Source organism: Sander vitreus, chromosome 12 (genome assembly GCF_031162955.1).
Source record: "Sander vitreus isolate 19-12246 chromosome 12, sanVit1, whole genome shotgun sequence".
In the NCBI taxonomy this organism is placed as follows: domain Eukaryota; kingdom Metazoa; phylum Chordata; class Actinopteri; order Perciformes; family Percidae; genus Sander; species Sander vitreus.
Window position 1 is genome coordinate 8152386 of NC_135866.1, and position 144179 is coordinate 8296564.

Sequence of the window (144179 nt, forward strand, 5' to 3'; positions counted from 1 at the left end):
TAAGGTCTGGCTACACCACACATTCATTCTAGGATAGGAAAAAAAAAAACACTCTGGGTTGTTTGCATTTCTTTAAACCAATCACAATCGTCTTTGGCGGCGCTAAGCTCCAGTGGCAGCGACGGTGGCTCTGCAAAATAGTCTCTGGAAGTAACTTATTTTGGTGGAACATTTGCACCCCGCAAAAGAAAACACCACATACAATATAAAATGAAGTTAACTGTTCACACAATACGGTAACGGCAGCTATTTAAATGAGCTGGATACACGGTTAAACGTAATTTGCTCTTACCAGTGCATCACCGTGTATATTTTGTCCGTAGCAAATCCCCGCCAATCAGTCCCAAAACGTCCGTGTTAGGCTACGTTCACACCGCACGTCTTAATGCTTAATTCAGATTTTTTGTAGTTTTGATTGAAGTGAAGTATCTCCCCATACAATAATTAGGTCTAACACCTCACTCTCCCTCCATTGACTTGCTCCATCACTGTTCTCCATTTTGTAGGCCTAGTCAAGTTTTTAATTTTACTGTCTGTGTCTAGGGCTAACTCCCGCCAGCGCATAACTGTGACAAATGTCGATGTAGGGTGACGTAAAAGTCACATCAAATCCGCCTTGGTTGTTCACACTGCGGCCGCATTGAAAAAAAAAAAGGACCACATATGGAAGTGGTCTAAATCTGATTTGAAAAAATCAGATCTGGGCAAGATTTGAGTGTTCACACTACTTCTGAAGAAGTCTGACCTGGTCACTTGACCCCCAAAAAAATCTGATTTGGGCCACTTTTGCCTGCAGTCTGAACGTAGCCTTAGAGAGTAAATGCCATAAACATATTCTTTGCAAATCTTTACAATTATTCCCCGAAAGAACCAAGCAGGCCTGCCTTGATGCAGCATCCAAATTTTCTTCAAAACTTGCCATTTTCAGCGAATACCTTGCTATCACGAAGTTTGTTGTTGTTTCCCGAAGAGAAATAATTTTGAGAATAGCAACACACTGAGAGCGGAAGTGACACATGCCGGATGTCAGGCTATTATCCTGGAAATGTACTTCCCTTGATCCGGACTAGTGGACAGTCATAGTGTTGAGCTGGATAAAGAGGCTTGGGCAGGTGACGGGATGTTGGGGGTGCCTGTAGAAATGAACTGTTTTCACCTTTTGCTAATAAGCCTTTTAATGACTGCAAATCAAAATAAATCAGTATTTACGGCTTTTACACATATCTAGTAGACACAAATCTATGACAAATGTCAAAACTAGGACTCACAGCACGTATTTTTCACATCACATCTCGATATCCTTTGACAATTATGTACAATAATTACTCGGTGCAATAATTGATCAGTTACATGTGCAATATTTGTTATTTATTCACTGCTGCTACTTATATTCACACTGTACTTTACATATGTTCATACTGTACTTTATTTATGTTGACACTTGACAGTGTACCTATTTATGTTTACACAGCATTTTTGCAATCCATTGTTTTAGCAACATAATCTTAACCCAATCTTACTTTTAAACCTAATCTTACTTTACTTCTTAACTTAACTACTTACCTTTTTATTTCTTGCACTGTAGCTATGTTACTTTATATTGCTTCATACAGTTATTGTCTAGCTCTTATCTTACTCTTACTTTTACTTTTACCTTGAATCTGACTGTGAGCAACTGCACCTAAACAATTTCCCTGAGGGGATCAATAAAGTATTCAGATTCTGATTCTGATGACACACTAGCACATTTAACTGTCCCTCTTGTTGATTTTATTAGAACCTCACAGATATATTGGCTGATATCACCTTATCACAGACACTGTATATCAGTATCAGGTACATGTCAGATGATACATGATAAGACGCAAACATGTTTAAGATTAGTGTCGCCATTACATAGTTTGTCCACCAGAGAGCACTAACAACTTTATTTCTGAACTGTAAAATGTCCCACATAAGATTCTTTCATTTAAGGGACCCCTGTAAAATGTTTATGTTCCATATTTATGTTAAAAAAAGAGCAATCTGTACATAATTATATATATATATATATATATATATATATATATATATATATATATATGTATATATGATATGTGTGTGTGTGTGTGTGTGTGTGTGTCATGTCTTGTAGGCTGCATTTGGCAGACAGTTATAGTCATGCCCCATATGGTTATCTGTTCAGTCAACCATATTTAGAGTTTCCCAGATTCAGAAGGGATTTGCACTCAATCCTCTGAACATTTAAATGCACACACACACACACACACACACACACACACACACACACACACACACACACACACACACACACACACACACACACACACAATGCAGAAAAATCCTTACATTTTGAAACTGGAAACGATCCAATAATCATCTAATCATTTAAGATGTATTTGTGGGTCTTTATATTGTTGGACAGTTTAATTTATAATAAAACATATATATTTTAATTTATAATAAAACATATATTTTATTATACAAACATATTTTATGAACTACATGTGTTTTGTGTGCAAAAATCATAATTTGTAAAAAGTAACTAGTAACTAAAGCTGTCAGATGAATGTAGTGGAGTAAAAAGTATAATATTTCTCTCTGAAATGTAGTGGAGTAGAAGTAGAAAGTGTCATGAAAAGAAAACACCCAAGTAAAGTACAAGTACCTCAAATTTGTACTTAAGTACAGTACTTGAGTAAATGTACTTATTTACATTTCCACCACTGCAAGTCAGCAGTTTAAATGAGCAAAGCACGATGTAGCAGTTCTGGCCCAGTTAGGTTATTGGTTGCTGTGAATCAGTCTGACATGTCCATTAAACTGCACTTTTTATACCTCAAGTATTGGTGCATCTATGAATCCATAAACAATGTTGCTGCCACTTTGTGTCTAAATGTGTGTACTGCACATGTATTACTTTAACAACATCAGCAATAATAATGAAAATCTGTGACAGAGTTTGGATTCAGTTCTCCTTAGGGTGAAACACGATAAAACTGATCTTCATCACACTGTCATGTGCTTTGGAAAGAAGCCTCCACATGGATTCTCAAATATACATTACATGCAAGACACATTTTGAATACTGATAGATAAGGCTTTACTTTACTACTATCTTTCATGTTATGGTTTAGTAATTTAGCTTTCTTCTCTCAACATTTTTCCAAAAGAGCATCTTAAAAATCCGTTACCAATTCTGAGACAGCTGGCGCTGACACACATACACACACGCACACACACACACTTTATTTTAACAATATGGTGAAAACTTGCTCAATCACCCTCCAGTATCACAGTCAAGCGTACTAAAGTGCCATTTCACACAGATGCAGTAAGGCAAGCGTAAGCATCCGCACTCACGCATGCACGCACACACACACACACACACACACACACACACACACACACACACACACACACACACACACACACACACACACAGTTGCAACAGGTGCACACATTCACACACTTTTATTCACCTGATGCAGTACAACTAATGGTTTTAATGATGTCAGCATGCAGGATGAAGGGAGACAAAGAGACTGAGATACAACAGTGATTCTCCTGCCTCCCTTGGGTCTCATTGAGTCATTTGTCATGTTACAAACACCCCTTGTCCTCCTTTTTCTATCTGACCTGCCATGCTTTACCAGAGCAGACACTGAACACAGAGCTAATCCCTTAATTCCTCTTACATCTTCTGTTCTCCCTCCTCTCTCTGCTGCCCTCTCCCTATTTATTACAGAGAGTATGCATGGGACATACTGTATGTGATGGTTTTCGGCAGTGCTGGATGCTCAAACCCTCCCTGCTCTTCCTCATCCACCCTCCTTCTCTCACTCCCTTCCTCCCTTTGCTGCGGTCATCCTGGTGACAAGCTGCATCTCTGCTGCTGCCGTCGCCTCTCTCTGTCATCACTTGGGTTGAAACAAAACAAGTGAAACTAACTGCGTTGTTACTGTTCATACACCATTCCACATGAGGCGTCCTTCAAGGTCACAGCAGTTGCATCTCGCACTGATCTTTATTTCGGCACATAAACGTCTGCATACAGAAACAATGTCCAGATACAGCTTGTTCATGCTAGTTGCCTTACAGTATATGGATGACTAATACTGACAATGCTCTGATTTGGCTCCTCTCCTTCTTTCTAATATCAAGATTTTGGTCTTACCAAATCCCGTTATCATTATAATAATTTGGTTAAGAATATTTTAAAGAAAATAGTGTCATACAGTTGTGGGTATTTATCTTGAATTGAACATATCTTGAATGTCTTCTTATTCTGTAATACCATTTACTGGTTAGACTGTCCTGTTGGTCAACATCTCCACATTAATAATGATCATATGGGTTTAAATCAGCTGTGTATACACCCTGTCTAAGTAAAAAAGCCTGCTTTAAGCAGAAATTGAGCAACATCCTGGCAGATCCTCTCTTGCTTCAGTGGTTGTGTCAATTAATTAAGCAGATAAACAATTGTTACAAAGCATTGCATATATACACCATAAACATATAGACATAGACATACATACAGAATTTAGTCCTGCATAAACTCCCTGGTGAGAGTAGTAGACATATCCATTCCAATGTAGGACATAAAAGGCTCCCATGTTCTATGAAACACATTATCTTTAGAATGAACTTGACCTGTTCATATATTCTATTATTCTATCCTTAGAATGTTCTATGTTGTTGCAATAATTGCAACAACAGGCAGTTCCTGTTGCCCTTAAAAAGCCCATACATGCAGACAGACTGACACAAGTCATCTGCATGCCATGATGACAACAGCGACAGCAGCAGCAGCAGAGTACAGGGGCGGGGAGGGGGCGCAGCCGGACCTCACATTCATTAACGACCACCGACACAACCGGGAAGCCTCCTCCGGTAGCATCACGGCGTTCACCGACACACGACCGGGGAAGATGGTCGCGGTGCACACGTCGCCCAACTCGTCTCCGTCGGCGGAGTGGATCTGCTGTCTGGATAAAAGGTGGGTGAATACACTTCACGAGACACTTCCACGCCGTGCATTCACACACAGCAACGATTGTGTTTTCTCAAACATTTCTCTTTCATTCATCCGCGGCAACGTGATCCATCGCAACCGGCGATCGCTGCGTGTGCACTGTGTGTGAGTGTGCAATAATAGCATGATACGCCTTGTTTTTAGCCTATGATAGGTTACTGTCATTTTAAGTGAATGTATATACCCTTCATGCAGTGATAGTAAAGGCTGCAGTGCATAACAATATAGGATACACCCATAAAAAAAAGATCCTGTTTTTTGTATCTGCACGGTCAAAAAGGCGTTGGTAGCTTCGAGGTTCACCGGGATGTCTCTGCACTGCATGGCTCTGATAAATGCCTAATGAGACGCACATGGTTTATGTCTGTCTGCAGAACTCAAATTGCCATACATTTTTAAAATACTACTATGGCGTGGATGTTATAGTAATGTTCTCATAATAAATGAGAGGCAGGTCAGTGCATTGGTTTCTCTCTCCCCCCCTTCCATTTTTTTGCCACAGTGCTGCATGTGAGACTGTATTTGTCTGATCTGACTGAACAGGTTAGAACAACTGGACAGCCAATTACAGAATATGTAGCCTATTAACAACTTCACAATCCAGAAGCTGCAAAAAAAAACCTTTTAGTCCATACTGTATTTGCCCCAAAAGTCCCATGCTGCGTGCATACTGTGCCAGAAAAACATAGCAGGCCTTAGTAGGGGGGAGAGGTCTTGAATAAAAATAGACAATGAAAGGGCAGGTATACACTAATTGCTGTATAGATGATGCACCTCACACCTAAAACAAGCAACAATTCATTAGACATGCGCCCCGCAGCTCACACCCACACAGTGTACACACCTCACTATGACACATCCCCACGTTACTATTGGCAACCTGAAACTACCATCTTGTCTTCCCATCCTCACCTGTAAGACTGGATGCATCGTCTAAATACAATGTGCTGCTGTATTTTGTCACTAGTGGAAGTAAAGTGTATAGGGCTGCAACTAGCGATTATTTTCATATTAAATTGAATATCTTTTTTTTTTTTTTTAAATGTGCCAATTAAGTTTCTGTTGATTGAGTAATCGATTAGTTGACTTATTGTTTCAGCGTTAGTGGAGTGTAATTTGATGTTGAGAATTGGGTAAAACATGACAAAGTCATTGTGAGAGGGGTGTGACTCTTACTGTGCTGTAATGTTTACAATCGATCAAACTAAACCGCAGCTACCGTACTGTATATCTTAAACTAGAGCTGGGCAATATATCTATATTATATCAATATATATATATATCGATATTGTGACATGAGAGTAGATATCTTCTTAGATTTTGGATATTGTGATATGGCTTAAGTGTTGTCTTTTCCTGGTTTTAAAGGCTGCATTACAGTAAAGTGATGTCATTTTCTTACCAGACTGTTCTATCATTTGTCTTTACCCACTTAGTCATTATGTCCACATTACTGTTGATTATTTGTCACAAATCTCATTGTGTAAATATTTAATGAAAGCACCAATTGTCAATACTACAATATTGTCGCAATATCGATATTGAGGTGTTTGGTCAAGAATATTGTGATGTTTGATTTTTTCCATATTGCCCAGCCCTACCTTAAACCCAATGCAGCAGATATGCAGCGGTAGGCAGTGTCAGTAAGGGCAGCCAGGGTCGTAAGTTAGACTGGACAGGATCTTATTGTAGAGCACTCAGTGCTCCCCAGCTATGCACCTCCTCATTCAATCAATATCCATCAGTGTGGGTGTATGTGTGAGTGTGTGTGTGTTTGGGAGCTTTCATCTATGGTAACTGTTGATGTTAAGGGTAAGAGGCGAGGAGAGGGGGACGCTAAAAGAAAGACAGAGGTTGAGCTACGACTGTCTTTAATATATCTGTCCAAAGACATTTATTGCCGATGAGTGTGAAGTATGTGAGATGAAATCAGATTTGTTTTGGACCAGGCAGGTTATAGACGGTATAGTCAAAACACACACACACACACACACACACACACACACACACACACACACACACACTGTAAACTGAGCTGTGCTTACGCTGATTTAATATTCAGTGTTTCTAACAGGATCTCAGGTTTTTAGCAGTGACGCAGATAGGAGTTGAAAGGTTGGGATAAAGTTGCCCGAGCAACAGGCCCAAGCCCATTTGCCCTTTTTCTGGAGAGACAGTTTTTTATGCTGTTGTGTTTGCATAAATATGAGTAGCCCATAATTGCTCTAGAATAATCACCATATCATCCAAACTTGTATCACTGTTTGATAGGCATGCTTCCGCTGGACACACAGATGGGGCGGCCCAAAGTCAAAAAAAAAAGTGATGTCCTATGTCCCTGTCATGTGACTCTGTGCACATGTCATGTGGCTCTGGCACAATATTTGCATAATTTGGTTGTTTTTTAAAGAACTTATTCAGATGTGTGAACACTTGACAGAGCTTCTTTTTATCACAAATGTTTTTCCCCTGCACATTTAGGTTAGAGCAACAGCCTCTCAAAATGTCTGTGCACATCCCTGAGCTGTGTACATACAATAAGGGTATCTCTGCTACAGTAACGTGTTAATCTGCCAGCTTAGGAAACCTTGTTTGTGTTGAGACTGTCTTACATTTTGGTTGGCTGCCACAAATTAACCTCTTATCTATTTGTCTGGAAACAGTGATTTTTTTCCCCCCCAGATGGATCTGCAGAACCTTCTGGTATTTCTTGGTTTTCTCTTCAGAGTGGGGGGGGGGAGTCAGGGAAAGAGAGATAAGAGGGATGGAGGGAGAGTGGGATAAGGTGAACAGATCTCAGGTCACATCCGTCTCCCACCAACAGTGGAGGAAGATTCCTCTGGACAGACGAGGAGCGAGCAAGCACAGGACAATGACAAAGAGAACAGGCGAGCGGACAAGGATTCAACCAGGGGATTTTAACTGACGGATCTTAACAGTTTCGAGTGGACAGATAGGTGAAGGGTGAGGCTGCAGGGTTGCCCACTCAACCCTGCAGAGTTAACCTCCCTGTCTCTCTCAATTGCAGTGTGTGGGAGTCCACCTGTCTAAACCATTAACTAAGCCTACACTGGGATATGACTCGCACAGAGGGCCAATACGCAGGCAGAAGGAGGATGGTGGGAGGATGAGTCAGAGACAAAAAAGGGATAAAAAGACAGAGAGAAAGCATAAACCCATCTGTAAGGCCGGCTACACACTGGCTGCGTCGCGCGAGCGTGTCAGCTGCGTGGCGTGTCCGTTTATATTTTCGGCTCCCATGTTAACAGGTTAGAGCTTACACACTGCCTGCGTGCCTACTACAAATAGAACCGACGCCTATTTTTCACGCGACACTCAAGCGTGTTGGAAGCGTTTCAAGGGAAAATAGAATAGGAAAAGATGTTTATATGTCGTTTAGACACGAATACATATTAATAAATGACATGTTGATGTTTGAAAGTCTCTAGGTTTTGATATAAATGCAGATATAAATGTAATAAAAAAAAAAAATAGATTTTCTAATATTGTATTGTCAATACAGAACGAAATATTCTGTAGCCTATTTTGCCATCGATACTGCTGACGTTGTCTTTGCTGTAATCATATCAGTATATATTTATGTTTAACATGGTATTTCATTTTATCAATGGGAAACATACATGTGTCCAGACAAGGCTAGCAGCAGCGCCACGTCAGACACATTTCTGGTGTGAAAAGTCCACGCGGCCGCCACGCAGCTGACACGCAACAGAAACGCCACGCAGGCAGTGTGTAACCGGCCTAATGGCCCTGAGCTTGTGGCAGATGTGGGACTGGAAGATGTGTTGTGCAGTCAGCCCTTTAGGCTAAGTCTGTTTATCTGGGAGTACTGGCTACGGAGGACAATCTACTACTGCTCGGGGACACAAATATATGTGTGTTTACCTCTGTGTGTACATGAGCGTGTGGGTCAAAGGGGAGTCATCGTTGCTTGCAAAGCAGAAATAAAGGGATAATAATGGGAGGATGGTGAGTGCGGGTGTGTTAGTGGTGGGACTTAATGGATAAAGGCAAACGTGGAAGTGCCAGTAATGGAGAGGAGAAAATGGGTAGCTTAAAGCAGAAAGAGGGTCATTTGTTCTTTTCCATGTTGCTTATCATGTTCCTGAGAGGAACGTGCAGGTCTTGAGAGAGGAGAAAAGTGGATGGAGATTAGAGAAATGTTTAGTGGAGGCAGACAAAGAAAAGAGAGCTGGGAGCAAGGGAAGAGGAAGGAGCTGAAGGAGGAGAGAGGGAAGACAGCCTCTCGTCTGTGAAGGAAGAAGCCCACAGTGCATTAGCTATTCTGTATGAACGCACACGTGCAGGATGAGTCACTAGCAAAGGAAAATAAGTAAATGAAAGGTGCTAATTGCAGTGTGTGTTACTCTGAGACATTTTGGCTCTGTAGTTTTCTTCCACCGCATCTCAGAACAGAATCTTTAAGCTCTCGGATCAAACTTCTGTGGGTTCTTGTGTCTGTGCGCTGTGCTTCGCTGTCTTTGTGTTTTTGTGTGTGTGTGTGTGTGTGTGTGTGTGTGTGCGCGCGCGCTCAGATTTAAGCGTATCAGAAATAGTAGCAGTACAAATGAGATCTTACATCAACACCCTGTGGGGGGTCTGAGCCGAGAGAATTAACGCCTGCAGCTCTCCACTGTTATCGCTAAGACACAATGCCGAACAATGAAGCCACACACACACACGCACATATATAACATTTTTTTCATGTTTTAGTCCAATAACCTCTAATTACAAATATTTAACATTACTGTTAACTGTTTTCCAAAGAATACTGTAGGGTTTTGATTGATTTCTTACCCTCCATGCTGAAAGGGACTCTCTTGAGATAGATAATCCATCACAGTCATCGTGTGGTTAATTCATTTTGTTTAAAATAGTTTGGCAGTTAATAGGCCAGAACATAAAAACCCACTGAAATGGTTCTTTAACACCTAATGTTAGATCTAATGATAGTTCTTCTCTGCACAGGCCCTCGGAGCGCTCGGGAGAGGATGTGGACATTATTCTGACCAGATTGAGGGAGGTCAAAGCCTTCCACAGGTTCCCACCTCCGCTCTTACTGCAGATCTGTGCATGTGCCTTCTATGAATGCCTGGAGAAAGGCATCACGTGTATGTACACACACACACACACACACACACACACACACACACACACACACACACACACACACACCCCCCTCTAACCTATCAATGCATTTGGATTAGAGATGGTCCGATACCATTTTTTGCTTCCCGATACCGATTCCGATACCTGAACTTGCGTAACGATCCGATACCAGTGTGTCATATATTTTATTATTTTAACAACTGTATACTACTATCCCTGTATGGATGTGATATTATTTCTATCTTTGTTGTCGGTCTGGCTCAGGTTAAACTCTTTGTGAAACATGAATGCCACAGAACGTTCTTTTATTCTGCAGTTTGACAGTCAGTTATAACAGAAAAAGAACATAAATAAACTACTTTAGCGTATTTTTTCTTTAGGGCTTTATTACGTGGAATCGGATCGGTGTATAAACTCCAGTACTTCCCGATACCGATACCAGCGTTTTAGGCAGTATCGGAGCCGATACCGATACTGGTATTGGTATCGGAACATCTCTAATTTGGATTATAAAACTATTTGTGTAGGACAATAGTTGCTTTTGATGCTGTCATGCTCAGATTAGCTCTCTATAGCAAAGCATCATTATACAGTACTGTATACAATATATGTTCTTATTATATGACAGTCGTGCTGCAGAAGATCCCTTTCCTGTTTCTTTAAAATGTGATGCATTCTAATTGCAAAGTACTGTTATCATTGTAACTCATGTGTACACACCACTCCACACAAATCACGCAGTCCCTTTTTTCTATTTTTTAAAGATTATTTTTTGGTCATTTTAGGCCTTTATATTTATAGGACAGCTGAAGGCATGAAAGGGGAGAGAGAGGGGGAATGACATGCAGCAAAGTGCCGCAGGTCGTTTTTTTTAGTATATGGCTGAGAAGCCTCTGTATGGCTGCAACTTATGATTACAGCATTAACGCTTAATCTGTCAATTACTTTTTAGCTTTATTGTTTTATCTATTTTAAATAGTTTTTGTTGTCCAGTGGATGTCTGGTATTTTTGCTTAATAAATGACTTACAGAGATTGTTCAATTTATCAATAAATAAACCAGCTATAAACCAGTTGTTTCAGCGCTAAACCTTTGCAACTATTGTTGTTTTTGTTTAAACTTACAGTGGTCATTTCCTCTTTAGTTGAGCATATATAATAAAAAAAATGTCTACCACTTGGGAAAAAGTGACTATCAACATAATATATAAAGCATTATTTAAATTCTTCTTAATATACTGGACTATCCTGCATACTGATATTTAGGATTTTGTTGTTGTTGGGGGGAGCATTTCTGCGTTTATTAGATAGGACAGCTGAGATATGAAAGGGGAGAGAGAGGGGGGGAAGACATGCAGGAAAACCGTCACAGGTCGGACCCGAACCCCAGACCCTCTGCACCGAGGAACAAACCTCTGCACATGTATGTGCGCCCGCTCCACCAACTGAGCAAACCGGCCACATATTTAGGACCTTTTGGATTTGAATCACACTAGTCTCGCTTTGCCAGACCTTCCTCCACAGCGCTGCGGAGGAGGGTCTGGCTAGTCCACACAGCATTCTGGGATGGGAGAAAAACGTGCTCTGGTTTATTGGCATTTCTTTAAACCAATCACAATCGTCTTGGGCGGTGCTAAGCGCCGGACGGAGCCACGGTGCCTCTGCAAAATATCCTCGGGAAGGAACTTGTTTTGGTGGAACGTGTGTACGTTCAAAAGTAGTTTTAGTCGTGTAACAGAAAACTCAGATTGGACAGATAGTCTAGCTAGCTGTCTGGATTTACGCTGCAGAGATCTGAGGAGCAGTTAACCATAGTCCTCAGAAATCCACCGGAGGTTAAAATGCCAACACAAAGAAAGGCCCGGAGACATCCGTTGGCACCGGAGCAATCCCGGAAGTGGAATGTCAAGGATATAGACTAGTATCACAGTAACACAAGGACGTTTTGAAAAAGATTTTTCCATTTTTGGAAAAGAAACTTTGTGTGTTAAGATTGCTGCGTGTCATCCCCCATCTCTCTCCCCCTTTCATGTCTATCCATTGTCACTGTACAATAAAGGGAAAAGCCCCAAAAAAAAATTATCTTAAAAAAAAAGAGCAAACCAATATATAAGTCTGAGTAAACCGTTTTTTCCTCAGCACCCTATAGTGTTTCGTGTATTTTTCTGTCCACAGTGTTTCGACAGGGAGACATAGGCACCAGCTGGTATGCAGTCCTGTCTGGTTCTCTGGATGTCAAAGTGTCAGAAACTGCCAACCACCAGGTAAGAGAGTTTAAGTCCGATTGGAGCTTCATACATAACCACTTGCTTAGTTTCACTTGTGCTGCTGTGCGTCTGTTCTGTGTTGCCTGTAAATCATGTGAATCACAAATGAATGAATGAATGAATAATGAATTGAATCTTAAATCATGGAAACTACGGGGTGCATTCGGTAATGTCCTTTCTATTTTTATGAAGATGCGTTATTTTTCATGGCTGCCATTTTCCTCTTGTATTATTTTTTACGCTGCATGTCATCCCCTTTATGACAGACTGTGGAAATAGGGTCATGAGAGAGAGAGAGAGAGAGACCAGTTTAAAGACGGAGATAAGAAGCCCCTCTATTGTGAAACGTCCTTTTCATGTACAGTATGTAGCTCTAAAGTGCCATTGGTGGCCCAGTTTCTGTGGCTATATTTGAAATGTCAGTTTGGACAGCTGAAAAGGTTTCTATAGCATGCAGAATACTAGTCTAAACCAGTGGTGTGTGTGTGTGTGTGTGTGTGTGTGCACCTAGCCTGTCCAATTATATACAGCACCCAGAGATATTTTCCTTCTTTTACCAATCCCTCATATTTGAATCTATTTGCATAATTTACCATATATTAATCTGTCTGCTCTTCATGTTTGTCTGTTTTTATAAAGCGAACCGTTTGATATATCTCTTAGCTACTGCTGTGTTGTGTTTACCTTTAGTGTGACGATTAGTCAGAAAATGAATCAACAACTTTGATAACCGATTCATTGTTTTCGTCATCTTTCGTCTTAACATGTTAGTAAATTTAATATTTGTGGGTTTTGGACTGTTAGTCGGACATCACCCTGGGCTGTCCGACAATAAATCATAAATGTAATGCAGTTCAATTGATTATGAAAAGAATGGCTTGTCGCAGCCCCAGCAGTATCACAGCAGTATATTTGACCTTTACTCCTGCGTGGAAGGACTCATTTGAGCTTATTTGAGCACGTTATTGATTCCCACACATTAAGTACTCTAACAAGCAGTATTTGAAACAAATCTGTTGTGTTTGCGTGCAGGATGCAGTCACTATCTGCACACTGGGGATCGGGACAGCGTTCGGGGAGTCCATCCTGGACAACACACCACGCCACGCTACCATTGTCAGCAGAGAGACCAGCGAGCTGCTCCGTATCGAGCAGAGGGAATTCAAGAGCCTCTGGGAGGTGAGACACAAACTGTATGAGCTGGAACGGCATGATTCTGCATGAACTCTGTCTGAGTAGCGTGCCTAAAGCACTCCATCTTTGAAAATGTTTCCCTATTGAGACTGCAATTTCCAGACAACCTTCCACTGTAATTGTGCTTTTAACCACAAGAGGGCTGTCCACCATAACAGTGCGTTCTGCTCCACCTATTAGACATGCACCTCAGGAGAGAGAGAGAGAGAGAGAGAGAGAGAGAGAGAGAGAGAGAGAGAGAGAGAGAGCGAGAGAGAGAGAGAGAGAGAGAGAGAGAGAGAGAGAGATCTGTTGTTTTCAGAGCTTGCTGTGGCTTAGTGCATTATTAACAGGACAAAGGGATGAGGCACCAAATGCAATTTACAGTGTGTGTTATATGTTTAGTGCAGGCACTGGCAGTGTGGTGGGAATCTAAAGTGATAAATGCAGGGATCCCTTGTGTCAACACATTCTGATTGTGTTACAATAGTAAAGAAGAGGTTAGAAAGACACCTCAAAATGGACTATTTTGATAAAGAATGAGAATAAAACATAAATATCTGTGGATTTTTATTACAACAAACGAATAACAGTAATCTGTATTCATGAATATATGACATATAGAGATTGGCGATAGCATTGGGATTAACTTGCAGCAATATGCATCAAAAATGCAAAAGCAATGCAGACAGATGCTGCAGCAATCACCTCTCCTTTTTGGGCTTAATCATGAAAAGATCATACACTGGGAGTATTGATATTCCTGGCTAATATTGGTATGCTGCAGATCACTAAAACACATCTCACCTAGGAGGGGAATTATGACTTTGATGACCAGAACATAAAAAGTCACCGTCTGCAGATATATCCGATATTGCAAACAGAGACTGTATGATACAATTTGGAAGAATCGGCACTCAGCATCAGTAACATGGCTCTGACCTGGACGCTGGTGTCTTCTTTGAGAGTTGGCGTTGTAGTAGTTGCCTCTTCGTGGGCCTCCTTGTCAAGGTTACCCTCTCCATTCACAGTCGAGTTTACTGTAGCTTCACAGTCGGCACCCAAAGACTACACGTGGCTGCCCTGTGGTCTTTTATTTTGTGATGTCAAATCCAAATTAGTGAGATTCTAAATTTAATTTAGTTTTTCTCTCTAGTTCTTTTTTTTTTATACACACATTAGGGTCATACTGTACTTACAATTGTCAGGGCATTTTATTTCTAATTGTAGGAGCGTTTTTAGCTCAGAGGCCAGGCTCAAATTACAGAAAGATTTTGAGTGTCCAGTCCCTCCAGAAAAACACAATTATGCAATTGCATAATTCAATGCATAATCAGTCAAAGTCCGCATAATTATTGCGGGGGGGCGCACTTTCGCCGCATAAATTGCCAATTTCCGCGCAAAATATGCAGGGCTTGCATGATTTCATAATCCCTGCATTTTCGTATCTTAGCAGAAAGTTGAAAAATGTTGCGTTTACTTCACACAAGAGCAGCCATTTTCCCCTGTTGCCATGGGAACGTTATGAAGTGACGTAATTACGCGACGTGAACATCATTGAAAAGCTGCAAACCCCGCGATGAAGTCACGATGAAACCAAAGTTTTTGCAAGTTCCCGCAATTTCATCGCATAAAATTGCATAAATATCCCGCATATTCCATCGCAGGGTTAGGGTTAGGAAACGAAAAAAGAAAACGTGCCGCATAATCAAGGATTTTTGCCCGCAACAATCACAAAAAAACTTTTTATTTAAATAAATGTCTGTTAAGTCACTATTGCCGAATGAGGTAATACAATGGTGATTGAGCCTATGATTTAAGCCCTTTCATTTGCAGTATTACCAACTAGGTGTTTGTGGCAACTTTCCGGGGGAAAATCACAAGCGGCGCACAGTTAGTGATGCGTTTTGCATCACCCCGCAGTGGTTGGTCCACCAGAGAGGGTAGGCAAGCACACTCACTCTTCAACAGCGGCGTACTGTTTTTTTTCCGGTCTCTGCTAGGTTACTATGGCCAAACAAGAGTCCTGACTGCAGACTATATTGGCAGTCACTGCTACAGACAAATAAACTTGACAAACAGTTGAAAGGGAAGGTGTGATCCAAAAAAACCCACCTGCAAAAACTGCAGCACCTCTTTACCAAAGGTGCCGCCAAAAAGGAACAAAACAGAGCTCTTTGAGATTGTAACTTTATGCACACTATTGACTAGAAATGCTGCCGGTTGGACTTACAACACAGATTTTACACATCAGAGTCTGCTGACTACATTCAGGAAAAGTTGCATAAAGCCTTTTGTGGCTCCAGAGGAAGCTGTGTGAAGTTTGATAAATGTCCGTAAGTGATGTCAGTTGAGTCGGCGTCCGTCAGGACTACAAATTTGAGAATGAAAATAGTCTGATAGTGTGGAGTTGACCAGACCTCTGAAACCCGCTCCTCATCTCTGCTTCAAGGCTAGCGGCCCAAGGCTACATTAGCCACTACTGGCAAAACGCACTGGAATCTTCGACTGAACTGTCGGTGGTCGAGTTGCATTGTGGGTAATGTAGGCGCCAGGTTTTGGCAAGGAGGAAGAATGCATGGAATAAAAAAAGGTGATATCTGGTTGTGCTGCATCAGTTTTGATCTTTTTACTGTCCATCGTGAGTCTGACAATGTTACAGGAGTGCAATGTTAAATCAATGGAGTACTCTTTTTAAGTGTAGGCTTTTGTTTCCACTAGCTACAGTAATGTGGAACAGAGTTTCCCCTCAGTGATGAAGAGAAGGGGTAAGACATGCAGGAAATCGTCACGGGTCGGACTCAAACCCTGGACCTCTGCGTCGAGGCATAAACCTCTAAGTATACTGTATGTGTGCCTGCTCTACCCACTGAGCCAACCCGGCCACAGTATATAATACTTTAACTACAGCTCCGATGAGTCACTGTGGACAGATATCCACACAGACTTTCAGTGTTTTAAATATTGATTGAATCATGCTGTTTTGGTCTGGGTTTCTAGTAGCTGACTTTGTCCATGTGTTATACACGGGTAAACATTTATAGAAGCTCATTGTTAAGTGATAGTGTCCTAAGATGTGAAAGACATAACGGCATAAAAAAAAAAAAAAAATGTAGGCAGGGGCGCCAGGGCAGCTCACCTGGTAGAGCGCGCACCCATATACAGAGGCTTAGTCGTCGACGCAGTTGCCGGGGGTTCGGTTTCCGACCTGCGGCCCTTTGCTGCGTGTCATTCCCCCTCTCCCTCCCCTTTCATGTCTAAGCTCTCCTGTCACAAATAAAGGCCTAAAATGCCCAAAAAAAGAATCTTAAATTGTTTTTCCTGTTGACAATTTCTCTAAAAATAGATGCTATTTTGATTCAATGTTGTGCTCTCGGTGTCATTATAAAACAGATTTATCTATTCATTGTTGCGATTTTATGAAAAAATAATGACCCCCTTCACTGTTACTGTTATTACTAGATAAATAGAAATTGGGTTTAATAAAACGTGATATCTCCATTTAATGGCACAGGAGGATATAAAAGTGAGATAAGACAACAATTGGTCATTAAAGCGTGTGTGCCGTCTTATTATTGGGCTTGTAGTGCGTTTGTCAACTAAGTGCACTTAGTCTCCCTATCTGTTGACTATTTTAGGACAGTAGCCATAAAGCATAAAACATACCCCGAGGTTGTCCTCTTTTGAATCTTATTCAGCTCATAGTAAGTGTGTGTGTGTGTGTGTGTCTGATGATTAATGCAGTCATGTGTTTGATAAAAGGATGAAAGGAAAAAAAAAGCGCTGCTCCATAATTCTAACACTGAGTGAAAGTGGGATGAATAAATAAACAGTTGAACAGTAAATGTTGAACAGCGTGTTGTTTCTGGCCCATATGTGTAAACATACAGCATATCAAACAGTGGATTGGTTGGCCTGGCCTGTACTGTGGCAGGCTGGTATTGCAAGTCTTTCTCTCTTTCTTTCCCTTTCACCTGCTCTGCACTTCTCCTGCCCACTTCCTCTCTCCTCTGTTGGCCATGTTGTGTCTCTTGCCAGCCTCCTTCCTATCCTCCCTCCCTCCCTCTCCATCCCCACCCTCACTATTCCTTTCTTTCCCTCTTCTGCTTCCTTTCTATGTCTCTCTCCCTCCCTCTTTTCTCCTCCTCCACTAGAGTAGCCCAGTCGTACAGAGACTCAGATCACCGTGGTAACCTGTGAGAGAGAAGTGGTTTGGTTCTTGGCTGGATCACAGCGAGAGAGGGAGAGTGAGAGACTGAGAAAGACACTGGGGCGACTGTGTGTGTGTATGTGTGAGAGAGACAGACAGAGAGAGAGGGAGGGAGGGAGGAAGAGAGCAGCTTGTTTTGAGCAGGATGCTATCCAGTGGCTTGTGTGTGAGTTGTAAAGGAGCAGAGGGCAGCTCTCTGGGGTTTCAATCCCTCCAGCATTAGGCGTCTGAGTGTGTTGCATCAGGTGAGTGTGTCACCTCGACTGTACCTCTGTGTAGTCTGTGGTGTGCATGGGGGCTGGATAGTATTGTCATGTTTTCTTGTATTTATTTTAGTTTTCACAAAAGGAAGTTTTTTAGCAATTTTTGTCCTTGTTAGTCTGTGTGCAAGGAAAACATCGACAGGGATGTGGGTGTATCTTTAGGTCAAACAGATGCGCGCTCTCTCTCTCTCTCTCTCTCTCTCTCTCTCTCTCTCTCTGTATGCATAAAGACTAATGGCACATTCAGGATCAAAATGACCTGCTATGTGAGTTTCAGTGTTTCCGCTCTAGAAATGAAGAAACAGTTTATTGTTCTTAACCGCTGTAAGAGCAGCATCTGTACACATTTAGCAGCGTTGGATGCTCTCTTACCCTGGTTTGAATGCTGCTGTTGTGTGTGTGTGTGTGTGTGTTATGTAATGTTAGTTGTACTGCATGTAAATGATCTTGGTTGTACAAAGGGCTTTGTTTTGAGGAGCATTTGCACTTGTGTGTTTAAAATTAACACTGTGTGTGTGTGTGTGTGTGTGTGTGTGTGTGTGTGTGAGAGAGACAGAAACAAATTAATAGGTTTTGATGTTTAACAGATGATGATAAATGTTGACACAGATTGACACAGATTCTGATATGTGTGTGTGTATTTTATCTTGTAGAAGTATCGTCAGAGCTTGGCTGGACTGTTGGCCCCTCCTTATGGAGCTATGGAGAGTGGATCCAACAATGACAGTGAGTATATATATACACACACACACACACACACACACACACACACACACACACACACACACACACACACTAGTGAAATGAAAGAAACTGTGTGTGTATAGTTCAACATAAAACAATACAAATAGTAACATAAAATTGTGAAACAGAGGTCAGATAATGAATAGGTTGTATTCATAATTGAGTATAATGTGGTAAACTAAGTGTTATAACTCATAAAGGCACTTTATTTTTGTCTTTTTCTTTTATAGAGTAAATACTTTGTTGAAGATCTTTCATTCAAGTATTCCTGCTTCCTTCTATAGATGTTATACTCATTTCCCACCTACTGTTTATCAAAACATCGTGTGCAGTAGAACACGCCTCCCTGCATGATTTAGCATCAAAGCCACACAATGAATAGGTTGTGTTTTTGGAAGTATCTGCATCCTGTAAAAATCTTTAATTGAACCAGCTTGACAACAGATTTTTTCCTCCTCAGGACTCGCAGACAAAGACAACATGAACTCGGACTCTGCAAACAAAGCTCACAACAAGGTAAATACTCTCTCTGGCTCACTGCTTGGAACCTCAAGGCCCGTCTTGGATTCGTGGAGGAAGTAGGAAGGAACTTAATCCTTTAAACAAACGGCACGTTTCGGAGAGCTGTGCCCTTCCTTGCGACACACAGCATGAATGAACCAAACTCACAGTCAATATGCTGTGGGCCAGGCAATCTCAGTTTATCTTGGAGTCCACTGCCTCACAACTTGTGTCAGAATATCTGTGTGGACTGGGCATTCAGGGTTGAGGAAATTTTTTTTATATTTTAGCCTTGTATGTTTGATAGAGCTGGCCAGTAGATGAGCGATTTCTTTTTTTTGTGTTTGAAGAAAATGCTGTAGTTATAATTTGAAATCAAAAGGTACTTCAGTCTTAACGAAAAACAAAGACGCCGTTCTTTTTGTTGTAATCAGTGCAAAGAGAAGATGGTGAACCCAACCAGTGTCATAACATTGTGCACTGCCGCATACTTTCATGTTGGTGAATGAAACCGAATGCCAGAATGAATTTTGGAGGTGTGTGCGTTCTGAGAAGAGATGGTGATGACTCACAGCTGTGATCCTCTGTAGTTATGCTAATGCAAAGCTAATGCACGCACATAGAAAAAAAAAAAGATCCCATCTGCCCAATTAGCGGGCCTTTCTTTGTTGTTTTCAACAGCAGCTGTGTGTTTGTGTATACACATCTGTCCTTTACCTCTCTTTGTAAGGTGCAGGTGTGATCTGTAGAGGATGTTTGCATCTGACATCCGTTTGTAATGCACACACTTACATCCAATGCAGAGTGGGTTAATGATCAAAATGATCATTGTGCGTTGCATTGTAACCCATTGAGCACAAGTGTTGCATGCATTGACCCTTGGATTACAGTTAACAAACAGTTCACCAAACTAGCCTGCTGTTCCTGTGTGCTCTGTAGATCTCTTCAGAGAAGCTGCAGAGAGCGGGGAAGGTTCTCCGCAACGTCATCCTGTCCAGAGCCCCACACATGATTCGAGACAGGAAGTACCACCTCAAGACATACAGGTGGGGGGCATGTTTTTCTACAATTCCAACTGTGTGTTTACAGTTACACAGAATTATGCATGCAACAGCTTCAAAAGCTAATGTTCTGTGGATTTAATGTGTACGTGTGTATTGCAGACAATGCTGTGTGGGCACAGAGCTGGTGGATTGGTTGGTGCTGCAGAGTGCCTGTGTTCTCACACGCTCCCATGCTGTTGGGATGTGGCAGACACTACTAGAAGAAGGGGTGCTCAACCACGGTAACTTACGCTTCGGCTTTCTCTATTGCTTTCTCATAGTAGTGTAGGCTGTTTAGTTTCACTTCATGCACTGCACGTTGTCATACAATACCAAACCTCTATCGGAAAACAGCCAAAAAGTGTCTCTGTTTGACTCTTGAGTTGGAGTGGTGGTTTTACTAAAAAAGTGTTAGTTCAAATATACCAGCATTGGAAATAAATGAGGGGTTTTGAAGCAGCAACATAAAATATAGATTACATCTCGATCTCAAATCCACACGCTTCAAAGAAGCTGTCTAAAGTTGTCTTCTGAGAGAAAAAAACAACAGCTGTGATTGCTCAGAATCGGTAGGCAGTACGGTATGTGTGCTTATACGCGTACAGTTGTGTCTTTTTTTGACCATGTGTGTTTGTCTGCTCTTCAGTGGACCAGGACCTGGGTTTCCAGGACAAGTACCTGTTCTACCGTTTTCTTGACGATGAGGATCAGGACACGCCGTTGCCTGGTGAGGAGGAGAAGAGGGAGAGTGAGGAAGAGCTGCCAGAGACCGTCCTGTTCCTCGCTCAGATTGGCCCTGACGCACTGCTGCGCATGATCCTCAGGAAATCGTCAGTAACAATGAATAATATGGCATGAACTTTACACTGGCAACACATTACTAGTTACATATACTGTATATTATTTTCAAGTAAATCAAGAAAGCTTATTTAATCATATGACTTTTCATATGTAATGTGCTACTTTACTGCAGTCTTTTTTTTATCTTCATATTTCAATTATGCTGCTGAGTTGGCATACTGAACCAAATGTAATCCAAAACCAATATTTGTAATATGCCTTACTATCTGTTAGGAAACGATCCAATCACGTCCAAACACGGACCCGTGTGACTCTGAAAGCTGTGGCGAGCTCTCGGAGAACAAAGTGACACGACGCAGGGTTCAGTTCACAATCTTCTAGAGGTTTAACGAGACACACGAGGATATATACATTTTCTAACAATGGCTCCATTCACTCAGATGACGTGAGAGTAGAAAGACAAGAGAGAGGCTCCATAAGAAAGGAGGATTGGTTCAGGGTTGTTTCACGCAGATAAATCTTCAGGAAAGAGAATAGTGTTACAATTTATGATTCAAAATAAAACAGATGAGAGAGTCTATCATAACATAATATGAAGAAATCATCTGTAGTGACTACTTTCCAAACAGCAATATTATTTTAGCTTTTGGGTTTGTCATTATTACTGCAACATGCATGAAACGTTCATGGTGAGTTCATCTTGAGAAAGGTGTGTGTGTGTGTGTGTGTGTGTGTGTGTGTGTGTGTGTGTGTGTGTGTGTGTGTGTGTGTGTGTGTGTGTGTGTGTGTGTGTGTGTGTGTGTGTGTGTGTGTGTGTGTGTGTGTGTGTAGGCCTGGTCAGAGGACAGGGGATGACCTAGAGATCATCTATGATGAGCTGCTTCACATCAAGGCCTTAGCTCACCTCTCCAACACTGTGAGTAAGCCGGTTCACTTTTCTTTTAAAGGGACAGTACCGATTTCCAAAACGGCTGTTCATTTATCAGAACCACTTGCCGCAGTTGTTTTTGTTTTTAAGACCAGACCGATAAGTTGTAGTTACTAACATTAGCATTAGCATTTCTCTTACCCATATAATGGGACACAGTATTACACCAATCGGCCCTGTGTTAGCATTCATCATGTGGAGGAGCAGGGGTGTAGTGCTCTTTGTTGCACGTGTGCAGGTGCATGGTTCAGTTGTGGCTCGAAGGTTTTGTAACCACTGTTCGTATGGTGCAAGTTTACATACTATTGGTCAACTATAACTATAAAATGAAAGGATGTTTTGTTGCCTTGTCATCTTAACTAGTTAACAGTTGCCAACTTTTAAGGTGGAATGTGTTCTTGCATGTTATTCAATGCATACGCTGACATTGTCAGTTAATCAACACAACTTAAGTGTCAAAATGGCAATTTGTTTTTTATGTCTCTCTTTTATGACATATGCGTTAGTGATTATTGGATCTTTAAGCGGTTAAAATATAACAATTTCAGCCGCATTATGCAAACTGAGAATATTCCATTTCCTCACTTCCTCACAAAAAAAGAGCATTACACCGCTGTAGAGGAGTCCTTAAGTCTGTGTTTTTGTTTGTTTTTTATGCTCCATGTAGTCCTAGAATCAGCGTTCTGTATATTAGACGCAATCACATTATTACAGTAATGTAAAGGTACATGAAGCACATTCCAGGAAGTGGTTCACAAACAAATGGCTTTTTGATTGAACTGCTTTTTTATTCAGCTTTCCCTCCATTATCCTTTTGAACCCAATGCTTGTGAATATTAATTTCAGCAAACTAAAAGTCTCGTAAAACAAACCTGCTGTCATGAAGGACTGTAAGGACTCCAAGGTCGCTTTAAAGTGTAACTCTCGCCAAAATGCAACCTAGGGTCTTTTTGTGAATGTACCCGAGTCAAACTTTCGTTTAAAAGCATATTTAGGACAGAAGCGCCACTTTTAAGATGTACCATATTTTTGTTTTTCGGTCAAATGGCCTTTTGAATGGGAGTAATAGGGGCACTTTAATGCTAGCCTCAAAATAGCTATTTTTAAAACACTAAGAAGGATCGACACAACATGAAACTTTGCTCGAAGTATCACCAGGGGCTCTACACCTTAACAAAAGATTGACAAAATTGTTTGTGTACCCAGAGTTTACTAAAAAACGTTTTGAACAACTCACCGTAGCTCTTGTTGTTTCCAACCGCAACCACCTCGGCAGTCAAAACGAGTCGATATCAAAACCAGTAGCCACAGATTTAGTAAAATCCCTTGTGCACCGGTGTAGTTAAGTGGCAATTCCGTCCTAAATATGCATTTAAACAAAAGTGTCACTCGGGTACATTCACAAAAAGACCCTAGGTTGCATTTTGGCGAGTTACGCTTTAAATGATCCTTTAAAAACCCTCATCTGTGCATTTTACTGTTCTATCACATATTTCTGCAGTGCAGCTTAATCCAATATGACTTGAGCGGTGTACTCTGGTTTTTAGGTGAAGAGGGAACTGGCGAGCGTCGTGATCTTCGAGTCGCATGCAAAAGCTGGAACCGTGTGTGAGTTTTCACTTTGTTTTCAAAGTCTGACACTATGCCCACTCTATATACTATATACTGTACTGTATATACTATATACACTCTGTATAACTGGACGTTTCGATGGATTTTTTTTGTCAGTTTTCAGGGGTTATGAGGAGCAATATATGAGAGAGAAATGTGGTAATCATTGATCATTGTTTAGATACATTAAACCACGTTAAGCTTTTTCACGTTAAGCGTTTTAGAATGTCCCGCTCAACACCCCTTTTCTTGTAGAATTAATCGAACATCCTCTTTCCTTATGTTTGATCCATTCTCCTTTGCATTTTGTGTACATCCACCTATATCCGTGGAGTTGGCCAGATGTTTGTAACTATTCATAAATAAAAGTAATTGCCCGATCCAAATCGCTGTATCCCTTGCTCCGGAACAGATTACAATACTTTAAAATCCGTTTTAAATGTCGTAGTGAAACAATATAATGGTGACGACTTGCAAGCAAAGCAGCAATGTCCTGATAATGAAGACCTAGATTAAAATATAGTGCAGCTAGCTCCTGTACAGTAGTCATTTCTCTAACTGTCATGGCCCAGGCTACGTCAATATACGGCTTTCATGTGCTCACACAAAAGTTTTGCGTGCTCACGCAAAACTTTCATGTGCGCACATGAAAAGGTTTTGCATGCGCACATGAAAGTTTCACGTGAGCACATGAAACTAAACTTTAGATTTTTTTCCCCCGCTCATGTCCCCTTAGGGGCTCCGTAGCAATGGACACGAGATGGTCACAAGGAGTATGTATATCATGTCTGTGTGTTCAGATTTCACTGTTATAGCTCAAAGACAGAGTATTGACGCAAATTGTAGCTCACGTCTCTCCCGTGGCTCCCCTGGGGATGTATGTGGGGGTGATATGTGTTTGTCCTCTTTATCTTCCAGTGTTCAACCAAGGAGAGGAGGGCACATCATGGTACATCATCCAGAAGGGCTCTGTCAATGTGGTTATCTACGGCAAGGTGTGTGTGTGCTTGAATGCATCCACCCACCCACATGCTTATATTTCTTTGTTTGACACATGCAGTTTTCTGCTTCATTTGGTGATGTGTCATCCGTATGCAATGGATTGAAATGTGTAGCTGATCGTGTCTGTATGGAGCAGACCAGTGGTATCTGCCCTGCGGGGATAAAAAAAAAAACAGTGGACTTGGACTAACTCTGCACAGCTAACCATGACTCATCACTTTGATTAAATGGCTTAAGGGATTGTGCGAATACACAATTTGACACCACACACCGATCTACAACCACTGCACAGTTAGATGTACTGCACATGCTCATGTACACACACACACACACACACACACACACACACACACACACACACACACACACACACACAGATGACTCATCTCAGTTCTGTGTGCTCTTGCTCCTTTCTGTTTTTTCTTCAGGGCTTAAGATGATTAGTGAACTGTGTTTGAGCTTGTGTGTATGTTGGTGCGTGTTTGTGTATGCGTGCATTCATGCGTGTGTATGTGTGTCTCAGGGTGTGGTGTGTACACTCCACGAGGGTGATGACTTTGGGAAGTTGGCCCTGGTTACAGATTCACCTCGTGCTGCCTCCATCGTCCTGAGAGAGGACAACTGTCACTTCCTGCGTGTGGATAAGGAAGACTTCAACAGGATACTCAGGGTAGGCAGACGAGAGATGGACATGTATCCTCTGATGGGATACAAGTGTAGTCACACGAGCACCAAATGACCACCTTCGACAAATACTGTTGTATATTCACAAAGTCACTGCTAAGCCAACATTCTTTCAGCTAAGTTAACAGTTAGATGCATTTGATCAAACGTCTGAATTAATTCATTTCGGCTGTCTAAAGCAGTGGTTTTCCAACCTTTTTCGGTCTGAGGTACCCCCACAGCCCTGTTAGATGAACCCACGTACCCCTTCATTAATTCCCAATGTGTTCCAAACACTATTAATTATATAAAGGTTTTTCATACAGCTGAACTGTCAATAATTAGGCTGGTTTGGTAACCATTTCAGCCGCTTATGCATTTCTTTTATCTCTTTATTCATACCATTTATTTATTACTTATAAATAGCTAACCATTTCAGACAATTATGCATTACGTTTAGCTATTTATTTCTGCCATTTACACTACCGGTCAAAAGTTTGGGGTCACTTAGAAATTTCCATTATAGACAGAATACCAGCTGAGATCAGATGCATTGTTTTTTTTAATCAGTGCAGCAGTTTTCAGACTACATTATGTGCTTACATAATTGCAAAAGGCTTCTCAACTGTTGTAGAAAGAAGTGGCTGATCTTTAATGCAATATCTACATTGCCCATTATCAGCAACCATTCATCCAATGTTCCAAAGGCACATTCTGTTTACTAATCTGATATCATTTTAAAAGGCTAACTGAGAAAACATTGGAGAACCCTTTTGCAATTATGTAAGCACATAATGTAATCTGAAAACTGCTGCCCTGATTAAAAAAAAACAATGCATCTGATCTCAGCTGGTATTCTGTCTGTAATGGAGTGGAATGGAAATTTCTAAGTGAACCTAAACGTTTGACTGGTAGTGTATGTATTAATTTCTTCCTTACCTGTTTAACGTTCCTGTGTTCAGGTGCTAAAGCTAATATATTCTTTTGATAAAATCATAATTTCCTTCTTTTTAAAAAAAATTCTGCTCTACAATCTTTCTTAGCAGAAGTACCCCCTGGGGTACAAGTACCTCTGGTTGGGAATCACTGCCATACTGGTACTACATGCCCAGTGAAGCTGCCTGACTGATGTTTGTCTCCCTCCTCTGGTAGAGGAGCTGTGTTACATTTAAAAAAGCCACACATTTTTTTTGCATTTGACATGGAGTGATATTACTGACTTTGTACATGCATCTCGTTGTGTTTCTTAGGATGTGGAAGCCAACACAGTGCGTTTGAAAGAGCATGAACAAGCTGTGCTGGTGTTAGAAAAGAGTCCTCGCGCCTCCACCCTGGGAAGCATCAAGTATGTGTGTGTTCGCGTGAGGAGTCTCGCATGTACGTACGTACTTTACAAGTGCACAGGAGAATGAATCTGTCTTTCTTACCTCACCGTTTGCAGGTACACTGTGATATCAGGAACGCCAGAGAAGATTCTCGAGCACTTCCTGGAGGCCATGAGGATGGACATACATCACAGTGAACCAGGTAGCCAAATCGATGCATTGTAATGAAAGAGGGATGTGGATTATTAATTATGGATGGCATTTTCATAACCTTTCCGAACCTCTTTTGCACTCTATTTCCCTCCTTTCCCCTCTGACTCTCTTCCCTCTTGCCGTCTGTTTTTCTTCTCGTCTGTTAGACCCAGCAGTGGATGATTTTGTCCTCATGCACAGTATCTTCATGCCCAACAGCCAGCTGTGCCCTCTACTCATGGCACAATATCCTTTCTGCCTTTGCTCTCTCTTTATGTACGATATTTCCTTTTTTTACAGTATACTGTCTGCGACACCTTATCTGGTAGATACACTCACAAATCTATAACTGTGGCCAGAATAGTATAATAGAAAACATTGCTATTTGCTGCTTACTAAAACAGTGCTACTGACAGCATCTTGGATTGTGCAATGGGTTTTGTTTATGGTAGCGCTGAAGCAGCAGTTGACCATTCAGCACTCATGAACCGCCCACCTCCCTTCACACCATAGTAACAAGTTGTAATCCCAGCTGCTTTTATTTATTGTCTTAGTCATTGCAATGCAAGTGTTCAGCTGCGTGTGCTTTATCACTGCTGCACTGACGGTTATACATAATAAACAGAACCCTTATTTGGTACCTAGTAGGACAGTAATGTGGCTTGAGAAGGTTGAAATATCAGTTATATTTTCATTGGTTTAGTTTATTAGTGTAGTTTATTTTAAACATGTTAAAAAATATAAATAAGAACATTTCAGTACAGGCAAGAAAACCAACACAAACAAAATCCTCAGCAAACATCTTTCAAAATAACAGTTACTCATTACATTTATTTTTTTTATTTTTTATACTTTAGTTAAATAAAAAAACAATTTAATTCTTCACTTATTTATATGCATATATGTATGTATACACACATTCATATATGCATACAGTACCAGTCAAACGTTTGGGCACGCTTTCCTATTCAAGTGAATGAGAAAGCGTGTTCAAACTTTTGACTGGTACATACATACACGCACATACATATGCATACACATAAACGCACACATGCTTACATACATACATACATACATACATACATACATACATACATACATACATACATACATACATACATACATACATACATACTTTTGATTTTCTCCAGCTATCCCCTTTTTCATCTGTCAGTTAAATCAAATCAAACAATACCCCATCCAAACATCCAAAAGTAAAGCAGATCCTATTGTAAACTGGATGATACGATGGGTTTAGCCGCCATATGTTTTGTTTAGATTCATGCTGCGGTCGTACAGGTTTTGAGAATCGGATAAGCAATCGACAAATTGCATATCACTGTCTGTCTGTTTGCTTATGAGATCCGAAATGTAAGATCCACGTCTCTGTATTCATCTTTAACCTTGTGTGCACCTACCATGTGGCGTCTCCGCCCGGCTCTGAACAGGAGAGGTTGGAGTATGCGCTCAACAGTAAGAGGAGGGCCCTCATTCTGGCCCTGCGCTGGGCTAAAACACACACGTACCTGCTTCAGGAGGAGCCTTCTGCAATCTCTTTCCTCGAGGTGACCAAAAGCAAGCTTTTAAATGCAGTAAATGACCTAACGTACACAGATCCTATGCATGGTCTGAGTGTGGTTCTTCCTCTCCGTCTCTGTAGGAGTTGTATGGGAGCTTATCAAATGATTCTCGGGTGTTGAGAGCTCTGAAAGACTTTGTTCCTGACCTGGAGAAAGTTGTCAAATTACAGTACGTTTCCCAGCTCCTGCACGTTAAACTTTACCTGTGATTTCTTTTAATGTACCAGCCACATTTATTGTATTTTTTTTTTTATTATTGCTTCTGCACTTACATTTGTAGTTCGGAAGAAGCCAAATCCATAAAAAAGGTACATCTAGACTACTGTTTTCAACTAAATAGTTCATTTCAAATGTTATCATTGTGATGTGGATGCTGACTACACTGTCTCGCGTAATCAACAGAAAACCCTAATACGACAGTTCAGCAATGGAGAGGAAAGACTGCAGAAGAAACAGCCCATTAGGAATCATGATGACAGTAAGTTAGTGTGTGTGTGTGTGTGTGTGTGTGTGTGTGTGTGTGTGCATAATTATTTTACTCTGCTTGTGGCGAGCCCTGAAGAGCAAGATATTTATGTCCTCAGCAGATGAATTTAATATTTTGATAATCTTTTGTATTGTGTGGCTGGTAAGGGCTTCAGACTTTCAGCCTTCTTTTGTTTGTTGTGGACAAATGCATCTTCATCTTGGACATTTTTATTCATTACAAATCAGAAGTATAGTATTTCAGTGACTTTTTTTGTATGTGTGTCTAGTCCTATTGAAGGTGTACTGCGGTGATCACACATACACTACTATCCGGGTTGCCGTGGCAGCAACGGGAAGAGAAGTGATCAGCGCTGTGGCTGACAAACTTGGCACCACTGATGAGCTTGTGTTGGTCCACCTCAGCTCTGCAAGTGGTAAGAAAACAGATTTATTTAGATATGAACGAGCAGTTGACAGCAGCATTACCTACAGACCGATGACAGTGTAAGTCATTTCACGGTTCACAGAACCCTGCGGTTCGGTTCGTATCACGGTTTTAGGGTCACGGTTTTCAGTTCTGTACGGTTCTTGTTATTTTTTCTTCTAATCTTTAACACTCCAGAAATATACTTCAGCATATGATAAATAGCTAAAATTAGCATATTGAATGCATGTTGCACAATACATGCACACAGTGGCAGTTCTATCTATTGTTTTATTTCCGCTGTCATCAAATGTAACATGAAATCCAAAATGTTCCCACACACCAGACTATATACGACGCTGGCGCATCCTCCAACTCCGGGCAGCCTTCCTCATCTCTCCCACTTACCATTTCTGCACGTGACGTGACCTGCAGCGCTCCACACTCCACCTGAGGAGCGGTCGGCTCGGCGCCTCTCAAAATCTGACGAAAACCTTTTAAACTGACCTTTGTCGATTAAAAAAATCAGAGAGATTCAGCAACTGTATGGCCTATTTCTCGCTGAAAATGTTTTCGGTGAACTATTTTCGTAAAATACGAGATCGTATTCAGAACGAGACGCCATTAGAGTCTGTTTTGAAATTCGGGAGCAGCAAGAACCACGTGACGCGTTCGTCCAATCAGCTGCCATGTGTTGCGTTCGTCACGCTCATCCCCCTCGTCGTTTATATACTGTCCATGGTCGTTTCCAGTAAGTGTTTTAACATAGGTGTTGAAAGTGGGCACTACGGCAGTAAGAGGTTAGTGCACATTAACAGTGTGCTGATGAACCGTGCGACACACACACACACTCCGAACCGAGACATGCGAACCGAGCGGTTCGGATGTTTTTTCATGAACCCTACCGCCCCTAATGAATACTGTTAGTTAACTGGGTATACCATGTGTACTGTGTATACAAGGAGCAGGATTTAAAGTTTGCTAAATGAAAATGGTGTCACTTAGGCTACGTTCAGACTGCAGGCAAAAGTGGCCCAAATCAGATTTTTTTTGGGGTCAAGTGACCAGGTCAGACTTCTTCAGAAGTAGTGTGAACACTCAAATCTTGCCCAGATCAGATTTTTTCAAATCAGATTTAGACCACTTCCATATGTGGTCCTGAATCAGACCCAGGTCTGATTATTTATTTATTTATTTATTTTTTTCCAATGCAGCCACAGTGTGAACAACCAAGGTGGATTTGATGCGACTTTTACGTCAAGCTACATCGACATTTGTCACAATTATGCACAGGTGGGAGTTAAACTGCGTCTCTGTGAAGCTATTCACAACGCAGTCCCACCACTCCAGGCTTCGTCTCTGCGTCCACACAGACCTCTGTAGTGAATTTGCAGCCATAACCCAGCAAAAGGCCAAAATAGCCAATTTGGCTCTCTTTCTCTTCATTCTTCTCCTCAGCACCTGCTCATTAATGTTACGGCTGCCATTACACAGACATGTTGAAATAAAAGCGAAAATGCTTACTTCCTCCATAACCTCCCTAACTTTAGTGCCACAGCGTGCTGCGTCTGATGTCATTGTTATTGTTCTTTTGCGCATGCGGGTCAGTTCGAAACCGCAAACAGTTCACACTGGAATCTGATATAGGCCACATTTTAAAAGGTAATGTGAACAGCCAATTAAAGGCAGGGTTGGTAATGTTGAAAAGCTAGCGAGATTTAAAAGTAGCATCTCCTCAGGGCTAAGTCTAACCCCTCCCGCTGCCCTGGGGGCTCCGACACACACCCCACACAGATGTGCACGAGCAGAGCGGAGAAAGGAGCACAGTTTTACCTCACGCCTCATTCAGCGGTTATCAAACAGTTAATATTATCATACCGACTGTTGAAAACTAACATGACTACTGTTAGCAATGCAGTGATGACGCACACTAAGCTCAGGCTCGTACACAGGAGGGGTAGAGTACGTGAAGCGTGGCGAGGAGGCATCTCATTGGTTCTTTCCATAAGTTATTTATTGCTGTTGCGGTGTAAGGAACATTTCAAACAGTATAGGAAAAAGTGTATATAGGAAATAGTTACCAACCCTGTCTTTTATGGTCTACGTGTTGGGACATATCTGGGTGGTGATTAAAACTCAACTATCCCCATTTTTGTTACAGAAAAACAAATCCTAAAGCCTAATGACGTTTCAGTGTTTTCCACTCTGAGCATCAACGGCCGATTATTTGCCTGTCCTCGAGACCAGCTCAACAGTCTGGTAAGAGATTAATGTTCCCCCTGTTTACTTTGAACTTGTGAAGTTTTTTTTTTTTAATGAAAATGGTGCATTCTTTATTGCGATTGTACTGTGATGGTGATGATTATGTACAGGAGTTCAAACAGTGATAAGTAAAGCACACCTCGCCATGCTTTATGGGAATCATATGCACTATTACAATGGATCTTTGTCACGTGACATTGTTTGAAAGAAGCCACATGTATAAACGAATTTGATTGTAATACTTTGATTCTTTGAATATGTGTGAACTGTACTCTTGTGTATGTTTGTGTGTATGCGTGTCTCAGACTCCCCTCCCAGACCAGGAGGGTCCCTCTGCAGGCTCCATGTCAACCTTTGAGCTGATGAGCTCTAAGGACCTGGCTTACCAAATGACCATGTATGACTGGGAGCTCTTCAGCTGTATGCATGAGGTAGCGTGTACACACACACACACACACACACACACACACACACACACAATAACTTCAATCAATCAAATGTATCTAAAGTGTACACCATAAAACATTAAAAGAACACATAAATGGGCGCGGGACAGAGGCTCGACGCAGAGGTCCTGTCCTGTCTAATAAAGGCCTAAAATGCCACTAAAAACAATTTAAAAACAAAATCTAAAGAACACATAAATAACACACAGCAACAAAAGCACTAAAACAGTAATAATAAAACAATACAAAACCAGCAACATGAAACAATGAGTTAAAAGTTTTGTTTGTAATGGACGCAGAAAGGATGGCTGCTGTGGTTGGCTATAAGATAATGAGAAGAGGATTTAAAAATGTCAACTGGTTGAGCTTCTTTAGCATGTAGTGGGAGGCCATTCCAAAGATGAGGGGCACGGTAGGAGAATGCTCTATACCCAACAGATTTACTAGGGGAATGACCAGGAGACCAGCATCAAGGGAGTGGAGAAGGTGTGTATAATAAGCTCAGATAAAACTTCAGGCCAGTAGAAGAAGACAAGCATGTACAATGTTGCATAAAGCCTTATTTTACACTCTGAAATGAAGTTTCCGGTATGGAGGACGACCAGACAAGCCCTTTACAGCAAGTTGGCTTTTTATTGGCCTTCTTTCTACGCTGGTGCTGCATCATTATCCATGATAAAAGCCCTGCATGAGGAATACTTGATAGATGCCATGTAACAGGGCCTGTCCACTGGATCAACTTCATACCTGCTCCCCTTAAACATCTCCTCCCTTTTGTCCCCAGCATGAGCTGCTCTACCACACGTTTGGCCGGCAGAGCTTTAGAAGAACCACGGCTAATCTGGACCTGTTCCTGCGGAGGTTCAACCAGGTTCAGCTGTGGGTGGTCACTGAGGTGTGCCTCTGCGGACAGCTCAGCAAGAGAGTCCAGCTCCTCAAGAAGTTCATCAAGATCGCTGCACAGTGAGTGGGAGCTGCGGGTGACCGTCACACACTTCATACGCATGCTGCTCTGCACACATGCACTTAGATGAGGAGTCTCACTTTACGTCTTTGCTTGCGTGTGTGCGTATTTGTCCATAGCTGTCGGGAGTTTAAGAACCTGAATTCATTCTTTGCCATCATCATGGGGATGAGCAACCCTGCGGTCAGCAGATTGAGCCAGACGTGGGAGGTAAACTTTGTCTAATCTTTGTCTAGATCTTCAGTGAACCTCGGCTGTATTGCACGATTGCTAAAGGTAGCCATTGCTACTACATTCATGTCACTGAGATCCTCTTGTTTTTCATGGCAGAAACTCCCCACCAAGTTTAAGAAGTTCTATGCTGAGTTTGAGAGTATGATGGTGAGTTGCGTGAAATTCCATTCACCACAAATCTGGCAGCACAAATCTATAGATGGGTAGATAAAGAAAATGTATGCAGATAAATATCTAACATGGGCACCTGTACCTTTTAGAGATAATTAAGAAAATGTGTTTTTTTTGTAGTTTGGGTGAACTGACTTCCAAATGTCTTAGAAATTAACACAGTTTATATGTTTGGTGACAGGACCCATCAAGAAACCACCGGTCCTACCGGCTCACTGTCACCAAACTGGAGCCGCCTATCATCCCCTTCATGCCCCTCCTTCTCAAAGGTACGACTCAGTGTAGAGAACATCACCACTCCAGTCACTGTATCACATGGGAAATGAAGTCTGCGAGGAGGAACATGGATGCCATTAAATTTCATTCATTTTCTCTACAGACATGACATTTACACATGAGGGCAACAAGACCTTCATTGACAATATGGTCAATTTTGAGAAAATGGTGAGTTTCTGTGCACATTGAATGGGCAAATGATTCATTTTAAGGATATGTTTTATGCGTCATACCGTTCTTCACTCAAGTTTGACGTACTATCTAAAGAGCCTCCTTCTCCCCTATCTTTTCAGCGTATTATAGCGAACACAATTCGGCAAGTGAGGCACTGTAGAAGCCAACCATTCAGTAAGTCGGCTCGTTGCTCTACTTTGATCACATTTCCAGGCTGGCTTTGCACACATCTTACCAATGACAATTTTTTTCTTCTTCTGTGTCCTCTCTTACTGCGTTAGATCCCGAGATATGCCAACCCAACAAAAACCAAGCGGATGTACGGGGTTACGTTAGGAAGCTCTGCGTGATCGACAACCAGAGGGCACTGACGCAGCTCTCCTACAGGATGGAGCCTCGGCGGACATGAGCTCCAGATCTTCCATCGCCTTTTCTATGACGTTAGCATAAAAAACACAAAACACACATACGCACATACACATTACCTGGATAAAATAACTCAACTCGACTGGCCGTTTAGTAGCGAATCACAACGGTCAATGACTTTAGCACTACCATGAGCTATTCTGGATGAAGGACTTATTACTGTGCCATTACAGGCCTCTTGTTCCTGGACAGACCGAAACTGTTCAGCTACTCTTTCGTGGCTCTGTCTGAGGGTTTTAACCGTACTAGTTGTTACTGTTTGGGACCTGTTAGATAGAACTGTAATGTATAGAACTTGAATCGATATCCTGCATGACTGAACTTCAAAGGCTTTGTGTTCTATACAGTGGATTTCTATCGGAGTGTCCTGTAATGTTGTGCTACCCCCCAAAAGAGCCCTAGTTTACAATATATTACTGTACCTGCCTGTAAAGCAAACGTTGCTCTCCTGATGGTCTGACTCATAGACAGAAAACCCCATAAACTGTAGTAACCCAGACTCTTCATTCACCCTGTTGGATTTACGGATAAATATGAAAGTACTTATTTACTTCATAATCTACATGATTATATCCAGCTCTTTAGGATGTCCTTTAGGTAAATAGCAGTGTCCCTTAACTAGTCAGACACTTCAAAACTACTAGACAGAGTATTAGTTGGATTAAAGCCCTAATTGTACTGCAAACAGTGTTAACATTTGACACAACAGTATTGCGTTTTATTTTTCATCGGAGAAAAGCTCCTGTAATGATCTGTTCTGAGGTCAGTTGTCTAACCAAATTGTACTTCTTCTGATTTGGAATCACTGACCCTAGATGCATAGACGACTTGTACTTTGGGGGGGAAATCTTGTCATCTGAGTCCGTGTAATTTAATTTATATATATGTGAGTGTAGATTGTGAGTGTGTTCTTGACAAGTGTCATTTATTTTCCTTTGATCTCAGGAGCTTCTGATGTGACTGTGTGTGTGTGTGTGTGTGTGTGTGTGTGTGTGTGTGTGTCGAGAACTGCTGTAAAGGCTGGCTTTTCCCCCAGAGCAGCCTGTAACTGTACTTGTATGTGTGGTCTGCCTTGTAAATAAAAAATAAAAAGCTAATTTAACAGTGCTTATGCTTTGATGACAGTCTTCAAAATGTGTTTTTGCCCCGCCGAGAGGAAAACTGAGGATGGTGATGCATTCAAAGGGTGGTGTTTATTTTAGTGTATAACACTTTTGTACTATGTAGTGAAATGATTCATTGTAGCTTCGAAGGAGTCATGTTTTATTCATCCAGTGAATCACTGTTACGTTTCCTACTGTCACTAACTGAGAAGTGTCCTAACTTCCCCGAGCTGATCCCACCTGTCCCTGCACCGTGATGTCAGCACGACTGATGATGTCACTGGGTCATTCCTGTCAGGGTGAGTAACACGCTGTCCCCAATAAAAATAAAGTAACACACTATCCCTGCTTGGCTTCTCTGGCAAGTGTGTGTGTGAGAGATGGATTTAGATATATGAGGCAGTCACCCTTGTTGCTTACTGATTTACTGTTTCTGACATGCTATAGGCCAGAGCAGTATATCTCTGTCTGTGTGTGAAGTGTATGGGGAGCTTTATATAGCCACAGTTATCCAGGAAGAAGGAATGCCCTGGATGCCAGTGACCATATTTGAACAGTGTGTCTGCTACAGGCAGACTGCACACACTGACTGCAAACCGTAACTTACACACACACACACACACACACACTCAAACCCTCACCTCCCCTTCATCTTCACGCTCTATGTATGTGTGTGTGTAAGCTTTGTGTTGTAGTTCCACTGGACCACCACTATCTGGCAATGTGATACCTTGTCTAGTAGTGACAGGGGAGCTCTGACTTTTCCTGACTCACAGGGAGCAAACTCTCTCTCTCTCTCTCTCTCTCTCTTTCCAGAACGTTTTGGTTTCTTCTCTCCCCGTCAATCGGTTCTGCTGACTGACAACATCCACTCCGGCCCTGTGGAGGAAACTACCCCGCCTCTCTTTATTTCTTATCCTTCGCTCTCTCTCTCTCTGTGCTGATCCGTGACTTGTACACTTTTGGGGTTAGCGTTGAGCGCTGGGGTGTTTTGAGCGTGCAAGCGTTTGGGGCTGCGTGTGTGTGTATATGTGTGTGTATATGTGTGCGTTTGTGTGCGCGTGAGTCAGTATGCCATGTCGTCCCCTGGCTCGTCGTTTGTGCAGATAAAGCATGAGGACCTGCTCTTCTATGAGAACTGTGGAGGAGGCAGCTTTGGGAGCGTCTACAGAGCCCTGTGGATATCCCAGGACAAGGAAGTGGCTGTGAAGAAACTTCTCAAGATTGACAAAGAAGTAAGGAAGAGACGCACACAAACAGAGCTATCATAAACCTCTGCAGCAGAGACACACACACACACACACACACACACACACACACACACACACACACACACATAATTTGAAGCTCCATAGTTATGGACTTGTTTGTGGCACATGACTGCTCTAGTTTCCACAAATTTCCCAGATCCTCTTTGGACACCCAAAGCCCTCTCCCCCCCCCCCCCGTTGTCGGCCGTTGAACGTGTTTATCTTAAACATACCTCTCCTCGTCCCCCTCGTCCGCCAACTCTTTGTGGATGGAGCCGTTTTATTTATGCCAGCATTCCCCTGTTCCTCCCATTGTATTTCAGGGCGAGGTGTGTGGTCATTTGGGGCTTTATGCACTGCAGTTCAGCCCAGGTGGTTCTCTGAGTGTGACCCAGTGTCAGGATACTTTTAGAAGTTTAGCGTGACCTGTGGGTGAATTGGGCACGGTGTTATTTCAACATGTAAAGTATGCTCATGTTTAAGACAAATATAAGATACTGAAGTTAAGAAAATGCACCGTCACGCAGGGGCCGACTGCATTAAACAGAGGGAACAGAATTAGATTTATTGCCTGTCCTGTATTTCTCTCACACTTGCTTTCTCACAGCCACACACAAACACATGCAGGGTGGGCTGAAGTGTGTGCGTGTGTGTTGTGTGGTTAATATGTAAATACAAATTTGATGGATTATGGGAGAACTGCAGTTTAGTTTAACACTTCATGTGAAATGGAGCTGCTTGAGAAAACTCTAGCATTACATTCATATTTCAGGTCATTATTGCACAAACACTACCTTCACACAGTGGTGGAAGAAGTACTCAAATAGCAACACCACACTATGATAATACTTATGACAATACTATTACAAGTGCAATCAAAATTTGACTTGAGACACATTAGCAACAAAATGCACTTATCAAAGTACTCATGCAGAATGGCCTCTGTTGGTGTTATATTATCATATTATTTGATCAACTCTAGCTGTCAGATAAAAGTAGTAAATAAACTGTTAAATAAAGCGTAAAGTAGCATAAAATGGAAATACTCGGGTAAAGTACAAGAACCTCAAAGTAAAGTAAGTAAGTAAAGTAAATGCACGTCCACCACTACATTCACAAACGTAAAACTGCATGTGCAAATGCATGGACACACTGATGTTTGTACTCACTGATCACCTCACACGTGGGAGTAAAAGCGGTGAAATAAACTGCTCTTTGGAAGAAAAACTATTTATCGAGAAAATATTTTTGAAGCAATTTTTTTGTGTGATTTCATATACTTGATCGTTAGTTATTATGTTCCCTGGCAACACTTACGTATTCCACAAATGCAAAGGGGCTGAGCCTATATGTCAGTTCAGATTAATGGCATGTTTGTCACTGCGGTGTGGAAGGCCTGTGTTTGGAGACTCGAGCTGTGGTACGAACAAGGTTCAGACCTCAGTTCAGGCATCCCTGACACACTGTCAGAGAACAAGTGAACAGCTCTACCTTGTAAGTGTACAGTCTATCAGGAATGATTTACATTTTATTTTCTTAAGGAGGTTTCCTTGCCAATGTCAGATATTGTAAAACTAGAGGAGGATGTTAATGAAGTTATTCATATTGTTTTTGTCTCCTCGTCCAGGCTGAGATTCTCAGTGTCCTGAGTCATAAGAACATCATTCAGTTTTATGGAGCCGTGCTGGAATCGCCCAACTATGGCATTGTCACAGGTCAGACCCTGTGTGTGTGTGTGTGTGTGTGTGTGTGTGTGTGTGTGTGTGTCCTTCCTTCCTTTCAGAACATAATTATTTGTTTATCTGACAGGGACAATGCACAGCTCCTTAGCAGTACCAAAGTTAGCTGTAAGCTATAATATATTTTTATCTGTATTCCCTGGACAGGAAATGAAGAATAACATCTCTGTCAGAGGGGAAACCTAACACTAACCTAAAACCTAAACATGTGATTGTGGGAGTATTTTAATCCCCAACTTCATTCAGATAACTGATCTTGTTAGAAATTGTTCTACACTTGTAGAACTTGTTAAAAGTGGTCTATAAATGATCATGTGTGTTTTCATCTTTGGGGTCACGGCCTAATGGATAGAAGTAACATTAGATGTTAAGGACAGATCAGGGTTTAAGGTGAGGCATGGAGGGGTTAGGGTCAGGGCAGATTGTCCTCTCATATATAACTACACAAGTGTGTGTTTGTGTATTAGCCGTATTTGTGTATATTTGATCCTTAGCATGCCACTTACAGACACGTTGGCACATGCTCTGATGGCCGTGTTTATGTGTGTGTTTTGACGTTTGTGTGTATACTCTGAGCACAGGTTCTTGCTGTGTTTCCTGGCAGGACATTTGTAACTGAGACCAGCATGTTTGGATGTGGTTGTAATCCTGGACGGGTCATATGGTTAAGATAAAGCACCGACGCACCACTACAGACTTGTCCAGCAACAATTCTCACTGCAGCTGAGTCTAATAAAGTCCAGTGCTTCCTAAAAATAAAAGAGTACAGTAGGCAAAATAAGAACTGCTTCAGGAGATGAAGAAGGGAGAAGAAGTGGTGAGATGGCGTTTGGAGGCAGTAAAATGCATTTTTGTTAAATCGTAACATCCGGTCATTACAAAGGACAGATTTGTCCATGTTCTTACTCCTCGGACTCCTTTGACATTGTCCTCAGTCTTCTATTTATCTTTTTAACTGTCAAGACTTAACAGGAAAAGGTTAACAGTCCGGAGCTAATCTGGATTAGACAGTCAGAGTTGTGAGCTTTGCCACTGATTTGAGCTAGCTTCTCTGTGCATGGGACTGTGTGATGTTTCTCAAACATTATATAATGCATTAATGTAAACTACAACTGCACTGTAAAAATGTACGTTTGCAGTGCAGTTGTAGTTTCCGTCATTTGTTTAAAATGTCAGTTCAATGTTCAAATGTTACTTCAGTTAAAAATGCTGTCAGTTAACTAGTTTTTAAACGTGGGGATTGAGATCTGCTTTAACTGCAGTATAAAAGTGAATATTTATTCTTCCAATTGCCAGTGTTTATATGTGTAGCCTTGTACACACATTACACACATCATTTCTCTTAACTGTTCTCCTATAATGACGTGTGTGTGTGTGTGTGTGTGTGTGTGTGTGTGTGTGTGTGTGTTCCTACAGAGTATGCCAGTGCAGGCTCTCTGTATGAGTACCTTTCCAGTGAGAAGAGTGAGGAGATGGACATGGAGCAGGTCATGACATGGGCCATACAGATAGCCAAAGGTAATAATAAAAAGTAGGGTTGAATCACTTAGCTTCCAGAGTTCAGGGGCACTGATACGATCACCATAGTCCTGCAATACTTTAGTCATCATGCACCAGAGGTAATAATAGTTTACACAGCTTTTTATTTGTCTCTTAATCCCCGTCTCTAACCTGAGTGTATTCAACATCAACAAGCTTTTTTTTCCATTTGCCCTGTTGCAAAAAGACTCAAATAAAACGTTAAATATATACAGATCAGCAAAACAATACACCCACGGTGCACAAGGACACGTACAAGTATAATATAAAAAAAGATAAGAAAGATATACAAATAAGATAAAGAAAGATAAGTTATATATACAATTTAAAAAAGAAGTAATATGTACAATACAGTAATCAATTCCCAAATAGTGCAAATGTCAGGCAAAATTATATATACACAGATTTGATTCGTTGAGGTTGTGTGTACTTTGCCCTTATTATAACTGTTCCTTTGTTGTAAATGTTGTGTTTAGCCTACAATTCTTTAACCTCAGTTCATCCAGTGGATTTATGGGTTAACCTGAAGTTCAAACCAAAATATTTTACAGTTCAACTGCACCCACAACTTTAATGCTGGTAGGAAATACCACCAAAACCAATCAGAATTCATTGATTCATCAGTTATTAATTCTTGATTTCCTTACAGGGTTGCATTACCTCCATGCAGAAGCTCCAGTCAAAGTCATTCACAGAGACCTCAAGTCACGCAACGGTAACACATCAACCTTAACCACGTTTAGATTTTCTCCTCAAACTTGAGTTCTCTTTGCTATTAGTGTGTTAGCTGTATTACTGTTTGACGTCACACAGCTTTGAATGGTTTCTCTGTTCTCTCTCGTGCAGTGGTAATGACAGCAGACAAAGTGCTGAAGGTGCGTGTCTTGAGATGTACAGATAACTAATATTAGCATTTTTTTTTTAAATTCAATTCAGGCACATTCAGGTATTCTGTGTTTTCTTCATTGCTCTTTCTGTTGGGATTTCAGATTTGTGACTTTGGGGCATCTAAGTTCCTGTCCCATACCACTCATATGACAGTGGTGGGCACTTTCCCCTGGATGGCTCCTGAAGTCATTCAGAGCCTGCCTGTCTCAGAGACCTGTGACACTTACTCCTATGGCGTGGTGAGTTGGTGCTACTGTACAAATATCATTATTGTAAGGTCGGGAATCAAACCGAAATACTTTGTGTTGAAAAACCAACATAGTGTTGAAAAAAAATGTTTTGTTTTTGTCAGATTTTCTTTTATCAGACAGTTTCTGTTTTTACAAAATACTTTGGTTACACTTTACTTGAAGGTATCTACATAAGAGTGACATGACACTGTCATGAATGTCTTGTACGGCGTTTTCCAAAATAAACTTTTTTATATATATCGTTTGAAATGGTCTTTACACCCCGACAGCAATAAATAACTTCTGGGCTCTTAAAGGAGGAGCGAAAAAGATCTGTCATCTGTAGCTGCTGTAATCCTGTAAAAACGCCCACCAAGAACGGCATTTTGTATAAATTAAGACAGTATTTTGAAAAAATAAGTTTATATTCCTCATAGCATGTTTAAGATCGTATCAGCACCAGTCAATTTTTTTTTAATTTGAGGGGTTTTTTTTGTATGCAGTCGGGACAATAATTTTAAACATTGTACAATAGTAATACAACATATATGAGAGTCAAATAAAGATTCCTTTTCTCAGGCCCTTACTGTCACCAATCCCAGAGGATTTCCAGGAGAATAGGATCCTTCGCCTTGCCAGCAGAGTAGCAAAGGCAACAACATCTGCCTGTCTTCTATTAAGAAGCTGTGGGATTGGTGTAACACCAAAAATAGCTAATAGGGGGTGTGGTTCTAATTGGACTTGAAGAATGTCTGAAAGGATATTGAAGATAGCATTCCAAAAATGTTCAAGTTTGGGACAAAGGGCAAACATATGGCTAAGGTGACATGGAGTTACTCCACACTTGACACACGTGTCATCAACCTCTGGATACATTTCTGATAGTCTTGATTGTGAAAAATGCAATCTGTACCACTTTAAACTGGATAAGACCTAGACGAGGACATGCCGAAGAGGTACGTATTCTTATGATGGCTCTCTCCCAAAAATCATCTCCTAATTCCACTCCCAGTTCAGTCTCCCATGCAGCAGCGGATTTAGAGCTAATCAAATGACAAAATACTTTGATATATTTTTGAAATGAGAGACTTTTGATGAGTTTTATGTCGAAATAACTCTTCCCATGGTAGCCTTGGGGATGAGGAGAGATCGTCAGGAAAAGTGCTGGAGACACACAAGTGCCTAGCCTGAAAATACCTGAATAAGTGAGTGGGGGGTAAGTTGTGAGAAGTGGATAAATCTGAAAAGTTGGCAAAAACATTCCCTATGAATAGGTCACTGACGCTTACTATGCCACTTCTCTCCCAGATACAAAGGACAGGATCTGACTGAGAGGGTGGGAAAAGATGATTGCTGCAGATGGGCATTAAAGTAGAGGCAGAACATGGCAGTCTGAATTCATTTCTAATGATTCCCTGCCCTACTGTATTGGGTGTGCTGGTTCGATTTTGTGGTGGTTTTCCAAAAGGACATCTTCACAACAAATCATGTCTGTCTGAATGAACCAACACACTGTGTTCTGTGGCCAGGTGCTGTGGGAGATGCTGACTCGGGAGGTTCCTTTCAAAGGTTTCGAAGGGCTGCAGGTTGCATGGCTGGTGGTGGAAAAGCAAGAGGTAAACGCGCACACACACAAGAGTTTGAGAAGGTTGGAGGAACAATGCGATGCTCTCATGGTTTCCACTGTGAGCTGGTGAGGCTGAGGCTGGGTATTTTTAGGCCTGATGTCAGTTCTCTGCTCTTGTAAGGCTTGGATACATAGCAGTGGAGCGCAGCCAGACCCCCCCACCTCCCCCGGCTTAAGCCTTTACAAGAGAGAGACAGCGAGAAAGAGAAAACGAGGGAGATTGCAGTGATAGGAGGGTTGATTCTGCAGGTTTATGGGAGTAGGGGGATGATGCTTATACAGTCTGTGTTTCAGTTATTGACGTGCCTGTACCCCCCCCCCCACAACACACACACACACAGGGGGCCAACAAGCAACTCTGAGAACATGATTCCTGCGTAGCTGTTGGCTAATCTCCAAATACTCTCCCTAAATAACTAACTCTCTCTCTCTCTCTTTCCCTTTCCCAGTCTCCCTCTGATTTTCCCCTCCATTGCTATACCTCTCCTCCTGACCCTCTTATTTGCCCTCTCTCCACTCAGTCGGTGATATTTTAGGATTAATCCCTAGAGAAAACTGTTTCCATTTACTGCACTGTTCTATGGAGCTGTCTGGGCTCATTTAGACCTTTTGTGATGCCAGGAGATCTTTCATGAAGGGACATGATGTTGTTACTGCAGTTAACATGTTACAGAAAGATACAATTGGAGCCAGACACTTTCACATGTACCCATTTTATCTCAAACAGGTTGAGTGTATATTAAAGAAATGATTAGATTAATTGTAATGTGATACAATTTTAAATATATAAACAAAAAACCTATCATATAAATATTTTATATAAGTTAGAACAACTTTGGATATTTCCTATTCAAGTTTTACGGTATGTATTCCTTCTGTGCTCTTCCCACTGGTTTGAGGTAGATGGGACTGGAAAAAGGTGAAAACCAATCAGGATTCAGCAATATTTGATTCAAAATGAGGTGACAGCGGTAGGGCTGTTTGCTGGTTTAAGGCCACTGTCAGTCAAATCTGATCAAACCACACCCACACAGCCCTCATGAAGCACTTTAGCTGAGTTTCTGAGTTTAAGCTCTTAAAGGCAGGGTTGGTAACTATTTCCAAAATACTTTTTTTTATATATCGTTTGAAATAGTACTTGCACCCCGACAGCAATAAATAACTTCTGGGCTCTTAAAGGAGGAGCGAAAAAGATCCGTAACATGGGTATTAGTAGGTTTAATTATGCAATGTATGACTTTTCTGTTGAAAGTAAAAAGCTTCTTGTATTTGCATGTGTTTGTGTGTGTCTGGGTATCTAGAGGCTGACCATCCCCACCAGCTGTCCAGCAAGTTTTGCAGAGCTGATGAGGAAATGTTGGCAAGCAGACCCAAAGGTAAGCTAAATGGACGATGGGATAATCTCCTAAAAAAAAGAAAGAAACTTCTTTTTTTTTTTTTTAAAGACATTAAAAATCGGTGCGTTATTTTATCTTGTGTGCATGCATGTACCTACAGGAGCGTCCACAGTTCAAACAGGTGCTGGTAACCCTGGAGACCATGGCCAATGACAGCAGGCTACCAGACCAGTGTAACTCCTTCCTCCATAACAAGGACCAGTGGAGGTACACACACACACACACACACACACACACACACACACAGACTTGTAAACATCAAAATTAAACATTGAGTGCATCTGCACTGCGTCTGAGCATGACGCAGGTCATTTTCAAGTGTATACAGTAAAGTCTAGTTCAGAATGACAAATGCAGTCTGCGATTTACTGTACTCCCAAAAAGTCAAAATGCATGCAAACAAATGCAACATAGTCACACACTCACACACACACACACACACACACACACACACACACAGCTCTGTGGACTCTTAAGCTCAGGAGAGAAGTTAAATGTGTGACCCTGTGCTCTACATCAGTCTATAATAAGCTCTCTGGAAAGTGTCCATGGAAGAGATTCCTCTACTCCTCCACTCTGAGGAGTGTGTGTCGGGGGGGAGAAATCAAGTATGAGCTGAAGAAGAGGAGAAGTTCACGGAGAAACAGAAATGTATTGGGCGCATGTGAATTTTACGAGAGTACCTCCCTGAACAAGGGAGAAACAGACGGCAGGGGGGAGAGAGCGAGAGAGAGGTGGGGGATGGAGCAGAGGTGCGAGATTCTGTGAATATTTAACATGAGTACAGCGAGGCAATCAATTCTGAGTGAAGTTTTGGGTACGGGTGGAAAAAGTTGGAAAGGGGGAGGCGGAGAGGAGGAAGAGTGAGGGAGGTGAAGGGGCGGGATGAATGAAGAGGGAGGTATGGAAGGAACACAGGAGGAGGTATGGCTGTGCGTCAGATCGCTCTATATTTAGTTGCTGTGAGAGTTGATTGTGGTGTGTGTGTGTGTGTGTGTGTGTGTGTGTGTGTAGGTTCACGGGCAGTCACTCAAACTCTCACAGTGACCTCTTGTGGTAACATAGAGTACTGCAGCTACATATTTTACTCAGTTGATGCTAGAAATATTTTCTTCTGCAGGTCAAGTAAACTAAAAATGTCTTGTCATATGGTCTGCTATAGGATACTAGAGTGTACTCATTTTAAAATTGGTGCATCCTTTTCATGTTGCCAGTTTATCAGAGCTGCAGCTTTTGCTTTAAACCAAATAATTGAAGTTATAATTGGTAACGTTGACGTAGTTTTCAAACTACATAGTCATTTTTAGCATGAGTATTTTATGTTTGAACTGAAAAAGGTTGAGAAAATCTAGTACATACACTCAGAAACGTCTACAAAAACATGAGTGTGCTCTTGATGAACAGTATTGTCCAAAAATGCAGTGCACAACATAAATTAACGTTTGTAAAAATCTGTGTGTGAGCCAGCTCCAGGAAAATCTTTGGAGAAATTAAATCTTGAGAAAAACATTTTGCGGTGGCATTAAAAGATGCCAGTTTGACTGACCTGCATCAATGCATGTATTGCATAATTTTCTGTCATTACAAAATGTAAAAGTATATTGATTTCTTGTATATGAACTGCAAAAATAGTAAACTGACAATTGGTGTACAGTAATATGTACACTAATTGTCACAGTTTACAGTACACACTAGAGCAAAAGTAGAGTGCATTGGTCACGGGAGATCTTGAGAGCCTCAACTTTTAAAAAGAGTGGTTTTTTTGAACAAAATATCTTCCAACAGAAATTATTTTTCCAACAGCACATGTATGCTGTTATGAAATATTTAGCAATTTAACTATTTCTCGCGCGTTCAAGTTGCTGTTAAAACTAGGCCATGTACAAAGTCCCAATAGAAGGCGTATATTCTGTCTGCGTGTGGCCATACTACAGGTGTGAAATCGAGGCGACCCTGGAGCGCCTTCGGAAGCTGGAGAGGGAGCTTTACTCCAAAGAGAAGGAGCTGGAGGAGAGGGAGAGGAGGCTCCGACTGTGGGAGGAGAGGCTGATGGAGAGGTCCAACATGTCTCCCAGTCCGACCTCCCTACTCATGGAGCGCTCAAACATCTCACCAGTAAGTGGAAGTGGGGAAAAAAAAAGTGGAAAAATCTGTCCAGACAGCTGAAAACAAAATGAAATAATACCTTCTTTTTTTTATGATCTTGGCCCTCGTCTCCTTTCCATCTCTCTTACCTTATCAGTTCTTCACACCAATGTCCATTGGTTCCTCCGGCTCTTTCTTCCGCTCGCACTCTCAGGACTCCAACAGTGCCGGCGTCAGCAGTGCTGGCGTCAGCAGTGCTGGCGTCAGCTGCCTCCTCCGCACCCTCAGCAACGGAGACACGGAGCGGGGGAGCAGCGCGGCGCTGGAGAGGGGGATGGGCTCGCTCGACAGCGGGAGACTGCATGCCGTGTTCCGAGGGTTGCAGGGCAGGTTCGGAGAGGAGGACGGGGAAGAGGAAGGAACCGTGGAGGAGAAAGGCTGGGGGGAGAGAGATGACAGTGGGAGCATGGAGGGAGGAGGCGGAGGACGGGTGCAGGTGACACTCAGGAGCTTCCCAGGTGGCAGAGTGGAGAGGGAGGAGAGGACGTGGGAGGAGGGGGACAGGGAGAGGGGAGGGATGCAGAGGAGCAGGGTGACCACCATAGTCCGAGGGTATTCGGGCGGGTTTGGAGAGGCGGAAGGGGAGAGGGAGAGGGAGAAGGAGGGAGGATGGGAGATAGAGAAGCTGGGGGACAGGCTAGATGAGAGAGGGATGGAGGGAGGTATAGAAGGTGGGAGGCTCCCGGCCATGTTCAAGGGTCTCCACGGGAGTTTGGGGGGCTTGGGGGACATGCTGTCCTTAGACATGGATGAGATGGGGGACATGGAGAGACTAGGTGACATGGACATGAACATGAACCTGGGGGACCTGGGAGTGATGAAGGTGAGGAGTGAGCTGGGGGTCAGGGGTCACAGGAGTGACATGGGAGTCGTGGTCCAGGGAGTCAGAGGCGACTGCAGCGAGGCCATCAGCCAAAAGATTAGAGGGGAGGTGGGAGTCATCGGTCACTCTGGGGTGCAGGTGAGCATGCGCGCCTCGTCCAATCAGAACTCTGTGAAGAGCTGCAGCGTGCGGCACGGAACCAAGATCAACATGGCTACCGCAGCCATGGACATGATGGAGCTCGATTGGTCTGACAGTGACTAGAAAATGAACACACACACACACACACACACACACACACACACACACACACACACACAGAAATACACAGAGGCCAAACTAGAAAGATTTTGACTCGTTAGCGCACACAGTACCTGAGCTACTGTATGTGAATTAGAATCTCCAGTTGAAAAAGAGCTGGAATACACACATTTCTTTTGTTAAACCTTTTTTTTATTGAATGGATGAACATTATACCCATGTGTACTGTGAAGTAGGAAGGAGCAAAGAGACAACCGTTGTCAGAATGACTTCACCTGTGTAATTTAATGTGCTATTAAAACTGCTGGATAACATACTGTAAGAGGTACAAGTGTCACAAAATAGCACACTTGAATGCCGCTCTACTGTAATGAGGCCGCACTGTCTGATCTTCTCCTGCTTGTAGAGTATCTTGTAGTTTATAGATTTGATCAAAACCAGCTTTGACTTCATCAGTTCTAACTGTGATTTAGTGTGTGAATTTTTGGCATTTCTTTCTGTATATTTTATCATTTTTCAATAAAAAGAAAAGAAACACTGATTCCATTCCTGTGATTTTGGTCAGCCGCATTTCCACCGCAGGAACTTTCCCCCGGACATAATAACCTTCTGAGGAAAAAGTGCGGGTGTGTGTGTCCACATTTTAAATTGTGATATTTTATGATCACAATCAATCTGCAACTTCTCTGTCAGGTAAATGTAGTAGTACACTGTAAGTCAGTAGTAGGCTTTACAGTGGAGTTGCATATTAAGTGGTTTGGTGTCATTCTGGAAGTCATTTTAGGTTACAATTTGGTTCTGGAGAATGCTACAAGCAGCAATACCTCAGGCCAAGCAATCGGCCCCGTTCCAAACAGGCACATTTTGAATGGGCAGTGTGCTAGTAATAAAAAAGACAGAGAGAAGGAGAGGATTTTGTACGAGCCAGCGGCCACACTGAACTGCTGGCTGCAGACGCCTCTCTCGGGCTAGAAAGAGAGTATGGCGGTGTTATGACCGAGATAAATAAAACCTTCCTTTCTAATGGTTTCTCAGCGGTTGCATTCCAACGCAGAGTGAGACAAACTCCAGTGTTTCCTCTATGTTGATTTTGTAGTGGCGGCCCACCATGGCAACATTTCTGCCACCACGGTATCAGAAATAGGGCTGTACAAAAAATGTAGTCGCGGTTGCCTTTTAAATGATCCTGCCGAGATAATGCACCCCCCGTTGGCTGCCTCTCACGAGGTTATTGGGCCCGTCCAGTTTAACTCCACATACTGTTGTGTTGATGGAGTTTATTGTCAAAACGTTCGCTTTCTTCCGAGTAGACTATTAAACGAACAGCTCCACCAAAAACGTCACCGCGGTGGGTCCGTTGTAAGCCCCATAGTTCCTCAAAAAATACGGTTCAATCACAACTGAAAATATGCCTCATTGTGTGTGAATAAATATATTTGTTTGTGTTGCAGTGAAGTGTCAGTTCCGTTTCATACGTAAAGCATTTGGCGGGGGGCCTGGGGGTTGTTGTTCGGAAAGACCTGCCCCCGCTACTAAAAGAAATCCTAAAGGAAACACTGTAACTCTATGTCGTTTTGTGTTTTTAAGATAAAATGCTGAACTGCAGGCTGCAGAGTGTGTTTACCCTTGCGACCACCAGCAGCACTCATCCCGTCATGTTGCTTTAGACGTCAGCAGACTAATTTGCCTAATCTTCACGGGTCTTTATACTGTGGTGGAAATGCAGAAAACAATAGGCTGAAGAAACCGTTTAATTCCTTCAAAATAGTTCTGGGGACTTAAAAGACCACAGAACCTTAGGTCGAGACACAGCTTTGGTCTTCTCCCTCCAGTATATGTGTATATTGCATTTTTAGAAATTGAATATGGATGACAAGTAAGCCGAGGATGACACATGGTAAAGTAACACATGGTACACACCTACCTTGCCCAACAAAATTAAACTTGTAAATCTTGACCCCAGACCTCTAAACTCCCTCTCACACACTGAGCAGCAGGGCCACTCCTGCCAGCACCCACTTGGCGGGTCTCTCCCTGGTTTTTAGGCTGAAAGTCCATACAAATGTGGGTCCTCTGATCTTGGTCTTGTAGAGCGGACATTCATAGATATTCCTGGTCTCCTGGCGGTCATTGGGTACAGCTCGGACTGCGATGACGGGCATGGCTGGGGTCAGTTCCTTTAGACGGGCCTCAGTGATCACCCCAGCCTGAGTGTCCCACCTCGCACCTGTGGGTGGACACAGGTGAAGAGGAGAGCGAAATTGGATTACCATGTTTACAAACTAGGGCATCTAAACATGTATGACATGATTTGATTCACAAATTTAGCTTTCACTCAAAATGTCCAAGGATAGAATAAGTATCTTGCTTAAAGATCAGTAACAGAGAAGGGGCCCTCCATGTTGCCCCACGATAAAGAGGAAATAAAAGAGTTTGTCTACCTTCCATGTACAGTCCATATACGTATGCACCCTCCCTGGCAGGTTGGTTGAACTCTTCCTTAAACTTCTTGGTCACATCCACTGTCAGGTTCACCTTATCCAGGGGCCACTCGTTCTTACGCGCAAGAGACTGCATCACCGCTGGAAGGCCAGAACAAGATAAAAACAGACAAAGGATTAATAACGAGTAGAGAAGAAAGAAGAGGGGAGGTGAGTTGTGAAAACATTTTAGTCAAGCCTAGGTAGTACTCTTATCCGTGTGCACGAATGTGTGTTACCAGTGAGGAAGGACTGGGGGTTGAAAAGTCCAGACAGCCAGACAACACTCGGTAGAGACAGGTCCTGAGTCCAGCTGTCTAGCTCTTTACAACGCTGCAACACATCATTATACCTGACGCACACAAACACACAGGAAAAAATCTTAGGATGTCAGTCCTATGGACACTCTAAAAAAAAAATAACACATGTATTTCTTACAGCTACTGTAGATGGATTCATCTATATGTAATGTATACCAGGACAGTATCTCAAATAACTATACTTACATGATTTTTCACGATCTCACACACACACACACACACACACACACACACACACACCATATAGCCAGGCTGTAGGTGGAGGGGTAGGCCAGCTTGGTCCAGGTATCAGGCACGTTGTCAAAGAACAAGGCTGTTTGCAGCTTCTCCATCTCAGAGGAGATGGCCAGTTCACCCTTTGACAGGTATATGCAACTGTTACATCACTATGAATACACACATCGAAGGTGCTACATGTGTCAATTAAACATCACTGAATATGTAACAAACAGCGGATGGCCACGTTTAACAGGGCCTCCAGTATAGTGGCACCTGATCAGATGAAGGAAATCTTTAGGATGGATTTGTGCGTCAGGCCGCAAGGGCTGCACTGTAAGCCTACATACAAAACACACACAAATGTGTAGAGCATACCTTGAGTCCCAGGTCAAGCTCTTTTAGTGAGCGCCGCATCTCAGAGATGAGCGTGTTCATGCGCTCACACTCCTGGAAGCAGACCAGGATGTACGGCGACCGTTCAGCTGTCTTAGACGTGATGTCGGACATGTTGTACTCCTCTGGTAGCTTCTCCAGCACCTCATCTAAAATTGTCTTCACCTGAGGGAAGGGTGGTTAATAGATTAAGTGATGTGGTTCTGTGCACATAGTTTCTCTAAGAATGAGAGAATTAGAGTGATCTAAAACGGCTTCCATTGTCAGAAATTCAAAAATATGACAGGTAGAGAAGCTTGCATTAATACATTGATGTGTCAGTATCTTTGTGTGTTTGCTAGGTTGTGTCAGTTAATGGACAATAATGTATTCAAGCAGAGAAACATCAACAACAACTAATGCCATAAAGAAATAATTGGACATGGATGTGTAGGTGTAGCTACCTTCTCCTCCAGGGTCTGTGAGACTCCCTCCCCCATCACAGCATCAGGAGACTGCAGCTCCAGCAGAGTGTGGAAAAGGTTATCTGACGTCACTGTCAAGAACTCAATTTCTGCGTTGGGGTGCAACCCATAATGCACTGGGCTTTCATGGGGCAGCATCTCATCTATGAAATCATGGTAGCCCTGGAGATGTCGAGAGAGAAATGGTCTAATGCTGTCATTTATTCATAACAAACTACACTGTACGTCATTTGGTACTTTTATTTAAAGTGATTTACAGTCAGACATGTTTAGTGTATGGATTGCCTGTGTGGGAACAGAACTTTTAACCTTTATTCATCCAGGGACAGCTGACTGAACTTAGTATTTCCGACCAGTTACGTGCTCAACATCACGTAGAGCTGACAATGAAAGTTAAACCCTGTCAAGGAGATGTTTTCTCACACCCTCCCTCACATCCATCACTAGTTACCTGGTAGTCCAGGTTCGAGGGGACGACAAACCCAGGACCCAAAGAAAGCTTCCGGTCAAACTGGGAAATTAAACAACGGAAAGAAGATTTTTCAGAGTACAGAGTACAAAACATTAAAATTGTCCCAACCTAGGTTGCCAAAGTTTCTTGATCCAACGGTGGCCTAAATCTGGCACGTCTGCTTGCCAGACACTCTTTAGCTTGCATGTGCGGTGTCTGGCTCAAAACTAGCCCAATTGCTGCTAATTCTCATCCCAAAACTGTCCAAGTCTGCACTCCAAAAACACTTGGCATCTGGCAGCCATTTACTGTCTGTGCCAAGGCCAGTTCACATTTAGTCCTCTTGTGCTAGAACACAGCTGAGTGTGCCAACACTCACCCCCAATCAGCCAGACATTCACTTTGTCTTTCTCTCTCATGAACAAAACGTACACACCTGGTTGGGCTGCATGTATTCTTCCAGGTATGTTCTGCAGAGCCGCCTGTCCCAGTCATCAGTGATGTGTCCTCCGTACATGATCTCTCCAAACAGATACCTCAGGTCCTCCCATGGCACCTTCATCATCATAATCATTATGCAAAAATCACAGCTAATACGACCATTACCTTTATCATCATCATCATCATGCTGTGGCACACTCACATGTGTTAAGGAAAAACTCAGGACAGCAGCACAAATCATTTCACATACGTGAAGAAGGTTTGGGAGACTTCAATTACACAAGAGCATTTAATGAACAGTCAATTGACTAACTGCGTGTCAATCACTGCTCATGCACACGCATTCATTCTCCCTTATGGGGGGAGGGGCTTAGGAGACCGTTTTGGGCTTTAGCAGAAAGGGGGGAGGGACTGAGAAGCTGTAGATGTTCCAATTTTTTGGTTAAGTCCTGGATCTTCACAATCCTACCTACAGCACCTTTAAGCAGGCAGTACAGTTTAACCACAATGTGTTATTGTGCTGTGCCATCCCAGCTTCTGAAGTTCCTGTCTTCCTGAAGGTGTATTAGGCGTTACGTTTTTGCTGAACCTTTAAGGTAAACAAAGATATTGCAGTCGCCTACAACACAGATGCTAAAGCCTAGTTCAGCCTCTCTCTCTCTCTCTCTCTCTCTCTCTCTCTCTCGGAAGAATGCTAAAGTGTGGCTGGCCCACCGACCTCCAAAATGAGACAGTCCTGAGACAAAACATTCCCTTATCATACTGCTTAGATTCCCTGAATCTGTAGAGAGACAAACATAATTATATATGAACAGGTTTGGTTAATAGAGACTGGCCGAATGTCCTCGTCCCCTGACCTGTGACCTATGAATGGCCCGATGCTGTCTAAGCTCTCCCTTTAGTCTCATCCTACAACAACATGGTGTTTCCGGAAAATTCCACCACCAACATGCACCAACGACGCATCTCACCTGTGCATTGGCCTCCAGGTAGTTGTAGAGGACGTTAACTGATATTGTCAGGTCGCCAGTGTTGAAGGGATACTTTCTGTTCCAACCCTGGGGTCCAAACTTCCTCCTCTCCGCCACACAGGCGTGGAAGTAACACAGAGAGAACAGGATGGTCTTAAACTCCTGCTCACGGCTGCACTGGTCCAGGATGTCCTGGAAAGATGAATCAATGAATAAAAAGATAGGCTCTACTAGCACCAAGCAGACGCTAGACACTCACCTGGTCAAAGTTATCCAGAGCAGCATGCAAATTGGCATGCATGCCTGTGGGAGGTTCATTGGTGATCTTAATAGCGTTTTCCAGAATGCCCTGAGGAAAACATATAACGATAGAAAAATGACCCTACTACTTGTAGAATTTCATTTAGTTTAGTTTATTATAAGGATCCCCCATTAGCTGATGTATAGCCTAAAACAACATTAAATCAGACAATATTACGGACAATATTAAAACATTTCATAACACACACACAGGAAAAGAAACATAAACTAACAAGTATAGAACAAAATATTATATTATTATATTACACAACATGACTGAGTGACATGAGAACAGCAAAGGCACCTGACAGCCTACATTCATAGAGCTGTAACAATTTAAAATGTTGCTGTACCATTTAATTGTCTCGCAAATCATTGGAATATTGGGATTAACAATATAATTGTCTCTTTCAGTCTCAATTTAAAAATATTTATTCATGTATTACTTTTGCAAACAAATTCAATCTTTGAATGAATTCCAGCATACATCTTTTGGTTATATCACTGTTATGTGACCGAGATAATGTAATAACACAAGTACACGGCCTATGACGTAAACCACGCCTCTTTATCATAAAACTTTGTATTTTTTTTTCTTAAATGAACATAAAACTGTCATACCTCTTATGATCTTAGCAAATGTTAGCAGTTCATTGCGGTTAAACAAAGAAATGGCGATTATGTAAAAAAATAAAAATGCGATTAGACAATTATTTACTAATTGTTACAGGCCTATACATTCATTCTGTGTTTATGCTTGATGCATTGAGATGACCTCACTGCATCTCTACCTGTGGGATGATGTGTTCCTGGGGTGTTGGTGTGGGCTCGGCGCTCATAAACACTCTGTAGTCCGGATGACTGCCTTCACAGCAGCGCTCCAGGAGCTTCTCAAGTGATCCCAGCCAACGAGCCACCAGGTGGATGTTCTACAGGGAGGAGAATGAAAACACACCGTCAAAATCTAGTACACTGCAAACCCATTTGTAATTCAACTTTTTCAATCTTTCAAGTTTTGTTAAAAACCATATTCGTTACTAAATCACATTAGTTGTTTGTAATAATCAGCTTAAGTATGCAGTGCACAGATCATATTAGGCAGAGATAACTAAGGATGTTAGAGGTGCACTCTGAGTTCTTGCATGGTCACTTCTGTTGACGTTCCAGGTAAATTCCAAACATAACAGAGCAAGCTCGCCCCTCCCCCCACGTTGACGTAACTTTCATGACTAACTGACTACCTGTCACTAAAAAGAAAAAAAAACTATGTTTTAATAGATTGATTCCTTGCTATAATTTTGATAAGTAAATCTTAATGTTTCTTACTTATTATATTCCAACGAAAGTAAATGTGTTTAGTAATGATGTTTAGAAATGACTACTTTAGGCCTGGCAAACTCGATTCCTTTTAAGGATTCGGGTTATTCTAAATCACTCACTCAACTGATCCGGGTTGTGCGAGTCACTTGAGTCAGTATTGCTAAATCGCCAAGGAAACTCAGTCCTAATTTATAGGCGAGCCGAGGCGAGCTTGCAATGTTTCGGACTGTCTGCTCTACCTAATTGCATTTTAACATACTACATTTATACACCAAAACCTACAGTAGGCCTAGCTAGGCTACGTGCAGAACATTTACATTTATTTCAGAAGTGAAAGAATAGCTTTTGTTGTGGATTTGCTTTACCCTGAGCTCGAGGAGCGACTAGCCGGCTGATTCGCGCGACTGACTGACTCATGCGAGAACTCATGAGTCATCGAGGACTCATGAGTTCTCGAGTGAGTCCCATGGTCTGCGAGCTTGCAATGTTTCCGGCTCTGAGTCTGCGGGTCGGGAAGTTATCTCGGACTGTCTCTGCTCACACAGTCGCTTGAGTTGACTTGTGGAGTTGTGGTTGCCTACGAAATTGTAAGTTATAAAGCTTTTGGCAGCTAAGATGGCTAGGACTAGTAGTAGCTAATGTTGCAAGAGGTTTGTGTGTGGCGCTGTGTCATTTTAGATTGAATTGTAGTAGGACTCAACTGATCCGAGTTAATGATCCTAGAGACTCGTGACTCATGAGTTAATTTAAAGAGTCGGGTGAAAGATCAGAGTGAGTCACGACTCAAACAGGTTTACTACTGATGTAAACTTGATTTGTCTACTGCATCACCTTACTAGTCTGTATTAATACAACTTGACCTGTTAAGTTTTACCTTTTGTAAAAACTTAGAACTGTTTAAGGCAACGGGTTTCCACACAAATTTCTAGTAAAGTCAACTTATTCGGGATAACAGTGTACAGTACAAAGGGCGGCAGTGTGAACTTTGAGGCATGGCAGAGAGTATTTAGAGTTTCAGTAGTCTCGCAATGCCAGACCTTCCTCCACAGCGCTGCGGAGGAGGGTCTGGCTAGTCCACACAGCATTCCGGGATGGGAGAAAAACGTGCTCTGGTTTATTGGCATTTCTTTAAACCAATCACAATCATCATGGGCGGTGCTAAGCGCCTGACAGAGCCACGGCGACGCTGCAAAATAGCCTCGGCAAGGAACTTGTTTTGGTGGAACGTGTGTACGTTCAAAAGTTGTTTTAGTCGTGCAACAGAAAACTCAGATTGGACAGATAGTCCAGCTAGCTGTCTGGATTTACCCTGCAGAGATCTGAGGAGCAGTTAACCATAGTCCTCAGAAATCCACCGGAGTTTAGAATGCCAACGCAATTTCCGGCACCACCGGAGCAATCCCGGAAGTTGAACGTCGTGGATATAGACTAGAATATCAGTAATTAATTATAGTTAAAAATCTTATTATATTAGCTTTTCATTTAAATAATTCCCAATTATTTAAAAAACATTTTTGTGTCATTCACATATTTCTATCTGAAGTTTTTTCTCTCAAAATATATTCAGAATAAACTCATCTCTCTTCCAGTCAGACCTGCAGTATAACCCAGTGACCCTCCTTGGCAGCCTTCTCCATGGCAACCTCAGCCACATCTTCCTGGCCCTGGCCCAGCGACACGTTGTGAAGCTTCCCCAGGTCGATAGTGAAACCCAACTTCCTTCCTGGGAACACACAAGATTGCATTTAAAGCATTTTTAATGTGTTGATGTTAATTAAAACCTCCCTATGGGAAAAATGTCCATGTGATTATACTCCCACTGAAATACATCCTTTATCCTTACTAATCATTTCATGGTTTTTTGAAAGTTCTTTCTGCCTTTCCTCCTAAATATTTTCCCAGCATTCCACTACAATGCTATTGGCAATATATAGTAAAGATGTTATTTTCTTAAAGCCCACCAGGGACACTTCTTTTATTGAGAAATACATAGCAGTTTTCACAATCATTTTTTGGACTGAAACCTTTTCAACAGAGTGATCCATATTTTCAGTTCTTTTTCAAACAGTAAAACAGCAGAGCACAAACAGGACATGGGGTGTTTCTCCACTTGAAGAGAGACACTTCTTTAACACAGAAACATCGCTTTGCACAAGTAAAGAAAGAGCACTTAATGTCCGTGCAAAAACAGTACGAGTGTGTGAGTATGTATTTGTGTGTGAGTGCATGCAGTCTGTGCTACTCTGTTTACAGTACCCAGCGATTCCACATCTTTAAGCGGGTCCACTCCAGGGGAGAGGATGAAGAACACAGGTGAGGCTGGACCACTTTCTCTGAAGGACTTTGCAAATTCAGTCTTTCGGCCCTCTGTATACTTCACACCAAGTTTCTCCTCCACAAAGTTCCTACAAGTGTGCAAATAGGGGCAGAACTAGTCTGGGTTTATGGAACAGGTGATAGAAAAGAGAATAATCCAAAAAGAAATAAACACAAGAGGGGGAAAAAAAAAACAACCTCCGAACCTTAGAGCATAGGTCATGCGGTCTGGTCTCAGGGCTCTCATCATGATGAGTTTCTGCAGGGAGCTTTTCCCTTTCCACTCCTGGGGAAACTTCTCTTTCTCTGGACACTCCGACTCCACCATCTTCTTCCAGCGCTTAGGAGAGCCTTCAATGTCCCGATCCAGACCTCGAAACTCCTCAGTGAAACTCATCACCTGGGCAAAGACAAGGGACGTGTGTGTGTGTGTGTGTGTGTGTGATCGTGAAAAATCATGTAAGTATAGTTGTTTGAGATACTGTCCTGGTATACATTACATATAGATGAATCCATCTACAGTAGCTGTAAGAAATACATGTGAGTGTCCATAGGACTGACATCCTAACATTTTTTCTGTGTGTTTGTGTGCATCAGGTATAAACATGTGTTGCAGCAAAAACCTGTGTTGATGTCTGTGTGCGTGTGTGTGTGTGTGTGTGTGTGTGTGTGTGTGTGTGTACCTTGATGGCGCTCCACGCTGAGTTGGAAAGAAAGTCGAGGGGGCTGATGTAGCTGTGGTCAATGTTAAAACGTAGCAGGAAGTCTAGCTCTCGCGCATCTATCTCCTTACTCATCAGGAGCAACTAAAAGAGAAAGAGCACAGTCAGGGACGAAACACACACACTCCCTTACACTGACATGGACACATACACACCTGGAAGGCTAGCTGTGCAGTAAAGGTGAGCTTGTCTCGCTCAAACAGTCCCCTGCTGATGTAGTTGAAGGTGGAGTAGGTAACACAGTCTATGAGCGTGTTGACTCTGCTCTTCACATCCTCGTAGGCCTCCGCCATCTCCACCGCCTTGTGGAAAACCACGTTAAAGGCCTGAGAACAAGAGGGAGAACGTCATCACAGATTTCACACACAAGTTATAACACAGGGTCAATGTGAGTGTCTGCATCTTTCTAATTCAATTTGTTAGATCTGCTGTCTGCTTTTAGTCTGTGTTGCGGTTCTCAAACTCTGTTAGAGATGCAACGATTAATTGATTAATCGATTAGTTGTCAACTTTTAAATTAATCGCCAACTATTTTGATAATCGATTAGTCGGTTTGAGTAATTGTTTTTTAGACAAAAGTAAAAATTCTTTGATTCCAGCTTGTTAAATGTGAATACTTTCTAGTTTCTTCTCTCCTCTGTGACAGTAAACTGAATATGAGTTGTGGACAAAACAAGACATCTGAGGACGTCCTCTTGGGCGTTTGGGAAACACTGATCCACATTTTTCACCATTTTCTGACATTTTATAGACCAAACAACTATTCGATTAATCGAGAAAATAATCAACAGATTAATCAACTATGAAAATAATCGTAAGTTGCAGCCCTAAACTCTGTTCTCCCCCCGGGAAACAATAACAAACTTCGAACTAGCAAGCTAAGGCTTAAAATGGCAAGTTTTGAAGAAAATTTGCATCGTTGCAACAAGGCAGGCCTGCTTGGTTCTTTCGGGGAATAATTGTAAAGATTTACAAAGAATATGTTTACGGCATTTACGCTCTAACTGGGATGTTTTGGGACCAATTGGCGGGGATATGCTACGGACAAAATATACACGGCAATACACTGGTAGGAGTAAATTTGCCGGGTGCAAATGTTCCACCAAAACATGTTCTTTCCCGAGACTATTTTTGCAGAGCCACCGGCTTAGCGCCCGGAGCTTAGCGCCCGGAGCTTAGCGCCCGGAGCTTAGCGCCCGGAGCTTAGCGCCCGGAGCTTAGCGCCGCCCAAGACGATTGTGATTGGTTTAAAGAAATGCAAACAACCCAGAGCGGGTTTTTTTTCTCCTATCCTAGAATGTATGTGTGATGTAGCCAGACCTTATTCCACAGCGCTGTGGAGATAGGGCTGGCGATGCAAGACACTCTGTTCTTAACTTTCCCTTCTGGTTACCTTGAGGCTGAACTGGTACATGGGGTTGATCTTGTTGAGATCGTTCATGATAAAATAGAGGAGAGAAGCTCTGACGGCAACGGGACGATAGTGTTCTCTGGCTTCGTTTATCTTCACCTCATTGACTTTTGCTTCCAGGACCTGGGAATGAGGGATGGAGGGAAAGACAGAAAAAGAGATGGAACATGTACATGTTGGAGTATAAGGCTACGTTCACACCGCAAGTCTTAATGTTTAATTCGGATATTTTTGCTCAGATCCGATTTTTGTTTTGGCTGTTCACATTACCTCACAATAACAATGACATCAGACGCAGCACGCTGTTGCACTAAAGTTAGGGAGGTTATGGAGGAAGTAAGCATTTTCGCTTTTATTTCAACATGTTTGTGTGATGGCAGCCGTAACATTAATGAGCAGGTGCTGAGGAGAAGAATGAAGAGAAAGAGAGCCAAATTGGCTATTTTGGCCTTTTGCTGGGTTATGGCTACAAATTCACTACAGAGGTCTGTGTGGACGCAGAGACGAAGCCTGGAGTGGTGGGACTGCGTTGTGAATAGCTTCACAGTGACAAATGTCGATGTAGATTGACGTCAAAGTTGCATTAAACCCGCCTTGGTTGTTCACACTGCGGCCGCATTGAAAGAAATCAGACCTGGGTCTGATTCAGGACCACGTGGAATTGGTCTAAATATGATTTGAAAAAAAGAAGTCTGACCTGGTCACTTGACCCCCAAAAAAAGATTTGGGCCACTTTTGCCTGCAGTCTGAACGTAGCCTAAAAAGATGCAAAACACGGAACTTCAATTCAATTCAGGCTATATGGCAACTAAGCAAGCACGTTCCCGCTGTTACCTTCATCTCGATCTCAGCAGCAGTGTGTTTGGTGGTCTCGAGCTTCTCCACCAGCTCATTGTCACCCAGGAAGTTACTCTCTGCCGCAGACAGCCTGGTCAGCAGTTCGTCCTCCAGGAGCTTCAGCTCAATCTTGAACATGTTCTGCTGTTTGGTCAGTTCACTCTGTAGGCGGTTTACACAAACCGGTTTCATATTCAGTTTATTGTCATTCAAGCATGTTAAATAAATGAAGGAACGAAGACTCACAATAGCATACACAATAAATAACAAGTGTCTTAGCTAGAATAATAAATGAAATCAATTACCCAAAATCAATTGGATCATTTTGGGGGGGAATTGCTTACTGTACATCGCAGTATTTTCCCTTTTATCTACTAAACAGAGGTTGCAACAACAGCAAAACACATTACAAGCACTATTGGATATAACTGGATATTAAAATGAAAAATGTTAATTGGTAAAAGCGGTTATTGAATCTTAAAATACTTTTATTTTTTTGCCGCCTCTACTATTATAATACAGTGTCTTGTAATGGAAAAAACAATGGTGTTGACAAGTCCAAAAGTCAGCGATGGAGTACTCAAGTCCTGGACTCAGACTCGAGTCCGACTCAAGTCCCTCTTCTCTGGACTTGTGACTCGACTCAAGGTTTTATGAAATCGGACTCAAGAAGTTTCTGACTACTTGTAACTACATGTGTAATAGGTCATCAAAATTTGATGTAGGATATTGATACACATTTAGTCTGTAACTGTTTCAATTAGGGGCAGAGTGGGGGACTCGGACTTAGACTCAAACCCTGGTAGAGGTGACTCGACTCAGACTCTTCTTTGGTGACTCAAGACTTAACCCGGACTCGAACTCAGGTATTGGTGACTGGACTCTCAGTTAAACTCTTCTTTGGTGACTCGGACTCATACACTGGGGACTCAAGACTTATCTAGAACTCGACAGTTGTAGGTGACTCAACTACAACACTGCCAAGAGCATTCTGATTTAAGATAGCTGCACCAACACCCATTTTCCATATCCTAAAGGGAAAGAGTACCCTAATAACTAACTGAGCCCACCTTGAGGTGCTCGAGGTCGGGTCTTTCTTGGTTCACCACCTGGGCCAGCAGCTGGTCCTCCAAACCATCTCTGGTCACAGTGAAATTGATAAGAGTGGTCTGGGCTTGAATCTCTGGCTTGTAGTGAGGATTGGCCAACTTGGTGTGGAGGATCAGTCTGAAGCCTGGGTGGAAGAAACACTCCTTGTCCCCAACCTTTATACAACTGCGAGAGAGCGTACAGAGGGAGGAAGTGTAAAGCGCGAGAGGAGAGGGCAGAAAACTGAGAGGAACAAATGGCCGTTTGGTGTCCTACCTTCCCTTCTTGATGGTGTGTCTCCCCAGCAGAGGGTCAATAACAGGGTCAATGGTCTCCTCCAGGTTCTCTATGAGGACAGTATCCCCTGCCACGACAGCCTGTTCTATCACATCTACATAGCTGGAACAACATTTAACATTAATACATGACAAAACAACATCTTACTGTTATTTTTGTTATTGATTTATTGTGTTGGAACTTGTTAATTTAACATCAGTCTGCCAAAGGGACTAAAGATGTAAATTATCCACCGGCTACAATCTTGCATATTTACATAAATGTTCATTAATATGCACTGTCCCTGTTTCAAAGAGCCCCTATTATACTCCTTTTCAGTGTCATATACTCTTATGTACTTTGTACTCTTGCGGTCTACTAGAATAGATTACATGCTTTGATGTTCTTTCTGAGCTCTAAGCCCCCCTTCCCCAAAAGCCCAGTCTGCTCTGATTGTCAGGAGTTTCAGGGGATGTAGGACACAAATGCAAGATGGAAGAAACAAGAGTAATCTCAAGGATTTATTGAAATGAAATCCAATGAACAAAAGGTGTCCTGGAATAGCAGGCAAAAATCCAACAAAAACAGGAAGAATCCAAAACAGGAACAGGCAAAACATCAGGAACACCGAGACCAACAGGGTAGACGACAAACAGACACTCCAAACAACATACAAAGATCTGACACAGGACAAGGAGAACACAAAGACTAAATACAGAGGGTAACGAGGTATCAAGAGGCAGGTGACACAAGGGCTGGGAAACAGGTGGAAAACATCAGGCAATCACAAGAGCGGGAAAACACAGGGAGTAAAACTAGACAAGACAAGACAGAGAACAGACTATCAAAATAAAACAGAACATAAAACAAGACTGATAATCACACAACAGAAGGAAACAAGACATGACAGAAAACAGACTACGATAAGACAAGACAAAACACCAAAACCATAACACTGATTGGACAACTGGCCCACTCTGTTGTGATTGGTCAACCAAATTCAAACAAGCCACTGGGCGGGCTGTGTTTGCTCGGGCAGCACATATGGGCTAGCCTGGGAAAACCCTGACGAACTTCCGGCAAATTTGAGATTTGCTCTGCAAGTCAGTCTCAGTTACAACTGAGAAGGGTCTGGTGTCAACCAGGCTACCTATGGGCAGCACATATGAAAAACTGGGCTGGCATTCGAGCAAGGCGTTTATAGGCAGTTGAGAAAAGTGTCTGTGGGAAAGAAAAGCTCCATTTGGATTGAAATGTGTTTTTTTTGTACTTTATACATCTATTACATACACCAAAAAACTATATATCACTCTAAAAGATGGGAAACCCCCCCCCCAAAAAAAGAATAATAGGGGCTCTTTAAATAAATAAATCTCAAATATTTACACAAATGCTCTCAGTTCTACCAGATAAAGAAAATAATAGTGCTGCTGATAACGAGAGCATTAGATATAAAAAGCAGCATTTCCAGTCCAGAGCAGGTCGGTATTCAGAGCCTTTATCTCTACCCGAGGATGATATCAGTGGAATTCGAAAACACTTACCCTCTCTGCCCTAGACTGACAACCTTGAGGCTGCTGCCATGGCGACTCTTGATCCATTTAATGCCTTGCAGCTGAGGGTCAATGAGGAGAGGCCAGCGCTCACCTGAAGTGATACACACATGACACACACACATACACACGGACATTTGAACATATTGTTGAGCAAACCTAGCGCTGAACATTTTGTCTTGTCTGTGAGAAAGGGACTATGATCACCCCTATGGGGATGTGATATAGTATTATAGTATTTGTATATGCACTGCCACACTACTGACAGTTTGTGAGGATGGTCGCATTCTGAGTTGACATTTTGTCTCCTGGTAAGCCTTCATTGTTCCACTGGGCCACCATCGCATCATCGCTCAGCATTGACACTGGATCTAAGTCTTCCGTCATGGGGATGGGCATCTGATGCAGAAATGAAAAATAAGAGAAAATAGGAAGAGATGTTATCACGGAAACCTAAGAATAACATCCTGTTGTAAGGACAGGCAGCTGTGGGAATGAGAAAGGGAGGAAGGGGTATATGGAGATGAAGGAGTGACAGCTTTTCATATAATATATAAACATAGCTTTGTAATTTAAGAAAATATATCTTCATTGTAAGATTGGTACCTTCTGGCTGCGCAGGAAAGGCATCCAGAGGTTGTCCTGCAGCTCTCTCCTGTACTTCTTGGAGAAGGAACCGGCATAGGAGATGAAGGCTGCGGTTAGGAGGAGGTCCCCACTGAGAGTTTGCTCCTGTTCATGGTACTGAGCCACTGAGTGGGCCCAGCGCACATTCTCACTCTGAAACATAGTATACATACAGTAAGATACTTTTCATATTTATATGTACTAGTGCAGTGCCCGTTTGAAGCTTGTGCCTGTTTGGAACGGGCCAATTGCTTGGTTTCCAGTATTTTTTCTTCTTCACTACTTTATCTCACTATAAGCGCAGTTCAATCATCTCATGAGAGGCGTCGCCCCTTCGCGTTGTGGCCCGGGCGGGGGAAGCAGGAAGCAGGCTCAGCCTGCTGGGGAAGCAGCTAAAGCGGTTCGAACGGCCGGAGAAATGTGAGCAACCGCGGCAACAAAACAACGGGCTGGAGAGCCCAAGAGCCTGGGCGTTCATCTAATGTGTTTGTGTACGATTAACTTCATAATTTGCATGTAGGGTAGACAGCAAACAGTTTTGGGCAGATGATCACTTTTTGGCATGACACTGGTAGCCCACTGCGAAGGGTGTTTGGTGCTTTAAGCCCCCAAAGTCGTCTTCCAGGCAGCGCTGCCTGGAAGTCACTAGGATTAGGTAATGGTTAAGGTTAGGGAAAGGGTTGAGGTTAGGGTTAGGTGCCTTGGAGTCGACGTTCGCAGCGCTGCCTCGAAGTCGATGTTGGGGGGCTTAAAACACCATCGAGCACTGCAAAGACATGATCTAGGGATGTAGCAACTCCCCGCCCAGGCTGCAGTACTGCGCATGCGGGAGACACACACACGCACAGAGGTTCTTGGATAAATAGTTAGATTACACAGGAAGCACCCCCTAATTCCCCAAATACTTGGTATAGAACGCAGTGCACTAATACAAAATGTCTTAAATCAACTTTAAAAAACATGAATCAAACCGATCTCCCATTGGTCACTGCCGTGCCCACCTCCAGTCCTTTGACCAGTCGATTGGCTAGTTCTATTGTCTTGTTAGTGCGGTTGACCTCTTCCTGAAAGCGCAGTTTCTCTGATGTGGCTTTCTCAAATGCTGTTGTCAGAATTTCCAGGTTACTGTCCAGCTCCTGAGAGAGAGAGAGAGAGAGAGAGAGTATGATGACTTTGCCATAGATGTTCCTAAATAAAATATCTGTTGACACTAGCTATGTTTCCATTCTATAACACGTTTTTATCCGAATTGATATCGAATGAAAAATGCCTCATGGAAACAGTAAAATTTGATTGAATTTCATGAATATCGACTCAAAGGAAATACGTTCGGTCTCATCGGATTTTATCTTGATCGATATACGGCTTATGCGATAAACGCTGATGGAAACGTTATTTGCTGAATAAATAATGAATTGCGATTTGAAATACGTTTTAGGTAATTTTATGGTTGCAACCCGCCACAAAACGAAGAAGAAGAAGTTTTAGTTCATTTCCGCCCAGGTTTTCCGCTCTGTTTGCACACATGGCGAGTGTCAACAGAGACAGATGTAAAACCAAAGGGTTTCCGTGAAGTGTCTCTGAACCACGATCTCCCTGAACTGTTTGGAGCGCTACGTTCCCACACCACAGGCCGCCTCCGTCGTCGTTGGGTGTTTACGTGCATCTGCATCATCATAGCAATGTGTTGATAGCGTCGTCGTTTTCTTATTATAGCTTGATATGTCGCTATCAGCTGGCACATAAGCACGATTACAACTTGTGCAATGTTGATCATTTGTTGGCAGACGGCACGATCCATTTTGTCTAGCAAAACTTTGTTCGCGAACGTTAGCTTGAATGTCGTGCGATTCAGTGCGAAAATGAATGAAAACACCTTAAAATGTCTCAAATCAATTCGATATACCAATTTGACCGCAAAACAGCATGTGACGTCATTACGCACAGGTTTTTATTCGCTTTAAAGCCGTTGGATGGAAACACACTTTCACCAGCTTTATTCGCTTGAGTTTGTTTTACCGAACTTCAGATAATGCGATTGACAAGTGGATGGAAACTTAGCTCGTGTTATGTTATGTGCAGGCTGTAAATGACCTGACAATTAATGTCAAAAAACAAACAACTTAACTTTTGTCTAGAATGTGCTCAGTAAGGTCTACCGGTAGTTCAACAAGATAATAAAACAGAATTCTAAGAGAAATTGCTGCAGGCTGCAATCTAAATATATGTACAAATGCAAAAAATTAAAAATAAAACAACGGAGAAAAGACAAAGAAATAAAGAATATAGGACATATAAAGGTGCGATGATCTCAACAGACATACAGCGAGTTTCTTCCTGATGACCTCTAGTTTCTCAGCAGCCTCAGCCAGATCAGCATTGGCCTGAGACAGACACATCCTCTTCATCTCTACCTCACATAATACCTGTGGACAAAACAAACACACACAGTTTGACCCCAAAAATATCCATTATTCCGATGGGCCCACTAGGAATGCAATACAATTATCTACATTTAGAAGTGCATGTGTAGTTCAATCAGTAAAATATACCGTGCAGTTCTTTCAGACAAAACCATAACTTGCCATAACCTTTTCTATCATATACAGTATGACATTAACATCAGTGACATGACAAAACACTTCAAGCTATATGATCACATAAAATATAAACATACACACACACACACATGGTATATTGAAAATCCTACAATATAAAGACAACAAAGCAGAGTTGTACTTACAAAAATCTATCCAGGGCAGCAATAGTTAGGGAAACAGAAAAGAACCAATCAAAGAACAAGAACACAGTGCTGTACACTGAACGTTGTTACACACTGGCTTAGCTTGGATGACCCTAAATGTGTATGGCAGCTGGTGTTCGCGCGTGCACCTCGTGGAAGCGTATGATGTTGATCACCCAGGCGCAGAGCCCCGCAGCAGCCGAGGATTTCTGACGTACGAACTCGGGGTTGAACTCTGGGTCGCTGAGGTGTTCGTCTTTCACACATCTCACCGTGGCCTCGGGGATGTGCTCTTTGTCAAAGTTCACCAGAGCCTGGAGGAAGTCATCCACCTGCATGTGCAGAGGTGCGCAGGTGTGTGTGTGTGTGTGTGTGTGTGTGTGTGTGTGTGTGGATTACATAAAATGGTGTCACCTCACAATCTCCATATGGAATACTTCTGCATGCTTTTTGAATTCTAAATAATAAGCAATTGAGAAGTGAAATAAAATAGTAAAAGTGGTTTTTTGCTTTGTTTTCTGTTCTAATTTGTATCTGGTATTTTGGTTCAATGTCTTGTCTCCCTGTGATTGTGTAATTTATGGTCTTGTTTTGTATTATGTTCTGTTTTCCTGTTTTTTTTTTTACCTGTCCCTTATTTGCTCATTACCTCTTGTATTTAGCCTCTGTGTTCCCTTTGTCTTGTGTCAGATCGTTTTGTGTCCTTGCCCGGTTAGTTTGTGTGTGTTCGTGTCCTTTCCCCGTGTCAGTTCTGTATGTCCCTGGTTTTTGTACTCCCTTGGTTTTTTGGATACCTTTCTTCTTATTTTGGAATTGGTTTTTGCCTGCTGCTTCTCCCAGGACTCCCTTGGTTCATTTCTGTGTTTCGATTAATACACACAAACAAACCAAACACATTTTGGCAACTGTCTAATGCAAGACAGTGTTAAGTGCTAAAATCTCTTTTTCAGTTTTGTATTTGTAGTGACTTTGTAGTGCCTCGCTGGGATTAAAAATCTCTTTTACAAGAGGCCAGGATAGCAGCAGCACACGGAACGTAAAATAGTTATAGAGGGTATAAAACATTCAGTCAAACACAGACTTTTAGTAAAATAGATAAAGTAATCAACGGTCAACAACTTTACAAGAAATATGAAAATAGATTCACAATAAATATAAACGAGGGGCGAGGAATAAAACGACAGTGAGTCATTTTAAATGTGATGCAATGTTATTTCAGCAGTTTAGGGAATTTATTTGTGATGATGGACTTCTTGGCTTTGTGGCAGCCAGCCGTTAATCTAAGAAACAACTGCGAGACGTCACTGTAAAATATCACCTTGCTCATGACCATCTTGGAAGCCTTCCAGCTGCGATCTTTGGGGATTCGGCCTTGGGGAGACATTAGCACCAGAACAGCTGCTGAGACGTTGGTGACAATAGCTGGAGGGTTGGGGAACGTCCTCAGCTCTGTCAGGTTCAACTGGAATCAGCACACACGCACGCGCACACGCACACGCACGCACACACACACACACACACACACACACACACACACACACATTTTTTTATTTGGTGGGCTGGGATGGAGCCAATCTTGCAACCTTAATTATATTTTCACCGCTAGAGGTGCGGTCATATAAAATAAATTTAATTAAATAAAATAAACCAAATAAAAGAAACCAATTGTGCTGACAGGATTCAGGTCTCTGAATTTATGTGTACACAAGTGATTCACCCTGTTGAGTGTATTGAGGGCTGTATTGGCTGCCTGTAGGGCAGGTTCAGCCTTGGCCAGGTCGTCCTCAGTCTCCTGCTGCTGTTTGGTCACTTCAGCTTGGATTGCTGCCACCTGGAAAAAAAAAAGTAACAAAAATGTGTGACGTCTACACTTTACTTCAACTGGATTGTTGCAAGTTCAGCAGATTTCTGTCCTTCAGTCTTCATATACTGCAAGCTGAAGAAGTGGCATGAAATGTGACGTCATTTTGATGATCCAGGACTTCATGTCTTACTCTTTGCTCCTCTGCATCTGCCACAGCTCTCTCTTGGTTGAGTCTGTCTGTCTGTTGTCCTATTTTATCTATGAGAGCCTCTATGTCTGTGTTCCTCTGCCACAGCTCCACCTCCTGCACCGCTAGCTTGGCTTTCAGATCTTCTACCTAAGCAAGACAGACCGGAAGAGACAGAGATGTAAAAACATGAAAATGGCAAGACAGATTTCCTTTTCTGTTTTTTGTCCTGTTGTATAATCCTGTTAGCCTGACAAGCCAGACCCACATCAAGATGTTGGGTCTGGGAACTCATCATTGGCAGGGCTCAATCCGAGGGGCGGGATAAACGGATGTCTTTCAAATTCCCTCTGCACGCAATAGGATAGCGCTACAACCAACCAGAGCAACGCTAGTTGATAGATTAAACTTTTGCCGTATCCGGTCGGCAAAACTCCGAACACGTCTCCAAGTCTTCCAGAGTCGCGACCAAAGCCGATTCCAAAGACAGCTGTTTGCCAGCAGCAGCAGCGGCCATCGTCTTTGTTTTCAAGTAGCAGGGAATTCACGCAGAACCGTCGCAACTCTGCTGTCATTATGTTACGCCCACCCACCGACTCTATACACAATGTGATTGGCCTGACTAGAGTTTGGTTTTTCCAGCTCGCAAGCCAACGGAGAGTTGCTAGACGACCCTGGCTGCAAATTACATTTGCTGCCGCTAGGGTGCGTCTAGATTTCTAGGGTATAAGCCTGTGGCTTCTTGCCGTCTCCTGACGCATTTCGGTAACACTTCATTTGAAGGGGTGTGCGTCAGACTGACATGACACGGTAATAATTATGACATGACACCTGTCATGAACATGAAGGGGTCCTTTAAAAATGTTCATGACTGTTGTAATTAAGTGTCATCCGGTAAATTAAGAGACGTTAATACATTAGCATTGTTCGAGACGTTTGTGTTATGACAAGTTGACATTAAACAACATAACCTGTCATAAATATGTCATGGCAGGCCTAATTTTCAAACTGTAAGAAGCTATTTAGCTGTATATGTTAACATTACATTAAACTCATTAAGTGGTTGGGTTTTACAAAGACTTTTAAAAAGACTCCTTCATGTTCATGTCATAATTATGACGGTGTCATGTCAGTCTTATGCACATCCCCTTCAAATAAAGTGTTACCCACATTTCCTTTTTTTCATAATCTGGATTTCATACATTATGTTATATCCGTGCAAATATATACTGTATATATCTCATCTGACCTGTGAGGCAGTGGTCTGCAGCTTCTGTAGGCCGTTCTCTAACCGTTCCATCTTTTGGGTCAGCTCTGTGCGTTTTTGCCCCAGCAGGTTGCCATACAGTTTCATAAACTCCAGGAAACTCTTTGGGGTGGTGTAGTTAAAGTGTTTCTCATTCTGCTGGTACTTGACACTCACCTGCACGGTGTGGTTAAACAAGAAACCGAGAGATGATGTCAGAGAAGGTGTCAGGAGTGGTTATTATCACCCATGGTGCTTTGCAACAACTCACCTCATTGACACTGGTGTGGGCGTAGGAGATGAACTCGCTGATAGATGCCCGCACATCTGGCTGCATCGGATAAACACACACAGGGATTTAGGTATCAAGTAGTCAATATTTAAAAGAAAGTCAATATGATTTACATTACATTAGATTACATTTCATTTAGCTAACGCTTTAATTCAAAGCAACTTCCAAAAAGTGCATTCAACCACAAAGGTACAAATATAGAACAGCAAGAATCACATAGAAGAACATTCCTGGGAACATACTGGCAAGTCTGCTTTTAGTGAGATGGAGTCTGTGTATTATATTTAATTGTAGTAATCCAAGTCTCACACAGATAGATTGATTGGATTCGTTCAATTGTAGACTGCCAAACATCTTCTGAAATTTCAGCTCCAAAATCTTTACCCCATTGCTCCTTGAGATGACTCAATCGTGAGGTACAATTTAGATATCAAACCCGGTTCAGAGGGTCCCAATCTAAAAGTTCTCCAACCCAACCCTCTAATGGTAGAGATGGGAAAGTGATTTTTGACTAAACTGCGTACTTGTAAGTACCTGAAAAAATGTGATTTGGGAATGTTGCAATTTTTATTAATTTTTTTCTTTTTTTTTAATAACCATTAACTTCTTAGCCAAGGTGCATTCGGAAGAGATGTGTTTATAAGTGAATGTGCTATCACCTCCAGTCCAGGTATCTTTTCTATGAATGTAGTGCTGACAGACTGCAGGGCGAGCTGCGGCCACGAGTGGAACCAGTCTATGGCCGTACAATTCACCAGAGCTGGAAACTTCCGTGCCCGTGTCCGCAACGTGAACCCGACTGGGGAGAAACACAAGACGACCTGGAGGACAAAGAGGGTGGGGGTATTTTATAATCAATGATATGAGAAACTGGGTTTTAAAGTGCTCATATTATGCACATTTTCAGGTTCATAATTGTATTTAGAGGTTGTACCAGAATAGGTTTACATGGTTTCATTTTCAAAAAACACCATATTTTTGTTGTACTGCACATTGCTGCAGCTCCTCTTTTCACCCTGTGTGTTGAGCTCTCTGTTTTAGCTACAGAGTGAGACATCGCACTTCTGTTCCATCTTTGTTGGGAGTCGCACATGCTCAGTAGCTAGGTAAGGACTACTAGCCAGTCAGAAGCAGAGTATGAGGGCGTGCCACGCTAGCAGCTAGGCGAGCATTATAACGTGTGTTACAAAGTGACCACGTTTGTCTCTGAAGTAAAGGCTGGACTACAATAGAGCTGTTTGGAGCAGTTTGTAAACAGTGTTTTCTGTTGGAGATGGTAAGTCCCTTTAGGGTGGACTTTGGGCTTTTTCACTTTGTAAACCTATTACATGCACAAAAAAATATATGACACAATAAAGGAAAGGGAAAAAGCCAAAAAGCATAATATGAGCACTTTAAATAAAGCAGGTATCATATTGCACTTTGATACCATATCACACATAACACGTTTCAGACCTTGAGCTGTCTCCGTATCCTCTCAATAAAGAAGCTCCAGCAGTTGTCCCTGCTATCTATGAGTCCTAATCCTCTCAGCTCCATCCGGATCGACGTCACAATCATATCCACCTCTTCATCGCTAAACAGGTCTGGAATATCCCCTAAATAACACAAACAATGCAAGCTCAAAATGTGTATTTGTCTCTATTTACAGTACACAACAGTGCTGATTGGCACAGTTTATCCTTTTAGGTTCTGGATGCCACATGGGCTCAGATCTATTGCTCAGTAACAGTCTGTAACAGTGTACTGTATGCCAGCTGCTATTACTCAAAAGGCCATACAAAGTATGCACATTAAAATGAGATTTTTTTTTCTCCATCCTATAGTGCTTCTGCTAGCCAGTGTAACATGGAATTGAATTATCATCATCCATGCACCACCTGGTTAATGAAAAATATAAGTCTGATACATTTTTGCTACGTCTGTGGCTCTACCACTTACTATTGTACGTATGTATCCAACCTATGTACAATGTGTTGAGAGAAAAAACTATTTGGCTGATGAAATTTGCAATTTTTGGTTGAATTTAACAAAAAAATGATTGTACGAACTACGCTTTATCTTATAAGAACTACTCTTAAAAGCATGTGTATTTCAGTTTGTGGGGTGACCTTGTGGAATGGTCTAAACAATGACATCAAACAGAGCCATTATATTATACAGTTCAAAAATAGATTCAAGAAAACAATACTTGACCATTATAGAAAGGTGGCCTGAATATATGAACACTTTTACAGTGTGAAGATTGTTCGAGATACATAAAACAAAAGACACTATAAATTCATGCACAAAAGGTCTTTTCCATCACCTAGAAAAAAGTATGCTCATTCTAGCTTTTTACACACTAAAGCGGGAATTATTTGCTCATCAAAAGAAAAGGTCATCCTAGCTGAGTGTAGCCAAACCTGAGGCCAGCATATCATTGATGAGCACCAGGAAGCGTTCATCTGGAATCTGGGCGTCTGTATGAAGGAACACTGTCCCAATGTTTTTCACCCCGACCTTTATGTACAAAGCTGCTATATCACTCTGGAGATGAGGTGGTTGCAGAAAAGGGCACAAAGAACATATAAATAAGGCATGCTACAGGTTAATCTGGCATTTGGTTCGAACAGTGGAGTGACATTTTGGTATCTATTGTGGCATGCATGTGTGTAAACGCATTTTACCTTGAGGTCATTGATGCCGTAGCCTTTACGGAGAGTGATCTGGAAAACTTCCAGCAAGCTGAGGAAGGCAGCCAGACGACACAGACTCTGCTTCCCACTGCCCCCCACCCCCACCAGCAGGGCGTTACCATAGGGTGCCTCCAGGATACGACTGATACGACACCTGAGCACAAACACCACAATTAATAGTGTGTGCATGCTCTGTGGTTTACATATGTGCTAATCCGTGAAAAACCTCCATTGTGCATGTTAGCAGACGGCATAGATAAGAAAACAAATTTTGTTTGTCACGAGTGACAGAAATTTGTCTCTGACACAAAGGCACAAGTGACATAAAATACATATAAGAAACATAAAATATACATACAGTATATAAACAGTGTAAAAACATTGACAATACAAAAATGCAAAAAGTGGAGAATAAAAGTGTGTGTGTATGTGTGCAAGTGTCTCTGCGTGTGTGTCTTACACATGCTGGATAGCTTCTTCGAACAGAACCAGGTCCATGACAGCGTGCAGCTCATTATAATGCTCCAAAGCATCAGCCAGCGTCTTCTGGAGTTTCTCCCAGTCTGAAGCCTGACAACACGGGCAAACAAACAAACAAAAATCTGACTCTCTAGAGTAAAAGCAGCAAGTAACTATGTGGTAACTTCCAGATATGCAGTTCTTATCAAGACTTGACTTGATTAACTTTCAATTCAAACCCCCCACAGAAAAGAAAGGTAATTAGTTTGCTAATGACATGCATTCATCCTCATTTATTTTCTGACAGATTAGATGTGACAGCAGAATTTGTGCCATAAGCTTTTCAAATATGTGAGCTACAGATAATCCACATACTAAATTGATTAAAGTCAAAAACAATTAAACTCACCTATTATATTACCACAGATAATAATGAATAAATGGATGCTTGAAAGGAGCAACATGGAGTCCAAATCGGAACTAGCTTGTGTGTGTATAAATCATAGACTGTAATATATGAATGTGTCCAACCTGGTGATAGCGAGGCTCTCCCAGTCCCTGGGCAAAGTGACAGTACACCAAAGGCTGGTGGATAAAGATGGACTCATCTATTCCCTGGAGAAAATTGGCAGAAATGGCGATATGAAAAAGGCAAGAAAAAATACTGAACACGCTACAGTTAAATTGCCCTGCAATGGCTAGAAACAGACCAATTATTTTCAGCAATACAGTATGACGTACTGCTCTCCACATTGCCTAGAAACATCATCTGTACTTTTTACATTCTACAGGCTCTGACACACCAACCCGACGGCCGACTGACGGACCGATCAGTCGGCTCCCCAAGGTCCAAAAAGTGCATCGGAACACACCGAAGCGCCGCCGACTTGAGCGTACGTTCTGCGCATGCGCGAGACGTAATACGTCTCCATAACTGCAGGCAGCGCTAATCTGTATTGGCCTTGGCCTTAAATAGGTCTTCATTTCAGATCGACAAAGGTCAGTTTAAAAGATTTTTCGTCAGATTTTGAGAGGCGTTCGTCAGGCTCATCCCGCTGGTCATTTCCGGGCTAGCACTCCACCAATCAGATTGGTTATTGAGTCTGACTGCCCGCCCTCCGATTCAACATGTCAAATCGGCCCAAATGAAGGCCGACGGCTCCTCCGACGGACGACGGCACTGAACACACCGAACAGACTTGAGTCACTGACCTCGCCAGACTGTCCGGCGGCCGATTATCAGGTTGGTGTGTCAGGGCCTTTAGATGTGCCATAGGGTGTTGCTGTGTTGATTAAAAAGAGGACATTTGTCGCCTAATATTGTACATTTTTTTTAAATATTTTAGAGACAAAGACGTTTCTGTATGTTCCTTGCTTTTTACCTCAAAATATCTCTTGCCAGTGTCCAGCAGGATTTTGTTGAAGAGTTCCACGTCTTTCTCTTCCATCAGTTTGTCTGAGTAGACCCTGGAGCTCTCATGCAACCACAGGTGAACAAGGTCCATGGGGTAGCGGACACTCTCCGGTAGGGCAAACAGGATGCCCTACACACCAACATACATGGAATCAATAATCATGTGGTTCAGTTACGCACACTTGACGTAACGACAAAGTACGTTAAATCTCCATCCCCACAAAACAGGTATCTCTGACAGATAGAGTCATATATATGCTGACAGCTGAAGTGGGTATTTATGTGAATGATGGAGCCATCATACGCCTAACCCTCACCATGTACAACAACAACAATCACCCTCTATATCCACTACATTGCTATCATTTGGCCGAAGATACAGGACTCTGAGGTGTAGAAGGACTCTCTTTGGCAGAAGTTTTGTCGCTTCTGCTATAGCTAGCATGCACTGCATGCATCCGTCCGTCCGTCCGTCCGTCGATCATCCATCCATCCATCCATCCATCCATCCATCCATCTATCTAGACCCATACCTCATTTAAGGAACCTGTGTTACCTGGAAAATGTTAGAGAGGTCTCGCAGGTTGAAGATGTAGTGGAAGCGTATCGCTGTAGGGAGGAAGTTCTGACTGATTTTTTGGTGCAGACAGATAGCTGCCTGGATAAGAAGAACCAAAAGATGGATAGTTGTAGAAATGGTTGGATAGATATTGGAACAGAAAGAACGACGGGCATTATTATGGATAGAGTGGCTGATAAATTGAAAGACCAATATTTGAATGGATTTGAACAAAGAAATCGGGTTTTGATGTAGACAAATGCTGCAACGATTCTGTAGGTGTACCTGCATGAGAGTTCCGACCGAGCGGGAGACCCCGTAGCTGAATCCTCCCTGAAGGAAGTGAGCTGACAGGATGCTGGAGAAGATGGTGGCTAATGCATCGGCACTCGGGAAATGTACCGCAAACACTGAGAAATGCCTCTGAAAGGAGAAAAGAGAGATGTGAAAATGACTTTGGACCTGAACATAGGCTCCAAAGACAAAAGGTCCCTGTCAAACTGCTTTCTGAATGTATCTATGAATTAGATTATTTCATGTTGTTATTAGTTATAAGCTTTCTAGGACACTCTAATTTTTTCTAAAGTTTTTCAGCTTGTTTATCATTTCTTGTAACTTAATTGCTTCTTGCTTTGTACGGCTGATTAAATCCATTCTGTGTTAATTTGCAACTTAATAAATAACCTTGTAAAATGTTTAAAAAGCTAATTAAGGAAAGTAATTGTAGCAGAAAGAGCAAGGCTGATAAAGGTATTTTTTGTACTTATCCACACACGCGCGCGTGTGTGTGTGTGTGTGTGTGTGTGTGTGTGTGTGTGTGTGTGTGTATGTTTGCCTGTGGCCATACCTGTAGTCTGGGGTTGATAGAGAAGCTTCCAGCTGTTGGGTTCATACAGGTGATATACTGGCAGTTATGTATTTCCTTCAGAACCAGTCGTTGTCTGTCATACCTACAAAGGTTTTGTCTATTTAGATTCAATTCAGCATAACCTGTTTTCACTGCACAGTATGTTTAGGTACATACAGGTGTGTAACTGTGTACATTCATGAAAAATACGATCATTGTGTGTGTAGCCTATTGTGTCTCAGATTTACCAGTGGTTGTAGTCGAGGTGCTGGCGTATGAGTGTGTGCGGTTGGACAGTCCCATAAACATCCACCTCTGGCATGTTGAGGTCGTCTATGAAGTAGATGAGTCTCTTAGCGTTGGGAGGAGCAAATTTACGACCAGCTTTCTTCTCCAGGGGTTTCTCCAGGACACCTGAGGTCCATAGAATGCAGAAGAGTGGATAAAAATGACAAAAAAAATCAAAAATCATGGCCAGTGCTAGTGCGAGTTATGGATTTCAAAATCTGTCTGCACCAGGAAAAGAGAATTATAAATACAAGAATAAATCAATTTCAAAGCTCAGCAAGTCAGAGTAAAAGCTTGTGTTGTAAGGAATGCTATGTAATTCAAGGGATTTTAAAAGACGGTGTGGTATTAAAACAAGATGTAAATATACACTGTGATACAAGGCAGGGTCAGAATCTCATTTGGAGCTGGGATTTTCTCTTATTTACACAATGTGTTATATAATATATATTAATTATAAAACAACTCTATAGATTACTTTATACATGTGACAGTTAACAGCACTTCTCTACAAAATATGTGTCATGTCATAATACAAGCGTAAGTTTCATTGGCCACCGGACTGGGGTGGGTGTGGTCTCCCTGTGGCCAGCGAGGTGAAGAAAGGCTGGAATGCAGACAATGGGGAGCTGAGACTGAGACCACATCTGGCGGTGGAACAGCTCAGTGAGAGACTGCTGAAAAGGATTGTGTTTTGGATTTGTACTAACGTTTTCCCTTTTCCCAAGGTTTATGTTATTTAAGTCCACGTCTTGAATGTATAATAAATGAACTGTCAAGCGAGTGGCAACGCCGTGGTAAGTTGACAAAGGAAAGGATCGAGTAGGCCGAAAGCGGAGGGCCCCACCGAAGGAGCAGCGCACTGGGCGGATAACAGCAGAGGACGGCGCGGGGTCTGGAAGCCAGGTTGGCTAAAATCCTTTACCTTCAGTCTAGTGACCTAGCAGTTTGCTCCTAGTATCAAATGTGCGAGCACAACCAAGCTCTGGTATGATCCTAGACGTAGAGAGAGCAATCAAGTTCAAAGGGTTGGTTATGCCGTGACACATGTCTCTTATTTACCAAGCAAAATTCTTACCAGTAATAAAGGGAAGTTCTGTATTTTGCTGCCATGAAAGTGCGAATAATCCATTTATTTTTATATTATAAATTCCTGTTATTCTTACGCTGCAGCATGGCTGATGTGGTGTAGTAGTTGAAGGGGACTTTAGCCAACATGTAGTCCTCCTTCAGTTTGGCGACTTTATCCGACACCAGGATGGTCTTGCCCACTCCGGCGTTGCCGACCAACATGATAGGTTTGCCTCTCTGGAGCAGCAGGTCCATGAAGTAGGTCAGAGAAATGGTTTCTGGAGTATGGACCAACACTGTCTGAAACACACACACACAACGCATGACCTGACTGAAACGGCTTGTTCACAATGTAGTCAGTAAGGAGTGTAAACATGATGTCAAGTAATTCTGTTCTTTGTATACAACCATGCCCATCATTACCTGCAGTGGTACATCGGGCTCTAGCTCAAATGGCTCCATCTTCTCACTCCAGGGAGTAAACTTTTTAGTCTCAGAGTCAATGAAATAGTCAAAGACTGTGCCCTGTGAAGGAAACTTCACCGCTCTCATCTCTTTAGACCACCAGCGGCTGAATTCGGCACGGTAGTCATTCAGCTGAAGCGGGTGTTGGGAAAACGCAATAGTATAATGAGACATAATAATCTATAAAGTAAAATGCTGCAATAAAAATTTGTTAGCTTTTTTAAGCAAACATTTGGTCACCACACACATGATCCTGGAAGAGGGCCCCTCCAAAGGCCCAGACACAAGCGAAGACAAAGTAAATCTCATAAAGTTCTCGGGGAGAGTCAGGAGGAGTGTTGTCCTCGGTCAGCAGGCAGTCCAACAAGGAGCACAGTGTCTGATTGGACAAAACACATACATCTGATTGGACTATACATAGTAACGCATTGTTCCCTTTGATAATATGCAAAAACACTATATAGAGGAGACACTAAGAAGCAGTCAATTTTCTTTGGACTCGCGCAATGACGACTTGGACTCGAGGATTCATGAAATCGGACTCGAGCATTAAATAAATAGGAAGTTGGATGATGTTTCTGACTACTTTTATTCGTAACAGGCGGTTATGGAGTACTCTCTTTGATAATGTGCAAAAACACAACATAGAGGAGAAACTAAGAAGCAGCGACTCGAGTCCTGGACTCGGACTCGAGTCGCTATTCTCTGGACTCGACTCAGACTCAAACTCAGGTAATGGTGACTCAACTCAGACTTCTTTGGTGACTCGTACTTGGACTCGGACTCTAACACTGGGGACTAGAGAGTTGACTCGGACTCGACAGATGACTGGACTACAACACTGCTAAGAAGGTTTGTGACTCATTGATTGAGACTCTTTAGCCTCTAGGTAAGATACATAATGAGCGTGTTGTGTACTCTCACCTGCACCATGCTGTTTTCCGGTATGGGAGTGATGGTTTTCAGGTTGCAGCGGACTTGTTCCAGGCAGTACGGCACATACTTATCAAACAGAATGGTGAGGTTGGCTCGCTCTGATTGGGCCTGTCGGGTGTCTATCCAACTTGTCACATACCTGGGAACACAGTGAAGACGGCACTGCTAACCAAAGCACAAGTCCACGATTTTACATGTGTGTTTGTGCTTGTGTGTGTCTTACGAGCTCCAGCCAAGGTCTTGTGGGTTGACATAGAGGATTCCTGCCCTGGATACAGTAGCTGGAGTGGCAGCCTTCAGATGAGAGATCTCAAAGAGTAGACGCATGGAGGAGGACAAACTGATCCTCTCATTACTGGCAAGAGTCAGAACCTGGACAGAGGAGAGGATTTGTTGAAATAAGGGATGCAAGATATGAGGGACATACTGTATTATAATGTATAAATATTATTATAATATTATAAAGTGCAGTTTAGACATTTTCTTTCAACTAACACAAAAAATCTCTGAAGATCTTTTGCGATGTGTATATTGCGCCAGTTGATATTGCGATGCCGATAAAAAAACGGTATACTGTGCAGCCCTAGCTTAGATATATACAGCAGCTGCAAAATGCAAAGTGACTGGCACTGAAATGTATGTCCAATTTTGTTTTTGTTTTTGGTTGATGTAAAAATGAAGGCGTATTAAATAAAGGGCAAAATCAAGCAGTAGAAGAATGGAAACAATATCAGAAGACAGACATTCACTCTGACCTTATTGTCATCCATAACTGTGTTGAGTGACTCAATCCACATAGGGTCAATGTCCCCATCCAGAACAATCCATTTGGGTCCGTCATGGCCCACTGAGGTCAGCTCTCTCATGGTAGAGGAGAACAGACCTACAGTAAAGTAAGGAGTAAAACATACAGTGGCATATCAAACCAGAAACATAACACCACTGGGGCGTGTGATAGATGTCGGGAACCCACATTGTCACTTGACAATCAAGGGCAGCCTTTTCTATCATATGTCGCAGACGTGCAGGTCTTACCAGACTAAATGATGTTATGTGTAGCCTATGAATATGATTCCAACTGTTTTCTGTTCCTCTGTTTTGCGTGTGTCTTTTCTCTGTTTAAAATCTAAACTGTTAGGAATGCCCACTTTCATGTACCTTCATTCAGTTTTCAATCAAATATGTTATATGTGGAAAAAAAAGTCACATACTATCGTTTCAAAGCAGACTCTAATGGAATAATAAATGATTCCACATCAAAACTATTCAAACGAGAGCTTACTCTCAGACAGTAATTTAACAAATTCGAATTAATTCTGTGAAGACGCTTGGGAATAAATTACAGTCTTGGCACCGAAATAACTCCTACTTGACAGCAACCCAAAATCTGAAGAAAACTCAGGTTCCCTTGATCATCATTTACAGCTTATTAAATTCCTTGTGAAATCCTTAAGCCCCTCACCATCTTTCCACTCTCTGGTTGCAGGGTGCAGGTATCCAAACAACTCGTCTGTAGTCACAGCTTTAGGGTTGATATCATTCCATACGGGCTTCATCCTCATGGTTGCATAGGTTCTATGGAGGGTCTTCAATATCTGATGAATAAACGTTATAAATATATGACAAAATGTCTTTTCACAAAAGTAAATCCCTCATTATCACTCTAGTCTAAAGCTATGGGAACAATGCCATTTAACTCTTCCTTGACTTTAGCTGTGGGAGACTTTGCCTTCTCTACACAAGGATGTTTTGGTATTTGTTTGATGCAATCAAAGATCTAAAAAAAAAAAAAAATCCCCAAAGATAACATTATACTTGCAACCTGAGAATCTATGTGCCTGGGTGTGGAGGACAATGGTTATAAGCCACCTCTTATTAAAAGTGGCTTTGAAAATAAATGGGCAAATTGTATGCGGTTTCATGGGTTATACAGAAGTTAACCTGGCTCTTTCCAGTTCCTGGTCCGCCTACTACAAACACAGAGTGTCTGACAGCCAGCAGCTCCTCCAGCTGGGTCACCTGTAGACACACAGATATTGAATCATACTGGATTTCTGATAATATAAATACTATTAATTACAAATTTTCTTTCTTTCTCACAAATTATAGACCTTGGATATGTATGTCTTCCTTCATGTTCCAAAATGAATTATACTGTGCATCCTTCTGAGTCAAGATTTGCTTGATTAAATATAGTTAAAAGTTCTATTTATATAGGCCCATTGGCTTGCAATCCTAAAACAGTTAGGATTGTCTTAGGATTGCCCCCCCCCCACACATCAAAACCCCTTGGTACTGCAAGAGAAACAGAGGCATTTAAATTGTTCGCAGATCAGAAAAGCACTTCTGAGGCACCTTAAGTATGAAGTTCTCCTCAGGCTGTAGGCGCAGTTCACTGACTGACTGGCGAACGGCGTTCTCCAGCTCAGGGTCTCTCTTCCTCGGCACGTCCAGCTGAGGAAACAGATCACTGATGAGCCCGAGGAATATGGGCACATCACTGGTCATTATTTTAGGCAGGTTGAAGTCCCTCAGGGCCCGCATCAGCACCTGGGCAGGAAATGACAGATGCTTGGTGGTTGTAATGCAAATGCACTTATGAACTCAAGATTTGTGGAAACTGCAAGCCATATGATTGCACACAATCATTCTTCCCCATACCCACTACATGTGAGATGCTTCAGTGTGAATGAAACCGATTAGTGCGTACCTGTTCCTCAGGTCTGCTCCGCTCCTCTCTCTTCAGAGATCCAGCCACAACCAGGACTGATTTGATAGCCCTCAAACCCCAATCATAATGATCCTAGACAGTCCAGAATTAAGTATTACAGTTTAGAAACATATTTAAAGTAGCAGAACACCATTTTAATAGTGCAATCACAATGATCCCTGCAAAGAGAAACATGTTATGCACAAAAGAAGAAATAAGAGGGTTGTGGTGATTAATGACTTTTTGTAAGCCAGTCACAAGGCCAGCATCTGATGAATGAGCAAACCATATTTCAATGTAGTAGCCCTACTTGCACTTTCTTTTCTGCATGTCCATTATAATGGAGCCCCAAAAGTCGGTTCAATGTTTGGAACTGTAGGTGTTGGCGTTGCTAAATGTGTACAGTATTTCCCATGACTGTTGGCAAGAGTGCTTGTTCTGTCACAGCAGAACTTGTTTTTCATTCCTTTAACGTTCATATTAGCTTTCTAGTAGTATGTGTTCCTCCTAAAACAGCACAAGGAATAGTTGCAGTATATTGAGTGTCCTGTATATTAAGTAAGATGTACCTAATGTGGACAGTACCATGTACCTGTTTGGACAGTAGCTCCTTACAAAGAGTGTAGAGGCTAATGAACTTGCGCGCCAGCAGACGAGCGTCTATGAAGCCTTCTGCCACCAACATGATCTCACAGATCAGCTCAAAGTCTGGGATCACCATGGCACAGGGCCTAAACAGTTAGAAAACCTGCTATTAATTCGTCTTATTTAACATTTGTCAACTCTTGCACTTAAAATCTCTTTTTCTCTGTTTATATCAGACCTGAATAGAGCTTTGAGGTTCTCTGGGAGCTCCGCCCTGCCAGCATAACCTGGGTTCAGAGTGATGAAGATCCCCACTGTTGGCTTCAGCTCTATCTCCTCTCCAAGGAAATGGAACCTACATACACACAGCAACAATTACAGATGACTCAATAGGTATGTACAGAAATCTTAGACTGGCTAAGGAGACAAACGAATAAATAAATATATGGATTGTTTTATAAAGCACGTCATTATTTCCACATCTACCTTTGCTTCTTGTTGCGTACAGCATCCTGTATAGTCTTGACCTGCACAGCTACCACAGACAGCACTTCCACTGAGATCCTGTTGAACTCATCAAAGCATCCCCACACACCTGTCTGAGCCAGACCCTTATAAATGTTACCTATGGACTGGAGACATGTGATGGAGACAGACGGAGTAAGTTGACAAATAAAGTAAATGGGCCGTAAAAGGACACTACGGAAAACGTCTGTACAGTCTGTGTTACCTTGTAGTCCATCTGTTCGGAGCAGTTGAACACATATACCATGATGCCCAGGGAGCGCCCAAGGTCTTTGGTAGTCTCCGTCTTACCGGTGCCAGCTGGGCCTGAGGGGGCACCACTCATAGTCAGATGGAGGGACTGGGTCAGGGTTATGTAACACCTAACAAAAGTAGGGTTGGGATATAAAATCATACAGTAAATCTTGAAAATATGCATCTTTAATAATGTGTGCAATCCGTGTGCATGTGTATTGGTGTGTCATACATCAGTACATGTACTGTATGTGTACCTGTCAGTGAGTGGAGTGATGACCAGTCTGTTAGTGTTCCCCAGGTATTCATAGCTGAACTGGAACTGGGCGTCACAGATGTTGACATAACAGTGTCTGGTTTCATCATCCCAGCGGTGGCGTAACTGGGACAGCCATGCAAATGCCTGGCCTGTTGTCACCTAAGAGACAGAGAGACACACACACACACACACACACACACACGCACGCACGCACACAGTAATGCCAACAGGAAGGTCTCCTTGCTTGTATTGTTGCCTCATTTAGCAGACTAGTGCAGTGCCTGTGCAAAACGTGCCTGTTTGGAACGGCCGACTGCTTGGACTCCTGTATCTCCAAAAATAACTCTCAGAAGGCCCCCAAAGCACTTAATATGCAACTTAACTGAATACTACCGACTCACTTTGTACTTCTATTTTAGAGGAAAACATTGTACTGCTACGTTTACCTGTTGCAGATTCAGATTCTACTCACAAAATATCACAATTAAAATATGATGTGTAATTATTCAGCTTTTGGAGGATGATTCCTTTTCGGCAGTTTTTTTCTTTCTGTTTTTCTCAACCTGTATTGTGCGGCCGTCCCATCCCACAACAAAATCTCTCTCCCAACATCTGCTCCAAATTCTAAACGTGTGAAGTAGATCGTATGAACGGTTCACCATGGACACACAAACACATACATACGGAGGGTCCTCGATTTAAAGTTAGATGTATGTTTTACTTGAGCATTACCTTTTGAGTTATGAGACTGGCGACCACGTCTCGAGCGTGGACATCAATTGTGCAGACAGTCATAATTTTCTGTCTATCTCCAGGAGTTAAATCTCCCAGCAGCATGTGGATCAGTGAGTTCAGCTGTGTGATCTGAAAAACATCAACAACAGAATTCATCACAGAACAAAACAACCAGCATATTCACCCACCATCTCAACATTGTCCCACTCTGAATTTATAGCACTACCTGTTTCCTGTTGTAGTCTTTGAGAGCTGTCTCAAATCCCTCCTCCACCCTCTCAAAGGCAATGCCCACATCTGTGGCCCACCACACCTGACTACCAGTCAACCCTACCTGTGAATGTAAAGAAAACAAGAGACAGACAGGTCATTTGTGTGTTTACACTGTAAAGTTGAAGTGGTATTTCAACAGAGTGTCCATTATCAGACCTGTGCAGGGTAGTCAAACAGCCATTGGTCTCGTGGTTTGTCCTCATAGGCACATACGGCCTCCTGGATCTCCTTACGGACCGTGCAGCGCATAGTGCTCTCTAAAGCACTCAACCAACACTCAGCCTGGAAGAAAGACACAAAGAAAGACAAAAAATGTTAAAACAAAAATACTAACAAAAATGGAATCCTATGCTATGTAAAATCTGGAAAAGGCATGAAATGTATTACACATGGCAACTGTGTATACATACAGTTACTGTGCATATAATGAACAATACAGAAAAAGGTATTCATTACAGCTATACCTACAGTAGGGCTGGGTACCGAATTCAATACTTTTTAGGCATTGACTGAATTGCCTCCTTAGTATCGAGTATCGAAAAATGCCTCGTCATTCAATACCAAATTTAAGGAGTAAATCTCATCAGTGAATCAATAAGCATACAGCATGTCTCTACCAAGATTTAAAGATGCATGTAAGACTTACAAAACTAACTTTCTGTCATATTTGCTGAAACTGACCCTATGTTCCAGTAGAACTACATAAACCAGGTCATTTAAAAAAAATAATCTGGCTCCTCTGGCACCACCTACAGCCTGTAGTGCGATTTGCAAAAATCCACAGCTCCCTGTTCAGATGCTCCAATCAGGGCCAGGGGGGTGGGGGTGTCTAACTACGTGTCAATCACTGCTCAGGCACACGCATTCATTCTCCCTTATGGGAGGAGGGGCTTAGGAGACCGTTTGGACCTTTAGCAGAAAGGGGGGGAGGGACTGAGAAGTTGTCGATGTTCAAATTCTTTGGCTAAATCCTGGATCTTCACACTTACCTACAGCACCTTTAATAATGCTTGTGATTGGCTGTCTAACGTTACATGTCGTAGAGACACGCAGGAAAAACTAATGTAGTAGGAGGTGAAAAATACATAAAAACATTTGTGCTGTAATGTGTACTGCTGTAATTTATTTTTGTTAAAATGGATTCTATAAAATTGGTATCGAAAAAAGTATCGTTCAGGAATCGGTATTGAAGTCACAGTATTGGTATTTGTACCAATACCCAGCCCTAGCTATGATATAGTAATGGGACTAATGAATGGAGCAGTAACTGAATGTAACTCGACATGTATTTACACACACAGAAATCTAATTGTGTTTTTCAATACCTGTCCTTCACAGACACATGGCTCAGAAAATTGAACATATTCGCCCTCTCGGCTGTACATCCCTATAGCAACTGCCTCCCCTTCCTCCTCCCCTCCTCCACCTCGGTCTGAGTCCTTGAAGCGAAGATCTGCTATGTTGTCAAATAGCTTCAGCAAATGTCTGGTCACCTGGGAAGAAACACACACACACACACACACACACACACACACACACACACACACACACAGACTATACTGTCGTTCCATTTCTATTTATAAAGGTTATGCTGTTTACAGAACATATCTCTCAGCTTGGAATTTAAGAAAAAGAAAAAGAAAATTGTCTTTCATTCTTATCTTTATTAACATCCTCCACTCCACAACACTAAGACACGGTTCGAAGAATATATTGAACTGATAACTACAATGTGCTGTCTATCTCTCTATATGTTTTCTCTTGGAAAACATAATGCAATTGTAGTATGTCACCTGTTTGGGCTGTGTTCCCTTGGAGACAATCTCCAGCAGGTCTGAGGCCGAGACAAAGTAAAATCTGGGAAATGTGAGTCTCTTGGTCTCCAGGTACTCGGCCAGAGCCTTCTCGCACACAGACAGTCTCTGCTGCAAGGTCTCCAGGTTCTCCAGAAAGCCAGGCTGGTTGGTCACCTCTACCATATTACTGTTCTTCACCACCGCAGTCATCAAGCTCTGCGCCAGAGAAGGAGTAAAACCAGAGGAACAAATAAAAGGATACATGACATCAGGGCTGGGCAATACATCGATATTATAGCCATTGTTATATGAGACTAGATATCCCCTTAAAGTGTTGTCTTTTCCTGGTTTTAAAGGCTGCATTACAGTAAAGTGATGTCATTATCTGAACTTACCAGACTGTCCTAGCTGTTATTTGTCTTTACCCACTTAGTCATTGTATCCACATTACTGATGATTATTCATCACAAATCTCATTGTGTTAATATTTTCTGAAAGCACCAACAGTCAACCCTACAATATCGCCGCAATATCGCCATCGATGTATTTGGTCAAAAAAATCATGATATTTGATTTTCCGGCCCCTGCAACTCATTCAGAACGCAGCAGCTCGACTTGTCTTCAACCTCCCCAAGTTCTCTCACACTACACCGCTCCTCCGCTCTCTTCACTGGTTACCAATTGCTGCCCGCATCTGCTTCAAGACACTAGTACTTGCATAGAGGGCCACGAACGGAGCCCCAGCATACATCCAGGACATGGTCAAACCCTATACCCCAACCCGCCCACTCAGCGAGGGACAACTAGTCACTCAACGAAATCCCGACTGTTTGCTGTCCTGGCTCCTAAATGGTGGAATGAGCTCCCTATTGACATCAGGATGGCCGAAAGCCTACGCATCTTCCGCCGAAGGCTAAAAATACATCTCTTCCGACTACACCTCGGATAAACATAAAAAAATAAATAAAAAATGACATAACGATACAATTAGATGTACGCATAGGCTGCTGCTCTCATTTGGCATGTCTTACCTGGAAGTCAGTGTGAATTCCCTGGAAGCGCTCTGCATCGTTGGCCAGCTGGCAGCGGATGTCGTGGCTGTTGGTGAAGATGCTGTTGAGGTGGGCCCAGGTCCTTTGGACAGACATCCAGGAGGAGATGACCAGGTCGGCCACCATCAGCTTCCTCTGCCATCCGCTCACCTCCGCCTGGAAATACTCGACATACTTACTCATCAGGATGTTCTGCAGCTGCACCTGGAGGGAAAGCAAAGGAGGAGCTTTACATGATCGGCTGTAAGATACATTAAATGATTAATAACCATCCATTATGTTCCTGTGCATGTTTTGTTCTGATCAGTTACCTCCTTAAAGCTATAGTCCGTAGTTTCTATCTCCCCCATGAGGAATTCTAAGTAATGACAACAACACTGTCGTTGCATCCACATGACGCAAGCCTTCGGTGATCACGCACCACCCCCACCCCTCCTCCATGCAGTTACTTGTAGCCAAGGAGGGGGAAAAAAACCATGATGGACTTTTCATGACTCATATTTCTCCACATGTGTATCTGTTTCAGTGTCTCTGTGTCCCAACCGGCAGCGTCAGATGGCCGCCCACCAAGAGTCAGGGTCTGTCCAAGGATTCTGCCTGTAAAAAGGAAGTAGTGTCCTCGCCACTGTTGCACCAAATGCTTGCTCCTGGATGGAATTGTTGGGTCTTTGTAAATTATAGAGTGTGGTCTAGAAATACTCTCTCTGTAAAGTGTCCCGAGATAACTCCTGTTATGATTTGACACTAAATACAAATTTAATTGAATTCAGAAGCGGTAATTACTCTTCCCTCGAGGTTCTGCGCACGAAAGTCGCCGGACTGCACCATTTTGTTAACATAGCCATACTGAGAAATACAGTGTTTTGTTGAGCTGATAGGCTTTATTAGCTTTGTAGCAACTCATTTGGCAATGGCTTGAATATAACGGACATCCATTGATATAAAATAGTTGCACACTATATCTTTACTGTAATATCAGGGAGTCAGACTGACAGAAAGCACTACACAGAGACATAAAGCAACACTGGAATATTAAATCGAACTCTGAGCCTGATGTTCTTCATCAAAAAGTTATCAGCATGAAACTACTAAGATAAACTAGATATCACACTCACCTGGTTGTCCTCCAGTGTTTCGATCAGATTCTCATCAGCTTTGAGCAGAGGGGTTCCTGTGCTGGTGTGAGTCTCATATGACAAGTACATAACACTCCACGTCTGGGTTATCTCGGCCAAAACCTAAATAAATGTAGGAAATGTTTCTTTACAAAATGTGACATCTGCCATTTGTCGACGAGGAAAAACATACAAAATTTGCAGTAGGATAAACATAAAACGTGTAAGTATGTTATGTATCTTATTTCTTTCTTGTCCATTGTGAGTCTGCTTCATGATCATCTTTGCAGTCTTATTTTTAAGAATATGGAAAAAGTAACGATTTATTCGGGACTGTATTTGTCAGGAATATTTTTTGAGATTTAAAATGTTTTTTTTTTTTTTTAAACACGCATCCTTGTCAACTGAACTCTCAACTGTTACTATAAATGCAGGGATTGCGACAGGTTCAAAAAGGAATTGTCTTAAACAATCTTGGCCCTTCACAACTACTGCAATGATACATAGGACACTACTCTACTGGTTGGTCTCGATGATTCTTACTTTCTCTATGGCCATTTCTTTCACAGCCTTGTCCACTATGTTTTTGACCTCATCCTCCACACGGTGAAGCTGTAATTCCAAAAGGTCCCCCAGGGTGGTGCCTTCCCCCATCACAAACCTGACCTGAGGACCAAAAGGAATACACGGTAACCTTGAGTCCGATCAGGTTTCACATCCTTGTGCTGGTCATTACAGGCCTGGACAAGAGTTGGCAGGGTAGTGTAATGAAGCTGGAGTACGTAAAGAACAGAACTAGGGCTGCACAATATGAGGAAAATACGCGATAAGGTTGTACTTGGGATAACAGATAAAGTGAAGTGAGTTCTGCCTTTCTGCTGCTTTCAGTAGTCTGCTAAAATACAACAAATTGCTTGTTGAAGTTAAAACAAATGAAAGGAAATGATTTCTACCATTCTTTTATTGAACAACTTGAACATTGAATTAGGGCTGACAGCATTAACGCGTTAATCGCGATGCGGTTAAGGGTCGAGCATAATGCGTTCATTTTTTTTAATCGTATTAATCGCATGCCGCCATTTATTAATTTATTTTCACTTCACTCGGCTTTGCGTCGTGCCTAACAGGCTAATATTTTTGCCGTACTTCCTCGTAACACATCCTGCTGCTGCAGGAATAGCAACGCGGATTTTGGTGCCTCATTCTGGTGCCACTGATATGCCTGCACTTCTGTCTGCTGCTCTGAAACAGACGTTACAGGCAACAGAAACCCGCGCTGCATGTGACGCTAGTTAACACTATACTCGACAGCAGCTAACGTTAGCCTACCGCTAGCTAGTAGCTGGATTAAACACGGTTACAATGCTGACAGCTAACGCTAAACGGTGTAAAGTGTGACTGTGTTTTACTGTAGAGGATTCAACACCGGGATGTAACAATCTGCAGCTGCCGTTGTCGGAAAAACACAGACGGTGCGTTCAATGAAACTGGTAATTTACATTTTCGTGGTGCATTCAAAGTTGTTGTTGTTAAATTTAAATGTGTGACTAGATTAAATATATAATAAACAAATACAAATCTTAAAATCAAGTTCATAAAGTAACTTTCTTTGCATTCATTTGATTCCCAGTCAAGAGACACTGGTAAGAATGGCTTTCCATTGTTAATATGTACTTAAAAACAGTTCTGAAATGCAAAATAATAGAATTTTAATCATGTGATAAAACATGCGATTAATCGCGATTAACTATAGAAATTCAACGATTAATCGCGATTTAAGAAAATCGTTTGACAGCCCTACATTGAACTGAATAGTTGGAAAAAAATGACAGATACATTTTAGAGTGCAGATTTCTACTGATATTTTCTTTCAAATAACAAAAAAATCTGTGAGTGTCTTTCGCGATATGTTGCAGCCTTTCGCAATGTGTTTATTGCGCCAGTTGATATCGCGATAACGATAAAAAAAACAATACATTGTGCAGCCCTAAACAGAACTCGACTCAATAGAGTGGCAAGTATCGTATACGGTGCAACGTTATTGACTCAGATACCCCAGTGGTGTTCATTAGCTGTTGCCAGTGTCTTTCTCTGACGGCAGAGTTTTGCAGCTCGTTGACGGCTCTCAGAGAGGTCAACAGGTTCTTAACAGTCGACTCTAGACCCATGTAGACGTCCCACACCCGAACCTCCTTATCCAGCATCTTCATCTCCTTTAGCATGGAACACAGATAGTCATTACATTATGAGAGAAATTTGCTCTTTTTCTCAACCCTAGCAAAAATGAAAGATTTGAATGTTTGCCCATGAAAGCTTGCCATACCTTAGCGAATCGTCTGAGCTCCATGTCCATCTGCTCAACATTGATCTCTTTCCATGGAGTCTTAGTCCAATCTTCTATACTGGTCTGGCACGGAGAGAAGGGAAACATTTAGAATCAGAATCAAAAAAAGGGTTTATTGTCACTTACGTGGAATTTGCCTTGGTGATTATGCATACACAAACAGTTTCATCTGTGATTATCTAAAATCTTAGTCTGGCTGTCACCAGACCAAGCTCAGTCTGTTAAGATTGAGATTTGTCTGGGGAGTCTGCTCTGTATTTTCTACTGCACAAGAGGCGTGATCAACGGGCATAGTTCAAATGACTCTGTACGTAATTGGATAGTCCTTCAACCAATCAGACCAACGATCCGGGTGACGTAGCAGCGACAGCGGCATCAACGGGTTGCTGCGCTTTGGTGGCCGGCTTGTTGAATGTAAACAAAAAGCAGCTTGGTCGCTTCTCTATCGTCATCGTGTTAGACCCGCCAATAACGCGTCAGGTGGATAAGCCAGTTTGTGATTGGTCCCCGCAGATTTGTACAGAAGCAGGATAGATAAATGTACAGGTTTCCAGCCTGAGCTGCAGGGAGAAATGAAATCGCCGGCAGATCGGGCTAGGTTTACCTAGTCTACTAAAATCTATTTCCCCCTACAGTCTTAAAGGTCATCTTTAGGTATGGTATAGAATTCATACTGTAGCTTGAGGGAACGTGCAGTGTGGAAACTCACAGTTAAAAGCTGAGCCTAACTATGCAGGCCCTGCTGCATTGTGTTAATGCTTTATTAATGGAGCTCAAACATAGCTAAGAAATCAAGTGCTGAGTAACATTTACCTTCACAAAGATGACCATGTCCCAGACTGCTTTGACCAGTATGATGTCAGAGCGACACTGGCGCAGTTGCTTGTAGTCTGGGAAAGTGACCTCAAAAAGATCAGCTGTGTCCTGCAGCTTCTTCATTTCCGCCTCCATCACTGCTACGGCTCGATTAGACTGGAGACAGAGACATTTTGATACGCTGTGGCTTAAAACTGTAATGTTTGTTTTGATTCTATTTAATTATACACTGTATGGTTCTACTTAGGTAGTAATAGTATATCTCCCAGTGCTCACCTTATCAATTAGTTTATATTGCTCCTCCACATTGATCTTAAAGATTGGTTCAGTACGAAACTGTTCTCTGAACTCATGCTGCTTGACCTGAAATGTGAGAAAAAAAACTGCACACTCAGGATTCGTTGAAGCTGCAGTTCCTATGCATATATGTCTCCATCTCTATATGTATTACTGTGCACACTAGGGGGGGTTGTGGTGTCAGTCATTTATAATGCAGGAAAGAAAGTGAGAAGGTTTATGTGTCAGATATTGAGGTCTTTGTAAGCGGTTGCCACACTGACATCCTACCCCACACACACAGCCTCACCTCAAAGCGGACACATTTCCTGCGTATAACTGAAACTTCATTTGATTGTAGTGGTGCCACTTCATGTTTAACAGTGAATGCAATTTTCCTCAGACTCGTCCACTTCTCCGGCAGCTCCTGTGTTTTGCGGTAATCAAGTAAAGCATGCCATGTAAGGATAAATAAATATCCATATAAGTCATGGAAATGTGTGTATTTGAGTATTTGGGACACACTTCTAGCTGTGTGTAGACGCTCTCTGGCAGCTGCTGTCCGTAGGTCTTGAGGAGCTCAGCAGTAGACTTGAGAGGTTTGAAGTGCTGTTCGGTGCTGATCTGCCGGTCTCGTATGGCCATGAGGTGTCCCATGATGTCCACGAGGCCTGCATAGTCGCCACCTGACACCTTGTTAGAAAGACCATGGGCCGTGTCCTGGACAAAAGAGGATAATTCTCTCACGCTGTGGGAGAGAGAGGAAGGAGGATGATGTAAGGGTTAAGGCTGGGCAATATGGAGAGAATCAAATATCACAGTATCTTTGACCAAATACCTCAATATTTATATTGCAACCATATTGTAGGGTTGATTATTGGTGCTTTCACAAAATATTTACACAATGAGATTTTTGATAAATAATCATCAGTAGTGTGGATATAATGACTAAGTGGGATAAAGGCAACTAATAGAACAGTTACAACAGTCTGGTAAGTTCAGAAAATGACAAAACTTTACTGTAATATAGCCTTTAAAACCAGGAAAAGACCACTAATGTCAAATTACTATAATCAAAATCTAAGAAAATATCCAGTCATATATCATAATATCCATATAATATCCATATATTGCCCAGCCCTAGTAATGGTTCAGAGTGGGCAGGATTGGCACAGGAAAGTCTCTTCAATAATGATATGAAATAAAAAAGAAACTCTTTGTCACCACTTTGGCCCCTAAAGCGTTCATTCTCGTGCGACAGTGTGACGTCATGGAAGCGCCACAACTATTTATTAAGGCTGCACCGATCCGATATTAAGATCGGATATCGGACCCGATATTGACAAAATAGCTGGATCGGGGATCGGAAAAATTAACAGATCCAGATTTTTTTTTTTTTTTTTCATCCGTCGCAGCACTGGGACCCCAGTTAACTGCGTACCCTTCTCACTCATGGTAGTAACTTTCTAACACAACAATTAATAACCCACAACTAACTTTCTTTAAAAGGATAAAACATCATAGCACATACCAATTTGTGACTTAAAGAGTTTCTAACACTAATAATTTTACATTTACAAATGTAGCTACACCGCCGAACGGCATGTTGGGTAACATTATAGCTGCTAGCTAGCCAGGTAGCATAACTGTCATAACATAGTCTGTTAAGCTGGGAGAGGCTCCGGTCGCTACTGCACATTCAAGAACAGAGAAGAAAGTTAGAGGATGAAGAAAGACCGGCGATACACCAGAACAACGTATGCTCAAGAGAGGAGCCGTCTGTTGTTGCAAGGTTTTCTAAAAAATCAGACATAACTTAGCCACTGTTGTTGCCTGTCGCTCTAACATTACTCGGCCATGCTAACGTTACCGTGCTAATGTTACAGTGCTAACGTGAAAGACTTGTCACTTCAAGCATGCAGCGGAGCAACATTATGAACGCAATCCAGCTACGGTCCCGCTACAGACCGTTGAGAAAGACGGGTTCAGAGCAATGATTAAAACACTGGATTTAAGATGCCTTGCCTCGCTGAAATATGTCCGCCAACCTACTAACATTATTCAAACAGCGAAGGAGGCTGACAGCGGAGCTACGTTCAGTCGCCCACTACAACCACACTACAACCTAACTTACCTGTGGCCAAGGTAGTGTTTATACAACTAGCTTACAGCTATTTTGTTTTGAAAGGGAAACAATGTTAACGTTGTTTGTATGTGTATTCATTCAATTTTAGTTTATTTTACTATTTTGCAGTTTGCAGGAAAAGAAATAGTTTAGATTCTGTAACTGTTATAGGATTCTCCTTCATATAACGTTATTGTATAATGTTGATGAGCCAAGCAAACCCTTTAGTAATCAAAGCTTTTAGTAAACATGATGACATTAAAATGTTTTTGTGATATTCTATGTACTCCTGACAGTAGAATAAGCCATTATAAACCTATATAAAGGCCCATTATTGTTATTTATTTAAATTTATTTTAAGAAGTTTGATTACATTATATTTTCGATTTGAATGCACAATTGTTTTTTTTAAATAACAAATAAATAAGAATTCAATACATTACATCTATGTTATTTTGTCTTAGTTAGGAAAGTTATGTTTAGTTAGGAAAGTCTAGTGTCTTTAGTCTCTTCCACATGGTGGAAGGAAGGTATAAGGTGGAAAAGGTATACAGTGTATTATTAATTCAACAGCGGTATCGGATCGGTATCGGGTATCGACAGATACACAAATCCCTGGCATCGGTATCGGTATTGGGACTGAAAAAGTCAGATCGGTGCATCCCTGCTATTTATACCCGCGCGTGGTGGTCACTAGTTGCAGTCTTCTACTGAACAGAGGTGTCGCAACTGAGGAAAGGCTACCGCCTTTGCTATTTCTACGGACTAGAAGAAGAAGAAGAAAAAGGTAAACAATGGCAGAACTGGCAGCAGCATTGACGTCAATGTCAACAGTGGCTAAGATGATATTGGAGTCAATGGATGAGGAAGAACAACTGCTTTTGAGCCTGCTTGCAAAGAAACGAAGAAAAAGAAGGTGGAATGTTCGTCCTTTGAATAACACCAGATATAAATATGGTGAGTTCAATATCCTCGTGAAACAAATGAGGATGATAGAAGAAGAGAAGCACTTTGAATACTTCGTCTGCACAACGATTCGATGACCTACTTCGTCGGCTCATGCCTTTCATTCACCATAAAAGAACTCATCTTAACCCAGTAAGTTTACAAGAGAGACTTGCAGTCACTGAGAGTCTTGGCATCCGGTACCAGTCAGAATGCAGTTGCTATTGGCGCACTTGCTCGGAAAGCTTGCCCTCGAACTCGTCCATGCTTCCTGTTTCCGCTTTGTCGTGCGCAACTGAAAAAAATAGAGTGTGTGACTTTAAATCCGATCTACGTCATTTTGACGTCACATTGTCGCGCGTACGGGTCGGGAACGGCGACTGTAAAGAGGCCTTTAGTTGGACAGTTAAAACTGATTGCTTTTTAGTAATGTTTTTTGCGATTGTGGGCCTTAGACCACAACCATTTAACAGTATAGCAGTGTAATGTATTTAACAAATTCTTTATTTTCAGGTAGTTCTTTTGTAGTTGCAGTTGTCCATTGAGAGTGATTAACATATGAATGTGTTTGCGCGTGTTCATGCGGGACTAACCTCTGGTTGACGTGGTTGAGCAGGTGCTCCTTGAACATCCAGCTCCATCTCTTGATGACATTCATCAGCGTGTGCTTGAAGGGTCTGATATCGAGCTGTAGCCAGCCACAAAACACCTTCCTGTCCTCCATCTTGCTCACCCGTGTATACAGAGACTCAAACAGGTTGATCTGGAGCGAAGAGCGATACCGTGACTCAGAGACATTGATCTAAGAGAAGAAAGGACCAGAGAATGTGAAGCGCACCTGTTCTTTGAAGTTGTCCAGGGTGGGTGGGTTCTTTTTCAGCTCATAGTCAGCATACAGCTCGGCTTCCTCTGTACTTAACACATGGCCGTATAGCAGGAACTGCCTCATAAATTCAGACCTGTGAAAGTTGAGGTAAAAAAAACGAAGGAGATGTTTATAATTGTGAACAAAATGATGCACGAGCACTTATATTTGTGTGTTTCAGTAGTGAAGCAATTTGATAAAAGTAAAAAAAAAAATGACAGAGAGCCATACACTTCTGACCTGTCATCAGTCCAGAGGTAGCGGTAGCTGGCAAACGAGCCCTGATATTCCCTGACCTAAAAAGCAACACAATCATTTACAACCGTAAGCATCACAAATGAGCCTCCACGTGCGTACAGAAAACAAACACTTACCTTGGCGATAGCTGCGCGTGCCCGTGAGCGGATCACATAGCACATCTCTGACAAATCCTCCATTTCATTTATGTCGCACTACAAGATGAAGAAACAAGATCGCATAAGACAAGGGTGTGTGTGTGTGTGTGTGTGTGTGTGTGTGCAGATATGTTTCGGTGTATGAACTTACAATCTCATTTGTACGTCACCTGATAGTTATCCATCCGTTGATGCTTTGCCACTCTGGGAATGAAGGACGCCATGTTGGTGATGCTGGCCACCATCTTATCCACAATATCGTAGAAGTTACCACTCTGACTGAAGTCCAACGAGGGGTCAAAGGTCATCTCATTGCTGTTGAGTACCAGCCGGACCTCAAACAGTGGCGTAATGCGCTGGGCTGCATCTGTGTTGTCCATGAGGTACTGCAGGGAGCAGCGGACTGCACTGGTGAAGCCCGTCAGGATCATACGGTCCACGTAGTCTGTGTAGGCCTGCCACTCACTGCTGTTCAGGTCTGTGACACCGAGCAGAGACTGGCTCTCCTGGAGCACGGTGGAAAAGTGAGTGGGAGATGGCATGAGTGGGAGTCAAAGTCAAAGTATCTTTATTAGTCTTCTCAAGGAGAAATTTGTTGTGGACACTGGGAGAAATTGCTGCAAGAGTTACAATAGAGACACACAACAAGCACAGGGTTAAAACAATTAAAAGACACATGTACAGTAAACATTTGGGCTACTCAAAGAGCTATGCAAATTGCAAATTACCATTTCCTATACTTATGCAAAAAAGCCATCCTTCTTACATTCTTCTGTTCTCCCATACATGCCTTACAAACACTCATTCCTACTTCCATAAGCATTAATGCATTCAGTCACAGATATAAATTAATGAATTCATAGTCATACGTTTTAAAAGGGAAACAAACTGTAAGGATTAGGGCTGGGTACTGAATTCTCTACTTTTTAGGCACCGACCGAATTGCCTCCTTAGTATCGAGTATCGAAAAATGTCTCATCATTCAATACCCAATTTCAATAGAAAAAAGTGACAGGAGAGATTCTGGTATCCTCTTAACCACCGGTGCTCATGGAAGGGAATAAAGTACACGGGAGGAGGAATTATGACTAAAAGAGTCATTAAAAAAACCATGCCCAGGCACTTGAGGTTGGATACAAAAAATGATAAAAGGCCTTTAATTAACAGGGCAAAAATACATCAACGCGTATCAAGGCTTGAGCCTTCCTCAGGGTTTCAATACCTAGGGAGCAGATGTCATCAGCATCAGTGAGCCAATAAGCATGCAGCATGCTTCTGCCAAGATAATGCTGTTGATTGGCTGTCTAATGTTACACGTCGTAGAGACGCAGGAAAAATTCTACGTTACGCAGAGACGTTGCTGTTTTTTAGTTAAAATTGATTTTTATAAAATTGGTATTGAAAAAAGTATCGTTCAGGAACAGGTATCGAAGTCACGGTATTGGTATCTTAAACGGGATCGAGATTTATTTTAATGATGCCAGCCCTAGTAATGATAATCGTAGATATGAATAAGAGAGCGCTCTGTAGTGTTCAAGTCCCTTAAAGTAGTGAGAAGTAAGGTGAGAAAATATACCTGCAGCAGTTTGTGTATTTCCTCCCCTGTACTGGTGATGAGAGTGTGCTGTTTGGAAACACTCTCATTAATGTCAGAGAAGATGAGGAGAGTCGAACCACGACTCTTTCTGGTGATGAAGGCACGATGGCTGAATTTCCCCATAAGGGCCTGGATGGCCTCCACATTAGCTTTACTTTTCTGGACACGACTAGAAATGCTCTGGCGATAACAAAAGAGAGGAACTATCACAGCCAGTAATTATATTCCCTTTGGTTGACAGCTGCATGTTGCCTTTGGTTTTAGGAGTGTTTACTGTAATTGAGGAAAGCTGGCTTGGACCACATAAGGAGCTTGCCAGGATTCATGCTACAATGACAGGCAGCAGTTTCACAGCATCTTTTGAAATGACTATACTATTGAACAAACTCTAAAATAAATATTATATTAGAGCACAGAATGCAGCTGACACAGGATCTTTTCTCTAAATATAGCAGAATAGTGTGAATATGCTGCAAAATAGTGTCAATGTTTCACCCATGGGAAAAGGAGAGGATTTTTCTGTGTCATGGTACTTGCCAAATTCCCTTTGCATGGATGTTAATAGTGTGAATATGCTGCATAATAGTGTCAACATACTGTACTGAAAAAAAACAACTCACTAGCATTAGACTTTGCACCTTTCGTATGTTGACGACGCAGTCAAACAAGAAATACATGAAGTGTTGAGTACCTTGACCAGGTCTCGTGTGCTCTGGATGTAGTCCCATAGGTGGTCCTGAGCCCAGCTCAGCTCCCGGAGGGCCGGGTCCAGCTGCCGCCTCGTCCCGTCCATCTCCTCTTTCACCAGTCCCAGCTCTACAGCCAGGATGGTACTGTGGAGCTGGTTGTACCACTGGGTCACCAAGGTCAGTGTCTGCGTGTACTACAGGATACAATGCAGCGTTAACTAGGGCTGCACAATATGTCGTTCTTTTGTTGTTGTTGTGATTAACAATTATTTTTTTTTACCTACATAAAACATACAACTCGCAACATGAACACATCCCCTTAATCATCACCACCCCCCCAGACAAAAATCAAGAAAAGATGACACAGTAACTACAATATTCAAGACCAGTAACAAAATAGACAATTAACTATACACCAAATAAACATATAAAATGACATCACCATAAACCCATCATATAGTCTTTCCCCAGCACAGAGCTTCTTAGAAGCCCTCCAGAAAGCTCAGGTACTTTCCCAATTTTTTGTATTTACATCCAATCTGGCAAACCGTTTATATGACATTTTTTCAAACACTGCCAACCTAACCATCTCACAAGCACACTCCTGGATTGTCAGCACCCCTTTATTCTTCCATCATCTTAAAATAATCTGTCTAGCTATCATCAAACTAGTCTAGACCCAATATATCATTCTTTGATCGTCATTGCAATATCAACTGGTGCAATAAACACATCGCGAAGGGCTGCGACATATCGCGAAAGATGCTCGGAGATTTTGTGTTGTTAGTTAAAAATATATATTAGTAGAAATCTGCACTTTAAAATGTAGCCATCATTCTTTTTTTTGTGTTGTCTTCAATTCAATGTTCCATTTGTTCAGTAAACGAATGTTGGAAATGATTGCCTTTCATTTGTTTCAAATTCAATGAGCAATTTGTAGTATTTTAGCAGGCTATTGATATATTAAAGCAGCAGAAAGGCAGAACTGAGTACACTTTAATATCTGTTTATTTATCGCAAGTAATATCGTTATCGTGATATTCAGCAACACTATTACATATTTACATACATTTCTATGTATATCTATTTCTACACTATTCCTATACGCATATTTTCCTCATATCGTGCAGCCCTAGCGTTAACACTTTCACTCTGATCATTTTCAACATATTTCACAGATCAAAAAAACATTCACAGCCACATAGCTCACAATTATAGCTGTCTAACAATATATCCGATGCGATACTACAAGCAGGGCTGCAACTATCGATTATTCTCCTTGTCGATTAATCTGTTGATTATTTTCGCAATTAAATGATTAGTTGTTGGGTCTACAAAATAGTGAAAAGTGACAATCAGTGTTCCCCAAAGCCCAAGAGGACATCCTCAAATGTCTTGTTTTGTCCACAACTCAACGATATTCAGTTCACCGTCACAGAGGAATGGAGAAACCAGAAAATAACTAACTAGAAGCTTAGTTACCCACCGTGTAGAGTCTCTCCCGTTTGGAGTAGAGATGGAGAGCTGCTTTAGGAATGTTTTGGTTCTTCAGAATGCCCAGATACTTCACCTCCCTTAACACTGATGTCAACTGGAGACAGGCACAGGGAGAGAAGAGAAGGGATGTAATAAACAATTGGATGAATCCAACGTTGCAGTTCATTGTTTTGTTGCCTTTCACCGTGACAGCATGAATCTGAATAGATGGGATCAGCATCTTAAAGTGGAGATGTCATTAACATTGAAACAAAGTACCCACACATACACAGCACATTAGGAAAAACAAACTCACACTGCATCCGATAAATTGTTTATCCCTGGATTATACTGCCTGATTTTGACGTTGCTAGTTGTACATATTCATTGTTGCTTGCACTTTTGACTTTGTCTTGTTTCTTTGATGTGATGTTGAATGCATTTTGTGATTTTCTTTATCTGTTCCCATACTGTGGTTATTGCTGCTTATGCAAAATAATCCCTCTGTTTATTGTAATCAAACCGATTTTGCTACTTTTGGTTATTTGAGACACACCAGCTACTGGATGCTAAGAAAAAATATAATAAATAAGAAAGCTTTCATGAATTTAGTGCAGGCTATATCCATATCATATTGCAGAAAATGATATTTACTGTATATATTTAAATGATTTAACCTCTCATTTGTGGTGTAAACGTAGTCTTGCTTTGCCAGAGCCTCCTCCAAAGCGCGCTGAAGGAGGGTCTGGCTACTCCACACAGCATTCGGGGATGGGAGGAAAATATGCTCTGGTTAAATGGCATTTCTTTAAACCAATCAGAATCATCATGGGCGGTGCTAAACTCCGCACAGAGCCGCTGCAAAATAGTCGTGCGAGAGAAAACTTGGACAGATAGTATAGCTAGCTGTCTCAATTTACCATGCAAAGATCTGAGGAGCAGTAAACAAAAAATTCCAACACAAAGAAAGCGGAAGGAAACGGAAAATTCATGCATCCGGCATAATTTCCTGTAGCACCGGGGCAATCCCGGAAGTGGAACGCGAAGGATATAGACCAGCGTGAACGCAACCCCTTAACATGATTAATTGTGGAATGACTTGTATAGATAGATACATCTACCTACTATAAATGAGTTCACTGTATGTACTGTAACATCCATAGTATGTGTTAGCAGGTAGGCACACTTCTGCCCCAATTCTAGCCCTGATATCCCTCTACACTTAACACAATTAGATTAAAACAATATTTGAACTCTGATTAGTATGTAATACGTCTATTGCATCTTCTTTGTGCTTACTGCAGGACTGAAGTTGACCTGGAAGAGGCCCGTGTCAGTGTCCAGTGTGAGCAGTGGTTCCTTCAGGTGGGTTTGACAGATTTCCTCCAGGCCCTCAGTCCACTCTGAGAACTGCTCCTCATCATGCTGGTCCAGAACCTCCAGAACACGCTCGCACTTTTGAAGGACATCGTCCGCTTCGGCGCACCCCAGAGGGCTGGAAGGGAGAGAGCGAGGAAAGGAGGAAAAAAAGCCAAAGAAATATAAAGATAAGAAGTAAAGTATAAATATCATCGGTATCTTGTACATGTTTGACAAGTAAACTGTAGTCTTGCAGTGTGTACGCTAGAATTCTATTCCAAAAATAAGATTTACAACATTTCCAAAAACCTACTGCCTATTTTACTGAAAGGGCAACTCCACCGATTTGACACATCATGTATCTACGGATCTTGTGGAGAAACTACTGCAATATCATATCTGAAAAAAAGTTGCATAAAGCCTTTTGTGGCTCCAGAGGGAGCTGTGTGACATCTGATAGATTTTTCCTCAAATGATGTCACTAACGTCAGCATCAGTTGGGGCTGAAGTTTGAAAAGGAAAGAATTTGAGATAATTGTGTCTGTGTGTGATAAGTACGGTCGGTCCGTACATATGGGCAAGCTGGCAGAGGTTGCTCCTGTTAGTGAGGATGCGATTTCGAAGCTCCTGTGTCCATTTGAGGTTTCCTGCCACTGACGGCATATTCTTCCCCAGGACAGTACAGCCTGACCGCAGCTGAAACACAAAGGCTGAATTACTTTGGCTGATGTCTGAGTCATTCATTACTTTAAGTCAATACACTTTCCAAAGATGTTCATAGCAGACGTTTAGCTAAATTTATGAATTATGATACCATACCGTATGTGTCATATTAAACTAAGACATCCCTGTTACGACATCATTTAGTGATGCTACTGGCTGTAGTCGGATAGTACGGCTGTCTTTGTGTATATTCTGAAGTGTGTCAATATTCAAGTGTCTAAGTCAGTTGAGAATGTGTATTTCTGTTCAACCTCTCTTACCCCGTTTCTGTGTTGATCAAGTATGAACTGACAGTGGTCTACTTCCTGGTTGAACATGTCCAGCAACACTTTGTAGTTAGGGGAGAACAGCTGGTGGATCCTGGGTCTCTCAAGCAGGGTGCTGAACATCTTCAACAACTAGATAGGACACGAAAACAACACAGACAGTGTTCAATTTAGAAATTGAGGTATGATGTCCAAAAATATAGTTCTGATTCCCTGGCTTTTGATCTAAGCCACCAACAAGTTGAAAATCCCCAATAACGACCACATACTGCTCTGCTGCTCATCAATGTGATTATAGTATGCTAACATGCTAAACTTGCTCTTTTTACACAGATACTGAAAAAGTGTAACTGATCAACACCTTGTCTCCAAATGAGCTGGAAGTATATCAGTAAACACAGTAATGGGATGTTTGAAGGGGTCAAGGTGCAACAGACATACCTTAAAGGTTGACTGAAGGTTTTTGGAGTGCTGGAAGGCCAGATTGAGGACAGTTCCCAGCCTCTGGTCAAAATCTCGGTTCTGCTCCATGAAACGCCTGTAGTGACGCACAAAACCCTGGACACAAGATGGCATTAGTCAGGAAATACATGGATATTTTCAATCCCTTTCCTGATGAAAAAGCTTTGTGTCCACTTATATCATTCGGCAATTTTTTATTCCATTACATTTTCGGCGCAGTACTACAAGTTCTCTATAGCTGAGTTGAAAAAATATATTGAAACACAGATCAAATTCTGATTCGTTCCAGTCTCGATTGGCTGAGTCACACTGGAAGCTGCCGTAAAATAGCTGTAAAATATCTAGCAAATTAAATAAAATTGATGCACTGACTAATAACGACTCTTGCGTGTTGCTTGGCAACTACTTTGCTCTGCTAGTTTTCAATTACTGTACTGCTGTGCAGAAAAATAACATCTAATTGTTATTTTTTTATTAATTTTATTATTATTTATTTAAGTGTTGTGAATCACAGCCCTTTGGGGCTTGATAATTACATAGCAGTGTGATATTACAGCAAACTATTTCACTAGGACTCACATCGTTCGTATAGTCCAGGGGGTCATATTTGCTCTCTCTGAGGGCCCTCCAGCGGTCATGAAACTCATCGCTCATGCTGAAGACCATCTCACTGAGGACTTTCCCTCGGGATCCACCCAGTTCAACCTTCTCCAGTTTCAGAAAGTCCAGCGCTGTTGCAAAAAGCTCCTACAGATGAGAGGAGAAAAGCCACTGATGGGTCCATGTGATAGGATGGAGGTTATCATTGTTAGAAAAAACACTTTCTGTGGGGTGGCGATTTTGTACATCGCAACATTTAACACACAAATATACATAAAAAATGAATATACAGCAGTTTACTTGATGTAAAGATATTGGGAATCATTTCTTCTTGAGGCCAATTGTTCTAGCATTTTATTTCAGGAATAACAGCCAGATGCTCACATTTCTAATCTTCCTTGAAAACCAACACAAACAGAGCTATGCTTGTCAACCCATGCACCTCGATCATAAGCAGCCTTTCCATGATGCGGTCTGACCGCTGGAACACAAGCGTAGCCGGAAAGTCCCACAGCTTGATGTCCTGGCTGTGGCTGTAGTACTTGGGGATCCGCTGTCGGTGAGTGTGAAACAATTGCTTGAAGGTGCGCAGAACTGAGACGGTTATTTGGACTCTCTCCACCCCTTCCTCAAGCTCCATCTTAAACAACTCTTCGGGGATGAGGTAGGCAAAGGCCTGGATACAGACGCACAATCATATTAAGAATACCATAGATAGATATTCTGTCTCCTTCTTTTTCACACATACACAGAAATGTATCACCGTACCTTTTCAATGATCAGGTTGCAGAACTCCTGCAGGAGGACCACCATGCGTTGTGGAGTGCAGTAGTATTTGGAACGGCTCCAGATGAGGCAGAGTGTGTGGAAAAGAGGAGGCAGTAGAGTGTCTACCTGTGGGAAACTCCTCTCTTCTAAGCTGCTGATCACTCTCCTCAGAGGGCGTAGATACAGATCGATGTCCTCTGCTTCCAGCACCGCTATGGGATTCACATACAGAAGTAGTAATGGATAACATGATCCTAATAGGGGGGTAATTTAACAGAATTAGAATCATACAGTTGTGTTGTTAGATTGACCATTTCTAGCAACAGTGGCAATGTGATTGCATAGTGATTGTCAGAAATTACAAATAGATATGTGATTTGAGACAGGGCACACAGAAAAAAACAGACATTATTTGTGCATTTGAAGAATGAAGACATAATAATAGCTGTATGTGGATCTGTATCTCTGGTTGTAAGTGCAACTAAATGAGTGGTTGGGCTGTGAGAGACTAGTAAATTCATTCATTAATTAGCACTGATAAATGATGAGTAATGCCGATCTACCCTCATTGACTTTGAGGCAGATGTCTTTGAAGGAAGAGTCGTAACTGCTGTTGACTCTTCTCAGGATCTCCATGATGTGCTCCGCTTTGGGGCTCTGGATCTGAAAACAAGGACATTGTAGTAATAATAATATAATAGATTTTATTTATGTAGCGCTTTACATGGTACTCAAAGACACTTTACAGTAAAACCAGCACATATAGCACATTAAAAACAGATAAGCAAAAAAACGGACACATAAAACAAGCATATTAAAAGCAATTACAAACAATTAAACCAGTAACTGTCAGGTGAGAAATGTAAGACTTTTATATGTGGAAAGCTAATCTGAAGAGGTGTGTTTTGATTAGTGTTTTGAATGTTTCCAGGTCAGTACAGTCACAGATGTGTATGGGTAGGGAGTTCCAGAGGGAGGGGCTGCAATGGTGAAAGCTCTGTCACCCCAGGTACGGTGCTCGGTCCTGAGTAGTGAGGAGAGGAGGTTTGCGTCAGAGGAGCGGAGGTTACAGGGGGGATTGTGGCGGTGGAGCAGGTCTGTGAGGTAGGAAGGAGCCTGGTAATGGAGGGCTTTGTCGGTGAGGAGGAGGACTTTAAACTGGATGCATTGGGAAACAGGGAGCCAGTGGAGGTTCTGAAGGACGGGAGTGATGTGATCACGGAAACGGGTGTGGGTGAGGAGACGGGCAGCAGAGTTTTGGATGTATTGGAGTTTATTTAAGGCTTTTGAAGGTGAAACATAGAGGATGCTGTTGCAGTAGTCAATTCTGGAAGTGATGAAGGCTTGAATCAAAGTTTCGGCAGCAGAGAAGTTGAGTGATGTGCGGAGACGGGCAATGCTTTTGAGGTGAAAGAAGGCAGTTCTGGTTATTTGGTTGATGTGGTTTTCAAAAGTGAGGTTGCTATCGAAGATGACTCCCAGGTTACGGATGTGTGGGGATGGAGACAGGGTGGAGTTGTTGACAGTGAGACCGAAGTTATGGGTGTTCTTTGTGAGGGATTTCGGTTTATTGTAGTTGAGTTGGATTACATCCAGGTTTGAATATTGGTGAGGCAGTTGGTCAGGGTGGAGGATGTAGCTGTGGTGATGGATTCGGTAGAGATGTAGATCTGGACATCATCGGCGTAGCAGTGGAAGTGAAGATCATATTTGCGTATGATATTTCAGAGTGGCAGGATGTAAAGGATGACAAGGAGGGGACCAAGCACCGAACCTTGGGGGACGCCTTGTGACAGAGGTGCAACGGAGGAGGTGCAGTTGTTGATGTGTATGTAACTGTTGTCTGTTGGTGAGATAGGAACGGAGCCAGGAGAGTGCGGTGCCACTGATGTTGCAGTAGGTTTCCAGTCGGGACAGGAGGATGGAGTGGTTGATGGTGTCAAAGGCTGCAGTGAGGTCAAGCATGATAACAATGGTGAGGTGGCCAGAGTCAGAGGAGAGGAGTAGGTCATTGGTGACTTTGAAGAGGGTTGTTTCAGTGCTGTGTTGTGAGTGGAATCCAGATTGAAATGGTTCAAACAGGTTATTGGAGGAGAGGTGGGTTTTAATTTGACACGTTTCAGGATTTTTGATAGGAAGGGGAGGTTGGATATGGGTCGAAAGTTGGACATGTCCGGGTTTAGACCAGGTTTTTTGAGGATAGGGGTGACTGATGCAAGCTTGAGTGTTGTGGGGACTGATCCGGAACTGAGAGAGGAATTGGGGGGGAGCTGAGAGAGCAGATGAATTTGTGGATTTGAGGTTCCTCAATGAGATTTTGCGCTTGTCTTTTGGGATAGGAATGGGGATGTTGATGTCCGTGATGATTGCAAGATGGTCTGAGATGTGAATTGCTGTGTTGATGTGATGACAAAATACGGTTTGACCATAGTGAAGGGATGCAGTTGGACGATGAGAGGTGGTATGCAGTGATGGACTGGGATCAAAAAACGGCCCTGGCATTTGCAACACACCAGCCCTATATTTGTCAATAACCTAGCTTGGAAATTAGTAACTCTGCCTTCCGAGTGAATCTTTCCACGCACCTCGCCGCAGTACAATCTTGAATATATGTAGCTGCATGCATAAAATAACTTACCAAAATTAACCAAAGACACATTATCAGTAGTGGTCCATAGGGGTCCATAGGGGGCGGCCCTTGTGGCATTTGCCCAAATTCCAGATGGCCAGTCCGTCACTGGTGGTATGTGAATAGGCAGCCAGAGCGTTTGTTTGGAGGACGGGATGGTGACATATGAGGCCACAGGGGGGAGCTGGTGAGGGTGATCGATCTGGGAGCTGCCATGGTGGACGGAGAAGAAGAAGACTGCTTGGGGGGGAATTGGGGCGTGTGGTAAGGTAAATAGTCACGTCGGGCAGACTGTACAGCGAGCTGTAGGTTGACTGCTAAAAACAAGCAACCTAGTCTGTTTGGGTGAACTCCATCAGGCCTATAAAAAGAGCGACGGTTCCAAAATAAATTAAAATTGTCAATGAAACCAAAGTTGTGGGTATGACAGGTGGACAGAAGTCAGGTGTTGAGACTGAGAAGCCGGCTGAAGCGCTCTGAATCATGGGACAGCGTTGGTAAGGGACCACTGATAAAAACAGATTTTCCATAACTTTTTAAAAGGTTGAAAAGTTGATTAAAATAGTCTTTCGTCCGTTCAGATTCCCGACGAGATGTGTCATTATGGCCAATGTGGACTAGGACCCGGTTTATGGAGCAAGGAAGTGAGTGCAGCAGCCCGGGTAGTTTGTTAAGCAAAGTCGGGACTGTGGCTCCAGGAAAAAACAGCGTGTGGTGGCATTAAAGTAATGGGCGAGGAGAGGTAGTATGAGAAGGCTCGCTGCTGGGGGGGCCACGGATGGCACTGCGTGCGGGTGGGTGTGTCGAGCCAGTGGCCACTTAATTAGATACACCTGTACAATCTATTGCAATTCAATACAACACCTCTGCCATACATTCTACCTTTACAAAGTTTATGAAGATCACTTTTTGTTAACTTTCTTGGGAAATGTGTAAATTAAATTATATGTTTATTACTGGGGTCATTAGTGTATGTCATGCAATCACATTTGAGGTCTGACATTTAATAATTCTGGCCATTTAACCTGTGGACTCAAAATCTGGTCTTCAGGAATAAGAGTCTCATATCCTGTGTCTATGAATTAAACACATCTATTACTGATACTTTGAGAACTGCAGTTTCAGTTTACAATTTGAATTGACTGCACCCCCTGCCAACTTCTACAGAACCAGTGTCATACTTGTGACTGGATGCCCAGCAGGTTCTCCCTCTGAGCGGTCCAAAACTGGAGCTCCACGTTGGGCCCTGGGTGGTCTCCCTGGAGCAGCATCATACCAGAGTCTTTCTTCAAGACATTCCATATCTGTCCAGACCACTGGACTATTAGAGTTTCTATAGAGTATAACAAGCCACGGTCCAGTGGCCAACCAGAGGCGCTGAGGGAGACAGAGAGTGGGGCGATCGGTGTGGGTGAAAATGGCAATATGGTCTTTGGATGATGAAAGTACAGTAGGCAAACGTATAAACATATAAAAATGACTATAAAATTATTCTAGTTGTAAATCAGTCTAGTCAATTTAAATCTCTGCCAAGATTTACTTTAACAAAACGTCATTTCCTTGTCTGCATTAGCAACTTACACATTTATGACATGAAAATAGTAGCTTTTACGCTACCTTACATTAAATCTAGCTCTCTATATTATGCAATAGCCCAGTGTGTGCTTCTCCACAAGGAAACTTTAGTACATGTTACTTTTATAAAAGCTACATGAGAAATGCATAAACTTGAGACTTCTGCATTGATGACATTACCAGAGCTATCGTAGGGCTGGGCAATATATCGCTATTATATCGATATCGTGATATGAGACTAGATATCGTCTTAGATTTTGGATATCGTAATATGACAGAAGTGTTGTCTTTTCCTGGTTTTAAAGGCTGCGTTACAGTAAAGTGATGTACTTTTCTGAACTTCCCAGACTGTTCTAGCTGTTCTATTATTTGCATTTTCCCCACTTAGACATTATATCCACATTACTGATGATTATTTATCTAAAATCTAAGTGTGAAGATATTTGGTGAAAGCACCAATTGTCAACCCTAGAATATCACCACAATATCGATATCGAGGTATTTGGTCAAGAATATCGTGATATCTGATATTCTCCCTATCGCCCAGCCCTAAGCTATCGGCGTATCTGTTTAGCCAAACTTTCACAACCTGCAGGTCAACACTTACTGCTGTTTTGAAGATATTTTTCCTTAAGATTTGTTTTGACTTGTAGAGTCAATGATTTTGACCATGGATGTCAAGAGGGCCTAGTGACAAGTAAACAAAGATGGCACCCGGAAGTGCTTTTCTTATTTTTGTTCCGAATCCTTGCTAGTTTTGAAATCTTACTAAATATCAAGAAATACAATAAGCTTAATATACATAAGTGAAACTGATTTTTTTATTTATTTTTACCATATATTTTTATTGTGTTGCTGTCATGATAGTCTATATCCACGATATTCCACTTCTGGGATTGCTTGGAAATTCTGCCGGATCATGCTCTTTTCGCTCTGATGCATTCCACTTTCTTTGTGTTGGCATTTTAACCTCCGGTGGATTTCTGAGGACTATGGTTAACTGCTCCTCAGATCTCTGCAGGGTAAATCCAGACAGCTAGCTAGACTATCTGTCCACTCTGAGTTTTCTGTTGCACGACTAAAACAACTTTTCAACGTACACATTTTCCACCAAAACAAGTTCCTTCCCGAGACTATTTTGCAGAGGCACCATGGCTCTCTCCGGTGCTTAACGCCGCCCATGACGATTGTGATTGGTTTAAAGAAATGCCAATAAACCAGTGCACGTTTTTCTCCCATCCCGGGAAGTTTATTTACGAATCCTACTACGGCCACGCCCTACGAAGCAGCTCGCTGGGTTGGGGTTAGCCATTGACCTCGAGTGGTTAAGGTTAGGGTTAGGATAGCCGATCAGGGGATAGGACCTGTACAAATAAGGTTACGTTACCTTGCGTAAACATGGACGCCTGGCCAATAGTAGTGTGTGAATGGCCATAGTAGGATTTGTAAATACGCATCCCGGAATGCTGTGTGGACTAGCCAGACCCTCCTCCGCAGCGCTGTGAAGGAAGGTCTGGCAATGCTAGACTACTGTATTAAGACAAGCAGGTATGTCACTTCCGGCTACTTGCTAGTTGAACGCAGAACCACTGATGAGAAACCAAACAATTGCAAGTCTTTTAACGGGCTAATCTGAATGAAGGAGCATGTAACGAATCTGGAAATGCAGTGAGTGTCGTCAAATGGCCTGTGGCCAATATATGTAACTAGGAATAAAGACATGCGTATCTTTCATGTTTAATCTTAGCGATATAACGACACATCTTGACTAAGTGAACGCACGTAGCGTTTAGAAATATCCAATATAATATTTAGCTAGGCTATTAGCCACACACTAACCTGAGTACAATGTCCTGAGGCCGTGCCCTCTCCACACACAGCGGCAGGGGCAGCAGTGTCCGCCCCTCGGCGCGGCCTCTCATAGTCACCACCCTGTTCCTCAGTTTCTCCAGGTGCCTGTGGATGTCATCAGACACCACCGGCGGCCAGTCCTCATGGTTCAGACCGTTGGACAGCACACACACTAGCACCTATGTAGTGTACACACACACACACACACACACACACGCTGTTTTTAAGTGGATTGTGGAAAGAAAACGACCCTAGAACGAGATATTCAAGATGGAAAACTAACAGCTAAATGTATCATGGTTGAAACCAGCGGGGTAGGTTTAGTTTCAACATTGGATCTTCATTTGTGTAAAGGAAATGGTTAATCTCCTGTATTGTTCAAAACTTTCTGCATATTCAAAACATCACGTGTGTGTTTTTTTTTTTAGGAATCATGTACATCTCAACAACAAATCTGTTAGAGAATGAGACCTTGTTAAAGCTAGAAGCTCCAAAGTTTAGAAGGTCCCATGACATGGTGCTCTTTGGATGCTTTTATATAGACCTTAGTGGTCCCCTAATACTGTATCTGAAGTCTCTTTTATATAGACCTTAGTGGTCCCCTAATACTGTATCTGAAGTCTCTTTTATATAGACCTTAGTGGTCCCCTAATACTGTATCCGAAGTCTCTTTTTTATATAGGCCTTAGTGGTCCCCTAATACTGTATCTGAAGTCTCTTTTATATAGACCTTAGTGGTCTCCTAATACTGTATCCGAAGTCTCTTTTATATAGGCCTTAGTGGTCCCCTAATACTGTATCTGAAGTCTCTTTTATATAGACCTTAGTGGTCTCCTAATACTGTATCCGAAGTCTCTTTTATATAGGCCTTAGTGGTCCCCTAATACTGTATCTGAAGTCTCTTTTATATAGGCCTTAGTGGTCCCCTAATACTGTATCTGAAGTCTCTTTTATATAGACCTTAGTGGTCCCCTAATACTGTATCTGAAGTCTCTTTTATATAGACCTTAGTGGTCCCCTAATACTGTATCTGAAGTCTCTTTTATATAGACCTTAGTGGTCCCCTAATACTGTATCTGAAGTCTCTAGAATTACAGCCACTAGAGCCAGTCCCACAATGAGCTTTACTTAGTATGTGCCATTTCTGTGTCTGTAGCTATTGAGGAGGAGAGGGGGGGGCAAGGTGGAGGGTGGGAGTGTGGCCTTGACCAACTGCCACTTTGCTTGTTTGCAAGCCATGATGTCTCTCTCTTTCTCATGGGCGGGCCAAATTCTCTGGGCGGGCAAAGCAGAGAAAGGGGAGGTAACCTTCCTCCTTATGACGTCATAAGGAGAAGATTCCAGATCGGCCGATCTGAGCTTTCATTTTCTCAAAGGCAGAGCAGGATACCCAGGGCTCGATTTACACCTACCGCCATTTCTAGCCACTGGGGGACCATAGGCAGGCTGGGGGAACCTAAATTAATGTTAAAAAACCTCATAAAGTGACATTTTCATGCCATGGGACCTTTAAATCTACATAAATCTATCTTGGTTTTTTACCGTCCTGTTGTGTTCTTTAACCCCCCTGGTGTTGCAATGTAGACACAGTTCCTGTTTACCATAGATGATTTGAGCCCCCTGTACAGCTATGTTAACCTCTTTTGGGGAGTGGGTTGTCTTTCGTATTTTACGAGGGGGACAGATCTACCTCTTCTAAATAATTGGGGGGGGGGCATATCCCCTGAAATTCCTGAAATCTACACCTATGATTGAAAACTACTGTACAGTTCTCCTTGTGCTGCCAGCAATATTACACAAATCTTCATACCCCCAAACACCTGTATTAGTGTATGAGTTGGACACTTTATCCACACACACACACACACACACACACACACACACACACACACACACACACACACACACACACACACACACACACACACACACACACACTAGCCCACCTCAGAGATGACAACAGGTAGGTGCTCCATAGGGTATCCAGGCACTTCCCCCAGCCAGAGTTGGTTTCTGAATCCTTGGCGGGCGATTCTCTTCACGCCCTTCTTTAGCACACACAGTAGCTTGGTCTTCCATGGTGGGGACGTCTTCACAGATGCAAAAACAGTAGGAATGCTTTCAACAGCATTGAAAGCACTAGAAATAAGTAGTGACTTATTTCAAAAGATGTGTATGTTAGATGGAGTGTAGATCGCAAGCCCCAGAAGACATTGTTTAAGAGGTAAATACACAGTGATTGTGTGTGTGCATGACGGTGTTTATATCAAAGTCTTAAGTTGTGAGGAAGTTTGCTGCTCTCTTTTTTTTTTAATGAATTGTGTCAATCAAGCCACCCAGGTAAACAGATGGTGAAATGTTCTTCATCATCAGCCTCTCTGCAAGTATGCACGGTATCTTTACCTCAGGGATATTAGAGTTTCTAACATACAGTGCATACACAGAAAACGATAGATGAACTACTCCATTAAAAATGTACTCAAGGCTATAACCACAATTGAATTTCCTACAAAATTGACTTTAGCCAAGATGGGGAGATGACAAAGAAAATGACACATTTATGAAAGCAGGTGCCTGAACTTTTTTTTATAAACGATGAGTGAAATGAGTTTATGCCTGTGTTTATTTTCCTTTGTGTGTGTATTTCTCACCTGAGCGTTCCCTGCATGCAATGTCCCTCCAGGTCCAGTGAAGAACAGAAGTCTGTTGGTCCAGATGTGGTCCAGGAAATCCAGTATAATCTTCTGGTTCTCCTCTGCTCCGATGAAGCGGTTCCACTTATCCGTCTTCACTCGCAGCACACAGAAGGCCTGCTCCCGAAGGAAGTCCACCCTCTCATCTGTCAGCACCACCCCGGCTTTGAGAGAGGGCTCCTGGGGGACACGCAGTCCCCCAGCCCCTCCACTGCCTAAACCTCCGCTGTTACCGCTCGTGCCTGTGGCCTCAGCCATGAACACTCAGCTGGCGGTAAGAAGAAATAAGTCTAGGGCTACTACTACTAATTGGGATGTGGGGGAGGGGGGTGTAAAACCAGAAAAAATAATCACAGTAACATAAAAGATACAAACTCACCTCAATCCTTCTTTTCAAGATCAGAAGCTATACATGGATGTTTCTCCAATCATAACTATGATGCACTCTTTTTTCTACCGCCCTAACTGTATGTATCTTCTCTTTCCTTCTGCTCTGAGGGCTATCAGCTGGAAAAGTGATACACGGCTTGATGGATGGGTTAACTTGTCACTGTGACAACGCAGTATGGGCTGTCTTCATTATCCTGCATGGTGGAGACTGTTCGTGTAGCCTGTATGGCCTGCAACCCTATCCTGTAACCTGAGACCTAACTACAGTGACGCCTCCAGGACAGGTAATGACATTACACTAATGAAGCACTTAGAATGTCTTCAGTGATATAGCATTATATACAGTACATTTTCTTCTATTGGTAACAAATAGTATAATTTGGGAAATGTCTAATTGTATGTCTATGTATGTGTGTCAGAGGGCAGAACAGTTGGATTCAGAATTGTTGCGGTGTTTGATGTTTCTTATTTTAGTATGTGGAAGAAAATGGCGGTAACTGCTGCTGGGGAAAAAAAAGATGTTCTAGTCGAATTCATCCTAATACAGTAGAGGTCTTTTGTGCATCCTCTCCTATTAACCTATGCAATGTGTATCATCCCCACATGGGGGCAGTGTGGTACAATGTTTCTGACGGCATCCTGCAACTGTAATCCAAAGTGACCCTAGCCATGACATCCTATTACACATGTTATGCCATTTATATCAAAACATGGAAAAATGGGACATTTCTCTAACTGTGTTACTTAAAATACCACAGCAATGATTACCCTTTTAAAGATCCTTCACTTTCTGAGTTTAACCTTAAAACATGGGTGTAATCATATCCCAATTTAAAATGGGCTGGCTGTAGAAGGCAGATCTTTTCTGGGATGCTTGACATTTCAGTGTATTGCTAACCTTTATGATCATACATTTGATCCATATATGGGGTTATGCAATGCCTACAGGCTCGTCAAAAAACGCTTTCACAGCTGTAACATGTCCTCATCTCTGGTATTCCTACGTAGTGTCTGAATGCAGTTTAACCATGCCCCATTAGATTTCCCTGTTCATACAGCTACTTCATTTTCTGTAATCGCTCCACTTTGGCTTAATGTCTGCTTAAAACATTACCTACAATTCATGGAAGCAATTTTTTACTTGACATGATGTACAGTTTATATGCTTAATGGATGTATATGACCTTTGGAGGTTTATTTCTTTATTTTTAACATAAGTGTTCAGCATTCATTAGCAGGGAATATTTCCATTGTTCACAACACTGGCCATACCAGCTAATAATCCATGGCAGTTCTCCAAGGGAATTTGTCCTTTCTAAAATCTGTAATTCCATGCTTCACTCTGTTTGCATAAGTTAATGCATGTGTGTGTGTGTGTGTGTGTTTGTGTATAGTTTTTTGTGAATGCTCTTCACACACTTCATAATCTATGTCTGTGTGTGTCGTGCAGCTTGAGTGAATGTCCTCTATATGGTAAGGAAGGGTGCAGTTTTTGTTGGCATTAATGTATGTGTGTGTGTTTCTACTATGATATGCCTACAAAAGTGGGTGATTGAACGTGTGGGGCTTGTGTGTGTATGGCTGTCCAGAGCCCAAGGCTAGTGAGGGTGTCCCTTACACACACACACACACACACACACACACACACACACACACACACACACACACACACACACACACACACACACACACACACACACACACACACACACACACACTGTATCTAAGCCCATTTGAGCCTGCTGACAGCAGGAGCATGACTGCCCATCTCTCTGACCTCATGCCCAATGTCAGCTCTGCTCTGTAGGGATGGAAGGATGGGGGCCAGAAAAAGAGATCTTAGGACAACGGGGGGACAAGAGGAGCAAGAGAGGGAGCCAGTGGAGAGACAAAGGGGAAAAAACAGGGGGTGTATACCATGTTAGAGAATGAGGAGGGGCAGCAAGCTTACAGAATACAAATGAGACAGAGAATAGAATGATGGAGGAGCAGAAAAAGAGCCAAAGCAGAATATATATATATATATATATATACTTGGCCGGCTATTGGTGATACATATTCAGGAGTAGTTTCGAACAGAGTAATGTAAACAGGAGGAGTAAGAAGGCAAATGGAAAAATGTATCCTCAGGCAATATATAAACTCCCAGCTCTTGACTGTAAGTGAAATATCACCTGTAAGCGAATGTAATATTCTGCTCCAATGTAGCATAGCAGAGCACCGGCTAAACTATTCTTTTAATCTGTCAGCAATGTAGTTTGAACCTGAAGCGTCTCCCTCGTTTCTTTTCTCCTCCTCATGTTCCTCCACCTCTCCTCCTCGCTCTCTCCATTTGCCGTTGCCATGGCTACGTGTTGCTTGACGATCAGAGTGCCACTCTTGGGTCCGGAGCTTCAGTCTCGCTCACTCTCTGTCTCTCCCCTCTACCACTCCACTACTCCTCTCATCATCATCATCTTCATCATCATCATCATCATCATCACCACCTTTCCCTGTCCTCAGTCAGGGGAGGAAATTACATGTAGATGAGCTTGAGGTCTCTGTATCTTTCAAGCACACGACCATCATCTCCTCAGGCACTGGGAGTCTCAAACAAGTCTGCACTTTGGTACTACCCACCACGGCCTTTTTCATTTTGTCTCGTAGTCTCTGGGGAACAGGACATACTCATGTCCTGTTGAAGCAGTTGGAGTCATGGGAGGCAGACATGGATGAAAAAGGAGGATAGAGACGAGGGGGAGGGGGGGATAAGCAAGAAGAGAAAAGCAGAGAGCAAAATTTCACCGGGGAAAAGAGAGAAATTGAGACAGTGACAAAGATGGCAAATGCGCACACACACACACACACACACACACACACACACACACACACACACACACACACGTAATGATCATTTCAAAGCGTGCCTCCTGTTGCTGGCTGACTACCCATGAAACCCTACCATGGCTGTCGGTTGCCATGTATGTGCTTGCGTGCGTGTGTCCAGATGGTGCTGACCAGCCATCCCTCCCAGGGTAGATGAAGTAAATGGAGCGATTACAGTAATGACCGACACACACATCTGTCCCATACCTCTGCATGCCTGCCAGCTCTTTTGGACACGCACACACACACACACACACGAACACGCACACGCACACACAGACGCACGCAAAAGCATTATTGGCTGAGATCCGTAAAGTTAGAGCAAGCAAACCCCATTATGATGTGCATTTTATCTGATGCTAATGTATTTTGCACTTTGCTATTTTAAAGTGGGGACTAAAAATGTGAACATGCAAGCAGCTAGATGGCACCTCAGGTACCTTACAGTTTGGACGAAATGTGACCGCTCTTGTCAAGGTGACTCTGTTTAATCCCATTCAGTTTCTTGCTCTATAACCCCCTGTTACTTTTCCTCGTTCAGTCTCTTCACCCCCAAATCCACTCTGCAACTTTCCTCTCATCCCTTTCATCACTCCACTTTGACCCACTTCAAAATTGCCCCCTCTCCTGTCCATCCATTTTCTCGCAGTTTCTACATCTTTGGTGTTTTTCTCCAAACAGAAATGAGTCAAGAGAGGGGGACGATTCGGACGAGCCACCAGAGGCAGGTGGTCTCTTTGTAGTTGGGGAGAAAAGGCAGAGTGTCACCAGCAAGCTCTTCCTTATCAAACCTCTCCTTTGTTCTGCAAAGGTCTTTCCCCTCTGTCTGGACTCAGTGATATTTGAGAGGCAGGAAGGGGTTAGAGAGCATGGCCAATCTCCCAGGATGTGTGTGTTTGTGAATTTAAGTCCTGAGCTTGCTCTCCTCTGAGTATATCAAGTGTGTGCGCGTTTGTGCTTTCTAGTTAAGGGGACCCCAGCAACTTGTGTTCAGAAACGCTGAGTCCATGCTGACCACTTCCAGGATATTGTTCACCAAGGCAACACTCTGTGTAAGAGAACACCCTTATTTCACTGGCAAAGTACTGCAGCGTCCCCTCCAAAATCTGCAGATACAGTATTTTCTGTTTAAAAAAAAAAAAAGGACAGCATTGTTCTGTGCTGTGGTAGACCCAGGTAGTTTCCCCTTACAGCAAGTTCACCTGGGCGTGCTCTCAAGAGGCTCATTAAGCTTTGCTGAGACAAAGAGAAGCGCTGGAATTTAAAGTTGGGTACAACCCCTCTCCTGTACGAGGGGGGGGGGTGGTTTTGTGTTGGTTTCCAGTCACACTTATGCCCTGTAGATGGGGCTGTCTCTCCATCAGGCTCTAGAGAATGTCCCCTAGATGGTCTAATTTAAAAGAAATATGCCATGCCTCATCCTTGTTGCTTATGAATACCCATATAAGCTCTGGGGAGACATGTATTATGTGTGCTCCTTGTCAATAGCTGAATTGAATTTGGCATAACTCCACTGTGGGCATATAGTAAGCATATTGCTATACTGGGTATACACACAGATACTAGAACACACAAGCCAATAGAAGCGTGTTTGTACAGATTCAGCGTTCCCTTTGTCTTTGAGTATTGTTTCTATTGATTTATCATCATCGGCTCACCTCAGAGATATTAAGACCATAAAGCAATACAGGAGGAGTGAAATACACCTGGGTAACCTCTCAGCAAATAATACACATCTGGTCATCTCCAGTGGTGGATAGCATTTTAAGAGAGGGCTGGAGAGGTGATGGATGAAAGAAAATGAACATTTCCACATCTCACTTTGTTTCTTTAAGTTTTAAGAGAAGGGAGATAAGTAAAGCTCATGAGCAGAGCTGTCTTACCTCAAATACCTTTCCCCCATGATGTGATTAGATGCAGAGTAATACCATTCTGTAGCCTATATATTTTTCACGTTCACTGATTTAGCCAAGTGAGGTGAAAGGAGCCGTACATTTCCGTGGTTCCATTAAAATATGTCGGAGAACAAAGCAGGGAATTAGACACACTGACACACTAACTGTACCACCACCCTCCTTTCAAATGACTGCATTACTTTGCCTGATTGGCTGCCACAGTGCTCGACCATTACATGCGAAGATTTGCTAATGAAGGTAGACAGAGGTTTCACTCTGATGAGTAAAATCTTAGGGCACAGAGTCGGATAGTCTGTCATTTTGCTGCCATTCATTTGCAATTATTGCAGTGGCCAGCAATTAGTTTAATGTTGCAAATAGTTTAACTGCGGTGCTGCCCGATGTCCTTACTAGCAAGAATGCACTTGTTCTTCTATTGTTATTGAATGGGAAGTGGACAGCTTTGCACTGAAACATCTTTGGGAAACTCTGAGTAATTGTTAGTTGAGTGCAGAGTTTAGGCCACAGGCACGGTTGGCTGGTGTTGAGAACAAGACTTCCAGCTGCCCTCCACACAGTTATGTATGTGGTGTTTGTAGTCCGCTGCAGGGTCTTTTTGGATGTTGTTAGATTTTTCGTGATGGTTGACTACCAAAGAGGACATTTTTCAGCCACAGAGCAACATCTTTGGTAAGGATTCAATCTTTCTCAAGGACACTTAAGCAGTAACACAGACTTGAATCCCTTTTGGGTGAAGGATGCTCTCCCTGCTTGCTCCAAATAACCTGATAATCACACATTTTTGAACCATGTTGGATGGATTGCCATGGCATTTTGTACAGACATGAAGTAGTCAAGTCAAGTACAACTTTATTAGTCCCTGGAGGTGCAATTGGTTGTGCAGACATTTATGGGGTCTAGAGGATGTCTCTTACTGACATTGGCGATCCCTTGACTTCTCCCCCTAGTGCCACCATGAGGTTGACATTTTTGTTTTTTAGAGAAATGTCTCAACAACTATCGGATGGATTGCCATGACATTTGGTACAGATATCCATGGCGTCCAGAGGATGAATTGTTATACCTTTGTTGATCCCAGAACGTTTCATCTACCTTCATCAAGTCAAAATTATAATTTGTTTAATGCTTTTAGTTTATGACCAACTGACTGCCAAACCCCAGCTTTACTTTGTGTTTAGTGCCAGTTGGCGAATGTTAGCATCCAGCCATGCTAAATTAAGACGTTGAACATGATAAACCTGAAATATGCAAAACATCACCATGTTAACATTGTCATTATGAGTATATTAGCTGATGTTAGCATTTAGCCTAAAGTAGGGCTGGGTAATATATCAATGTTATATCGATATCGTGATTTGAGACTAAATATCTTTTTTGGATATGGTAATATTGTAATATAGCGCAAGTGTTGTCTTGTCCTGGTTTTAAAGGCTGCGTTACAGTAAAGTGATGTCGTTTTTTTGAACATACCTGACTGTTCTAGCTTTTCTGTTGTTTATCTTTAACCACTTTGTCATTAAATCCACATTATTGATGATTATTTATCTAAAATCTAATTGTGAGAATATTTCCTACAATATCGTCGCATTATCGCCATTGAGGTAGTTGGTCAACAATATCATGATTATAGCCCAACCTATAAAGGGTGATTTAAAAATCCGATACTCCGATATATCGGCAAAATATATATATATATATATATATATAATATAAAAAAAATCCAGAAACGCGTAAGAAAACAAATAGATTTCCCTAACATTAGTTATTTGTAGTTATTTTTGAGTCCTCACTAATATAATGCAGTTTAAAAATAAACTTGTTTGTTTTATTGTCACAACAGAACAGAGGAACATCAAAATATATTAAAGTTCTGATAAATAAAATGTATAAAAATACAAACTTAAGATATGAAACTTATAGTCCTTTGAACAAAAGCACAGTAACAACAAAACAATCAAAGAGTGTTGCGAACAGGGACAAACTACACAACGCCAACACTCAGAACATGGTTGAAGGGTGTTTCGTCTGTTTTTATTTTATTTTTTAAATATTCATTTATCGGCCATTATAAATGCCGATACCGATAGTTTGGAAAATGCCTAATATCGGCCGATAACATCGGTCCGCTGATAAATCGGTCGGGCTCTAATCATGATATCTGATTTTCTCCATATCGCCCAGCCCTAGCCTAAAGCACGACTATGCGTAAGTACAGCCTCATAGAGCCCCTAGCATGGCTGCAGTATTGTTGCATCAAAGCCAAATTGTTAAGATTGAGCCTGCTAAGTCTAAGAATATTAATGCAGCTGTTTAGAAAGATGGAAATTGAGATATTGAGTATTAAAAACACAGCGCATACAAAAAAAACATTTGATTTGATCATCGATCAGGGTTAAGCTTTGATCTCTGTGTGAGAGCATGCCATGGCTGATCGATCGAACTTTAATTCGGCCTCAAGTGTGTGTTTGCACGATTCCGTCTCCCACACCTCTCACTCCTCTACACTTGCACAACAATACACGCACGCACACAGTCATATTCTCCCTTTTCTCAAACCCTCACAGACAGAATTAAACACACACACACATACACAGCAACCTGATTAGGCGAGCCACAGGGGTTAGGCCTAATGACAAACAAACTCAGCGTGTGCACAAACACCTCAGCTTCTCAGATGAAATATAGATTTTCCTCTGTCCCAAAAGCTGATGGGTATTAGGTGAAGGCATGTGTGTGTACATGAGTGAGTCTGTGCATGTGTTTGTGTGTGTGTGTGTGCGCACGCGCAATCTTGTTCTTCAGATTGTTTTTTTTATGGAAAGAGAAGGCACCAGGGGGAAAGCATGTAAGTGACTGGATGCTGCTTTGTTACTGTTAAAGACCCTCACTCTAGGGAAATAGTGGGTTAAATAACTATGCGTTTTCTACTGTGTGTGGGTGCGCTGTAAGGTGTGTTTGTCTGATAGATTAATAGGACTGCTGTCCTATCCCAGGGGAAATGCATTGGTATTGTTTTTGCTGATGGCAAGTCCTTCAAGATTACTCAAAATGTGTGTGTGTGTGTTTGTGTGTGTGTGTGTGTGTGCGCGTGTGCTCGTGCGCGCATGTGTGTGCGCGTGTGCTCGTGCGCGCATGTGTCTACACTCTCTTGTGAATGAATGAAAATCTTTATTGCTCCTAGGAGAATTTGCTTTGCACAGTGGGCCTCTAGAAACATTGCCCATATAGCAGACATATTGTAAAATGATATATATTTCTTTAAAAAAATAATCAGGTTTGATTACAAATAAAACACATTAAGTGCATCTTATAACAGAAATACATTGTCTAATGTCATATGAAGTGGTCATGTTGATAGTCAAAAGCATGAAGGGTATTTAGTTAACTACATGATGTGTTGCTATATAAAGCCCAAAAAAAATTCCAAGCACGCTGCTTCAGTAAATTACAAAAAGTTAAAGCTGAACTAATCTCTGCTTTAATATTGACAGTGAGTCAAATGACTATGTGTAATGTGAAAGGGGTCGCTCATGTGATGAAGCCAGCACACTGCAGCAGGCAGCTATTAACAGCACAAAAGCTCTGATTAACACAGTGTACACTTCCTGCCCAGCACCAAATGGCAGACAGACAAAGCTGGCGACTAGCTAAAGGGCATACGCCTCATTTCCACGGCATGGTTAAGATCAACCCGGCCAGGTGCTTTTCTCAATGTCATTTTCCTCTGCAGATAGTACCCCGACAATGTATAGGCGATGATTAGATAAATAGATATACATAGCCTTTATTGTCATTTACATGGTAACATACAATGAATTGGGGAGCTCTCCGTTCAGTAAAGAGAGTTTTAACAAGAAAAACTAAACAAGACATCACGTACATTCAGGGCACAGAATTTAAATAGATAAATAAAAAGAATTGCACATGCGAGTTCGAGGGCAACCGGATGCCAGGACTCTCAGAGCGACTGCAAGTCTCTCTTGTAAACCTACTGGGTTAAGATGAGTTCTTTTATGGTGAATGAAAGGCTTGATCCGACGAAGTAGGTCATCGAATCGTTGTGCAGACATTCTGAAGTATTCAAAGTGCTTCTCTTCTTCTCTTCGCCATTGTTTACCTTTTTCTTCTTCTTCTAGTCTGTAGAAATAGCAAAGTCGGTAGCCTTTCCTCATTAGCGCCACCTCTGTTCAGGAGAAGACTGCAACTAATGTCGCGACCACCACGCGCGGGTATAAATAGTTACGGCGCTCCCATGACGTCACACTGGCGCGTGACAGGTCGTGAACGGCGAGCATCCCGCACGTTTAATGAACCTCGAACATAAGAGCTTATGTTTATGTTGGAATATTGAAGATCAGCTGTCTTTTCCTTTAGTGTATGTCATTCTCCAAAAACATCGCTATGAGTATATAAAGTGCAATATGATTTCCTTCTCAATCAGTGACTTTATGATGTCTTTCATGGTATTTCATCCCAATTTAACGCTATCTAAAATTCATCAGTTAACATTTCAACCACCTAAATGATTGTATCATCAAAACCAAGAGTATTTTTCAAGCAAAGGGATTAGGATGACTCATAACTTTTAATTATAATCCATAACCGGCTTTACTTTCATGCCAGCAATGATTTTGTAAAAGCCAATGTCAGTTCTCCCTAATGGTGGATATCTTAGTTTGGAATGAAACTCTTCAAACTGTTCCAAACCCCTCTGTTTTGTGAGCTGTGTAATGTCGTGCAACCACGTGTGTAACTGTGCGCTTGTGTTTGAACGTGCTCAGCTCACTGTAGGTTAAGCTAAGTGGCTGTCTGGCACAGGCATCTTTGATCATCTTTATTTATCCCTCCCATCCACTGTTTCTCCACACACACACACACACACACACACACACACACACACACACACACACACACACACACACACACACCCACCCCTCCTGCTAAAAAGCTAATCTTTTTGTGCTAATGAAAGGTATTGGGTTTCCTAACAGGCTTTTAAAGGAAGGTGATGGATTGAGGGATAGATGGATGGTGGGAGGGGAGAAGGGACATGGTGAGGGGAAGAAGCGAGAGGGAGTCGAGGTGTCAATAAGCCCATCAACCTGATCCCTTTCAGACTGCGAGGTGTGCATGTGCTGCTAATGTATTCATTCATGCACGCACGCACACTCACGCGCACGCCTTTAGTCGCTCATAAATCTCTGGGCAAAACATAAAAGCAAGTCTTTTGGTGCCAATAAGCTGAGAGATGGATTGCCAGAGACGTCTCTACCTTGACCAGTGGCTGTGATAAGTGCCTGAGGGTGTGATGCATGCACTCCAATGTATTACATCAGATGGGAGCTGTAGGTCTGTGCAGATTGGTGCAGAACTACTGTTATTATATGTATTTGGTGTTGCAGAGGAATTCATTATGGGATACTTGCCATTTTTAACACATTTGCAGGAAGATGTATAAAAACACCCAAACAGAATATGTGTTAGTTATGTCCTGAGCTTAGAGCTGGGCAATATATTAGAGAGGCACCGATTACAACTTTCTAGGCCGATTCCAATTTTCTTTGAGTTAGGCCAGACGATACCGATTTTAGCCGATTCCGATTTCATTTTTTCCAACCTCTTTACAGCACACACAAATATTTATTTTCTATCTTTTCTTTAATAGAACATTTTGCACAGAACATAGAAAATTTTTCGAACAGATAATGGATCACTATAAAATATAAAACTATATAAATTACTCCTGGTGTGTGAAATTCACACACATCTAAAGTGCAATGTTAGAACCATTTCCTTCTTTTCACATCCAATATCCAACTAAATAAATGTGATTTTGGTTTTTGGTGTCGTCCCTCCACGCCCTACTTTTTCCTTGCAGGTGTTGCTTATTGCAAACTTGTTATCTTCTGCACACACGCTGAAGAATTTCCAAACAGCTGACATGTTGCAGGTTAATTCACGAGGTTCCCTACGAATAGCGCCGACACGCGCTTCACACGGCGAGCGGGTACGCGCCACACACGGCGGAAAAGTTGAGAGAAAGGAAAAAGAGACTGTGCTGTCGCTTGCGTCCTTGAGAACTGTAACTCGTATAACTTATGTTGTCAGTTAATTGTAGCATTGACTGGCATGAAATCGGCATATGTCAGACTGACCTGCCGGTCGCCGGTCATGGCCGAGCACGTGAAAACCGGCCAATTCCGGTCACCGGCCGGTCTATCGGTGCATCTCTAGCAATATATCAATATAATATTGGTATTGTGATATGAGACTGGATATCGTCTTAGATTTTGGATATCGTACTATGGCATAAGTGGTGTCTTTTCCTGGTTTTAAAGGCTGCATAACGGTGATGTCATTTTCTGACTTACCAGACTGTTCTAACTGCTTTTACCCACTCAGTCCTTATATCCCATTACTGATGATTATTTATCTCAAATCTCATTGTGTAAATATTTCGTGAAAGCACCAATAGTCAACACTACAATATCGTTGCAATATCGATATCGAGGTATTTGATCAAAAATGTTGCGATATTTGATTTTCTCCATATCACCCAGCCCTGAGCTGTGTGTTAGAATAACGTTGGTAATACAGATCTTGGATGGTGTCCAAAGTCTTCATATGGTCTCTCTCTCCCTGCATGTATCCCGATTCCCTACATATATCTCAATACTCTGTGTTCCACCTCGTTCATTCTACCAGGTGAAACCTTTAAGGGGTGTCTTGGGGATCTTGAGCCCCTGCTCTCTGCTGCTCTTTTCCCCTTTCTAATAAAGATGATAATCATTTGTTTCCCAATCACATTAGCATGCCACTAATGAGAGGGGTAAGTCAACCATTAGAATATGATCCATAATTCATTGTTGACTCCCGTTCATTACCCCAAACTCACTCCGATGAATGTTAAATAAGCCTGTGTGTGTGTGTGTGTGTGTGTGTGTGTGTGTGTGTGTGTGTGTGTGTGTGTGTGTGTGTGTGTGTCGTTGCATCTCTGCTTATCATCTAGGGTACAGAGCAGTGTCAGGCTACGATGGATTGTTTGTGCTGATGGAAATTAACACCATGGACTATGTAATCTACCTTCTACCGTATGCATTACGTAACTTAAGAATGATGCAAGAAGCAACTTTAATTTGAAATATATGCAAGGGTGCATTACTGTGCATCTGTTTAGGGGGTGTGTGTGTGTGTGTGTGTGTGTGTCTGTCTCTGTCTCTCACTTACTGTCTCTCGTGAGTGAAGCAGACAGCTGTTATCAGTCGCTGACAGAATCCTCCCATCATCCCCCTCCTTCTACTGTCAATCACAGCACATTGTCACCAAGTTGCCATTTAAATAGCCCTTTTTCCTCTGTTGACTCAAGAAATGTGCGTGTGTGCGTGCATGTGTGTGTGCACATGAGTGAAAAATGTAAACGCCCTGCACTTGCGCCGCATCCTCTCCAGAACAAGACAAACACTGCAGGGTGATTAATACATAAGAATTCCCCAAACACCTTCATCAGGTTCCCGACACTGCAAAATTACTCCCTCAATAAGTAAATAGTTGTTAAAACCAGCTGGAACATCATTAATGTCCAGCTCTGAGCCAGAGGAAAGTTGCTTCAAGAGTGCGTGTGTGTGTGTGTGTGTGTGTGTGTGTGTGTGTCTTGGCAACCTCCTAATGAGATGCCTGTGTTTCCCTCCATTAGTAGTTTATTAGATAGCATGAGTTGCTGAGGTTTGTACAATACAGTAAGCTTAATTTAGCACATTTGACACTACAGGGGCATAGGGGACTTAAGGGAGTATCAAGGGGCAACTGGTGTAGCTTGGGATGTAAATTAGTGTTGTTAGCAATAATAGGTGAGCTGTTCAGCACAGCCATCATGCCCTCCGACTAAGCATTTACTTATTAAACTGCCTTAGAGGTGCTGATGACTGTGAATATAATTATGGGTAACTGGGATTTGAACCACCCGACAAATGCTACTTAATTGTATGCCACTGCTTTAAAGGTGGTAATCTGCTTCTTTTTAAAAAAAATTGTTTTGTTATACTTGTCATTGCGATGGTGCTGCACTTCCCAGAGATCACTTTGCATCCAACAGGGTCACCAACACCGAGATGCATTTCTTTCTTGCATGTTCTGTTAATGGAGCGTACTTTGTGTAGGCGGTACTGTAGCAACTCTTTTATTCTGTGCTGCTGTTGCAAATGTGTTCACTTTCTTATAGTTCAGCTCCCAGGGAAAGACCTACCTGGCACTTGTTTTTTTTGAAAACCGCAAATGCAACAGAGGCTTTGATGAGTTGGGTGAGAAACACAAAAGCAAAGTGGATATTTATGTATTTGAAAGTGATGCATCTCTTGCCATTTCAACTAGCATACTGTACAACCTACTTGTATACTGTAGGTTTATTTCACAGTCCCTGGTTAGGGAAAATGCTTTCATATACGATGACCCACAGAAAACAGTCTCGGTATCCTTTAGTAAGCATGAAGGAGAAAGTATATAAAGGGATTTTTTTTTTTTACAGAGAACATATTGTTTTTCTGTGGATGAAAGAAAAATACACCTACATTTCTTTGTTTGTGTTACCTCAAACAGACCGACACACACACACACACACACACACACACACACACACACACACACACACACACACACACACACACACACACACACACACAAACCATCATTTATAGCTAGCTAGTAAGTGACAGATAGACCCATTTTCTCCATCTTTTCTGTCTGAGGCTACAAAGGTCACTCCGTCAGACCTGATTTACTGTAGGAGTGCGCTCTCTCTCTCTCTCTCTCTCTCTCTCTCTCTCTGTCTCTCTCTCTGTGACCCCCCCCCCAGCCACTTCATATAAGTCTATCTCTGTATCTTAAGCCTCTTGCACTGTATGTAATTCATAAATGCTCTGTCAATTTAATATGCTGGTGTCAAGTTTGAAAAAGACCTCAAGTCATTTTTGTGTGAAGGTCTCTCTGGCAGTCTGCCTACTTAGGAGCTGTTAACATTTCTCTAACATTTTCTACACAGTTCAAGTGAGAGTGAGGAGGTCACGTTGCTTGTAAAGGTATGCGCACGATCACAATGTACATATCAAAGACCAGTATCAGTATGAGGCTTTCAGCCACTCTAGCAGCATGGCTCTAAGGCAATGTCGGTCTGTTGCTTCTGTCAGTCGGTCCACCACTTTGTTCCCAACTGAATTATCTTGCAACTATTGGATGAATTGCCATGATTTCCTTAAACCTACATTGTTTAATGTTTTGAGTTGATTCTTAGCAAAAACCCCTTTGTTCTTTCACAAATATGTGCTCATTCATGTGTAATTACTTCCACCAACTAATCAAAGTATTCTCGTACGCGTAGAATCAGCCATTCAGAATCATTCAGAATACATACGAGCGAGTCGCTCGAGTGACGGCCGCCATGTTGCGCCTCCAACTTTAAAATACATTAGCCAAAGAGGGCCGCCTTTTCGCCCTCTTACAGTCAGTGGCACCGTGACGAATGCCTGCCAGGAGATTACTCACCAGGGAAGCGAAAAAGAGAATTAAAACGGCAACGTGACAGGCAAAGCAACAAGACCAAAGTTAATATTGGAGTGGCTGCGTGTGAACGATGGAGATATTAAGAGCTAATTTAACGGTTCGGCCACCGTAGGAGTTAAAACGTGCTCGGAATGGGAGGGGCTAGGAAGTAATATTCAGTTGGTTGTCATATACAATTTCACCGCTAGATTAGATTAAATTCTTACACAATTTAGCTTTAACCAAAGCGAGGGTCAAGTAGAGGGTCGTAAACTGTACTGCTCTAAAGCCCTTTGAGAGAAATTTGTAATTAGTGATTTTATATATATATATATATATATATATATATATATATATATATATAGACTTGACGTGCATATCTTGATTTTGGAAGAAGGCAAGATCAGTGAATTCTTTGTTTTTTTCCAACACTTTATTTGACCAGAAGAATGATTGGTATGGTGCTGCACGCTGTAAAGAGCAGAGGAGAAACAGCTGGGGCAGAAAGAGGCAGGATTTCAAACCTAGGATTTTTATCATTGTAATAGTTGAGTTTGAAGTGTGAGCTGGTTTGACGAATGCCACTGAGACACAAAAACACAATTGACGTGTCGTTAATGAGGAGAATACCACTTGAGCTCAAAGTAGCGCAGAGCTCATTCATGCACAAAGCTGTACAAAGATTTCTGTCACACATGTCTGGAGATGAAGGAAGAAAGGTGGGAAGCAGATTGGCTTGAAACAGAATGACTATGTAAATACATTGTTTCTGGATGAGAAAGAAACAGAATGGGAGTTGTGTCTTCTTTTCTTCTCCATAGGTGTGTGAGGCCGCTGTATTGTATCCTCTGGTTAGGAGTCCTGGGCAATGGACATTGTCATCACTGTCATCCTGGTTAGACTGAAGGGAGGGCAGGAATACTGTCAAATAAAGCGTTCATATCAGTGTCAATGAGCCCAGAGCTGAAGAAAACTGAGAAAGAGAGCGTATCCCTGTACAACAACTAGTTAGGGCTGTGCAATTTATCGAATTTTGATCGTGTTTTCGATTTTCGACTCCTTACAATTAAACAAAAACAATGTAATCGAGAAAAATTATTCTTTTGCACATTACATTTAGCAAGTAAACTTTTATTTTGGCTTATGTTCTGAAGGGGAATTCAAAAAGTTCAACAGGGAAAGTATTAAGGGGCATTTCACAGTTCAAGGTGTTTTGACTCTACGGTTTCACTTTTTTAAGTTCAATAAATGCAACATCTTACTGATGCAAGTATCCGTAGGAGAACTCCCAATAGTAAAGAAATGGGAGCGAGAGCTCAGCCCGGAGGGGAACGTAATTAATTGGGAGACAGTTTGGGACAATATTTCCCATTGTTCCAAGAACCCAAATCACCAGCAGATCCACTTCAACATATGCCATAGGACAAATTAGACTCCTCAGAAGAGATACGTCTCTAAAGTCATTCCAACTCCCTATTGCACGTTCTGTCAACCTGAACAAACTGGAACTTTCCTACACATGGTCTGGGAGTGTGAACAGGTGCATGAGTTCTGGAATAAAACAACATCAATAATATCTGATGTGATAGGATGTCGTATTCCTACTGACCCGATTGTTTTCTTACTTAATGGCGACTCTAAATTACACCTGCTTGGGAGACAGAGGAAAATTTGGCTAGCCGGCTCAACCGCAACCAAGAAAATGCTAGCTCAACGCTGGCTCCCCCCCCCACTCGCTTTGCATAAAACAGTGGTTGGCGTACTTCCTAGACATAATTATGCTGGAGCTCCCCACAGCGAGGATTAACAAAGCCAAGTCATCGACTATAGACCTATGGGAAAAGTATCAGTCCTAATGACCTTAGCATGACCTCAGCACCACAAGAACTAGAGGAGAGTGACAAGTGAGGCAAGGTGCGATTTCTGTTTTGTTTTGTTTTCTTGTATATTGGTTTGTTTAGTTTTCCTCGAGACCGCAGAGGGTGGGGGGCGGCAGAGGGTTTTGGTTCTTGTTTGTTTGTAGTTGTTTGTTCTGTATGTTCTACTGTATGTTCAAAAATATAAAAATAATAATAAAAAAAAATGGATCATAAAAAAATAAATAAATGCAACATCTTTCCAAAAGTCAATGAGTAATCGTGTTAAATAATCGTGATTTCAATATTGACCAAACATATTTGTGATTAGGATTTTTTTCCATAATGGAGGCGCCCTACAACAAGTCATAGTAAGTGTTTGTGTGTGTGTGTGAGGTAGAGAAATATGAATCGAGCCGTGGTATTCTTTGATCTAAATACCATTTGCTATTGACAAAGCTATAACAGTATATCTGTTTTAAGTGACTGGGGGAAATGCAAAAATCTCATCTCATGTTGATGGAGAGCTGCTTCCACTCTGGAAGAATGGAGGGAAGTTGGATGGAGTAGATGGAGGAGAGGAATAAATGTAGCATTACTCATCCTTTGATGCCGTCGTCGCGCCATCTCTCGGTTGCATTGCCTTTCTCTGATGTCATGCCTCTTTGCATCTCATCTGCATCCATTCATGTCCCATTTGTCTCTTTTTTTGACTCCTCTCTCAGGTTCGCAGACGTCTGGTGTCCTTGGATTTTTCTCCTTTATTACCTCATTTCATCATATTTTCTCTCCTCTCGCTCTTCCTCGTGTGTTTTCTCTCCTTTGCGAGATTGTTATTGCAGATTCCGTCAATATTCACAATGTGCAGCCAAGGCCTTGAGAGCTTTAATCTCCCTAATAAACTCTGTGCTTCAATATATATATATATAATAATGTGTGTTTGTGAGACAAACATGTTTTTCTTTTCTTTTTTGGATATGCGTCAGCAGTGTCACATTAAAACACTTTCCCAGGCTTTTATTTGGAAGCCACTGTTGCACTTAGCCTATTGATTCATTAGTTGGATCTCTACGCACCGAGTCTGCTGCTTCAGTTTATAGTGTATTCGAACGTGAAGGCAGTTTCCTTTGTGGCTGTGTCTGTGTGTGGGCCTGCATGCTGTAGTGTCACTGTGTGCTTAACTGTCAGCAGCTTAGCGCTTTGAAGTTCATCATGCTGTGTGGCGGTTTGGACTGAACAATAAGAGAGTATTACACTCTCTTGTAAAGCCTTCCTGGGAACAAACAAAAGCAACAATAGAGCACTTGTTAAGTCCTTTCCTTCCTCAAACCTCCAACACAGAGTTGCATAAAATTGCACACTGCTCTGTTCTTTTCTCTGCACATTTTCCTCTATGGTGTATTCTGCTCTAAGTGACGTGTAGGATATTGGTGATGGACTGTGTCTGTGTATTGTAGTACACGTTCCACTTCCGGGATTGCTCCGGTGCAGCCGGAAATTCCGCCGGATGTCCCTCTTTTCGGCCAGATGTTTGGTACCTTCCGCTTTCTTTGTGTTGGAATTATGGATTTATGGGCACTTTGGTTAACTGCTCCTCAGATCTCTGCAGGGTAAATCCAGACAGCTAGCTAGACTATCTGTCCAATCTGAGTTTTCTTGAACGTACACATGTTCCACCAAAACAAGTTTCTTCCCGAGGCTGTTTTGCAGCGGCACCGTGGCTCCGTCCGGCGATTAGCACCCACCATGACGATTGTGATTGGTTTAAAGTGCTCATATTATGCTCATTTTCAGGTTCATAATTGTATTTAGAATAGGTTTACATGGTTTCATTTTCAAAAAACACCATATTTTTGTTGTACTGCACATTGCTGCAGCTCCTCTTTTCACCCTGTGTGTTGAGCTCTCTGTTTTAGCCACAGAGTGAGACATCGCACTTCTGTTCCATCTTTGTTGGGAGTCGCACATGCGCAGTAGCTAGTCAGAAGCAGCGTATGAGTGCGTGCCACGCTAGCAGCTAGGCGAGCATTATAACGTGTGTTACAAAGTGACGCATGCCAATAAACCAGAGCATGTTTTTCTCCCATCCCGGAATGCTGTGTGGACTAGCCAGACCCTCCTCCGCAGCGCTGTGGAGGAAGGTCTGCACGATATGAGACAAAATATCTAATTGCAATTATTTTGACTGATATTGCGATTCATGATATTGGAGAGAATGATCAAACATAAAAAAATATTAAAATGTAAAGAAATAAAAAATTGCAAGGATCTGTACCAAACAAAGATTTTTTTCTTTAGTTTGTAGGATAGGATTTGTAGGCTGGGATGTCTCTGCAGCATTTCTGTGTGCCTGGGTTTGTTGTGCATGCGCAGGTGCTCTGGATTTAACCCCTGTTGTTCATTAAAAGAGGATGCATGTGACATTTATAAAGAGCTCAACTACTTAACAGGCAGCCACACTCAGACACTCTCTCTCTCTCTCTTTCTTTCTTTCTTTCTTTCTTTCTTTCTCTCTCTCTCTCTCTCTCTCTCTCTCGCTCTCTCTCACTTTCGCTCTGGCTCTCTCTCCCTCGCCATGAATTATTATCCCTTATGGAGTAAGTCTGTGAAAAAGCAATATTGCAGAAACGCTATATTACACCATTTAGACTGGATACATTTATGCCTAATCTATGAGACTGTTTAATGTGAGACCTGTCTCATAAATAACTATCAATACTTCCGTTCATTGTAATTATTATTGCACTGAGTGTTTCTTGTCAGCAGGCTACCTTTGCCAAAGCAAACCACAAAGCAGAAAAAGACAATCTGTCACTCTACTTTACAGCCCGGTCTCCTGAGAGTTTGTGAAACGAGTACAATGTCCTAAAATGCAAATATGTTTCATGCACAAAAAGAGCGAGAAAATGATTGTGCCCTCCTTGAAAGTATTACATGAAGGAGACCTATCTATAAACAGGTTAGAGTTTGACATTGAAACAATGCGGTTTTGAAATAGTGAATTGACACAAAAAATGTGCCTCCAACTTTTGGCTACTTGAGTTTTATTTTAAGCTCAAGCCAAGACGTTTCCTACGGAAGCGCATTGCATTCACAAAAGAAAAAACAATGTTAGACACCTTATCTCATAATTACGGGAAAAGGTGTTGTAATTACGAGATCAGGATCCCATAATTCCAAGAGAAGTTCAAGTATAGTTATCAATTTTCGCAATAATGCATTTAATCTGCTTTTATTTTCATTAGTACAGAAGCGATGCTGCAGCAGGTCAGACTGGGTTTTCTGTCTGAACCAACAACTTGAGATACCTGTACTGTGTTGACATACAGTACTAATAGTTATGCCATCCACATTAAGTAACATTCATATTTCCCTGTGTCTCATTCCGAGAGAGCAAATGAAGCGGATTAAATGCGATAGCCACATCATGGCCCACTGTCTTATCCTGTAGCCTAGGTTAGCGACGATTGTTAACTAGTAGGGCTGTGTATTGGCAAGAATCTGGCGATACGATACATATCACGATACATGTGTTACGAATATATTGCAATATATTTCGATACTGTGCATAAGGCGATATATTAGGATTTTTTTTTTAAGTATAATTTTAGAAAACCTAATATTTAAAAAAAGACATGATGTGCATGAAAGTCAAAGAAGTTTACTTTAGGTAAACAATTCAGTACACAGAAAATCCTTCTGCCAGTTTGGGGTTGTGGTTCACAGGTTCTTAGTGAGCTAATTTTTATATGCTAATGTAGGCCAAAGTTCAGCCATAGCTACATCGTTAGCTTCTAGCAAAAAGTCAGGCACTGCTAGGCACCGTTAGGCAAGGACACTAGTGGTGCGGCTCAGCATAGCCATCTAGCGGTAGGGGGTTTAAACACAACATAAACGTGAACCACTGTCTTACATGAATATTTTTGCACGTAAACAAAAAAAAAATCAATACTGCGTTTTTGAAAATCGATACAGTATTGCAAAATAAAATATTGCGATACTCAAGTGTATCGATTTTTTTCTTACACCCCTATTAACTAGACCTTAACTGTTCTCATAATTCTGAGATCCTGATCTCATAATTATGGGATCTTTTGTCGGAACTCGTACAAGAATGTAACATTTCTTAGATTGTTTTGCAGTTGCTACAAACAGTCAGTGAGTATTTAAACAGGTTAGCTGTATAATTTAGAGTCATCATTATTCACAAGTTGATATGACCCATATGCCTTATGTTGAAAGCAGGAGGAGAGTTAACCTAGCTTCCTTTATAATAGCTGCTGGGCCTGTGCCCTTTTCAAATGAATTCCTTGACAGTATTTCTGTTGTTTTTGTGATATTGCATCTTGTTTTTTTAATCTATTTCGTCACTGGCTAAGTTGCTGCTACAATAGCTGCAAAATTGACATTTTTGGAAAGGTGAATCAAAGGAACCTGAATTGATTCAATATGGCTGGACAGCATGAAATAATTAAGTTAGTTAAAAGAATCAGCCTTCCCAGACACACACACACACACACACACACACACACACACACACACACACAAAAACACAGTCATACTTTGTCTAAAATGTAAGATGTATGAGACGTTTTCTGCATGTCTAATGTAGAGAAATATTAAATTATAAAGGTCTCCAGCGGCGTCTTTGTCTCGCCTTAAGGTGAAGGTGATATGAGTTATTCATCATTTTGTTTGAACAATTCATGTCTATTGTTCACAAAGGTCGGTAGTAGCACCTTTTTGAATGGTCTTTTTGTAATTTCTCCGTCAGTCCATATGAAACACACTCTGAGATTATGTCATTGTCCCATAATCTATTGTGGTTCAAAGTACACATCATTTTGGCCTGCGAGGGGTCTAATTTTAGAATGGATTCAATATCTAGGCTGGGGGGATTAAATATTGTCCCAGTGTCTGAGCAGGAGATACAAACAAACACATGTCCAGCAAAGCCTGAGGTGATTTCACCCTCTCCATCTCACGTTTACACTGTTGCATCAAGGTTAATCTTTATGACAAGTCCTCTCTGTCTGTCTCCGGCTTTTCTGTCTTTCTCTCAGGCGCTCTCTCTCTCTCTCTCTCTCTCTCTCTCTCTCTCTCTCTTCCCCCATGTTCTCTCTGTTTCTGCCTCAGATCAATGAGCTGGATGACTAGAGTAAATCTTAATGGCTGGGGGGTGTGTGAAAAAAGTTTAGATGTTTGTGTGTGTGTGTGTGTGTGTGTGTGTGTGTGTGTGTGTGTGTCCAGTGCAGGTGAAGTATTGCTCACTCAGCACTGTCCTGCCCCTTGGGCACCACCACACGCCTGCCTGCCTGCCTCCTGTCCAGCCACAATCAATTTCACACACACACACACACACACACACACACACACACACACACACACACACACACACACACACACACTTGTATAGATGCACCTACACAGACAGACAGGCAAATTTTTCATGGGTGCAACCCTCATACTCAGCGCTGCTGCTCATCCCACAAATGCATGTTCCTTACAAATGGGCCACCATTTGAAAGGGAACTAAACAGGCTTTCCAACGGTATAAGATTCATTGCCAAAAAGCATTGTTACCACAGAGAAATAATCTACCAAACACAAATGTACCTTACTTTTTGTGGTAAGTTTAGTTCTGGAGAAACATACAGAAACACAAAATCATACCATTTTAATGATTATGAGCTATAAAATAAAAATAAAAACAAAAAGCTGTCAAAAAGGACTAAAATTGCCGGAGTTTGTTATTGAAATTATTTCAATTTGATGGAAAATTGTTATTCCCTAGCTGCTGGTGATAATTTCAAATGAACTATCGCTAAGCATTAACTGCACACATTTAAATGCATTAATTCAGAATTACTTTATAGAGATATTATCATAGAAAAGCTTTTTTGAGAGAGAGGTTTTGCACTGGAACTGTTGCGATGGATGGATTTTGTGTTTATTAGCTGATCACTATTCAAAAACAGCCATATGACTGATGTAAACAAATCTTTTAAAGCATCCGAAAACCTTAATAGCTCAGATTTCTTTCAGTGATTCTGTGGGTTTAAAGCCCTGACGATACCCTGTTGCTTACAGATGTGGGTCACGCATTGTGTCTTTATCATTTACTACCTACTGTTGCACCAGCAGGACGCTAGCACTGTACACATCTCACAGACAAGTATTACCATTCAAAGTTGAATTGAAGAGACTCTTTGTCTTTTCAGTCAGTGTGGTCATTTTCAAATAGATCACCGTTGTGAAAAAATTATCCAGATAATAATGCACGAAAGAGTACGCAAATCTTGAACACATGCATACGTTAACTAGACAACTTAAAGTGCTCATATTATGCTCATTTTCAGGTTCATAATTGTATTTAGAGGTTGTACCAGAATAGGTTTACATGGTTTAATTTTCAGAAAACGCCATATTTTTGTTGTACTGCACATTGCTGCAGCTCCTCTTTTCACCCTGTGTGTTGAGCTCTCTGTTTTAGCTACAGAGTGAGACATCTCACTTCTGTTCCATCTTTGTTGGGAGTCGCACATGTGCAGTAAGTACTGCTAGCTTGTCAGTTGCAGAGTATGAGGGCGTGCCACGCTAGCAGCTAGGCGAGCATTATAACGTGTGTTACAAAGTGACCACGTTTGTCTCTGAAGTAAAGGCTGGACTACAATAGAGCTGTTTGGAGCAGTTTGTGAACAGTGTTTTCTGTTGGAGATGGTAAGTCCCTTTGGGGTGGACTTTGGGCTTTTTCACTTTGTAAACCTATGCCATGCACAAAAAAGATATACATATAACACAATAAAGGAAAGGGAAAAAGCCAAAAAGCATAATATGAGTACTTTAAGTCAAAGTGGATGAGGAGGCGTGCTAAAAGTGCTCAGAATAATGGCAAGTTTAAACATCTACTGTTCCATGACAACTAAGCACACTTCATTTGCTTTTGAAGACCATGTGATATGGTAAAAAACTCCCCTTAGTGAAGAAAGTTTTTTCAACATTAAAAATATGATGGCCCTCGTAGCATTTTACTGTCCTACTTTGTAATAACTTGTTTAAATCTTTAAGTTCAAATGTATCTAATCATCAAAGAGAAGTTTGTTTTAATTTTGGCCGGGGTGTGTAGCAGATTGATATAAGATATATTGTATCAGTGTCGTTTTAACAAGGCTCTAACACGACTAACACATTAGATTTCATCTTTCAGCACTGTGACACCTTCAGGCTGTGTTTAGACGGAAACGATCTGAAGAGAAAACGCAAAAGTGGTGTTGCGTTCTCACTTTTTATTCCGCGTTTAGACAAGCGTTTTGGGGGGGAAATCTGCGTGCATATGGTGACGCAAAAGTGTGTGAAATTCAATGTAGTATGCACGCCAGGTGGCTAGGTGGTAGTGTGAAGCACTGCCACACAACACCACCAAGTCTGACAATTTTGTCTGGATAGACGAGGAGGGGGATTTATTGCTCCAAACAATGCACACACACACACACACACACACACACACACACACACACACACGGCACACACACACACGCACGCACACACGGCACGCACACACACACGGCACACACACACACACACACACACACTCGCACAGTGTGTTTTTACCCTTTAGACGGGAACACAACGGTGGAGTGTTTTTAAGATTTCCACTCTGGAGGGTGGTTTCACTTTTTTTCGTTTTTAAGCCCCAAATACGCCGTCGCCATCTAAACGAAAGGCACATCTGTACAAAATACAAAATATTTAGTTTTTTTCACCCGCGAGCGTATTCATGTAAACGGGGCTTAGTTTATTTTTAAATGTGCACACTGGAAGTCACAGTGTTATGAGTTGTAAGTGAGGTTAGATACGCAATTAAGATCCAGCATACACTAAAAGATTCCACAGTTAACATTTAATTTGACCGTTTGTTCATGGGAGTGTGTGAGTGTATGCGGCGAGGCAGCTGCAGCCTCTCGCCTCTGATTTTATGATTACCACATTTCATGTTTCTTGCCCATAATTGTAGACTATGTCTTTGCATATCTATATTGGTCTGTGAGTGCGCTCAGCGTGGGTCCTCGCTCCAATCAGCCATACATGAGTCATTTCAGTGTAGACCGATCTTCAGCCCATGGAAGTGAAAAAGAGCCTGATGAACTGTAAATCTATCCTAAGGAAGAGAGACAAGGAGAGACCCCACTGTGCTGAGATGGCATGGCCCAGGTGGTGTGAGTGAGTGCAAAGTGAGATGAGTAAAGAGAGAGTGTGTGTGTGTGTGTGTGTGTGTGTTTTTGTTTGGGGGGGGGCATTCAGCCAGCACCTGGTGCTGATAGGCTCTCATTGAAACGCTCTGCGATCCTATTCAGATTCAGCCCCCCTATGCTGCTTTCAAGGGCCTCGTGACAGCTCCTCTCCTCTCCTCCTTTTTGGTCTAAAATACAGTAAAAAAAAGAAAAAGAAAAGAAAAGATACTGTTTGCATGCAGGAAGTGGGCTCAGGGTGCTGGTAGTGTTGATACGGTGCTGTTTCTGGAAGGACTGGTCAAGACTCGATTGAGGGAGGAACATTCCTGTTAGAGGATGATGGACAATTTGCTGGACTTCAGTTGTTTGTGAGCTGTGTGTGTATGTGTGTGTGTGTGTGTGTGTGTGTGTGTATGATCTGTGGGGGAGGATGGAGAGTTGGTGGTTAATTTTTGATTAGGAAAGCACATTTTTATTTATCTGACGGGTTTTGTTGGGTTTTTTTTTTTTTTTTTTTCTTTTTTTTTAAGGATATTCTTTTCTTGACTTGTTTTTGACATTTGTGATAGGGATTCTTCTCTGAAAATGGTCCAATAAAGGGACTTTGAAACTCAAAACCTCTCCTCGCCTCTCCTCTCCTCTCCTCTCCTCTCCTCTCCCCTCCCCTCCCCTCCCCTCCCCACCTGCTGATTACAGAGCTGTCATCCCTTACATCTGACAAGCTACCTGATTGGCATAAGTATGGGTGAGTGTGTGTGCTCATGCTGGCTGTCTTGAATCGACTGCATGTGTGTTGCATGCACGAGTCGCACTTAAGTCGCACAAACAGCTGACTTCAGACTTGACTTGCGACTCGACCCAAAAGACTTCAGACTCGTCAACAACCTGTTTTCATGCAATTATTGCTTTTTAAATCTAAATGTATTAATGTATTTCTATTTTCTTTTATTGGTGCATATACGTTGGGGAAACGACGAGCCTCATGTCCCCTGTCCTTTGCCATAATGTGCACACATAAAAATACATTGAGGATGGCGACACCAAGTCCTCCCGGAGTTGTGCCTTTTGTCATTAGTTTTGCTTTCAATAACTTTGTAAACAGAGGCAGTAAGCCAACAGCTACATGCAAGGTGTGTGGCACCAAGATAAATGATGCCTGATCAACAATGTTTGAACTTCATCAGGCATCTCAAAACGCACCCAGATAGGTCAGTCACATGCTAATGTGACAGAGACGTTACATTTAGCATATATCGTCACAGGTAACAAGCTAAACATCGCAAAGTGTTGTGCTAACGCTGAGAACAGGCACATTGTATCTTTATAGTTAGTAGTTGCTGAGGCTCAGACATCCATCGCGCACAGGAGGCGGGACGCATGGATCCATCTCCCCAGGAACAAACTGTGTCGGGTGGGCAAATTCATGTGATGCGTAATTGATCCCGTGGATGATTTGTAGGCTATTGAGTGAACAAGGTGTACCCGGTCCACCTAACACTGGGCCGTCTTGACTGTCTTAATTCTGCACATATTTCTGTTACTGTAGTCCTATTTACTATTTCATTATTTCATCCGTCATGCGCGGCGCAGCGGATCCGTGCGCACTGTCACCTGCCGTGGAGACGCTGGCCTCACTAACCTCTCCTCCTCTGAGTCGGGTCTCAGAGACTTGAGACTTGACTTGAACTTGCCCCTCAAAGACTTGAGACTCGACTTGGACTTCCAAAAAATGACTTGTGAACATCTCTGGTGTTTACCCATCTGCATGGACACCTGTGTATGTGAGCAACTATCCCGTGCTGGAGGATGGGAAAGAAGTGCGAAGTGAAGCTTTTGTTCTTAGGAGAGCGACCTTTGGGAATAGCAGTGCGACGGAACACTTGCGCTTTGATGTCTAGTTTTTCTATTCATGCAAGTCTTTCACATCAGTATCGCATCATGAATTAAAGATGGACTGCTTGCTGTTTAATTACTGTACATGTGTTCGTGCAGCATGTAGCATGCTGATTTTGACAGATTACCACCAACTAATTGTTTCACATAACACTTGGGCAGAAATGCAGTGCAACATACGTAGAGTAGACATAAGGAAATGATCTTCTACCGTGACTAGAGAAACTACCGTATCTGTGTAGAAGTGACTTATTAGTAAAGAAATGGAAACAGAGAAATGTATGGGGTTTCCAGCGAATGGAAATATAAAGGTTGAATTGCAGATGCTGCATTAAGTGTCTCTCACAATGATTCCACATACCCAGGTCATTAAAAAGTGCCCGCAAAGGGAAGTGGCCTGATTGGCTGTTTGACCTTTTAAAGGGTAATTGCCACTTTTAAAAACTAATAAAGACTCTGAGAGACTGAAAGGAAGCCAAACCCATTTTACTGGAAAGAATAACCTCAAACAATAAAGGTATGTTTCTCCATAAAAAAACATGGAGCGAGTTATTGGGAAATGGCTCTTAAAAGGAATCAGAGTGAAAACATCCCTTACCTGTGGCCCTTAAATATTTCAATCATATAAAGTCTGTCTGTGTGTATGTTGTAATGTGCACTGTTCTTATTAATAGCAGAGGTTGCGTCATTTAGTAAAAATTAACCCTTGTAATTCCTTCCATCGTGTTAAAAAGACTTCTTCAGATCCTCATATCCAATTTTTCGGTCTGCTAAAAAAAGGAATGGGAGATTTAAGTTGAAAACGTTATGACAGTTTTACTGGCTCTGAGTTAAAAGGTGCCCTCTATTCAGCGAACATGAAAGTCCGACTGGGAACAGCAGCATTTTTTTGGGAATATAGATTGCTTTCAGCACCCAGACCATTGTCGCTTCAAAGCAGCCGGAGTTCCTTTCTGGCTCTCCAGCCTTAGAAATGATTCCTCGTAAAAGAGGAATAGAAAATGGAATGATACGAGACTGGAAGCAGGGAGGATAATGGCCTGAAACCAGAAGACAAGAGGAGAAAGACGAAAGGGATAGAGGGGGAGAGGATAGACAGAGAAATGAATCATATAAGTCCAATGACTTGAGGGCACCGGAACGGCTGAACACCACAGAGTCTAGGAGGAAATAGACAAAACAGAGGACAACCTGAAAGCATTAAAGGTGCCCTGCCACACAAAAAAGTTTTTTTCCTTGTATTTTATGAAATATGTTAAGGTCCATATGTGTTTGTGTTATGTCGTGAATGTGAAAATGAACTGCTACCTCCTCTGTCAGCTCTAGCCACTGAAAAGAAATAAGCGGAGAAATCAGGCCAATTACAAAAGCTGGTCAGTCATGAGCTCGCCCAGTTGCGCTGGGTAGGGGATGCTGATAGCCAGGCTCTCATCGGCTAGCTGTTAGCCAATCAGAGTCAAGCATCTTAGCTCGTTGAATATTAATGAGAACTGGCACAAATCGAGCTGAGTCTTGCTGCAGGCTTTCTATACCACGCTAGAATGGCTTGAAACAAGGTAACCAAGGCATTTTTTTTTCCCCACATAAAATGATAGAGTCCATGGTAGAACGTCAGACATTACCACAAAGTAATGAAATACATGTGGCAGGGCACCTTTTTAAAAAAAAAGAAAAAAAAGACAGGTGAAAAGATCTAGCGAGAGGAAGAGACAGAGGTAATAATGAACGTGTTACGCTTCAGTGAGTCAGGTGAGACACGGATTAAAGAAAGGCGAGAGGGTTAAAGGCTGAGATCAAAACATCTACAGCTAAAAAAAAACAAACGCCTTAACCTAAAACGAGACCGCTGAGTCTGAGAGACGAGCGGCGGCGTTTATCGAGTGCCGGGTGACTCTGTGGTCTCCTTGGCTGCTGTAACCCCTCAATGGCGTCGGCGTGCCAGCGCAATAATTACCCTTTTAAGTGTTTCTCCTTAAATGTGCCCATGACAAACATCATCACCACTGACACCACCATCACCAGAGTGACTAGCAGGCACCCTGTGGTGGTGATTCGACATCATTAGTGAACATGACATGGCTGTGGGCATTAGAGACGCAACATTACACCACACACTATGCCGCAAGCTAATGTTCTGGAAAACTAGATAGCATCTCTTCACTTGCCATCCCTCACTCACTGAATCCTTTGGAGAGAAAAAAGTGGAAAACCTGGCCAGAAAAGAGAAGACAGAAGTGAGAAAAGTGTTTTCGACAGATGTTCTGTTTTTGAAGAGAATGAAAAGCAGAAAATCAACACATGCTTTGGTATTAAAGTAATCCTCTCAGTCTTCAGTGTTTTTTCATCTCGCTGTATGTTTGCTCTAAGCCCATATTTCGCTATATTATCCTCCCTCCTCCTCAATCATAATACATCACACTCGTGATTCTGATTTCAGATTCACAGGTACACAGCAATAGGAAGACCTAGCCTGCTATCTGCTAGTTCTGTCTTTAGTTTTGCTTCTCCCTGCCACTACAGTAGATGCAAAGAAAACTTCCGCACACTGTCTAACTTGCAAACCATATATAAAGTTTAATAATGGGCAACGTTTCGGTACTAGACCATCTTCAGGTTAAGCTCTATCTATAGTAAGCTGAAGATGGTCTAGTACCAAACGTTGCCCATTATTAAACTTTATATATTTTTTGCAAGTTAGATAGTGTGCAGGAATATTCTTTGCAACTTTTGACCTGCTTGTCCCCCTCCGACGCACCTGTCTCACGTTGTAGATGTGCAAAATATTTTTCTGTACTACAGTAGATGCAAAATCTGTGATCTAGGGGAAATGGTGGAAAATCACGCTATCAAAAAGACATCACAGCGAGGGCTCACTTATGGGTGTGGGTGTGTGTGTGTGCATGTGCTTGTCTGGGTTAGTTTGTGAGTACTTTGTGTGTAGTGGTATAATACAGTATATTTATATTCACCAACCCAACTTGTCCAGGTTTGCATGTGTGCATGCATGTGTGCACAGGAGCATGCCTTAGCAATCCCCCCCCGCCATTAAGCACTCTCGTGTCAAGGCTATCATCATCTCACCTCCTACTATTATCAGCACTCCTGACAGCCCACTCCCGGCTAAATTAATTTCCCCCTCGCTCCAAGTGCCCACCCCCCTCCCCCCCACTCCTTCAAATTTGTCCCTCCTGCCAGCATCACCCTGACCAACCCATTTCTCTGGTATTTGTACTTTTTTTGTTCATCTGTGCCTAACAATTCAAGGAAAAGCCAGTTTTCCACTCCATACCTTCTAAGAGGGTGCTATGCTTTACTGAGATGTGCCTGTATCCAGAGTCTAACAGTAGCTGCTGGACACACTATTCATCCACAGACAGGATAAAAAAAGAAATGGAGTGAAAGATGGCAAGGGAAACTGTGATTGTTATGGAACCATTTGGTTGTATTGGCTTTCCAGAAACCCATTTGCACATCATTTCCATGAAAAAGCAGCAGACAAAGACATGGATGGCGGCTACACAGTGGCTCCAGCGTCTATAATTTACATGTTTTCAAGGTCTCTTTGGAATAACTTTTCATTTCTGTCACATGCCTATTCCACTGGAAAACCCACTTATGACTGTTACACGTGCGATTCTTAAATAAGAATTAAGTCAGAGGCGGCTGAGTGATGGAATCCGGCTCTGACAATTAGATACACCATCTGCCTCGTCTTTCACCGGTCCCCTATGTGATAGTGAATACCACCCAAGTTAGTTGAGTAAATGCCACCGACCCACTGGTTTGTGCTCGGAAAGATCAGCTGAATATTAATATTGTGGTATCTGCCAGTATGTTTATGTGAAGTAAAACTCCATTTGGTAATGTTTAACGAGAAGGGCGGAGGGAATCATTAGCTTGATTAAACTGGGCCATATGCTCCAGCCACAGCAGAGGACCCCCCCCCCCCCCCCCCAAAAAAAAAAACAAAACACAACAGCAGCCCTGAATCACAATGAATGCACTCTTTTGCCTTCTGCTCGCAGTGGATGCACTGGACCACACAAGGTGTGTATCCTCCTCTCTCTGTCTCTGTATGTGGGCTCTATTTTTGTACTGGCATGCAGTGCTTTGACCCTGCAAAGTAACATTTTCCTGAGGTGGTGCAATGCTTGTCTTTATTAGACTGGGGAAACCCAGCCCGATCTGCCGGCGATTTGATTTCTCCCTGCAGCTCAGGCTGGAAACCTGTACATTTATCTATCCTGCTTCTGTTACAAATCTGCGGGGACCAATCACAAACTGGCTTATCTACCTCAGCCACAAACTCAGCTACATCACCAGGATCGTTGGTCTGATTGGTTGAAGGACTATCCAATTGCGTACAGACTCATTTGAACTATGCCCGTTGATCACGCCTCTTGTGCAGTAGAAAATACAGAGCAGACTCCCCAGACAAATCTCAATCTTAACAGAACGTCTTTATCTGTGCTCTTTTCACATTTTTCAAAATGTGTGCTAGGTGCTCGATATATCGACTGATTTGTCCGATTGTTATGGGAAGTGAGGCTCTCCCGTGTGTAGAAAAGTACCGTAAGCGGCAGCTGCTGCTGACACAGTGATGCACATGCTTGTCCATGGGTAGTGAAGCTACAGTAGTCAGTGTTTTATGTTCGCTGCAAAGACAAACTAAATCACCTGATTAATGCAACGTAATCACGACATAACCCGGCCATTTTTCACCGCAGAAAGTTGCTACCAGCCAGGCTAAAGCTAACATAGTTAGCCTAAAGAAACAAGGCGTCTGTCCCAACTAACGTTACGGTTCGGAGCGGCGACGCTGGAAACGTAACACTAATCTACAACGGCAGTCTGTTTCTGATAGAATGTCATTTACACTGATCTAAGTGCTCTTGGATACACAGTTTGTTGAAGAGTGTGACATGCAGGCTCTGCATGCACAGCAAACCACCAATCATGATCTATTTTAATGTATCAAACAACCAAAGCAGGCCCCGCTAGTCGACCACAACCTGACATTTAGAGGAAGCAACATGCATGCATTAGTAATACCATTCACTTTAGCCTGGATTGATATTATATGAATACAATGGTGTCATGTCAGTCAACCAGTGTATTTCTTCCTAATTTCCCTCTCCAAACTCACTTCAGAAGTTGAGAATAATTTAGTATTTCTAAATTGGGCTATTTATGTCCTCTTGTAAAAATTAGTCTTTTTTTTCATATCGCAATATATATCGCAGGGGAAAAAAATATCGCAATGTAA

The 144179-nt window shown here is 42.1% G+C and overlaps 3 protein-coding genes across 6 annotated transcripts; 2 read left to right on the forward strand and 1 right to left on the reverse strand.

Annotated features, from left to right (window-relative positions):
• The first annotated feature begins 4931 nt into the window (after positions 1-4931).
• Positions 4932-35360, forward strand: LOC144526298 (rap guanine nucleotide exchange factor 4-like). 4 transcript variants are annotated; one of them, XM_078263674.1, is made up of 30 exons: positions 4932-4999; positions 10025-10167; positions 12340-12428; positions 13464-13610; positions 18731-18803; positions 19282-19337; positions 20262-20368; positions 20486-20607; positions 21012-21195; positions 21998-22082; positions 23642-23702; positions 24624-24700; positions 25231-25377; positions 26621-26715; positions 26812-26897; positions 27055-27133; positions 28302-28452; positions 28548-28636; positions 28748-28775; positions 28870-28945; positions 29223-29369; positions 31521-31618; positions 31927-32052; positions 32852-33030; positions 33151-33241; positions 33362-33412; positions 33618-33705; positions 33816-33880; positions 34006-34060; positions 34168-35360. In XM_078263674.1, exons 1-30 carry the CDS (start codon positions 4932-4934, stop codon positions 34293-34295), a joined length of 2991 nt encoding a protein of 996 aa, XP_078119800.1. In that variant the 3' UTR covers positions 34296-35360. The 4 variants fall into 4 exon arrangements, with proteins under 4 accessions (XP_078119800.1, XP_078119801.1, XP_078119802.1 ...); XM_078263675.1 differs by having other exon boundaries at positions 19282-19316; positions 20277-20368; positions 28748-28779; positions 28868-28945; XM_078263676.1 differs by lacking the exon at positions 29223-29369 and having other exon boundaries at positions 19282-19316; positions 20277-20368; positions 28748-28779; positions 28868-28945.
• A 1054-nt stretch (positions 35361-36414) lies between these two features.
• Positions 36415-47701, forward strand: LOC144526667 (uncharacterized). Its single transcript, XM_078264280.1, has 11 exons — positions 36415-36650; positions 38293-38380; positions 39821-39922; positions 40593-40658; positions 40790-40818; positions 40933-41070; positions 42591-42677; positions 43990-44064; positions 44186-44292; positions 46020-46200; positions 46328-47701. Exons 1-11 carry the CDS (start codon positions 36492-36494, stop codon positions 47315-47317), a joined length of 2022 nt encoding a protein of 673 aa, XP_078120406.1. The 5' UTR covers positions 36415-36491; the 3' UTR covers positions 47318-47701.
• Positions 47702-49182: 1481 nt separating this feature from the next.
• On the reverse strand, positions 49183-107386 carry dnah9l (dynein, axonemal, heavy polypeptide 9 like). Its single transcript, XM_078263529.1, has 88 exons — positions 107294-107386; positions 104047-104146; positions 103484-103695; positions 103158-103391; positions 102695-102862; positions 102095-102211; positions 101648-101785; positions 101236-101360; positions 100605-100800; positions 99316-99420; positions 97832-98023; positions 97120-97320; positions 95714-96049; positions 95523-95600; positions 95389-95444; positions 95122-95242; positions 94877-95046; positions 91739-91961; positions 91524-91640; positions 91214-91300; positions 90935-91093; positions 90101-90184; positions 89832-89990; positions 88321-88443; positions 87778-87900; positions 86642-86866; positions 85608-85826; positions 85140-85307; positions 83971-84096; positions 83768-83875; positions 83539-83670; positions 82805-82965; positions 82519-82675; positions 82275-82420; positions 82027-82143; positions 81796-81934; positions 81204-81296; positions 80849-81043; positions 80435-80512; positions 79956-80088; positions 79249-79376; positions 78717-78865; positions 78482-78632; positions 77805-77936; positions 77516-77689; positions 77188-77392; positions 75982-76147; positions 75734-75836; positions 75172-75309; positions 74884-74985; positions 74296-74457; positions 73445-73528; positions 72915-73024; positions 72446-72608; positions 72182-72305; positions 71232-71374; positions 70436-70597; positions 69756-69815; positions 69488-69661; positions 68242-68388; positions 67965-68078; positions 67566-67709; positions 66391-66579; positions 65829-65930; positions 64506-64640; positions 63484-63657; positions 63144-63276; positions 62869-62971; positions 61325-61447; positions 61030-61234; positions 59957-60121; positions 59105-59245; positions 57867-58037; positions 57673-57795; positions 57196-57389; positions 56930-57078; positions 56269-56396; positions 54145-54282; positions 53313-53402; positions 53054-53245; positions 52078-52197; positions 51642-51701; positions 51170-51352; positions 50709-50891; positions 50355-50470; positions 50034-50146; positions 49756-49896; positions 49183-49541 (listed from the first exon to the last, which is right to left on the reverse strand). The coding sequence occupies exons 1-88, from the start codon at positions 107384-107386 to the stop codon at positions 49294-49296; spliced, it is 12768 nt and encodes a 4255-aa protein (XP_078119655.1). The 3' UTR covers positions 49183-49293.
• Positions 107387-144179: the final 36793 nt, after the last annotated feature.

What these genes read in the sequence shown, in the direction of transcription:
- LOC144526298 (XM_078263674.1), top strand. Translation starts at nt 4,932, where the DNA reads ATGGTCGCGGTGCACACGTCGCCCAACTCGTCTCCGTCGGCGGAGTGG. An exon ending in GAGTGGATCCAACAATGACA is followed by an intron (nt 18,804 to 19,281) that starts GTGAGTATATAT and finishes TTTCCTCCTCAG; the next exon opens with GACTCGCAGACAAAGACAAC. An exon ending in CTGTAGAAGCCAACCATTCA is followed by an intron (nt 34,061 to 34,167) that starts GTAAGTCGGCTC and finishes TTACTGCGTTAG; the next exon opens with ATCCCGAGATATGCCAACCC.
- LOC144526667 (XM_078264280.1), top strand. Translation starts at nt 36,492, where the DNA reads ATGTCGTCCCCTGGCTCGTCGTTTGTGCAGATAAAGCATGAGGACCTG. An exon ending in TTCTCAAGATTGACAAAGAA is followed by an intron (nt 36,651 to 38,292) that starts GTAAGGAAGAGA and finishes CTCCTCGTCCAG; the next exon opens with GCTGAGATTCTCAGTGTCCT. An exon ending in AGCGCTCAAACATCTCACCA is followed by an intron (nt 46,201 to 46,327) that starts GTAAGTGGAAGT and finishes TTACCTTATCAG; the next exon opens with TTCTTCACACCAATGTCCAT.
- dnah9l (XM_078263529.1), bottom strand. Translation starts at nt 107,386, where the DNA reads ATGATGCTGCTCCAGGGAGACCACCCAGGGCCCAACGTGGAGCTCCAG. An exon ending in GACTGGTCAAAGGACTGGAG is followed by an intron (nt 63,658 to 64,505) that starts GTGGGCACGGCA and finishes ACTATGTTTCAG; the next exon opens with AGTGAGAATGTGCGCTGGGC. An exon ending in CCTCGAACCTGGACTACCAG is followed by an intron (nt 51,353 to 51,641) that starts GTAACTAGTGAT and finishes CGACATCTCCAG; the next exon opens with GGCTACCATGATTTCATAGA.